Below are 135,952 nucleotides of genomic sequence, written 5' to 3' on the forward strand. Positions count from 1 at the left end.
TTGGACGAGTGCTACTATCCCAGTCTCGGGACATCACAAACGCCGACAAGAGAGGACAGCCGGTCGAGGTAACAACCTCGCAAGCGTCAAGCAACCCCGCACTCAAGGCCCAGATCGAAAATCACAGCATATCCACGGGGTGAATAATGATGAGTGGGGCGAAGCTACGGAGGGAATCATCTGTAAACCGTGAAACTCTTCCGTGAAATGCGCCCAGTACATATTATAAAGAGTGTGAAACATCGTGTATATATTAAACATCAAACTTTTATTGTACTGTTGGTTTACGTGGTCCCTTCATTATCACTTGTGATCGGTGAAATGCAAGGAAGAAGTCCGCTCCCGAGCGAAAGAGCGCCAAGAGCGACCGCATTCCCCGCTCGCCCTGTGCGAATTAAAGGCAAGGCTAGAGGGAAGACAGGAAGCGCGTTCCACGGCGCGAGGTCGGTAGCATGCCCAACGAAAGCCAACGGAACGCGATCGTGCAAGTGCTCCGGCTTCGCATCGCCTCATGGTTCCATTTAGCGTCCCAAAACCAAACATATTGCTCAAGGTGTGCCTTGCGTTTTTCGTAGAAATAATTTCTTTATCATGTACATTAAGACGAAAAGTTGAAAGCTCACTAGAGTGTATCGCCCGCAAAGTATGTCTTTTAGTGTGATTTAACTCTCGTACGGCAGGGTCCTCGCGCCGTTGCCGGTCCACCTCGCCCGTTGACGATCGGGCGAGGTGGACTACTACTACTACTACACTTTAAGAAAAACATCTGGCGTTCTTTCGTTCTGCTTTTACAAAACATCTGGCGTCTTTCGTTGGTTTATTTCATCAATCAACGGCGTTTTGAACAAAATTTTTATTGTTTAATCACGCACAGGAGAAATCTCACCAGGCACTACCTTGGAGGTAAACAATGGCTGCTAATGGCAATGAGAGACAGAAGAAGTCGGCTTTTAGCTAACACTTACACTTCTACTTCTACTAACGTTTCCTACTGGAACATGCCAATGGCTGCTAATGGGGAATGAGAGACAGAAGAATTCGGCTTTTAGTTAACGCGCACGCTGCGAATTTTTTTTGTTCAACAACGCACAGGAGAAATCTCCCACCGGCACCACCTTGGAGGTCAAAGCGTAAGACTTGTTACTCACTACTACGACCACGACGACTACGAGGGACGAACGGGTGCCGCCTTAAGGAGCTTCGCCCCTAAAACACGATCATCAAGTCGCATCCGGCATGCCGATTCATCGAAAACGTCACCGAGCCCCCCTAATGTGGCATGAGCGCAAGGCCCATCATCGCCCCCGCAGCCGTCGAACTCGTGCGACTCAACGCAAGACTCGCTCGTAAAGGAACTTTCCTAAATAATCTATGCGTTAAAGTCCAAATGGGAACGCGACAAGCTCAGATCGAAAGGCTGCTTGCGCAGAACCACTCCCTAGAAAACAGACTGTCAAAGGCCAGCCAGAACTTGCATCAGCCAGCTCTCCCAGCCCGCCGCAGCAGCCACACGTAAAGCAACGACTTCCGCGGAAACGCTGCGATCCGAAGAGGACACGACAGCGAGAATCATCCAAACGGTCAACGCATCCGCTACCGAAGCCCTCCGCACGACGGTCTATGCCACGGTTGCAGACGCCGTTCGCGCCGCCGTAACAGAAGCCTCCGCATCCGTGGACTCACGCCTAACGAACAATGAGACACGACTCGCAAACATGGGAACCACCGTAAACAACACCGTAGCCAGCTTAGAAGCACTCAGAACTGCCTCAGACACCAGCTTTGCAGTAATAAACGGAGCATGGCCAGCGCAACAGCAGGCACACGCAACCTAGTGTCATTTCACTCTTCAGCTCAGTACGGCGGACCCACGACGTCCTCAAGTAATGCTCCCGCTGATTCATCATGGCCAGCACCGACTTGATCATATGGCAGTGGAACTGCAGGGGCTTCCGCAAGAAGAAAGACCACCTGCAGCTACTCGTACAGAAACACGACTTCCAAATAACCAAACGCCTCCAGACGTCATTGCACTACAAGAAACAACATCTCCTGCCTCACTTCCCGGCTACATCGCTTTCCAACAATTCACCGACGGGCACAACCAAGAAACTCCAAGTACGGGCACGCTCGTGCACAAGAGCCTCACGGCAAAGCAACACGATTTAGAATTCCCAGACATTCCACACACAGTCGTGGAGATTCTTCCACGAAAACGCTCGCATCAGTAGCCACTCTTTGTCCTCAACGTATACTGCACGCCTCGGGCGCGGGCCGACGACTTCCACCTGCTCTTCCGGAAAACCACATCGCTCGCCCGAGGCGCATAACTGCTTATACTGGGAGATTTCAACGCCAGGCACCCTGACTGGGGCTACCCGCAAGTAAACAAAAGAGGCAAGAAACTATGGCAACTCAGCCAGGACCTCCGTCTCACACTACTAAGCGACCCACAGCAGTCGCCGACCCGCATAGGAAAGAGCGTGTGTAGGGACACGTCGCCCGACCTCGCATACTGCAATATTGCGCAGGCCAAATGGGAGAACACCTGTTAACTAGCTGGCAGTGACCACCACATAATTGCCGTCCAGGTCCAGACTGTTGTGCCTCAGCACAAAGGCCACAATGTCGCCGACTTTTCAACAAATAGGGTCCCTGGAAAACGGCGTCTTCGCCCAGCTGGCCCCGACAGCTGACACCAGTCGTCATGCCTTCACGCTGCTTAACGACTGAGAGCAGCATTCCTGAGGGCGATGGAAGGGACAGACAATAGCGCTTCCATCAACTACAACTGACGAAGCCATCAACTACAACTGGCGAAGCTATCAGCTACAACTAGCGAAGCCATCAACTACAACTGGCGAAGCCAACACCTGCGACTGGCGGACGGTCAACAGGACAATGGACGGCTAGAGGATTTAAGGCCGTGCCGGTCCGTCGAGTGGGGAACAGATTCTAACGGAGTCGAACGGAGTCGAACCAGCCGACGTGATCGGGCTGGCAGTCATGTTGACTGAGAGCGAAAATATGTAAATAGTCTGTACATAAAATATTTTCCTTCTTCACCTTGCCCTTACTGACTACTCCGAGCACGATGCACACCCGTGTTCGCACCGGCCACGCAACCCGAGTCCCAACAGCGGTTCCAGAGGTGGGATGCAGCGACGCGTATTCCCAGCAGCGAGCCTGAGGGACGACATCGGACCATAATGGCGGCGGTAGCGATGGGCCACGCAACCTCATTCATAACAGTGGTGGCAGCGGTGGAATGCCACGACCTCGTATCCTACGCTGTGCACCCGAAGGGCCCTACCTCATACCTAACAGTGGTGGCAGCGGTGGGATCGGCCAGCGTCAGCTACCCTGGTGTGGTGAGTGCCTGAAGTTTACGTCTCTTATAGCCAGACCTAGCTAGCCCAAGTCATTGTTAGCAGGTTTTGTTGCAGACTTGTAACTTTGTTTAGTCAGCCAAGAATTGGATGGTCTGACCGCTTAGTTTCAGTCGAGGGTAAACGAGGCGGAGTGCAGTGTCAGTTTGGACAAGTTCAGTGTGCAGGACCTCCTTGAAATTTGCAAGGAGTTGGGCATTTCGGTTGGCTCGGCCAAGCGGAAACGATAGATACTCCCGATTATGGAGGCAGAGAAGGTGACTGTCGAGGAGGCCCAGGAAGCTCATGAGGAGATTCGAGCTAGAAAGGAGGAAAGGGATAAAGAGGAAGCTGCCGAGCGGGAACATGATTTGAACCTAAGGGAGCTGGAACTTTGTTATCCGCCGCAAGACAGGTTCCCATAATGAGGGAGTCCGTAAGGATGGAAGACCTTTTGCAGCCGTTCAAAGTTGGCGAGGACATCGCACTTTTTCTTGTTAATTTTGAGCGAACCTGCGAGAAGGCCGGATTTCCCCTCGAAAGTTGGCCGCAAGGGTTGCTAACTCTTCTTCCGTGCGAGGCCGCCGATGTAATAGCTAGACTCAATAGGAAGGACGCTGTATCGTATGAAAAGGTCAAAGAGGCGCTGTTGCGCAAATATCGCTTGTCAGCAAAAGCATTCAGACAGCGTTTGAGTCATGCGCGCAAAGCTAGGACATCGGACGAGGGCACGCATGGGGGAAGAGGAAAGATGGCCAACAGGCACGCAGAGTGCCTCGGACGTGGGAAAGGCTCAGTTTTGGCCTTAGTGTCAGACGGCCTGCAGGAAGTAACGGAGGTTAAGGGTACGTTGTTCAGCCACTGTGGTAGTGTAGGTTCGGCCGAATGCGAAGGCCAAAGAGGGTCTCTGCAGGGCAGTGATAAAGCCCCAGTAATGGAAGAGACTCCTCAGAGCAAGCTGACTAGCTTAGAGAGCGTTGCGGCTGTCGTTCAGTCACAGGCCATAACTGACGATGACCGCGAGGGTAGCTCAGTTCAGCCGTTTGGAGATTTGACTCCACAGAGTTCCGTACATGCAAGTACAGGGATAAGCCGCCTAGTATGGCGAGCCGCTACGAGACGCTAGAGGCTAAGGCCAGCCGTGAGGCGTGTGAGGACGAAGCGCGTCGAAAAGCGCAAAACGAGGCGCGCCGCAGAGACCAAGCGGTCGAGAAGCGTCGCGAGGCGCTAGAGGCTGAGGCCCGTAGTGAGGACGCCGAGGCGCGTCACAAGGCCCTAGAGGAGGAGGCGCATCAGAAAGAACGAGAGGCTGAGGCGCTTCGAAAAGCGAAAGAGGCGCGAGAACAAGAGGCACTTCACATAGCGCGAGAAGCTGAGGCGCGTGAGGACGAAGCGCGTTGAAAAGTGCAAGACGAGGCGCGCCGCGGAGACCAAGAGGTCGAGATACGTCGCGAAGCGCAGGACGCAGAGGTCGCTTTCGAAGGCCTGAGAAAAGGGGCTATCCACGATAGTGATCGATTACCCGAAACTAGAGAGACGTCTCAAGGCGAGCTAACTGAGTTAGAGAGTGTCGGGACTGTCGCTGTGTCAGCAGCACAGACACCTAGCGACGACACCGAGGATAAGCTAGTTGAGCCGCCTGAAGTTTTGGCGGTGAATATCGAAGTCAGCGTACTTGCGCGCGCGTGCGTCGAAGCTGCCAGCATTCCGAGCCGTTCGGTGAGAAAAAGGCGCCGGCGAAAACGAAAGGGGAACGCAAAAGAGACTAGCAGCGGTAAGCGTGCTAAAGCACTAGCAAAACGCGACGACCGCATCTCTCGAGACGCCAAGTTGAAGGCTTGGCCTGAAATCCCAAAAAGGCGTGCTAGGAAAAGTCCCAAGTTGAGAGTCCCGCGGGGATCTAGATTGTGCGCTAAGCGCATCGCGAGGAAGCGAATGTCGATGAGATTCAGGCGCCGAGGTTTCTGCCTGTTCTCATCTTTTTCACTGCCGAGTAGAGGCAGGAGAGTAGCAAGGTGTCACGCACACAGGAATCGTGATAAAGGCTCAAAAGTATGCACCAAGAGACGTGCAAAAAGAAGAAAGCGTCCGCAAGACAGAAATGCGGCAAAGGTGACGACGCATTTGAGGAGGAAGTTCGGACGTCGGCGCGAAATTGCGAGAGGGGCGCGATTGTCATTATTGACCGGTTTCTACAGCATGCGCCTGAACCACCAAGAGAAAAGGAGGAGATAAGCGCATGGTTCGCGGAAAGGGTCAGTGGGCAAAGGAACTCCCCGTTGTTCTTTTCGAGGAACGTTCGATCAGGTGCGAAACCGCGTGGTCGGGGAGTTTTGCGAAGCAGCAGGAGGTGACAAATGCAAGTCCGCTTCGAGGAACGTAGTGGGGCTCGACGAGGGGGTAATTAAGTTTCATGCGTGTCGTACACCCCGCTTGACGAGAATAGCCTTCTGGGCGCGACCATCGCGAGTGCGCCTGAAAAGTTGTTGAGGACAGCTGTTAGCTTTTCCTGGAATATCGACTCCGGATTTGTTGGAAGGAATTTTGACTGTTGATTTTAGTTAGTAATTAGTATTCCTTGTTATTCCCGCGAGTGTTGATAGCTTAGTTAACTGTTATTGAACCTTGTTATCTTTAGCGCCCTGTGGTTTTGTTTGTTAGCCGATATGCGTTGTGCAGCTATAGCTATCGGAAGGTTAGTGACACGCATCAGAGCGAGTCGAGGACTTTAAGAGATGAGCGCCTTGAATAGGGTCACGTCAGCTGACTATGAAAAGAGTTTGTGGCGTTTCCGTTGCGTGTCATGCGCGGACGCAAGGAAACATTGGGCAGTTTTCGAGTGGCGTGCGCTGAGTTAGTGTTGGCGTCTGAGGCCCGCTATTTCCGTCACTTAGCGGGAGCCCGCAAGCGGTTGGCGTATGACGCATGCGCAGTTGCGCGAAGGGTCAACTCAGGGCTTTGCGTGGGCCGTTCGGGAGCTCCCTAATAAGTCAGGGTGTCCAACGTGTTTTATAGCGGAACCTTAATTAGGCGTTAAGCTCGGAGCTTGCGGGAAGAATAGGCAAGGTTAGGCTTTGTACGAGTTTTGGCAGAGCCATGCGAAAGTTGGTTTTGTTTGTTTGTGTTTCTTTTCGCGTGCGTTCTGTGTAGGAGCGAATGAGGAAAGGTTATAGCGAGTCGCTCGGCTGTTTGTAAGAATTGTGACCGCAAGAGTAGAGCTAGGTTTGTCGTGCATCCGCGGAGTAGAAGCTCGCAGTGGCACTAGTACGTGCAATTACGGATGTCGTTTGCGAATTCAGTTCCTGATGTGGGTGCAGCGTGACAGAGTGCTCACGGGAACCTGTCTAGCTTTAGTGGCGCCATGTTATGAATAACATGCGGAAGCAGTAACCCGCATGGGAGTGAGCTGACGGCGTAAAATAATACACGTTAGCCGTCAGTAAAGATTTTACGACCGCTAATTGTGAAAGAGTGGTGTTTGTCGAGCGTAACCGAATTTTACTTGTTTGTGTTTACTGTAGAGGCAGTAATTTTGACCTATGTAGTGTCTATATTTTGGAGGGTAATCTTCTAGCGTTTTAGTTGAAAATTGTTTCAACAGAGCTAGCTGTAGGTTGAGTTTTGTTTTGTTTTTGTACTAGTTAGCGTGAGTATTTAAAGAAAAATGTAGTTCAACATTGTTTTGTATGAAGCGTGTAAGCTTTATTTTCACTTTCAGTTCATAGTTAGTAGAACCATGTTGTGTTCTTATTGTGTTACGCTTACGCCGAGAGCGTTTAGTGGGGATTTAGCGAAGCCTTTGAGCTTTCGTTGGCTTCCTTGGTGGTTTATCTTCCATGCGTAAGCAGCTATAGTACAATTACAATTCTTGTATTTCCTCGGAGTTGTTTCTTTAACACCTGAAATTGAGGACTGTTGTTGAACTCGTCGCCATGCGATACGCACTTCTCCTCGTTTTATTTACAGCGGGAACGTTAGTTGTCAGTAGGATTTGTTTCATTCATGTCTGGCAATTGGAGGGAGTGCAGAGGGCACTTGCAGCGTTGGGTGTAGTTTGACAATGGTTGCCCTGTCGAGTTCGTCTTATCCACAGGAACCTCGAGTCCGTGCGAGCTGAGTGTTCGTGTGGAATGTCACGAGAGCAGTGATCCTGGGAGCTTCGCCTCGAGCCATGGATGAGCCTGGTGTCCGGCCGCATCAATTCAGCCGAGCCACGTTAAGCAGCTCGTCCTCCTGATGCATTGTTTGTCGGCGGGGGTGCTGTTGTGCCTCAGCACAAAGGCCACAATGTCGCCGACTTTTCAACAAAGAGGGTCCCTGGAAAACGGCGTCTTCGCCCAGCTGGCCTCGACAGCTGACACCAGTCGTCATGAATTCACGCTGCTTAACGACTGAGAGCAGCATTCCTGAGGGCGATGGAAGGGACAGACAATGGCGCTTCCATCAACTACAACTGACGAAGCCATCAACTACAACTGGCGAAGCTATCAACTACTACTAGCGAAGCCATCAACTACAACTGGCGAAGCCAACACCTGCGACCGGCGGACGGTCAACAGGACAATGGACGGCTAGAGGATTTAAGGCCGTGCCGGTCCGTCGAGCGGGATCGGAGTGGAACGAGGGGGAACCGAGTCGAACCGGCCCACGTGGTCGGGCTGGCAGTCATGTTGACTGATAGCAAAATTATGTAAATAGTCTGTACATCGTCTAACGAACAGATAACCCTAAACAAATCCCTGGATGCAATACACTCATGGTGTTCCACGTGGCAAATGAACATTAATAAAAAAAAAACTGTCGCCATGAGAATTACACGTAAGAAATGTCCCTTGCCTTTCACCTATTCCATCAACAATAACAATATATCTCTCGTTCACAGCTATAAATACCTAGGTGTTATAATTACCTCCGATTTAAGGTGGAATGAACATATAGAATACACGCGAAAAGAGGCAATGAAAACACTCGGGTACTTACGAAGAACCATTGGCAAGACTACTAAGGAAATTAAAATGTTGGCGTACAAAACGTACGTGCGACCCATTCTGGAATACGTCTCTGCTGTATGGGACCCTCACACGTTAGCAAATATTAAAAAATTGGAATCCGTACAAAGAAAATCCGTAAGGTTCATTCACAACGCTTACAGTAGAAGCACGTCCCCTCCAGCCCTCCTGGAAAGTTTCAACTTGGAAACCTTAGAGCGCAGGCGCGCCTGTGAAAGACTAAAAATATTTTATCAGATTTATCACAACAACCTAGAAATTGATAGAGGCAAATATATTCAACCATCACAATCGCGAGCAACATGCCAGAATTATAGGCCGTACAGCGCTTGGAACGAACTGCTAGTAGTGGCCCCTAAGCAGACGACGTCTGCCGCCGCATGCACGCGATCCTCGCTCCTCTCTCGCATGTTGTGCGCGCGCATGCGCAGGTGGCCTTGGGACGGAAAGTTCCCTTCGCTTTTGCTGGTTTCTTTCTCTTTAGCGCTCTCAGTGGCTTGCGTGGCTTCCGCGCGTTGCGCTGGCGGCGCCGAGTCCTCGATATTTGCGCGCGCTTTTCACGCCGCGACAAAGGAGAGTGCTTTGCAGATTTCGACCAGTGCTTCTTCAGGATGGGGCGGAAATGCGTCGTGCCGAACTGCTGCAGTGGGTACGCGTCCTGCAAGGAGAGGGTAATTACCATCGAAGTTCCTAGTGACCCAGTGAGGTTGGAAGCGTGGGCTCGCGCCATACCAAGAAAAGACCGACAGCTGACGTTTGCGAGAAGCACTTTTCGGACAGTGACATAAACAGGCGGCGCTATTATGGCGAACTTGGTGGCGAAGTTCTCCTTGACAAACCGAAACGGCCAGTGTTGTTACGAGACGCCGTGCCTTCAATCTTTCCGCGCGCTGTTCCGGATACTTGTCTGCTGTTCTAAAAAAAAAAAGACAATGTGAAATTTCAACCACCTGGGGTTTTGTAGCGTGCACCTAAATGTAAGCACACGGGCCTTTAGCATTTCGCCTCCATCTAAATGCGGCCGCCGCAACAACCTAAATCTGAATTGATGGCATATAGGGTAAGTCCCATCATTCGTTGAAATAAATATACCTAACTATGAGTTCACGTTATAAAAAAATATAGATTTCACGTTGTACAAAAAATATCACGGTGGTAATTTTCCTGCAAGTGACGCCATTTTTCTCGTTAATTTACCGAATAAACTTGGAGTGCGCTTGAGCTTTGCCTTTAAGAGTAGAACGCGATAGCGTAATCGGGCCCCGTGCGCATCGCCTTCTCAGTTGCTAGCCTCACTGACACGGACGCCGACAGCAGTATTTCTGCGAAACGGGCTCTTTAACGCTGTCGCGTTAAAATATGGAGCCGGCGAGGACGCACAAAAACACATCCATTCGGGTGTGAAGCGCGAACGGCGAATCGGCGACGAATAGCCTTGAAGCGACGAGCTTCGTGGAGAGCGCGGTGAGAGGGACGCGCGCATTTTTCCTTCTCTGCTAGCGGACTCTCGCGACAGAGGGCGCGTGAGCGCTGTGCCCGATTTCGTGACTTTATCAAGGCGCCCGAGCGAGCGCAGTTTCGCCTCCTCAAGAATTCTTGCTCCGTGGTCTGGGCTCCTGCTCACATGGGACTAGAAGGAAATGATGCAGCCGCCGCCGCTGCCCGCGCACTCTCTTACCGGGCATTCACACCTGGAATTCAATCCTGTGTATTCTTGCCGCGAAATTGTGCATTACCAATCCGACCACAGCCTTTATCCACGCCGGTGTAAAGGCTTAAGTAAAGTGCAGGAGCGGCTTTTACTCCGGCTGTACACAAACACTATGCTGTGCCCGGCAGCACTCAAACACTTCGATCCCGCCTTTTCCGGCAGTTGCTCGCACTGTGGAGAAGTCTTCGTACATCTACCGCATGGTGTGGGCCTACCCTGAAATCCTGCTTTACCCCCTATCCCCAACCCAACCCGCAAGGAGTGGGAGGCGACCCTGCTTGGCTGTTTTGACCTTCAGGCCCAAAAGGCCTTAGTCCGACGAGCCCAGGCAGCAGCCGACGCCAATGGGGTCGCGTACTAGGGAGCCCCACCGACTATTTGTAGGTCATCATCATCAGCCTGTCTACGCCCACTGCAGGGCAAAGGCCTCTCCCATGTTCCGCCAATCAACCCGGTCCTGTGCTTTCTGCTGCCACGTTATACCGGCAAACTTCTTAATCTCATCTACCCACCTAATTTTCTGTCTCCCCCTCACGCGTTTGCCATCTCTTGGAATCCAGTCAGTTACACCCTTAATGACCACCGGTTATCCTGACGACGTGCTACGTGCCCGGCCCATATCCATTTCTTCTTCTTGATTTCAACTATGATGTCCTTAACCCCCGTTTGTTCCCTGACCCACTCTGCTCTCTTCCTGTCTCTTAAGGTTACACCTATCATTTTCCTTTCCATCGCTCGCTGCGTCGTCCTCAATTTAAGTTGAACCCTTTTGTAAGTCTCCAGGTTTCTGCTCCGTAGGTAAGTACCGGTAAGATGCAGCTGTTATATACCTTCCTCTTCAGGGATAGTTGTAGATTACCATTCATGATTTGATTATGCTTGCCGAATGAGCCCCAACCCATCCTTATTCTTCTAGTTATTTCACTCTCATGGTTCGGCTCCGCGGTTACTACCTGTCCTAAGTAGACGTACTCCTTTACAACTTCCAGTGTCTCGCCACCTATCGCAAAGCGCTGTTCTCTGCCAAGATTGTTCCACATTACTTTAGTTTTATGCATATTAATTTTCAGACCTACTCTTCTACTTTCCGTATCCAGTTCAGTAATCATGAGCTGTAATTCGTCTCCCGCGTTACTCATCAATGCAATGTCATCAGCGAATCGTAGGTTACTGAGATACTCTCCATTAACTCTTATCCCTAACTCTTCCCAATCTAGGGCCCTGAAAACTTCCTGTAAACATGCGGTGAATAACATTGGAGAGATTGTGTCTCCCTGCCGTACGCCCTTCTTTATTGGGATTCTGTCGCTTTCTTTATGGAGGACTATAGTGGCTGTGGATCCGCTGTAGATTTCTTCCATTATGTTTATAAAGGCTTCGTCGATGCCTTGATTCCGCAGTGCCTGCATGACTGCTGATGTCTCCACCGAATCAAATGCCTTCTCGTAATCTATGAAGGCTATGTATAGGGGTTGGTTGTATTCCGCGCATTTCTCTATCACCTGATTGATAGTGTGGCGAAGCAATTGGTACTGTTCAACGGTTGCGCTCTCCAGCGGTTCCTAGTGGGTCGTCCTCTTCTAAACGCCTCTCGCGCTCGGAGCCCGTGCTTTTGCCTTGAATGTCGCCATAGTGCATTGTCGCCGAGTGCCGTCCAATAAACAGCTTAACAAATTGGTGGAGCCAACATAGTGCGTGGTTATCGGTGACGACATCAAATGGGCGACCATACAATAGTATGAATATGGTCTATAGTTGAGAATCCTGTACGAAATCCTGCCTGGTCCCTTGGTTGATTGAACTCTAATGTCGTATTAATTCTGTTAGCACTTGTAGGTACCGTGCCCTTAAGGGACAGTCCCTGCATACCTCCCTTGTTTTATTGCGATTGTAGCGAAGCGTTCGTAGTCAGTAATGGGTCGTCTTCTCCAGCGCCTTCTAGCGGGTCATCCTCTTCTCTGCGAGCACGCCCCTCGTGCTGAGAGTCGGCCCCGCCTTGTCTGTCGCTGTCGTGCATCGTCAGCATGCTGGCGTCAGCATGCTGGCGTCCGTTGCGGTACAGCACGTGGATGTCGTAGTCTTGCAGGCGAAGTGCCCAACGGGCGAGACGGCCTGAGGGATCCTTCAACGACAACCAGCACAGTGCATGATGGTCTGTGACAAGATCAAATGGGCGACCATACAAATAAGGTCTAAAATTCGTAAGGGCCCAGATGATTGCCAGGCATTCTTTCTCCGTGACGGTGTAGTTGGTCTCGGCTTTAATAAGCGTACGGCTTGCATATGCCACGACATATTCTGAAAACCCAGGTTTGCGCTGCGCAAGGAGAGCGCCGAGGCCAACACCGCTGGCATCCGTGGGTAGGGGCCGTTGGGTCGTAGTGGCGTAGTATAGAAGGAGACGTCAACAAACGACGGATCTTTGCGAAAGCGTCGTCGCAATCTGACAACCACGAATTGAGGGGCCCGTTGCTGCCAAGGAGCTTCGTCAGCGGCGATATGATAGTGGCGAAGTCTCGGATAAAACGCCGAATGTAGGAGCATAATCCTACGAAACTGCGCAGTTCTTTGACGGACGTAGGTTTGGGGAACTCTGTCACGGCCCGAAGCTTGGCTGGATCAGGGAGAATTCCGTCCTTGGACACAAACGTATCCTAGTATCGTCAGCTGCCGTGCTGCAAATCGGCACTTCTTTAGATTCAGTTGTAGCCCGCCCTCGCTCAAACGCGCCAAACATGCCGTAGGCGTAGAAGATGCGTGGAGAAGTCCTGGGCGAAAACGACGACGTTGTCGAGGTAGCACAGGCACGTGTGCCATTTCAAGTTGCGTAGAACGGTATCCATCATGCGCTCAAAGGTCCTGGGCGCATTGCACAGCCCAAACGGCATGACGTTGAATCCCTACAAGCCGGATCAATCTGAATGTGCGCCTATTTCGGACACAGCCAGGCTTGCTGAAGAATGTCGCGAGCTTGCGAATACCTTTACAACGCACGAACAAGAGCGGCAGGAGTCCACGTTCCTCCCTGGAGCGCTCGTGTGGCTCTCGGTCCCGACCGCTGCAACTGGCCTCTCTTCCAAACTACTGCCCAAATACGAAGGCCCCTACCGTGTCGTCGAACGCACATCCCCGGTCAACTACATAATCGAACCATCTTCGGACATGCGCCGTCGAGGACGCAACATTGTCAGCGTGGAGCGCCTGAAGCCCTACCATGACACGCTCACAGTGACAAGCTGCGAGGTCGCCAGGCGGCTCCCTTTTCGTACCCGGGGTAATTGTAGCGAAGCGTTCGTAGTCAGTAATGGGTCGTCCTCTCGAGCGCCTTCTAGTCGGTCGTCCTCTTCTCTGAGAGCACGCCCCTCGTGCTGAGAATCGGCCCTGCCTTGTATGTCGCTGTCGTGCATCGTCGCCGAGAGCCCGCTAATAAACGTCTTTGCACGATAGCAATTATATGGATAGTCTCGACCGGTTTTTGCCATCGCCGTTGCCGTCGCCGTCATGTGCCTCCCGTATGAAGTCCAAATTGATAAGATCCCCCCGCGCATCGTATGTTCTACCGCAGGTAAAAGCGCGCGAGCGAGGGCGACGATCAAACGAGCCAGCAGAGATCAAACGAGCCGGCGCATTTCCGTCGCTCGGAGGGTGCATGCGATAACATCACCCCGTTCGGGAGGCCTGCCGTCAAAGCAGACAGGACACGCCCCGCCCGTCTTTATTGAGCATGAAAAGACGCATGCACCCTCCGTTGCTCGGGAGGGTGCATTCGCCCGGAGGGGGTGGGGGGTGGTGTCGCGCGAGAAGCAACTCTGAACTTTGAATCGAAGGGCGCGGTCGCGAGCGCTATCTCGACAGCCATCACAGTGGGCGGCACGTATACCCTTCTACGTGCTGTTCTCTCGACGTGAAGGGACTATGCGGAGAGCATCTCTCCTTGGAGCAACCGTATTCTCTTACACCTGCGTTTTGTAGTCACGCGAGATAGGATAGAAAACTGTTAGCTGCCAGCCTCACTTCGTATAAGACTACACTTTGTTGCTATCGCATTCATTGTTTCGCGTGGCTGTTACTTTTTTTTCTGATAAATGTTTTTACCACCACCACCCGCTTTGCATAGCTACCTTCGCATCGCAAGTCCGCCGGCTGATCGGTCAACGTAAAAGAGCCAGAGAAGGCTATTCCCTCTTAATTAAACGAGTACGCAACAAAAACAAACGGTGAGTATAAATTCGAATACGACTTTTCGCACTCAAGCTTTGTTCATTCAAAAGAACTGCGCCGAATCTCTGAAGTTTCGCAATCACATTGTTGATCGTCAGTCCGCGTACATGATGCTAGCTGCGCACAATCCAATACCGCGAACTCGAACCAGTGGGCGCATCACGTCAAGAAGCAAACGTGACCACGTATTGTTGACAAAGAAACAGAAACAAAGTAAAGACACCGCAAAAGCAGTAGTAAAACGTGCGTCAGAGATGGCGACGTACTGCAGTGCGATGCCCGCTCTACTATACGGCGTTAGAGCGGGCATCGAATTTTGCGAACCTCGACGCATACTTACAGTATGAGAGACGCGCAACTTACCTAGCATAGGCGAGTCGAAAATGTCAGCCTGAAGCTCTTCCTTCCGATTGTGTGTAACCAAGTGTTTCGTTTCAACTCCTTGCGCTTACCGGACGGCACGATGAGGAGCTTACTGCCTTGGCTAGACTTGTTCTGACATCAGAAGGCGCAGCAGCCGCCCATGGCAGCCAACAGCGACATCGGTCTTGTGCGAACAGTATTTCACAGCCCAACCCGCACGGAATAACAAGTGCGTATCCATAAAACACATGCGCTGTGCACCAGTGAGTCCACGCTTCACGAGCAAAGATGGCAGTCGAGAGCGAATGTAAACAAACCAACGCTGCGCGCGGTGCCACGTGACGGCAGCTGGCCAATACCGACGCGGCGTCAGCCTCGGAGAGGGCGAAGGAGGGAGAAAAGAGAGGAGGCGCATTATTAAAGGGACACTAAAGAGCGACACGATTCCTCTCATACTAGTGAAGTACTCATTCAACAATCCCAAAAACAACCCGCTTGCTGCGAGAAGAAGCTTAGTAAGCGAGGAAACGCGCAAAAACAAAATGTGGGTGGCGACGCCACCTTGAAGTTTCCACACCATTTGTCGTGACGTCACATGTTTTGACGGCGTCTACTAGCGACTACGTAGTTCCTAATCGGTAAAAATGAAGTACATTATCCTCTGAGGGGCCCATAAGCTTAACATACTGTAAGGAGTGGGGTTCGGCGGGTCTCGTAAGGTAGCTGGCTCCTGCCGTCTGGACCCATAACTGATGATTTCCAGTCAGGAGGCGCGTTCTTTCAAGAAGGAATGTAGGTTTCTTTACATGATTGAGTGAAACAGAATGCGAGTGAATCAACTCACTCGACTGAACTCGTCTACTACCAAAGTCTGCGGCTTCTGAAGCCCCGTGTCTGTCAACACTGAGCGCCCTGAAACCGGTGTCCGCAGCTCGCGCCAATCCTGTGACTTGCCGTCCCTGCGTCCGGCCTCTAGAAAGGAGGCAAGGAGTCACACAATATGCTCGTAGGTCGGGAAGTCCAATAGGGGAACACTAGAGCACCGCACAATGATGATCACGCACCACGCCGTGACGACTCCACTGCTCGAATGTCGGCGAGGAGGTTGAGTCCGAAGGAGGATTGGGGTGAAAGGTCGATGGCCTCTGCTGCCGCTGCCGGGAAACCTTGCAAGAGCCGATGGCTGCCGTCGGATGAAAGCCTCACCCTGTTTGATGAGAGCGGCTACAGCGGCGCTCTCCCACGCTGACAAACACCGCAGAACAAAGGAGAGGTGTTGAATTCGGAGGACAGGGAGACAGTCCTCCGCTCCAGCACGTGCAAATCTCCATGTCTGCGCTCGGGTAAAAGAATGCAGCGGTTTGGTGAGAATCTCTCCAGAGGTACCATATCACGCTGGAAACACTGAGCCAAAAAAGGCGTCTCCGAATTTCATCGTCTTTTCTTTCACTGGGAAACCATCCACAACGAGATGTCCGCTGGCTCGGCACAAGCCCCTTCCAGGAAGAGCCGGCGTTCTGTGCCTCCGTCTAAGCGCCGATACGGGGGGAGGGGGGGAGAGGCAGACAGGCGCACGCAAAATGGCGTCTGCCTCGATGAATTCTAAGGCCAAACGTAACAATACTAAGTTTGGGGTACTTTTGTTGAGCCAATGGCGCCGAAACAAGGTAAATACACTTTGAAATCCGTGAAGTCACGCGTGTAGGTTTCGGCGCGAAATTTAAAAATGAAACCTTGAACTTTATTTTCTCATCTATTAATAAACCTATGATGGCGAAATTAACGGCACCAGAGTTTTCAGAACACAATTTATCGATCTAAATCGATTCATTGTTTCTCTTTAGTGTCTCTTAAAGCACGTATGCCGCACGTATGCCGCTTGCATTGTCCCAAACATGAGAAGCATTAAATAGTGTGTGAATGCCGCGTTTTAGCGACTCGGTGGTAAACAAAAGCGAGGCTCATGCACTTTCGCGTTGTTGTTAGGTGTATAACTGCGGCACTGTAGTTCATGATAAGTTGTAGTTGTGCTTAAGATGTACTTTTATTGTACGGCCGTGGTCCTACTACAGCGAAATATTTCTATCAAGTGAAGTCTGACACTTCGGTACTCAAACTGTCCCCTCAAAAAAGACAATGGAATGACACGGCAGTGATAAAACGGAGTTCCCGAGAGCAATTTTAACTTTGGGCGAAATTTATGCAGAAACACCCGTGTGCTTAGATTTAGGTACGCTTTGAAGAACCCATTTGTTTAAAATTAATCCCGACGGCGTGCCTTGCATTTTTGTCGTATAATGTCACGCAAAACCTCATCCTTTTTTTTTTGACGTTATCTTGAGCGTTTGTGTGGAGTTATAAATTGATGGAAGGCAGCGGACATGATTAGGTCGAGAAAAAAAGCTCTTATTCCATAAAACAACCGGACCTTTGTTGCATCACTGTCGTGCACGTAATCAATCGATGAAAACTCTGTGTTAAACACTCTTAGATGCGTATGCGTATTCGCGCGAACAGTGCTATTGAACTCATTGCACAGGAATATGGGCTGGTATACAAATGAAGAAGAAGTAAACACTTAAGTAGTTCAGGCGTGCGACAGCAGTGCGTAGTACACATAACACAAGGTAAACACGTACAGAGGAAACAACAAAAAACGTCGTGTAGTGCGTAAGCGCAGACTGTCACCCAGTGCGAGCATACCTTTCATCGGCAGATTGCGCTTCTCTCACTAGTAATAGTTACGTTGGATGATCTTCGCGCGTCGATTCAACAATGAAGAGCGTATATATTACCAGTGAGCTGCAATCAACGCATTTTATTCGCCGACGATCGGCTCAAACAGCTCACAACGAAGCGCCGCTGTGTGCATTTGTATACGCGCCGCCGACCGCTTCTCCACACTAACGCGGCGACGTTGCTGCCACCTATAGGTCGATCTCGCGGCGAATACTGGTAGGAACTTCCTTGAATCCGCCACTGCGGCATGCCTCGTCATCGTATCGTGGCATGTAGAGGCCTAGATATTATTATTAAAATATAAACGGACATATTCCGAGAACTGGCTACTCTCTTAATGCACAAAATGCCTCGTGAGTGCAATCCTGTTTCAAAAATAGTGCTTATTCTATGTTTTCCACAGATTAAAACACCTGCAGATGCTTCTAAGCTGTTATTACTTGCTTCAACGTTGCAAACATACTACACAATGCAGGCCTTTCATGCAGCACATTGTAGTGTCACTTTCAGGCTCACAGCTGATTTCGTTTTATGTCACAAAATATTAAACACACGAGCATAAACTTTCCTCTAGTGACGAATATCAAATTAGGCAAAAATAGTCAACACATCATTTTCAGCGTCAAGAGTGCTTTGAATAACCGTACCGCTTCTAGGCCCAGCACCGATCCATGCAGGGGACCGTAGCGGAGCAGCCTCAGGCCGCCTGCGTTGGTGGCCACGTTTCCTCCGATGTGGCACGAGCCCTTGGCGCCCAGGTCGAGGGGAACTGTGAGCGCAGCCTTTTCGCCCACCTGCGTGTCCAGTGCCTCCAGCACGCACCCAGCTTCACACGACACCGCGCCTGTGAATGGAGGACACCTTTGGAGAAAAGCTGAACTGGCTTGCAATGGGCCCGACCATTTTTCCAAAGGTCGCTATACTCCCGGCTTTTTTTCTCCCTTGCGACGCTGCGCAACACTGGTTGCTGTTACCATGTTAACAAGACCTCGAATCCCCAAAGCTGATCATGCTGAGGCGACAGAGACTTGCAGTGCAAGTGATGCGGTGAATGCGACATGTCACGTTTCTTTCTTCGCGACGGTCAACCGGCGCTCATTTCTGCAACAACGACACAGAAAAACATGGCAGCCGTTCTGATATGCATTTGTGTCGTTGGTGCATAAAGCGGCGCTGGTTAGCTTTCATGAACAGAAAAATATGCATCGCTAACTCTCCCCGCAACCTGTTCTTTTTTTTTTAACCTGCATGTCCTCTCGGGTTATAATCGACACGTACAGACTAAGCCTAAGTTACAGCTGCGGCGTCAGATCTCTGAAGAAATGTAAGGTTCATTCCCTTTGAAACACTTAAACGGGCCACAGTTGAGCCCTTCGAACAGAGCCAGTTATCGTCTGTTGTCCACCAGTGCGAGTCCAAGGAACCGACTGCAATCAACCTCGAGGAGTGTTTGAGACCATTTCTTTCAACATCGCCCCACTTGGCGTCAGCTCACCAAGGACCAGTTTTAAGGGGGATGCGGGGCTAAAAACACCATTTTCGAAAAAAAAAAATATGCATTTTCAAACTTGAGTTGTTTTGGATCGATGATTCATTAAAGAACACGCTCACCAAGTTTAGCTGTCATCTGTACAGCAGAAAATTTAAAAAATTCTTTTTACGAGGGGGTGGAGCGATTTTGCTGGGGAGAGCGTCTCTGAAACGACCCTTTCAAGACGGGGCTGCAAAGCGCGCAAGAAGGCGAAGAGAATACCCGTGTTTGAGTGTTTGTTTTTCGCGCTTTTTCGTCACAGAAGACCTTCTGTCGAGAGTGCATCACGGGAGAAACAAATACATTGAAAAGGCACATTTTGAGCAGCTCGCCGACAGCAGAATTGCTGGAAAACAGAAACAGAAGCTCAAATTGGCGGAAACGTATTACGTGACCATCCGCCGCTGCTTTCGCGCCAATTCTTAGTTACTACTGCTGTGTTTGTGAGCCACTCGGCTTACATGTTAGTTTTCGTGGGAGTTCATTGCGATCAGCGCGTGGTTCGTTTAGTGACCAACGCGTGTTGTGAGCCACATTCACAGTTCGAAAGCTGCGAAAAATTGAAGACGATCGCATAAAACTGTCACAGAACAGTGTCATGTCGATGAGGAAGGCCCTATTTATGCAGGAGGTCTTTTTCATAATTTTTTTCACCATCGCATTAATAGCATGTGGTGTGGGAATGAGCCTGTTAGGAAAACTACCTTTTTCAAACTGCCTCGCCAAAGCTGCTTACAAGGTTGTTTCTACACTGAAATTTTGTCAGGAACAAGATAAGGTACTTTTCTGATCCCTAAGTAGTTTCTAACACAAAAAGATGCACTAGTCTGACATGCAGTGACAAAGAAAAAAATAATCTTCTCTTTTAGAGCGATGGCATTTTTACAGAAACGTCATAAAAACACGTGACTGGCAATATCCTGCATTATAAACCATCTAGAGGACTTAAAATGATAAATAACTCGTATATTCTTGAAATGATAGTTTTCCTCAGTAAGCATAAATGATTGATCATTACAACACCTGTACGTTTTTTCGTATTCACGCTAGGGTGCTGAAAATCTAAATATCCTAATATAAGGAAGATGAGCCATCCCTGAAATTTTCATCACGATTAGTGACGCAGTTCAAAAGTTGAAAGAGTACGAACGCGTGAGTGTTGGCAACCGTTGGGGCCCACCTCTTATGCTGGCCTATCTTATGCTGCGCCTATCTTGCGCCTCTTATGCTGACCCCAAGGGAACTGCCAAAGTGAGGTATGCGAACCAGGAAACTGAACTCGGGAGTTGAGCGACGTGCAAAGAGAATGTCCTGTCTTTTCTCGTCCTTGTATTCTTTCTTGCGCTGCCCCATACATTTCACTATGAACCCTAACCGACTCGCCCACCTTTCCGTCATTCTGCAGTGCAAAGAGAAAATGTTGGACTTGTTTGGGAAGCCCATCGGACGAAAGATGGCCGCGAACAAGATGCTCGCGTCTCGGGCGCAGACTTCCACAGAATCGTAGGTCTCGTACATAGATGTGCTAGCATTGTGTCGCAAAGCCAATGCCGAGATGCCGGAGGCCGACAAGGTGCAATACCAACTAGCCCACCAAGCCATCCTTTGTATTACCGGTCATCCTACATCAGTTAAATTTGCCGTCATCGAGAAGTGTCCTCACGACCTAATCTTTGGCTTGGATTTTCTCTCACGACATTCTGTGCTCATTGATTGTGTGACTGGTGCTCTTCAGCTTGAGTTGCCGCAGCTTGCTGATTTTCCAGCCGACCTACCTCCACGTTTATGCTCTCGCCATTACGTTCGCTTGCCTCCCCAAGCTGCTACATAGGTCACTTTGTCGTCTTCACGCGGTGTGCCCGATGGTGACTACCTCGTGATTCCTATTGTTGACGTACTGATGGTTCGAGACGTCGCCCTTGCTCACACTGTTGTTTCCGTGACTGATAATACAGTGACCATTCCCCTTCTCAAAGTCATTATGTTGGCTCTAGTTATTCCGCAAGACATGTCTTTGGCCACCATCTCTCCGCTTGACAATTGCAAGGTTGTTGATTTGGACGCCGATGTTACGTCTCCATGTCATGATCTTTGTCTCGCGATGACATCAACAAGATGATCGCTCCTGATCTTACCACAGCGCAATCTATCGGCCTCCGTCGTCTGCTAGCATCATATGTGACATTTTCGACTTTGAGGACCGCCCTCTGGGCCAAACATCTGTAGTGAATCACCGGATCAACACTGGGGACGCCAGTCCTATACGCCGGCGCCCATATCGTGTATCTCAACAGAAACGTCAAGTAATTCAGAGAGATGTCGACAAAATGCTTACTAAAGACATCATAGAACCATCGTCCAGCCCTTGGCTTCCCCGGTCGTGCTCGCCAAAAACAAGGATGGCAGCTGGCGCTTTTGTGTCGACTATCGCAATTTAAACAAAGTGACTCATAAAGATGTCGACCCTTTCCCTCGAATCGATGACGTCCTCGATGGCCTCCGTGGTGCCCAATACTTTTCATCTATCGACCTTCGGTCCGGCTATTGGCAAATTTCCGTCGACCCCGTGGACCGCGAAAAAAACGCTTTCCTTACGCCCGATGGTCTCTACCAGTTCAAGGTCATGCCGTTCGAACTACGTAATGCCCTGGCAACTTTCGAACGCATGATGGACTCCCTTCTCCGAGGATATAAGTTGTAACAAGACCGCACATAATTACGTACCAAGACCGCACATAATAAACAGACGATGCTCTTCATGTCGCCATTTCTAACTTATTCTTTATTCTCTCCAGTCCTCCCTGGCCTTAATTCTGTCGTCTTCTTCCTCAACTGCTTGAGCTTGCTTCACTCCCCCCACCCTTGTTTTCATTCCTCCTGGGATGATATTTAAAAACGTTAGCTATAGACGCTCATTCGATGGTGTTATTGGGGCCTATATGCCAGATCGTCTTCAAATGTCTCTGTCGGCTTGCCGTCTTGACAACAGAAAATGGCCCTGTGTGATTCGTACCCGAGTTTGGCAATCCTTTTCTCACCAGCACGAGGCCTCCACTCTGTTGTATTCTGGTTTTTACCAAAGTTCTTTTTCATCCTCTCCCTCACTTCGCTCTCTTCAGTTCTTCTCTCAGGCGGATCATCGCTTCAACTCCTAATGCCGTGTCGGCTGGCAAATATGTTGTTTTCCCGTAGCAGCAAACAGCGGTGTGCATCCCAGAGCTGCTGTATGGGACCAGTTATGACGAGCTGCCGCAGCTTCAAGGCAGCACTTCCATACCCCTGGGAAGTCCAGATGCTTTATGTCCCGAATAGCTTGCTCCGATAGCCCATTAACTGCTGGATGATACGGTGCAGTGACTCCTCGCTGCTTTGCCCATTCATTGAGTTGGTGACTCTGGAAGGCTGGTCCATTGTCTGTTACCAATACCTTCACGTTCTCAAGCATCTTGCGGTTTAGAAAGGAGATCACACTGTTGGTGTCCTGCTTTCCAGCTTTTGCTGCCACTACCCTTGTGCACTCATTGAATCACAACAGGAAGGCTCGACTTTATTTCACACTCTCAGATTTTTTTCGAAGGTCGGCGAAGTCCATGTGAATCACCTCAAACGGTGTAGTAGAGTGCCTTGGTAATACCATCTGTTGAGTCGGCTGTTTAAACTTTACTTTGTTGATCTGGCATTCATGACATGATTGCACATATATAAAATGCGAAGCATTTCTTAGCGAACCTCTGGCACTTTGAGCGTTTCTATCTACGTATCTATTATCTATCTATCTATCTATCTATCTATCTAGCCGCCTACGTCTGGGTGCTCTCATGATCGCCTCCTTAACTTGGTGTAGACCGAAATTGGCATGGGAGGGTAAGAGGATTTGACGAATATGACTGTCGGGTCGTGACATGAATAACGTGAAAATCCTGTCGCGTACGTCGTCAAACCCTTTCCACTAGACACGTGTGGCACATACCCGTTTACCACGGGCTGAGGTGAACGGGTATGCGCCACGGGTGATTGACAGTTTATATCTACGCAGGAACGGCGAGAATAGACAATGGTAACTTAAATGCCAGAGCGTTAAGGAAAACCATCATCGGCAGCGTTGACTCGACGAATGGAAAGAAGGAAAATTAGGATCCCAGCAGGAATCGAACCCGAGCATTCTTCGTGGAAATCAGGTATTCTACCACTGAGCCACGCCACGTCTATAAACTGGTTTGGAAAAACAGTCTACGCAGGCGTAATATCGGTGCAACGTCAATTGTGGTTGTGGTGCTTGCTATCTAATTTACAAGAAAGCAATAAACACTACATGATACCCCTATGATGTGTACTACTACGATCAGGCGTCATATCAGATTAACGTCTGTGGTTCCAGTGTTGGCTCCACTTTTATAGCAGTCTAATAAACATTATGTTTGTATTCCTGATTCAGCAAGCTATATTGAAGCATTGCTCGACCCGGAGGAATATATTAACGATAGTTGCATATGATATCCACATCACCGCACCGTAAAGTGCACTTCGTCCGCCAGAACGACGCAGTGTCCTCTTCATTTCTTACGAGGCTGGGCGATGGCCTCATGCTGACCGAGGATGATGCCAGATTGATTGACAGCCGCTTTGGAGGCTAGGCTATGAGGCCACGTACGCTCAGGTAGTCTACGAATACGAGAAGCGCCATCCTGATGTTGGTCTACGTAGCACTATCCCGGCCTACAGCCTCGACGGCCTATAACTCACCAACGCGAAGGGTGGCTTCAGGTTCCTACATGTCGCCGGCTCTATCGACGGGCATTTGTCGACGAAATGACCGAGGCATCCACGAATTCCAACAGCTCTACTATACCACATACTTCACTACACATGGACCCCTCGTCACCATGATCACGACCGGATCCTATAACAAGTCATGACCATGTGCTGGTGCTCACTGATCACGGTGATGATGCCCTTGTTCAAGATTGTCAAGAACTTCTTGCACATATGCTCACGGCTTTGTGAAACGTGCGTGCGTTCTAGGGACAAGTATAAGCACTAGATATCAGCGTACCGCTTCTGGTGTCGGTAATACCCACGTTGCCATTGGCAGCGTTACCCAACCGTAACCAACTGGTTATATAACACATATGCGGCTCTTCAACATATATGAGTGTGTATAACATTTATGCAATAATTTTAGTGTCATTTTGTAACGTGTCCACTTAGTAAAAAAAAATTACGCCGCAGTCACCTTGCCGCCGCATGCTTCGCATAACATCGACTCCCACGGTACGTGGGACCTGCCAAATTTTTTTGTGTCTTCTTTCATGCCGGGCCCATGTGAACCGTTTGGTCAGCTTCATGTAGGTCCGCCAGAAAACCATCGTGACCACCTGAATGACAACTTGTGTGATAAAGGACCAGAATTTTCGGAATTAGTGTAGGAGGCACTGCGATTCTTCCGGTTTTGTGTGAGTTGTAAAGCTTCAGTCCCCTTCCCAAAGTTTGGCTGCACTTACTGTTTGCCATTGTACATCAACAAGCCTGATGATCCCCATCCTGGAGATTGCAATCGGCGCCTTTATTGAAGCCCCCGGGCGATGGTTCACCTCAAAGTCGAATTGTTGTAGCTCGCTTACCACCGTGCGACTCTTTTCCTTTCAGCTGTGCCATTTCAAAAGGTGTGTAAGTGCCTCGTGGTCAGTGTATAACTTGAATTTTCGACTTTCCAGGTAAGAGCGGAAGTACCGAACAGCCTTTAGAACGGCCCTCGAATAGGCAGCGCACAAAAGGCAACGAACACGTACACAACAAAACGACGCAAACACAAGCGCTGTACTGCACTGATGATTTGTTGTCGAAAGACCCGGCTTATGTATGCTGAACACGCACATGCGCTCTGACAGCAGTGGATACGATGAGGACCGAAAAACCCGAGGAAACCGCACAAATAAAGGCACAACAAAAAAAAAACTACAAGAAAAAAAACAAAAGCAAAGAAACACGTGGTTATGATAAAAATTTTTTGCCACAGAGTATGTGGTTACATACCAAGTATCGGCGGCGCTTTTTCAGAGAAACGCAAACGAGGGGCAACTGATACACTATCTTTTCCATTTGTCAATTTCTATGGCCTCGATTACCTCTCTGGTTTCCTTCTTACGTTTCCTTGCGCACAATCTACGTACCTGTTAAAGTGGGAGCACAGCCACAGTCCCTACAATGGAAGGTCAAATGCCCAGAATCTTTTGCTGCAAAGTGGCGGTTGTGTTCCGTTAGCCGTGTGTTTATGCACCTGCCCGTTGACCAATGTACACCTTGTTACAGGTCAGAGGGATCTTGTAGATCACCTCTTCTGTGCATGCGACGTTAGGGGTTGCGGTTGCTTGATTTCACCACGAATGCGTTATGCGTCTTAGCGCCACTCACCTTTTTGCACAGGCCCGCAATCGCACTGGTGCCTAGAACACAACGTCGACACCGGCTTCACGGCCTATCTTTCGTAGATTGTGCGAATGGTGTGCACATAAGGTATCACCACCGTACGCCGGTGGTTCCTGCTTGCGGCAGCACTTGTTGTCTTTTTTTCACAAGCCTTCTGCGACCGAAACCAAGAGGTTCGTCGGATGCCCAGAGCGCCTAAAGCGGCTCCCTGGTTGGTGAAGCTGGCATCACCTTTTGTGCGGACAGGATTTCTGTGGGCGCCAAGGAAGCATGATCTGGCAATTGCTCTCTTTACAAGTTTGGAGTGCGCGGATTGGTAAGAGGAGGGACGGGTTTGTTGCCCCTTGGTTCATAAGCCCACATGTGTGATCAGGCGAAACGTATACCCCAGGTCTAAAACCTAATATAGCCGCTAATGGGCAGCTCGTACGTTAGTAACAATGGTGCGAGGCACGAAGCAAATGTGGCCATACGTTAGATACTGCGGAATCAAAATCCTTGTCATCACAACTGTAAAAACCACTCACAAATCGTCGACGTATCTAAAAACATCTGTCACCTGGCTGACCTTGAAAGGCGTCATTTAGTTTTCTGTCACGCGCAAGCCAAATAAATGTCGGACAGCACCGGCGCTATGCAGGAGCGATAGAAATTCCCATTTTTTTGGATGTACACTTCGCCTTCCCATTCCGCAAAGTTGAATGCAAGTAAGTTGAGAGGAGTTCCATGAATTGGCGCTGTGAATACCGGCGCTATTCTGAAATCTGGTGACACCGTGCTCGTCAATGCATTCGCCCACACTTGTCATTAGCTCGTTGTGCGGGATACTGTTACATTAAATCTTTATGTCAGCAGAAACAAGCCGAAAGCCTGTCACTTACTGGGTCGTGTTCTTAAGAAGTCTATTACCTGACCGCTTGACTGGTTTCGAATCATTTCGTAAGGTCATCGATAGTTAAAAGTTTAAGCTTTTCTTGCAAAAATTGGCAAGACATTTCTGCCAGGTTCCTGTCTCAGAGATAATTACCCGAAGCGGGCACTCAGGTTTATGCGTTTTTGCAGCAAAGAATAGTCTAGACCTAGCTTTCTTTTCGCTCCCAAAGACTTCCCAAGTTCTTCCAATTTTTGCTGTTTACACAACTTTATAGCCTTCTTTTTAGCATTCTCTAGGGAAACATCAGGGCACTTATGAAAGACTGACAAGACAGCTTCAGATGCCTTACGATTGTACAAGCTTTTTTGAAGAACGGCGAAACCACCGTCTTTGTCAGCCGCCAACAAAGACAACGAGTTTTCTTTGAGATACGAAACAGTTTGGCGGAGTGGAATCCTAGTACTCTGAGGCTTGCACCTTTCAAGCACATCAAGTCCCTCTGAAATGCACCTGTCCATTTCGGTCTCCGGAACACGTGAAGCAACTTGTCTTACCATAGCGAACAGTTCCGGGCGCGTCCTCGTGGTTGCACAGCCATCTTGGGGCCGTGGCTCAGCACCCTCGCGACATGTTCTGGAGTTGAACGTCACCTACGCAATGGACGAGGTGTCGTGCCGAAGGTCCTTGTTGGGGAGGCACTTCCGCAGCTGGCCGAGTACATGTGGCCACAACAATTCGGTAGACTTGTCGGTGAGTCTGGAGAATTCCAGCCGCTTGAACCTCGAGATGCCGGGGGTGACGAAACATCGAGTAGAAGGTTAAGATGCTCCTTGTAGACGCGAACTTGGTGCTGCCACTCTGCGCGCAAGATTCTGCATAACCGCATTCCATGGCTGGTTGACGGGATGAACCCACAAGCAACGTGAGCACTTCGGTAGGCAGGACTTCGGTAGGCAGGACTAGCCTGTTGTCGTTTGAGCGAATCAGTTTGGGGCAAGCCGCAGTGCAATTATAACTTCGCTACACAAGTTCCTTCAAGCAACAGGCAGAGTACGCTGCTAGTGATACCGACCTCGGAAACCAACTTTTTTTTTTCCTTTATTATTTATTATATATATATATATTTTTAATCGTTATCTATGGCTTGTTAACTTCTAACTCTTTCTTTTTTTTATTTACATAGCGTTTCGTGCTTATTTTTTTCTTTTTGAAGTTTCTATATATTGTCAGTGTGGCCAATCCCCCTTGTGGGTATGAGCCAGTCTCCTTAGGGCAAACAAACAACAAACGCCCCCTTTCGAGCCCGCCTTCCACGACACATCGTCACGTAACACTGTGGGACACTTACAGCAGTGCCCCAGGTTTCTCCTGTTTACACTGCGTCCATTCAGTGTAGCTGGCCTGGCGCGGCGACATCACTCGCGAACACAACACTGGTTCGAATGTTGCCAACAATGAACAAGTTATCTCGCCCTTCGCCCCACACAATGTCAACGCGGGACCTCTGCTCACTGTTGTCCTTTTGAAGTCATAGACCCGCGCCGCCGAAGAGTGCGCTCTGTCGGCATCCAGGCCCCATTCAGACAATGAGCTGCCGGCACCGGGAGGGTTCGGGCATGTGGCATGCAGTGGCACTGCATGTGGCATGCCTACACGCGACGAGACGACCGCTGTATAGCTGGTCTGGCGCGGCGACATTGCTCGCAAACACACAAATTGGTCCGAGGGTCGCCAACAATGCATAAGCAACTTCGTCTTCCGCGCCGCGCAATCCATGACCCATGCCTTTTATCTCCCCCGAAGCCAGGGGCGTAGCCAGAAATTTTTTTCGGGGGGGGGGGGGGTTCAACCACACTTTATGTATGTTCGTGCGTGCGTTTGTATGTGTGCGTGTATATATACGCAAGCAAAAACTGAAAAATTTCGGGGGGGGGGGGCTTCGAACCCCCCCAGCCCCCCCCCTTGGCTACGCCACTGCCCGAAGCCGTAAACGGCGCACGCTGTCGGGAGGCTCTTTGTCCACTCTCGTGCCCCTCCAGATGACACGGCGGAACGGCCGTGCGTCTTTGAAACTAATGGTTCTTTTACCGCAAAGCAGCAAACTATCGGACCAAGTGAACAGTGGCGCGGGGTCGGCTGCGACTAATCCTCTAACAATCGAGCACGTTTCTGCGCCTGCCCAAGGGCTCACTCAGCCCTCGCTTGTGACGTCCAGAGGGGGGCTCCGCTTTCAACCTCGAGCTGCAGCCAGCCTCTGCTCCTGTAGTGCTGGTCGTCTGCTTCGGCGGGATTGGATTGGATGGAACAAACTTTATTTGTGCCTGCAGGTTGGGCGCTCGCGCGTCCCCGCACGAAGGGCCTACGTCGTCTTCGGGTTGCCGTTACTCGGCGCGGGTCTCCGCTCGCCGTTGCCGGCTCGCTGGGTCCCTGCCTTTCGAGCGCCCCGACGGACCTGCTGGACGGCCCAGAGCTGTTGATCCAGGTCGTAGCTCTTCGCGGCTTCCTCGAGCCGCGACGGGATCGTTCTTGATCCTCGCTTCCTCTGGGTGTTTGATGCAGTCCCACAAGATGTGCGTGTGATCCGCCGTCTCCCTCCGGCAGACCTTGCACTTGTCGGTCGGGTATGTCTCGGGGTACATGCGATGCATCAGTCCCGGACTCGGTAGCGATCCGGTCTGGAGCTGTCTCAATAGTACCGCCTCCGCTCGACTCAACCGCGGGTGCGGGAGTGGGAAAGTCCTGCGAGCCATGCGGTAGGCTCGTTATAGTCCGTCATGCGGTCCTTGGCTCCGAACCACGTCTGACGGTCTGTCGCCGGGGCGCGGTTAGTTAGCGCTCGCGCCGCTGCGTGTGCCGTCTCGTTGTGGTTGGCATTGCGTTCCGACGCGTCACCCGCGTGCGCCGGGAACCACTTAATTCTCACTTTTCTGTCTTGCAGTTTGGGCCGCACGCAATACTCGTTCGGCCTCTCTACATAGCTTGGCCTTTGGCGAAGTTTCGCACCGCCTGTCTCGAGTCACTTAGCACGGTGTGGCAGTCTGGGTCGATGATGGCCAGGGCGATGGCCACCTCCTCCGCTTGTTCCGCTCCAATGCTCTTCACGCTCGCTGCCGTCCTTGTTGCGCCGGTCGACGCCTCGATGACGACCGCTGCGAAAGCGTTCTGTTGGTATTCGGCCGCGTCCACATATCGCGCGTGCTCGTCGTTGGCGTGCAGGTCGATGAGAGCCTTGGCCCTCGCCGCTCTTCTTCCCTTGTTGTAGTCGGGATTCATGTTCTTGGGTATGGGGTCGGTTCTGGTCTGGCGTCGGACCTCTTTGGGGACGGGGAGCTTCGTCTCCGCTTCGTTCGAGTGTCCTATTCCCAGGTCATCCAGTATTTTCCTCCCGGCATTGGTCGTGGACAGCCGCTCCAGTTGAGCGCTCCGTTGTGCTTCGGCTATTTCTTCGAGCGTGTTGTGTATCCCGAGTTGTAAGAGGCGGGTCGTGCTCGTGGACTCAAACAGGCCCAACGCCGTTTTGTACGCTCTTCTGATGATGGCATTGATTTTGTTGCGTTCGTGTTGCAGCCATCTGTGGTAGGCTGCGACGTAAGTGACGTGGCTGATGATAAAGGATTGTACGAGCCTGATTAGGCTCTCCTCTCTCATGCCTGCTTTCCGGGACGTGACTCGTTTGAGGAGTCGCGTCGCGTTGGCCGCCTTCGCCGTAAGACGGGCGATGATGTCGCCGTTTCTTCCGTGCTTCTCGATGACCATGCCTAGGATCCTGATTTTACCGACCTCGGGGATAACGTTGCCGGATTTGGTTATGATTCGGATCTTTTCGTATTCGCGTTTTTTGGTCTTGCCTCTGACAGTTGTTGGTAGGTGGGAGTATTAGGAGCTCCGATTTGCTCGGCGAACATATCAGTCCGGTGCCCTCCAACCGGCTCTTCTATCGCGTCGACGGCGGTTTGCAGCGCGCACTCAATGTGGGCGTCGCTGCCACCGGTCACCCACAGCGTGATATCGTCCGCGTAGATGGTGTGCCTGACGTGTTCGACATCCGCGAGCTTCTCTGCCACTCCGATCATTACCAGGTTGAACAGCATCGGCGAGATGACCGACCCCTGCGGTGTGCCAGTGCTCCCGAGCTTCTTCTCTTGCGTCTGTAGGTCGCCTGCTCGCAGCTCGGCGGTCCTGTCCGTGAGGAAGTCCTTAATGTAGTTGTAGGATCTCTCACCCATGTTGAGATTTGAGACTTGGACAGGATCGCCGAGTGTTTCACCTTGTCGAAGGCGCTCTGCAGGTCGAGCCCCAGGATTGCCTTGTTGTCGCGTGCGCTGCCATCGCCGTCGATGATTTGGTATTTGAGCTGCAGCATCGCGTCCTGCGTGCTCAGGTGCTGTCTGAAGCCGATTACCGTGGCCGGGTACAGCCCTTCTCGTTCCAGGTAATCTTGCCACCTGTTGAGCAGGACGTGCTCCAGCACCTTGCCCACGCAGGACGTGAGCGATATGGGCCGGAGGTTGTCCGTGTCCGGTGGCTTCCCCGGCTTGGGAATCAGAATGGTCTTGGCTGTCTTCCACTGCTTCGGCAGCTCGCCCGCTTTCCAGCACTTGTTGAAGTACTTTGCTAGGTTCTCAATGGAGCCGTCGTCGAGGTTCTTCAGCGCCTTGTTCGTGACGAGGTCCGGGCCGGCCGCCGACCGGCTGTTGAGGCCGTGCAGGGCCGCGCGGACTTCCTCGACGTCAATATCGTGATCGAGGTTGGCGTTGGGTTGGCCGCCGTACGGCGCGTGTTGTTCGGTGGGTGTAGTTGGCAGGTATTTGTCGTTGATACGCCTGGTGACTTCATCGGCGCCGTGTACCGAGACCGCCCGATGTATGAGCTTGGCGAGTCTGTCCCTTTGGTGTGACTTGGTCTTGGTTTCGTCGAGCAGATGCCGCAGCAGGTTCCACGTCTTCCCGCTGTGCATCTGCCCGTCTGCTGCGTTGCAGATCTCGTTCCACTGTTGCGCGCATAGCACGCGGCAGTGATCTTCGATCGCTCGGTTGAGCTCCGCCACCTGCTTTCTGAGTCTGCGGTTGAGCCGTTGTTTCTTCCATCGATTGAGTATCGACTGTTTGGCCTCGATGAGATGCGCTAGCCGGCTGTCTACTTTGTCTATCTCCGCGTCCGTTTTAATTTCTTTCGTCGCGTCGCGTACGTTCTTGGTGATTTCGGCCGTCCACGAGTTGATGTCTTCGATCTCGTCGTCACCGTCTTCCCTTTGGTTTCTGGTGTGTCGGAAGGCATCCCAGTCTATCCATCTGTGTGTTCTGTTGCTGGTGTCGTTGTGTTCTGGTATGCCGATTTCCCACGATGGTGTGGTCACTGCCGAGGTCGGCCCCCGTGTTTTCTCCAGGTGATCGCGCCCCGGACGTCGTTCTTGACGAACGTGAGGTCCGGAGTGGTGTCGCGGGACACGGAGTTACCGATTCTAGTCGGATGCGTCGGGTCCGTGATGAGGGTGAACTCGAGTTCCGTGGCGTCTTGGTACAGGTCGCGGCCCTTTGCTGTGTACTTGTTGTAGCCCCAGGCTGGGTTCATCGCGTTGAAGTCACCGCACGCGATCAGCGTGTTGCGGCCCGCCGCGGTGCTGGCTCTGTGCAGTAGTGTCTTGAATCTCTCTTTTCTCTTCGATGGGTTGCTGTAGACGTTCAGCAGAAATATGCTTCCTTTTCTCTTCTTGCCCGGATGATTTCGGTGAGTGTGTGCTCGATCTTGATAGTGTTGTGGAGCTCGTGTTCGACGAACGTGAGTCCCTTCCTGACCAGGGTGCACAGGCCTCTGCCGTCGGGTGGGCCCTTGTGCACTCTGTAGCCGGGGAGTGACGGTGCGTCGGTGAGTCTCTTGTAGCACGTCCGGCTTGCGCGCGGCGCGTGCAATGTGCTGCTGGATGACTGCCTTCTTCCTTCCGAAGCCGCGACAGTTCCACTGCCACACTGTTACGCCTGTTGCTGCTGCTGCGTTGGCGGCCATAATTGCGTTGGCGCGTATGCGGTTCCTTGGTTGGGTGGATGTAGCGCGAAGATGGGCGCAAACGTCGGGTGGCTCACGATCGGCTGTAGGGTCCTTTCGATGTAGGCGAATCTGTTTATGTTCTCGGCTTGGTAGTTATCCACTGTTTGTTTCATTGCTGTCACTGCTGCGATGTTCGCCGTGAGTAGCTCTTCGAGTTTGGTGAATCTCGCTTCGAATTTGGCTTCGAGGTTGTCGTTGCGGTCGTTTTCTTTTTGCTTGCGCGGGGCCTCGATGGCTCGCTTCTTCTGTGCCGGTTCCTCTACGGCTGCCTCCTGGTTCTTCGTGCTTGTTTCCTCTGTCTCGACGGTCAACTAACGTCTACAACGAATGTTTTCGAGTGTAATCTTGAACTTGTTTTAGTTGCGGCCCTATCGACAGGGCCGAGAAATCCCCCGGATGGCCGACGAGTGCGCCGATGCCACCGACCGCATTGCTGCTAAGAAAGTGAAACTATGTGTGAGTGTTCCCGCTCGTTATCTTGTTTCCGCCGTACGATAGTAATTAGTTCGGGTGTTTCTTTCGATATTTCAGTAAGCGTGCCGTTCTCAAGCATCTACAAGTATGTAGATAAAGCTTGTGAAGGGTCGCGGTGCCTCATCGAGGGCGAGGCGGTGAACGACGCAGGCCACGTTGTTGAATGCGCGGTCGAGGCCGTCAACGGAGATCGCATCACCGTCGCAGCTCTCGTGCTGCAAATAAGTGCGCAAGTTCCGCCTTGTTGCACACCCCCTGCCGATGCCCATGATCACTGTTTGTCCCGTAATGTTGGTTCAGTGAGAACGATATTACGTCGTAGTTCATATTAACACCTCACAGGGCCGTCGCATGGGACATTAGAATATAACAAATAGTTAATCGCTGATTATACCACGCATAGCGCCACAGAGATTAACGCGGCAAAGGCAAGCTGGGTCGAATTTCACGCCACGCAGCCTAACGAAAAGCTTAAAGAGCTCCGCTTTTAAAAAAGTGTCTGCACTGCCTCAGGTGAAAACTTTTAGCGAATGTGCACTAAACAGCGGCAACTAGGTTTCGCTTATGAATTTATGATAAGCAGTCCGCTAGGCGCGCGCTTGCCTTCATAAGTAAAATACGTATGTAGTACATCATCCAAATGCAGCCGTAGTCTCAGATATCCTGCGCCGCTCAGCTGAGCTCACGAGACGCGCTTTTCTGCGAGGCGATTCGGAGGCCGCGTCGTCGGCCCCTTGTCTAGGGGCCTTCGCGGCAGGTTGTGGGACGGCACCGCACCTGGTTTAAGTCCCCCATGCTTATAGCCTGCGTGCAATAAACGGCCTAAGTATTGGCGAGGCGCTTAAACACGGTCACAAGCTTACCTAAGAGTGGCGCGTATACGGTGGGTAGCAGAAGTCACTGTCCGCGAAGTGCTTGCTGCACACGGTCGATGAAAGCGCGGGGCGCATTCCCATTTGAGCTTGACGATCCACTTTTTCCTCAGCTTCGGGACCTTAGGGTAGTTGTGAAAGCTAACGCCTTTTTCACGAGCGGACGAATTATACTGAGGCACAGAACAGTACTGCACCATTGCGCAGCACTCGCCGCGGAGACAAGCGGCCGCAGTTCTAAGAAACAAAGAGCTGTAGTTCTAAATGAACGTTAAAAGCAGTCCCACGGTTGTTCGAACAGCGTCAGTAGCCACAATACGCAAGATAACCGATTGAACTGCTTTTTTGTTGAGATTTACCACAGCGGTGGTTTCAACACGGCGCTGGGCCTACGTAGCAGACGAAAGCGCGCGAATCCCCGCTCCGACGTCATACAGGCGCCGTTCGCAGCGCCGCCATCGGTCGCACACCAGTCCAATACAGTGTCCCGAGTTCCGCGCCGTCCCTGTCGTTATATGTCTCTGTCAGCCCTGTCAGCTATATGTCCCGGATTTGTTCCGTACCGTCCAGTTATAAATTTCTACGTGATCCATTAAAGTTCTTCCAATCCAATCCAACGCACGCCCACAAAGCGCGTCACGCTACGGATCACGAAGTTCGCAAGAATCGCACGCACGAAGGCATGTTGCGATGGCTAGCGGTGGATGCGAGGGGCTTTAGTCACTTTAGCTGAACTTCCACGTGAAGTGCGACAACTGTTACAAGTACATTCTCGAGCAAGAGGAAGTGTTGCGAGCAGCACGTAGCCAGCTGAAGTACCACTTCGAGAGGCCGCAACAATGGAGAAAGATACCGCAATTAAGAAAACTAATTTTGCTGGCTGCCTATGTTGTGTAGCCCCTATGTTAGTGTAGCTCTTACCCTCCCATGCCAATTTTGGTCTACACCAAGTTAAGGAGGCGATCACGAGAGCACCCAGACGTAGGCGGCTAGATAGATAGATAGATAGACAGACAGACAGACAGACAGACAGACAGACAGACAGATAGATAGATAGATAGATAGATAGATAGATAGATAGATAGATAGATAGATAGAACACTCAAAGTGCCTTGGGTTCGCTAAGGAATGCTTCGTATTTAAAACTTTGGTTCGAGTGAGAATCAAACCCAGGTTCTGCATGGCAAGTAGGCGTTCTACCACAGAGCCACGCCATTACTTGAATCTGCTCCGGGGGAAAAAAAAAGAACACTATATGGATGTCATATAGTGGAAGGAGTCTCCTTAACGCATGTAATACTGCGTGGCGGAAACGTAGAATCACGCCAGGCGTGAAAACAGGTGGATTTAAAACACCCAACTAGTGGGTGTTTTAAAGGCCCACCCACTACAAAGCGCTCAGACACATTTAATCATCATCAGCAGCAAAAGCATCAACAAAGTGAACAGCTGCGTAGGTTCACGTGTTGCCTTACAGACGCGTAGTGGGCACTTCAGTCAGACTTCAGTACGGATGGCGATAGTGCGTCAAACTGCTCCGGAACATCAGCAGGTATCTGCCAGTAAGTTTCGCTCTCTGCTTGGGCCATTTTATCGCTGCCGTGCGTTGATGTAAACGTTTATTGCGTTGAGTGCGTTGATCAACGCACGTTGCCATGCTTTTTCAGCTGATAAAGCACGCGAAATATGAAAAAATAACACGTGACTACGCTCCCACCTGCAAAAGGTGGGACTACCTCACAGTGATGCTGTTTGAGGGCACTGCTTCCCGACGCGCGCTGCAGTCTAGTCGCGTGTCATTTTCCGGATTTCGCAGGCCTTCTTTTAGCCAAAAAAAAAGAAAAAAAAAAAAGAAAGCGAGCACGCAATTAGTACATTGTTGAAAATAGCGCAGTTAGATTTCGTTTGAACATGCCTACATATGCCTCATTGACATTTTAATGACTAGGTGAGTATTTGTCGAGTTAGAAACATAATTATGACTAATTAACTAAACCTCATTAACGAAAAAATTAGTAGTGGCTACTACAGTATACTGGGAAAAATATGCACTAGGTATGCTTCGCGTAACGACGTTCCCCATTTTTAAGTCATGCTGCGTGATATTTGGGACACCCTGTATATAAAGGGGTTCTTCCCACCACGCCATCTTCCACACTGTAGGCGCGGGAACATGGTATGTTCTTGCGATGTAGTATGCCTGTGAACTGGATTATGAACTGAAGTCACGTACTGTGGTCGGCAATGTCCTAGTGTATTCATAATTTTAACATTAAGAGCACAAATAGAGCATCGGGAACAAATACTTCACATGCACACAGCTCTTCAGGGAGTGAGAACGATGGTTGTAGAGCCAGTAAGGTCTTCCTCCACGAACAATATAGCCCTCTGCACTGAAAGGGGTCCGGAACTACCCCCTCAGGTTTGGTGAAAAAAAAAAAAAAAAAAAACACATTCTACGCACAGCAGACACTGCTATGAACGGCTCAGTAAAATTTGATATTGTGCGAAGCGTAGAGTTCACAAAACAGAGCACGAAGGTTCCACCTCCTCGAGCGCCCTCTCTTCCTACAGAGGTTTGTCCTCACTCTCTTCAAAGCTGCCGGCAGCAGCTCTTATTGACATTTAGCAAATTGCTGCTGTTGGCCAACAGCTGACGCAAATTAAGAGTGGCGCTCGCTTGGATCAGATGCTTTTCCTGCCCCAGTGTTCCGCCACATGCTGGCGCAACATTCCATACCAAGCTAAAATTACACAGTAGCAACACTAGCGTGCACTGGAATCACACTAAAGTAAGTGAATGTGTTTTATGAGGCCCGTTCATGACGCGTGCTGATGTAGCGGCTCTGTTCCGTTGCATCTCTCCCTGTGTAGCTTCCAGTGTGCTCACTGGGGTAAAAGAGAAAAACTGCCTTCGGCATGCGATAAATTCCTGTAACTCTGCTCATACTTGACGGATTTGAATTGTTGAGGCAATCGATTCGTGAGGCAGTAAACTCCGATACGGAGCTCATTCGATGATTATACTTGAAAAAGCATTTCAGGCTCCCCTAAATATCACTTCCTCAGGACTCCAATAAAGTTCTTGTCATGTCATGCGTGCCATCCAGTCATCACCGTTGACAGGCACGCAGAACTGCGTATGTCCATGGTGATGACTGGATGGTGCGCACTATACCATTGCTAATGCTTACCACTGTTTGCCTTTCATTTGACGCCGAGAGTACCAAGCACATCGAATGATTGAAACCACTTCCCCACTGCCATCGCTGCTATAACTTGTCCAGAAATATTCAAGTTATCTGTTTATATAGGTATTTGTTCATGCCCTCCCTCCCCCCCCCCTCTCTGTAAAGACTTCGGGCAATTGAGAACAAGAAAGTAGATGGATGAATGAATGAATGATCACAACTGAATAAACACAGAAAATTCTGTAAAGAACTGCAGGCTTCACATTTATTGAGGTCCATGAAATAACTTACACAGTATTTACAAAGATGAACAAACGCCACTACCGAATAGAGACAACACCAACAGCGAAACTGCGTTTAGCAGCCGATTAAGCTTTGCAAAAACCGAACGCACGCTCTCCAGCGTTTGCCACTGTACAAAGTGTTCCTAACATGGTGCTTCAACAAAGTACTTTTTTGCCCACACATGCGGCGAAGTTACAAAAGCCATCACAACATCTGACTAGACGCTTCTGCCAACCACAGTGCAACTTGAAATGACGAAATCTGGCCCAAAGGAAGTCTGCACAAGTGCATGGCATTGGTTCGCTAGTGAAGAACGGCAGGTTGCACGCAGAACTAAACTCCGAAACGTACTATAACTAGCGACAAGGCAGCGAGATCTCACAAGGAAAGAACTAGGATTTGTCATTTTGGTGCGAAGCAACACTCTATGCACATTTAAAGATTATGTTAGTGCGGTGTGTTATGTCAAAAGTCACTGAAGTGTCTCGTGTACCTTGTGTGAAAGAAAACTGCTCCATTTCGAGAAAGAATCTGTCCACTGCGACAGCTAAGAATGGCTTCACAAAGCACATAAATGGAAAACGAAATGTGTAAGATGACATAACAATGCAATTCTTTTGCTGGAACCGCAGACGTTGGGATATGTAAATTGCAATCCCACACTTCAGAGCACCGGTAAAGGGGTATGGATGTAATCTCTTCAAGTATTATGCGTCGCTCAGTCCGTGTGAACTCTCATCTTTTTGTCAATCATTTACCTCCAGCAGCAGATCAGCACAAACACGTTCAAACATCTCGCATGCCCACTATCGTGGACCAGCTGAGGTCGTCTACAGCAAAACGTCCCAGTTTCTTTAACCAAAGACGATACGCGAATGTCCTTGCATCTGGTTCTCTTTTTCATCCACAGATAGCGCTACAATACTGTAACATCATTTTCACAGTACAATACCACAAGCAAACATGACCGCAAGCACCGACGAGGACGAAGAAGGGCACAGAAGTGCGATCTTGCTTTCTTTGTCAGGTGTTCAGTATAAATAGCTGTGCACATGCAAAATAAACATTTTGTTGAAAGTCAGCGCTGCGCTTGTCTAATGTGTGCCTTTCTTCGTCCTTGTCGGTATCTGCGTTGTTCCCTTCACTATGTTGTACCAACAAGCCTAAGTGGAAATTCTTCTCGACTGCAAGCAACGTGGGGAAGCTGCTAATTTTTTCTTGTAGTTACGTACAGCCTTCTTTTCTTATATTTCGAAGAAAGTATCAATGTTAATGCATTTCTTGCATTTATAGAATGTGATAATATAGTTCCACAGAACACCGAAAAAAAAAGAGAGTAATTTGGGAATGTTTTTCCGTAAATGACTTTGAAGGCAAAGGGTTAACGAAGTACAGGGTTTTGAACACACATCATGACATGAAGGGTGAGACCAGAGCACTTGGTGACATTAAATAAATGTATGCAGGTCCACTGCAATTAAAGAAAACTATCAACCACGCAACCATCGCTTTAGAATTCTTCGAACAAGTGCTAGTAAAAGTGGCATCACAAGTAGCGACACCTCGCTCTAACGTTGAACCGGGAACATGGCAAGGCTTGAAACGGGTCCATGATATGGGCTCCCCGAGGGGAGGTCAGAAGTCCTCGTCTTCTGCGGTGGAATGCGTTGACACGCCAACAGTGCCTCGACTGCCATTAGTAGGGCGTTCTCTGGGTTATGTTCACCAGGTCATGTGTGCTGCAAGACGAAAAACGATGCAGCGCCGGGTTACTTCATCCGTGGGCTCCATTTGTCGGAACTCGCCAAATTCCAAGCACTCGCCAAGAACCAACGTAACTGCCCGTTCCATCTAGTCGTTGCTGTTGAACTTTCTATGAAAGTTATTAGTAAACCATTACCACGTCAGCCAGTTTTAATCTACCACTTAACTACTCGTGATTGCATTAGTTATGTTGCTTTCTTCAATAATGACTATCAAAAACTTATTTAAAGGATTAGCCAAAGTTCACACTTGTTTTTGTTTGCAAAGTACCATCACCCTACTTGCAGATATATGTAAATCTGAAGAGTTGTACTTCTTTTGCATCACGTGAGCCAAGGATGTACAACATGGAATGGAAAAAGTTTAACGTAACCCTTTCGGACACCACCTATGAAAAACTGTCTGTAAATGTGTCAAATCGATACATTATTTCAAGGTGGTTGATATTCTATTACAACAAAAATATTGTCATAATACATGAATTTATTTGTGCTATAGAAATTAATCCTAATTAAACTGCAATTGAATGTCTATTTATTCTAAAGTCATTCATGCTCTGTTTTTGCATAACAATGAAATCTCAGGTTAGAAATATAGTGCAAATTCATTTTCTGTTATGTTCATTTTGAAGGAAGAAAAGTTATACGTTTGACGTGGCGTGCTTAAAGCGCAATGCCGAACGACTCGTCGAATGCGGTAGTGCCTTCAGCAAAGTGATCATATGCAACAGTACGCTGCAACATGAAGTTAAATGAAGACAAATTCATTATGCAGGAGGTTCAATTCATCAAACAAAGCTCAATGTAGGTTTCTCTTACTTAGCCCCTAGTCGATACAAACAGCAAAAACAAGTGGTGTACACAATTTCATACATAGCGTCTCAAGGGGCTAAAAAATAAAGTTTAGTTCAAAATTAACCAAACCTATTGTCGTATAACTCAAACCTCGATATAACGAACACGGATATAACGAATTATCGGTTATAACGAAGTAAATGAAGAATAGCCTTGGTAATACACACAGTGGTTCGAATATACGTTTATAAGGTATTTTCGGATATAACGTGGCTATTTTCGCGTCAAATGCGACTTTGTTATAATGAGGTTTAAGTGTAGTACCGATCCCAAATGAACCAAGAGATGGTAAGCCTGATGTGTAACTATATTTGAACGCAAGTAACCGACAGATGCTCTGCTTGTTACACTACTTCGAAACAGCACACACATACATGCATTATACGGTTCACATAACATGACCACAGTGCAGAAGCAAGTTAACAGAGGTCATGAAAGACAAGCTGATGCATCTCTTTGAAAACACAGAGGTACACATCTGCATGCAATGAGTGGAATGACAGGTTCAAGAAGCAGAGAAAACTGCCTGACATGCTTCTGGTGTCAGACGAATGCAGCAAGCACACACTGCCTTTTGTAACATTAATTCAAGCAATAAAGAGATGGCATTACACTAGACACTGATAACTGTAAGTGGTTTAAGTAAAGATGGGAAACGAGGTTTTTCAGGCCGGGAAACAAAATTTTAAAGATCCACTAGTTGGCTGACTAAATACTGATCCTATTTGAAACTAGCAAATAAGGTGCATGATGATAAGAAAAACTGAGAAACGTGCGGCAACTTTTAGACCTGTAATGTACGCTAGCTGCAAGTATTGTTTTATGTTCAGATCTCACTGAGCTTATATGAAATATGCTCTGATAAGAGCTTTGTATCCCTTTGCTCGGTGAGACGTACCTGGACTGAATGAATCTGCACAAAGTGAAGCGAGTTTGTCAAACTCACTTTAGCACACACTGTGTACAAAGTGCATTAATTGCAGACAAATTAAATGTGAACAGAAAATTTGAGTGCGAAAGACACCTGTTACAGTTAATAAATGAATACAAAATAATTAATGTGCTTTCTTAATTGCATCAGTGCACAATTAACTTAGTAATCATGATGCAGGGCTAAAAGTAACTGTAAAGTACTCACAGATTGAAAGGCAAAAATTTAAGGCTAAGTAATGCACATGCTTTCATTTCCGGTGTCTACAGTCATTGTCGGATTGGCGTAATTTTGACTCGAACACATACATCAGAGTCAATGTTACCTTTAGCAGCAGATTTGCAGTGACATGACATGATTATCATATGCAATTGCTCATAGCAGTCATTATACTATAAAAAAAATTAAAAAAACCGACATCGCGTTTCCAATACGTGGGCAATGTACAAGCTGAAATCATGACATTACCCTGGTGTGAAAACAGTAATAAAGCATGCTTTCTCGTTAGACTTGACTCGTTAACATTTCACAAGTGGCCGAAGCATGCGCATCTAATACTTCTCCCAGCTTATTGCACAAAAACTCACAGTACAATGAGAACAGATGAATGACAGTATAACCAGAGGTAAAGCCTACAAGCATGACGTGTTTCGAATGGGAAAATGAAGGAACTGTGGCTTGGCCGGTGCAGACTTCGCTTTGACATTTACAAGGCTGGCAAGAGCAACACTGTGGTGTAAGTTAAGGGAGTACTGACACGATGTTGAGACATCGCAAACGGGACATTTTACGTTTCCTTGGCATGCAGTGTTAACGTTCTCCACACGCTGCAGTCAGACAACACGTATAAAGTATTTTACTTTGATTTTAAAGTTTTGGTCGCTGGGTATCTGCAAGCCAGCCCCACCGCAACGGACATTATCCCGACGAGTTAACGCAGTTTCACTGAGTTTGCGAACTCTGCGTCCTGCATGCAGCCAAAATTGCAGAAATCACTGTTGGCATCTCTGGACGACAATTCTCTCATCGTCGTTCAAATGCACCACGAGCAGATGACAGATCTGCTGCTAGTATGTTGCGAGTTGCTGTCTCCCCGTGACATCACACTGCAATGATACATCACTGAGAAGCCGCCCCCTCGATATCGAAACCGAAAGTGTTTTTCTAAGGTTGCGGTGTTAAAAATATGTTCGATGCATTCCCAGGCCCCACAATACTATTTTTCAGGGTTCTCTACACCAGTGTTTTTATTTATAGAAACAATCCAACAATATTTAAAATTCATGTCAGTACTCCTTTAAGTTTTCTGCATTGATTCCACTCTGCTTGAAAATTTGGAGCCTATGCAGATGTTGCAGTTCGATTTCTTCAGTCTTGCTGGGAACATCATGCTGTTTCGAGTGAGACAGCCTAAGACGGCTGAATCCTGAGACTAGCTACCGTGAATTCCACACAGAGAAATAGACGGTACAGGGCAGCATCAAGGAACATTGGTGTTCATAGCATAGTATAATTTGTCGGTCAAGTCAGAATTGTAAGGATGAGTATTGCGAGCGCAATGCAGTTTTGAAGGTTTGCAGCAAGGAATGCACTATCCGACGTCAAATGCCTTTCCCATGAGCCGTATTTGGTGGTGAAGCTCGTCACATCTTATTTGGTGTGCGCTGTACATCAAAACTTTATCTTGCCCCGCCACGGTGGTCTAGTGGTTATGGCGCTCGACTGCTGACCCGAAGGTCGCGGGATCGAATCCCGGCTGCGGCGGCTGCATTTTCGATGGAGGCGAAAATGTTTGAGGCCCGTGTACTTAGATTTAGGTGCACGTTGAAGAACCCCAGGCGGTCGAAATTTCCGGAGCCCTCCACTACGGCGTCTCTCATAATCATATGGTGGTTTTGGGACGTTAAACACCAGATATATATAAAACTTTATCTTGAGCATGATGACGCGGCTGTCTTGAGCAATGGCTCAAGACAGCCGCATCATGTACCAATCTGGTCACTCAAAATGATGTTGGACCTGGTGTAGCTATACGAGCCAATATGTCGAAGTGACACACATCAGGACAGTGGAAACAAAGGTGTGTGCATTACTTAGCCCAAAATTGATGCGTTTCACTCTGTGAGCACTAATAATATCTGGGGTTTTACATGCCAAAACCACGATATGATTACTAGGCACTCCGTAATGGAGGATTCGAGAGACTTTGATCACCTGGTGTTCTTTAACGTGCACTGACATTGCACAGTACACGGACCTGTAGCGATCCGCCTCCATTGAAATGAGACGGCCGAGGCCGGGATCAAACCTGCGACCTTCGGGTCAGCAGCCGAGCACCATGACCATTGTACCACAGCGGCTGACACTCTGTGAGCACTGTAGCTACGTCATCCTTCTGGTGTTCATTTTAGTAGTCGTACCTGATCTGACTAAACAAGCATGCCATTTACACTAACAAAGGATGAAGAAGTGGCAGTTAATTGAGAGGCTGAATATGTCATCAGGTTGGGCAGGTGAACAGGGTGCATAGCGTATGACACTGCTTACCAGGAGACAGGGTGCAGACAGGGTGTCGTCATGCAGGCGGCTCAGAAAGAAGCAGGAAGCGAGAGGAGGGTTGCGGCAAGCTCGCTTCAGGAATACCAGCATGCAAAGGGCAGAATGGTCTAGAGGAGGCACTATCGACAGCACAGTCGCAGTGCACGAGGACGGTGGTGACAAGGCATGCTTTGCGGGACAGCGGAGAGTGCCGGTGAGCGGCACCGACGCACTTCTTGCCAAACTTGTTGTGTATGACCAGGAAGACGAAGGCCAGCGCGAGGCAGAGGCTGCCCACGGCGATGTAGGCGATGCCAAGGAACGGGTTGCGGCCACCCAGCCACGAAGTGTTGGAGAGGATGATGCGCTTGCTGCCTTTGAACGGCGTCACCGGGTAGCCTAGCGGTTGGGAGCATGGCTCAGGAAAGAAACGTGGCATGAAAGTTCACACTGGCTAAATTTGTTTTCACTGACTACAGGAACACGTCACTGATATGCAGAATGAAAGAAGGGGAATTTTTTCGAGGAGCCTGTTTCTTCGTTAGACACAACCAAGACGAGTCCAACACACAATTAGCCAAAGAAAAGCCTAGGGAACACTAGTTGTGGTCTTTTAACTCTAGTACAGTAATTATGACGTAAATTGAAATGAAATGGATGAAAAATCGCCCTTCAAGTCGGTGAAATTATAAAGGAAATGTAATTTGAATGTTGTGGGTTCAGATCCCACTGAGGGAAAGGGTGATTTTTCATCCACTTTAATTCACTTCAATTTACGTGATAATTACTACACCACAGTTAAAAGACCACAACTAGCGTCCCCTCTGCTTTTCCTAGACTATCTGTCTGTCGGAATCACGAGGTTGTGTCTCACTGACATCTTCCTGTTCGTTATACGGCACTTGTGCTTTGAAATGCTGTTCTTGTTCACTTCCCATGAAGTCATCTTTACTAGCTCCCCATTCCCTGACATCTTCATTACATTGACTTCACCACGCTGCTGCTACAAAAATCCATAGCATCTGCTATACGGTGCCATCTTTCCAAGGTGCAGTGAAATTGCCTGTCGTGCTTAGGTCGCTAACTGCCTGTTGGGAACCTTCATCCATACATTCCTGTTCATTGAACTGTGCCAGCTCTCGTGCCTTGAAATGCCATTCCTGTTCAACTGTCAATTGCCTAAAAAAATCATCTGTATTGGCTTACCATCCCTTACACTCAAAAACTGTGACTTGACTGCTACGTTTTGCCACTGCAAACGGTCACAGCACCTGCCACGTGGCTCCATCTTTAGAAGGAGCAGCAAAATTATCTGTCATGTGTTACCAGCACTTCCGTGGACTAAGTGCCAACTGGGAAACTATATGCCTGTGCATATAGGCTTCCTAGATGGACAAAGACCATTTAGGAAGCCTGCATCAGCTAATGGGAGTGCATGTGGGCCAGCTAAGGAGCGTTCACAGAGGAATCAATTACGGGGTCACCCCTGCCCACGCCGCAACCGATTCCTCTGTGCACGCTCCTAATCCATGGCCTTCTTGTGGTTAAAAAAATCATCGTAAATAACTATAAGCGCGTGCCCTTCCTGCAACGCTACCCACAAACTGTGCCCGTTTCCAGCACTTCTGGAAAAATAAAACAAATTCAGGAGCCCTTCCCCTATCGGGAAAACGGGAGCAAGCGAAGCTTGGCATGCGCGGTTTCCTGTTTTACCCACATGCTTAGCAGAGTAACACTTCTGTTGCTACCGGCAACAATAACAGTCATGTCCAGGCAACAATGAAATGTCGCAACTTAAATGACAAGTGACCCTGATAAATGATCAGACTTAAATGTCGGAAACCGCCGATCACCGACAAGCCCATGATTGAGAGAGCGTCAATTATTAGGAAAAAAAGCGCATACAAATTTCGAGGGCCGCATTTCCGTATGCTGAAAGCACCGGGCTTTTCATGTACGGCTACGCCGCCACCGAAATCCGTAACTCATAACAAGCTTTGCTTGGAAAAGGATACGGTAGACAATTTCCAGGTCGTAGTCCCCTTTGGGCAGCGAGCTGACAAAGAGCTCGCGCGAGTGGTCCACCCGGCCGTAGAGCTTGCGGAAAGTGGGCAGGGCAGCGGTGCGCATCCACACGATCAGGGACTCGTTCTCGAACCCGCCAACTTCCTCCACGGGAACTGGCCAGTTTGGTGGCTTGGCAGTGCCGTTGAAATTCATGCCTGCGCGGGAGGGAGGCGTACGGTAAGGTAGCTTAGTTGAGTCTCGTTAGTCTTAAAGAATGCATGTGCACACACACACCAATGCCCACACGCCACACCGAGGGTCCGCAGTTCATAAATTTGCAGTATTACTCACGAGTGACCACAGCGAACCAATGTCCCAAATCTGCATCTCGCTTTTGCTGGTTGTTACATGTGCGCTTGCAGCGGGAAAGCACCACAAAAACTGAATCGCAGCGCAGGAGCAACAGTGACCACTGAAGGTTCAGTACAAACTGTAACGGGCACGGTGCAGTGCAATACCTAAATTTCTAACGCTGCACTTCGGTGACAACACAGCATAAAGAACACTCAGTCTAGAAAACGTGGCAAACATATGCGCACTTAACCAAGCCGACAAAGTTTCTGTAACCAGCTATGTGACAATTCCCCAAGGCAGGGCTCTGTGCCAAATTGACGCAAGGGCTGTTGCCCGCTTTCTTCGACACACGAGGCGTGTGCAGTCATAGAAATTCAGCAACAACGACCTTGGGTTGGACTTGTCATTGAACCGGTTTACAACTCGCCTTCAAAAAAAGTTCTGGTTTAGTTCCGAGATTGTAGGAGAAGATTCCATTTTGATTTGACACCATGATGGCTATGAAGATCTCAATCTATTTCTGAATGCCTCGAGTCGCATTTACGTGTAGCCAAAGTGTGGTGCATAGGTGTGTTCACAGGAGCTGAAACCTAAGATCAAATGACTAACCTCAGCTGGCACAAGAGTGTGTTTAGCCATTGAGAGGCCAAAAGGTGTCACCAACAGCCTGGTTCAACAGATGCACACATTGTTTTGTCATAGCAACAGACAACTCATTGAAACAAAGCCTTGCCCTTCTAATAATTGAACTCACTTTGTTATACTGTATGTGGTAATTAATTATATACATGCTCATTACAATGAGGTTTGTTTCCACAGTAACATGAAGGAACCGGCAAAGAAAAAAGAAAACGAAAAACTCAAGAGTAGTTGAGAATTTACAAACACAGCACAGTTACTTCGCTTGCCACTGTGACAGCAGACGGGGATGTCGTGATGCTTGCCCTAAAGTTACAGCCACAAAGCTATCTTTCGTGTAGCTGCTTCTGGGCTTGAATGACCTTTGACACCTACCTGGCGGGTTCCTGAACTTGACCCTGCGGTCGGTCGGCCAGGCGATCTTGTCAAACAACACGTGCACCGTGGTGGAGTCCTCGATGCTGTCCCTCTCCTGCTTGTGACGATACTTGAGGGTGAGCGTGTCTGAGCAGTGCAAAGAAACAGTGAAAGCTGCTGAAAGCCACTACTACATCACACATTTGCAGGTGCTGATGGAAAAAAATTCAAGTTAAAAGAATGCCAATGTCTAATCGCTGTATTCAGAAATTCTCCGTAGCATAAGGACACAGCTTATCGAGCTCCAATAAAAGAACACCCGACATAAACATGCCCAAGACGCTCGTTGTGTTCCCCTGGTTGTGTTCACAAGAGACACTATAATGACAGTGGATGTTCAAGTTGAGTTTGACTTGAAGTTGGTTTCTTGAATACGGTGGTAAGGGGCTTCTCCACACTTTGCCTTGGCAACCTGTTTTCAGAGTATCAAGACGTCCATTTACTGCTGCAAGTGTTTGCCACTGTGAGGAACCAGTGAAATGCAGTTTAAAGGAAGAGACAGACTGGTACAATGTTTAGAATGAAAATATCCTAGATTTCGCAACGGAAATGCAGACAACTTGAATTCCATTAGAGCTATTTCACTTTGGTACCTCTTCTGATAACAAGTTTGTAACGTGTGTTGTTCACAACGTTCACTGAGCAGATTGCAATGTTTACTAAATTCACCTTGCCCAAGTGCTATGTAACTAACTTTCATGGCAGTTCACATCATGAGGAACAATCACAGAGGATGGTATGCAATGGGCATAGGTGCAGGAAAGGACAGGTTGGCATGTTGTTGTTCCACGTTTGCGCCGTAAATCACAAGAGTTGTCTGCGAAGCTACGAGACACAAGAATTCATTATGTTACACATCTACATGCTGCGAGCTTGGCTGATCAACTACATTTCTGTAATGGTGAATTCCATTGGCAGATTCGGAGCACTTCCAGTAGCAGTTTTCCTGCTCCATTGGCGGATCTGGAGCAGTTTCTGCGCCAAGTTCACTCCATGGAGCAGCTCTCTACTCCACGAAAAGCGGCGGATTCGACCGGAAGTCGCAAGCTCCACACGCATGCGCAGAGCGTGGCGTACCGCGTGCGCGATGAAATGCGCTGTCCGATCGCGCCCGTTCTCTCCGCTCGCGGCCGCGAAGGTGAAAACTGGCGAAAGCTGCGCAAACCACGAGGAATGCTGGGCGCTTGCGAAACAGATGTGCGCTAGCGCCCCCTACCATTTGCTCTTGCAAGGGCGCTTGTGTTCCATCGGCAGATTTCCTCCGGTTGCTCTCCGCCGGAGTGCTCTGGCGTAGAGTTCGTCAGCCACTCCGAATCTGCCAATGGAATTCACCATAACTAAGCAGGGAGCTGTGAGAGTACTCCAAATGCTTACAGCGTGGTCATCAACTTCTTCGGAGTGCAACTGCTCAGAAAACTAGGAAAAGACACGCATTAGATCAGACTTTCCCGTGCGTTCACAATGTTACTGCGAAAATCATGACAAAAGAACTGAGCTGACCATTGAAGATGCTGTTTGCGATGGCACCACAGGGTGCAATGGGCTTTCCCGTCTTGGGATCCTGCGCAAAGGGTTCGCAGTCGAGGTTCGTCTGAAGCGGCTTCCCCAGGAGCTGCGTGTCGTCTCGGGACTTGACGTATCGTCTGTGGTTTTGGTAGAAGTTGGTCAGGCCGTAGTACACGTACACTTCCGACTGCAACGTAGAAGCAAGGGAACATTGAAGGAACAGCACAGGCATGCCGCCAAAGAGGCCCGTGTGCAAGGGTGTCGCGTACATGCATAAAATGACGCACAACATGAAGGAAGTCGCGGGGAGGCATGAGATAGATCTCGCTTTCTCTGGACCGTGCAAGTTGGCGAAACTGTGCAGACGCGTGACGCAAACCCAAGAGAAAGAATGCCGCACCATGAAACACAAGTATCAGTATGTCCAGTGCACTGATTTTGTCGTTTACAGAATTCTATTGAGCTGCAGTGATGTTTACTTGGGACAAACCGGTCATTGTCTGAATGGCAGGCTAGAACAGTGCTATAGCCAATGTCAGGAGATGGGTCGAACCTCGCCTTACACTGCAGCGTGCTTCCATAACCTAAACGGTGCAACAGTGGAAGTTCTGGTTGTAACATGAAAAGCTAAGGCACTTCCGAAACTTCTGCTGTTGCAAAGTTTAGGGTACAGAAACATGCTACACAGCAAAGGCTGTGGCTGTCACCTACGGCTGATGAATGCGGATGTGGTAGGCCGTGGACACTCCAAATTAAAATGTTAGATTTTTGAAGCTATTTCGATTAAAGATTGGAGACCTGAAAAGTGCATTAGCATTGCTTCGCTTTTTTTCACAACAAAGAAGCACGATCTATGGGTAGGAACAGTTCAGCTGGTTCTTTACGCTTCGAAGTGTTAGCTTCTTAGTTTAAACCTTTTATTTTGCTGAATCTACGTAGTCAACCCCATACTCATGCTTAACATTTACTTTGCTTTCTGTGCATACATTTGCATGTGTGTGATGTTGTCATGATAGGTTTATCGTGCCTGCCATTTTTTTTGTTGCTGGTCACTGATGATCTTGTGCTCATGTGCATATTGTCCAGATGCGGCATTGTTTTCTAATAAACATTCACAGTTAGTAGCGGTTGTTCTGCCTGTCTCAGCGGTTGCTCCACTAGTCTGGCTATTTTTTGGTCCCGTTTACTGTGCTTCACTTTACCAAATATGCATCACCAACAGGCCCCAAATTCTACTTTTAAAGCAGTACACTACAAGGCGTCTGACTGACGTTACACAACATTCTTCGAGTGGCCAGCAGCACAGAAAACTGGCATGCAGGTGTGAATGACAAGCCGGCGCATCTTTGCTGAATAACATTGCGCAGAAAGACGAGGCACGGACAGACAAGCATGTGCTCACCTTGAAATCTTCGGTCAGTGTGATGCGTTCAAGGCACACGCATGTCTTTTTGATGTCGTTCTGTATGACAGAGGCGCATGTCACATTTTTGCCCTTCTCCTTGCAGTCTGTGTAGTCAAACTGGAACTCTTGCACCTGCAAGCGACAGTTCGCTGTTTTACGACAGGCACAAACCAATCGAGGGAAAAAAAATAGTCTGGAAAAACCAACTCAAGTTGTTGTTTCCGTGTGTGTAGACCCCTCTTTAAGGTGTACTGACACGAAAATTTTATGTTGTCGACATTTTTTGCATCAAATGAAAGGCCAAGCCCTCAACAGCCTAGAAAATGTACTGGTAAGTGTGAGTGCACCTTGAAAAAGTAATTGCAGCATGTTTTTAAAAGCCAGTTTCGGTTCCTACTGTACCCTGAAGTCACAACACGGTATGAGCTTCTCGTCATGTGCTCTCGCGAGACATCGCTACGTTTCCATGGCCGCTCTGTTACTGGCTCTGTTGAAGTTTTAAGGCGCGAATAAGACACGGACGAAGAATAGGAACACACACAGGCGCTCCATGTGTGTGTTCCTATTCTTCGTCTGTGTCTTATTCGCGCCTTAAACTTCAAATATGTTAAACCAACAAGCCCAGTCTGCCATTCTTACATCGTATGGCTTTGTTGGCGATGCACAAGCGGCCATTTTGAACATTTTGGTGCCTGATGTCATCGCAACTAGCCATAATGGTGCGTGAAGTCACCAGAATTGGCACTGTAGCCTGACGTCACACTAGTGTTGATGTCAAGTGTGTTGGCCATGCGAAAGTGCACTTTAATGTCAAAATAAAATATCTTATCAGCATTTACTGAGGTTCAATCTTGCACAGAGCTGTCTCCATACAGAGGAGATTTCTATGGCAGAGTAAGCTCACCTTCGAAAATTCCTGTCAGTACCCACCCCTCTAACCTGTAACCAGAATCTGAAACCGGAAGCCAGAAATTGAGATTGAGTGAGGCCAACGTTACTGTTTATAACAGCTGATAGATAGCCTACATTAGATGGTATTGGATGGTAGCCAACACTGGCTGAGATTAGCCATCACTCAGCCAACATTAGCTGGTGCTTACCATAATGGTAGTGTGCAAGTGGATACGGTGCACCAAGACACCGTTTCATAAGCGCTAGGATATAGGTTCTCGCTCGTAAGAATGCAGGTTGTGGTGCCGACATCCCACAAAGTGTAATTACCTCATTGGACGAAACTAGAAGGCCGATGCCGATGGGGACGAATGCGAGGCCTATGACGAAGAAGGTTGGCAGGACCGTGCCCGCTGTCAGAATGGGCTGCCATGCCGACAACCGCTGCTGCTTGAAAGCGCTGCCTGCGTAAAAACATAGACTTTGTTTTTATACAGGAAGCAATCGTCGATCACTTCACACAAGTCAATCTGACGAGCGTGTCGCCTTCTCGTCAACGCACCGCGCGATCGCCGTTCGCAGCCGTGTTCAGACAGTTTTTAACTCCGGTTTACGACTTCGGCAAAACCGCTTTGACGTTCGCTGTTGCGATCGAAACATATCCACCGAGGGCTGTGTGTGCACTTAATGACCTCACAAATGACCGCGGACATTGGTTCCTTATTGCAAATCGGAACTGATACGCCCTACTTCACAACTTCCAGAGGTCCTACCGCCCGTGTTTTCTGATTCACACCCGCTAAGGATACCGTAACAACCCGATCGTAAGCCACAACGACGGTAATCATACGCAACAGGCTGGTCGGGGCTTCACAAATACGTTATAAAAGCTCACTCGAGGGTTTCTTGCTCTTGCGCTCGGGGTTGGACATCTTTTCCACCGCTGCACGACGACCACCGCACCGCCGGATGTTGACCGTGACGTCATTCAAGCCACGTGACAGAAACGGGTCGTGACAACTTCCGGCGGGCGTCCCTTCGCCGGAGGAGAGCTGCTCGTCTGCCGTGGTGGTGGCCTTCTGCTGCTGCTTCTTCGGTGAGGCTGCGGCTGACGTCTCCTTGGACGTCGTCGGACGGGTTCTGCGGAAGAAAACAACGCACGAACGGTACGGTGGCCGGTTCGTACGACTTTCTACCGACGCGATTTGTTCGCGTAGGTCGGCGCACCACGAAATGCTGGGCTCTCCCAGCGTGAAACATGCATGCCGGCGCCTCTCTGGCTGTCGCTCCGATTTGGACGTCTTGCGCGCCGTGAGAATTTGATTCGTGGCGTGTGTTTTCGTGTGTATGTAGTACCTCGTAGAAGGTGTGGATCCGTGAAATGTAAGCATCGCTGACAGCGTGTTGTACGCTAATCCACCCATCCACGAATCACCGAAACTCGTTTCGTTACCGGTGTCACAGAGTCACTTTCGGTCGCGATCAGGTCTGATCCCGATCGAATTTCTTGATCGAGATTGACTCCAATGTACGCAAGCTGCAGAACGAAAACAATCACTGTTGAGAATTTTGATGCCGATCAGGCTCAATCCATCAGCAGTGCATTGTAGACGTGGATGTATAGATCCTAAGATTTTGGCTCACACCCACCGTGGTTAATACCGTGGTGGATTAGCCAAGAATCGGATACCTTAGCTAAAACATCTAAAATATGGAAAAGAGCATACTTCGTCCTTTTGCTTAATAAGAAGATTTTTATCAGACTTTATTAATTAAAAAAAAGGGGGGGGCCGGTCAAATCGATTTTTAGCGAATAATAATTAATAATATGAACGAAAATATAATACAGCGTACTTTGGTTTTGGATCCGTGGTTGTGTAAATCTTACTGACTGGGCTATGAAATCTTGGAACAGCCTCTGCGCGAGTGAATATTGTACGCGATATCAGCCGCATTTGCGACTGCTCGTCGCATATTTAATCGTTGCCGTACTTACGTATCTGAGGTGAACGACATACGAGGCGGCTGTAGCTCTTCGGTTTTGTTCTTTTTTTTTTTCGGGGGAGCGCAGTATCGTGCGTTTGATTTCTTCGACAGAAGGCCTGAAACTGACTATAGCTAACCAGGTGTTTACGGTGAAATGGCGCCGGAAAATGCAGCGCGCGAAGCTCAATTGGTGTTAGTATTTGACGTCAGCGATATGCAGTGCAGCTGCTTTTTTTTTTCCACTACTCGCGTGTGTGTCTTTGTTACAGCGGGCACGGATAAACACTACATGGACCGTCTTTTTTAAAATAAGAAACACTCGTTCGCGCAGGCAATAGTGTTTTCGCTTTTTGAGCAAATGACCTTTTAAGCCGAGCTGCTTCGAAAAATTCATACGCCAAAAAGCTCTTGCACTGACGTCACTGAAAGCGCCGTGTTGGAGCACCAGCATGTGGGTAACGCGACGTTTCCGATGTCACATTGATGTTATCAAAACCAACGTTTATAGAACCAGGTAACCAGAACCTGGTTCTATAAACGTTGATCAAAACATCACATGCAGGTTCTTTCATTATTCAAGCAGAGACGTTCCCTGCCGCGTCGTTTTCACATAGACGCAACTTGTTCGTCATCAAAGCCGCCATTCGTGGAGTCCCAGTTCCTTTCAGAAGCTGCGTCCATGACGTCACGTGCAAGCCATCTACTATTCGCTGGCTCACAAATGATACGCGCAGGTGGAGGTCTAACATGTCCGCGTTCTGTTTTTTTTTTTTCGTTTAAATGTGGCATTTGCGATCGCGTAGTTTAGTCCCATGCAGTGCAGTATAAATTGCGATTGAAGTAGATGGAAGAAAGGGGGGGGGGGACGAGTCTAATTATTCCTGTTTACGCAGATGTAGAACCAAAGAGAAGTTTTATTAGTGGCACGGCTACCGAGCGACACTCTTCAGGCGCCGGTGCGAGTTGTCCGAGAACCTTGATAAAAAAAAATTGTGGCAACTACGCGCTACTTGTGCGAAGACTGTGAAAACAGCGGGGCTGGTGACATCCCCTCCTCTCCACCCTCGCTTCCCTTTCCCATCCCCTTGCTGGATGCTGGGCTTTACCCTCTCCCTACTCCCACCACTTCCCTTGCACCTCCTGCGATACTATACATAGCTTGCATTGACGTCACCGTGGCCGCCATCTTTGAGAACCAACTGGTTGAGACGCAGGGTGAACTCTTGCTCGAACGCGCGGAGCAAGAAACGGTGACGTCAGATTAGTTCCGCTGCCCCCTCCAATCCTTCGTGTTCCCCCTTGGCGCAGCTAACGAACAGAAGAAACGGGGAGAGAGCACAGAAGAACGCGCGGGGAGGGAACGTCTGGGTGTCCTCCGCTGAAACGACACTCTAATGGGATAAAAAAGTTACGGTGGCCGCCATGTTTGTGAACCAGCGCAGAGAACATGTCTGTGACGTCACGTGCAAGCTATGTGTATACATGGCTATGCTGCGCTTTCTTTCTCTCTCTCTTTCTGTTTATTTATATCTCTCTATCTATCTATTTCTTTCGCTTACTTTCTCCGTGTTTCTTTCTATCTATTCATTTCTCTTCTCTGGCCATAGCAACGCAGTCATGTTTGAGAAGCGTGAACTGTTGGGCTATAGTTGGTGTGACGTGTGGGTGTGTGGTTTGAAGAGCGAAAACTTGACGCTAAAACTACATCGACGAAAGGGAGTACAGACATGGAAAGACGCTCAGTACAGACAGGAAAGCGTCTTTTCTTATCTTTCGTCGACGTCAAGTTCATCGTCAAGTTCTCGCTCTTCAAAAACCACACAAATCGTATATGTGGTCCCCGTAAATTCTCGTTCTGCCAGCGCGCCTGGACAGCCGTGTGCTAACGGCGCTCTCCTATCGGCCGTGGGTATACCTGGTTCGATTCCCGTCTCGCCAGGAAATTTTACATTGGTTTATTTATTTCTTTCCCTCGTCTCCAATTGTATTTTCCTCTCCCCCTCCAACGAGTTCCTAGGCGGCACACTCGGCGAAGCTAGGCGCAGCTGTGCAAAGTGGTTGCCATAGGCAACGCGAGTTTCTGAGAACAATCCAGTGCCGAAACTCGAGCTTCGACAGATCCGCTATTAAAATTAAAAAAAAAATATTAATGTTGGATGAAATGTGTTAAGCTAAGTGTTTCACATAGAGTGGACATTAAGGCTTGTCATAAATTAAAATTGGAGTAAGTTGCTCGATCGTAAGAGGAAAACAGGTGATGGTGCTCGCGCCCACTGCAGAGAAGCGAGTGGGAGTGCTTACTGTATATTCTGCTAAGGAACAGCAGTGTTTAGAACAAAGGTGGATACTACGTAAAGGAGTACAGACGCGAATTTTAAGTATTTGAGAACCCTAAAAAGAGTATGGCGATGCCTGGGAATGCATCCAGTATATTTTTAATACCGCTACCTTAAAACACACACACTTTCGGTTTCGACATCGAGGGGGCGGCTGCTGAGTGACGTGTCATCTCAGTGTGACGTCACGGGGAGACAGCAACTCTGCGACCAGTGTTGTACGTAACGCGTTACAAGTAATCGATTACTTGTAATCAGTCACATTTTCTTGTAATTTTGTAATATAATCGATTACTTTTTCGAAACAGTAACGTTCCGAGTAATTCAATTACATTTTCTTGTAATTGATTACCGGTAATCAATTACCTTTTTTTCTTCCAAAATCGCCCCGCCACGGTGGTCTAGTGGTTGTGGCGCTCGACTGCTGACCCGAAGGTCGCGGGATCGAATCCCGGCCGCGGCGGCTGCATTTTTGATGGAGGCGAAAATGTTTGAGGCCCGTGTACTTAGATTTAGGTGCACGTTAAAGAAACCCCAGGTGGTCGAACTTTCCGGAGCCCTCCACTACGGCGTCTCTCATAATCATATCGTGGTTTTGGGACGTTAAACCCCAGATATTATTATTATTATTATTATTATTTCTTCCAAAATCAAGTTGTAGCCAGTCTTAATCGAGAGCCAGCAACAGGGAAGCGCGACGCTTCATAGAGGGCATGGACACGAAGCACTGCGCAACTACGAGCTGGTGCGCAAGGTGTTCATACGTTATAACACCGCCCTTCTCTCCAGCGCATGCATTGTGAGAGTGTTCAGTGTAGTAATTGACATCTCAAAGGGGCCCCTGTAGCACCTTTTCAGCATGGTCAGAAAACGCTGCCGCTCGGTAGTCGAGGCTCCTGAGAACACGCGAGCCACACATTATAGCGCGGCCAGTGGCGTGGAATTATTATTCTCAAAGTCAGCTAGAAATCGCTCCCTCTTCTCTCGACACCATAAGCACAAATGACCGCGCCATAAACCCAAAGTCCACGGCCCTTGGCTGATTTGAGCATCCTGAGCTGCACAGTTACCGCGGAGGCCGCGGGATGGCGCCACGTGCCCGCGCTCGCGATCACACTGAAAGTAAGCCGCGCGATCGAATAAATAAAAAAAAAAGTCGCCCGCATCTTCCCATGGGGGGAACTCAGTAAATGCGTCGCAGAGTGGTGGGGGTATCGCGTGAATGTTGCGTAACTTGGTATGGTTTGGGAATGCTTAATTGTTACGCGATGCGCACACCAAGTACGACTTGAACGGCTCCAGCGTGCACGAAGTTCCGGGTCCGCAGCTCGCTTCAAACGCTTGCGTTCAGCGTCGTATGCTCGTCTCTTCTGCGTTGCTTGCTGTTGTTGACGACGATGAGGGTGGAGTGACGTTGCCTTCAACGAGTGGTGGGACGCTGATTGAAGGTACTGTTGCTTCCATCGCATCTACTCGAGTCAAGCAAAGCGTCAAGCGAAAGCCAAGTAAAGACGCCCTTGACTGAATTCCGAACGCGCGCTCCGCCGCTTATATACACACCGCCCGCGTTCGAGGGAGAGGAGAGGCTTGCTGCCGGCACGAGACGAGCCGAGCATGCGCAGTGGGGGTGTGGACGGCGGCCGACGCCGCAGCTGCGACTAAGAAATGCTCCGCATTTAAAAAGAAAAGTGCTCAAGGTAATGACACGCGCTGACGCAGGGGCGCATCTTCTTGCCTCCTTGTCGTCACCCTCCCTGCGTAGCTTTCAGCGCGTTCGCTAGTACCAAGAGAAGGCGTTGCTAGTGCTGAAGTACTAAAGGAGTGAGAAAGCGCTTTGCGACAAAACCCTGTAACTCCGCTCGTACTTGACGGATTCTAAACATCTTTTTTGTGGCACTCGATTCGTGAGGCAATAAGATCTTGTCATGATGCCAATAGACGATTACTTCGAAGAGTGTTGCAGGGCCCCTTTAACGAGAAAACGTGGAAGAATCAACGACGACAAGTTTCAAAATGACGCTCGTTGAAAGTTATAACAACGTGTAACACTATTTCACAGAGGCCAGAGTAAGCACCCTTCACGCATGCCTCCAGCCTTCTCTCTACCATGCAAGCCACAGTAGTTCGTTGTAGTTTGAGCAAACTTGTATTATTGCGTTACGGCAATAAAATTTTGAAGGAAAGTAACGCAAACGTAATCGATTACATTTCTGTAATTGCTTAGTTACTTTCTTGGAGCTGTAATTGATAGTAACCTTAATCAATCACATTTTTAAAGGAAGTAATTTGTATCGGTTACTTATTTTTTGTAACGTACAAATCTGCTCGCGGCGTACTAGCGTCCGATCTGTCATCTGCTCGTGATGCAAGCAAACAACGATGAGCGAACTGTCGTCTAGCGACCCCGGCAGTGATTTCTGCGATTTAGGCTGCGCGCAGGATGCAACGTTCGCGAACTCAGGGGAACTGCGTTGACTCGTCGGGATAATGTCCATTGCGAAGGGGCTGGCTTGCTGATGCTCAGCGAAGGAAATTTTAAAATCGAAGTAAAATATTTTATATGTGCTGTGTGACTCCAGAGTGGGGGGAGCGTTAACACTGCATGCATACCAAGGAAACGAAAAATGTCATTTAGTAGCGGCAGTCGATCGGCTGCCGCTACTAAAGAAATAGTCCCGCTCATGCATTCAGCAGTGTTCTCCGAAGGCGGAGACCGCCGGCTGTCCGACTCATGACGTCAGTTTCAGTTCGCGCCCGTTGGTGCAGGCTTAGAATACATCCGCTTTTCAGAAGGAAATGCCGCGGACTTCTGAAGTATTCGGCTATATTATGGGTGGGAGATCGCTTTACCCGTCTATGCTGGGTGACGAAATGGCAATGAAAGCAGCGCTACAGTGCTACGGCGTCAACGGAGCCAACCCCTGCTTGTGAGGTACATCAATACTACATCAAATGACCACGTCAACTGCTCTGCGGTCGTCGCAAGGTTCCTTCGATTTATTTTACTAAGCTTTACAGCGACCCAAACTGGTGATGGCCGAAATCATGGAAAAGCGTCGGAAGCTTGAATCTTTTAACCTCACATGATAAGTGCTGCCGAATATATCACGTTTTACGATAATAATTATAATAATTGTCTGGGTTTAACGTCCCAGTATAGTAGTAATAGAATAGACTTTATTTAGTCAAATTCATAGGCCGAGCATTTCGACCGCCTGCGCGACCAGTCGACGCTGTTGTTCTTCCCCTTCGGCGCCGATCCAGTCGAGCCAGGTGGTGATGGAAAGGGAAGGGGGAGGATAAGAGCTGGATTGCTGAGCAGTTGGGGCAGTAGAAAAGGCAGTGTGACAGGTCTGCATATGTAGAGGGGCAATTGGGACAGCAGGGGTCAGATCTATATTTACAAAGAAAAAGGCGAGAGGAGATGATCAGGCAATTCATTTGGATGTGCATGCCGTAGAATTCGAGCCTCTAGCAGAGTGAGCGATGGATGAGGAGGAGGGTAAAGAACCTTGTCGAGTCGGAGCTGGAGGTATGCCTCCCTGATAGTATGGCGCAGGGAGATCTTAATTGCCATCGTTCTTCACGGAGCTCGCACTGTCTTCCGAAAGTGTGGACCAGGGAATGAGCGGTGCCGCGGTGCAATATATCGCGGGCGAGCAGGCGATCCAGCTCATGTTGCCGTCAATCCCCGAGTGCCCAGGAACCCAGCGGAGGAAAACAGTGGAAGGTTGGACCCTAAATAGAAACATTGTAGATTACTTTAAATGGACTGAGTGCTGGGCGAGTTGGTACTCGATTACTACGAAAAACTGCGCAATATAAACAGGCACTGCGTGTGTCTTCCCTGTCCCTGTTTATTTTGCGGTTTTTCGCAGTAATGCAGATTAGCGGCGAAAACATGACTAAGGGACCACTAATGTGATATATATACACATATATATATATATATATATATATATATATATATATATATAGTTGGGTTTATCGTCCCAAAACCGCGATATGATTATGAGGGACGCCGTATAGTGGAGGGCTACGGAAATTTCAACCATCTTCAACCATCTGGGGTTCTTTCACGTGCACGTAAAGCTAAGTACTCGGGCCTCAAGCATTTCGGCCTCCATCGAAAATGCGGCGGCACAAAGTTGTTATTTTCGCGTGTCTATACTGGAACGCCGTTGATTGAACCGCGCTCTTCGAACGTGCTAGTGTCGTCAGCAAAGCTATCCTCCGCAACAGTATATTGAGCACGTTGAAGTTAAATGAGCGCCATTTGTCCACTCGGTAAAACGTGTGCTGATTGTGCACACGCTTTGTATTTCAAGGACGGTCGAAGCAACACGCAGTGCGTAACTATAGCGAGTTTTAGTATAGTGGATAACAGCAAACGCAAGGATTTAGCGTTAGCGTTAGCGTTGCGTGCTCCTAACTGCGCATGAGCAGAACGTAAACGTAGCCCGAGCCAGCGCCTGCGCTGCCCGAGCTCTTACGTACGAACGCTAAAGCACGCAAGAGATCCCGTACGTAGGGCAAGATGGCGGTGCCTGTTGAAGCGAGAGCCGTCCACTTCGAATCTTTGTAGCCGTCGTCCTGCATTACTAAACTTATTCATTCCCTAATAATGTTCGTATTTGATTTAGATTTGAGTAATGAGGCTTCGCCAACCGTGTACCGCCGATAAAATAGCTCCGTTTTGAGATACAAAGTGGATTCGCGCTGAAGAAGGCTTAGCAAGATTTGCTTGCAAGGTTCGCTCATGTTTTCTGTAGCAGCGCAGAGATGGCGACGCTGTCTTTAGTCGCCTCTTTCCAAGATACGGCCACAAGTCAAGCAGATACATGTCAGGCGTCGCTTCCCTTCATGCCTTTCGCGGCAGTGCATGAATGTGACGCGTGATGCGTCCCAGCTTAAAAAGGCCAGGTAAGAGGGGTCTTGAAGAATTCTCGAACGCGGCTTGTCGACAGAAAACTATAGTGCCTAGAATACCAATGTGTCAGAACTCAGCACTTCTGCAAACGCGAAATGGAGACGCAACAGTGGTGACTTTGGATCAGCTCGACTTGGTGGGGCTTTTGTGGATTCTACAGTCCATTTAGTGTTTTTATGTCTAGATGGCGCCGTATGATTGCGTTAGCGTTAGCGGGAATGCCTTCCGCTGTACTAAAAGACCACTAGTTGACACGCAGCGCGTTCCGTTTTAGCGTTAGCGTTTAGACACACGCTGACGCTAACGTAAGCGTTTCCCGCTATACTAAAACTCGCTTATAGGCTCTACGTTTGGTGTGTACAATCAAGGGGGTTTGATTAGACCTCCTGGTCCGTTCAGAGGATTGGCGCGTTTCCCACAGCGCGTGTTGCTTGTTTTTCCCCGAGGGTTTCATTCGCGCAAGCCATGGCGCTGAGGACGCTTGGCGCGCTTTCACAACACTGGCGGAGTTTCGCCGAGTCTCAGTTAGGACCACACTCTAAGAAAAAAAAAAGGGTGTCGTTTGACTCTTCTTTGCTACACATGTGACTCTTCCATGTATAAGTCTCTTTAGAGAGTCACGTTGACTCTCTTTAGGAGAGTCGTGGGACGCACGACTCGCCAAAAGAGAGTTACGTGTGTCTCTTTAAAGAGAGCTATACTACATCCCACGACTCTCCTAAAGGGAGTCAGCGTGCCTCTCTGAAAGGGAGAGTCAAATGTGCAGCAAACCCTTTTTTTTTTCTTTGAGTGCATATATCAGTCTGATATTTTATATGCATAACAGTGAAAGCTCGTTAATTCGACACACGTTAATTCGGAAAATCGGATAATTCAGACGTGTTCTCTGGTTCCGGCCAGCGTATGCATTGTTTTAAACGGCATCAAACTCTCGTTTTTGGGTCATTTTCGGCCGCAACCCGGTGTTCGTCACACATGTTTTTTCTCAAGTTTGTTCATGAGCTATATAGACGTAATTGCTCTCAACCGTTCTCTTGTTGAGGCACGCCATGCGGTCACCATGCTGTAAAGCATAGCCGTGGAACAAAAATATTTCAGAAGCGGCGTCCAGCTTGCGGTCATTCTGGAGATCAGTATCGGTACGTTTCTCGAAACCTTGCAGCAAATCTCCTTGCGAAGTGACTCACATATGGCATATGGGAAATACCTGCTTTCAAATGGCAACGTTAGCTGACATTTTGTCCAAATTCCGCCTCCACCCCCACCCTCAACATTGCTCACTGTCCTGGCCTTCGCGGGATTAAATTCCGTGACTGCGGCCCGCTAGCCGAGGTGAGTTTTGAGACCCTTGGTATCTATAATATACACATGGACAAGTTTTGCCCTCGGGCACTTGCCGCGCTCAATAATACAGCGCTGCCGATAATAGCTCCCGCAGCTGTGGAAGCGATCGAAAATCGTTCCTGTACAGGAAAGCGCGCGAAGCGGCCCTTCTCCCATTTCGCCCTACGGTCGATCGATACATTGATTGATTGATTGATTGATTGATTGATTGATTGATTGATTGATTGATTGATCGATTGATTGATCGATTGATCGATTGGTTGATTGATTGATTGATGGAGTGATGGAGTGAATTCCCGGTGCTCGGGATATTCATGCAAGACGCCGCACTAAAGCATTGGGGTAGCCAGGGGGATGGTTTGGGGGGGGGGGAGGGGTTCAAGCCCCCAGAACTTTTGCATTTCGTGCGTGCATATGCCTTCAGTTTTCTTTCCTCTAATTATGTTCTATAATCCGCTGTGTTCCCCGCAGTACACATTTTTGGCTACATTTTTCAATGTTTCAAAGGTAAAACATTCGCACCGCCCATACAAACGCGCGCACGAACATATATACATAAAGGAAAGTCGGACCCCCCCCCCACCTCACCGAAAAAAAAAAAATTGTGGATATACGTGCCTGCACTAGAGCGCCCAGGGATAACTTTATCCATCTTGTTAGACACAGCATTATAATTAGAACTAACAGAAACGAAAGCTAAGGAAATTATAGGGGATGCTATTTGTAGTAATTATGATGTAAATGCGAAGAAAGCAAAGGGGACGAAAGAATTACTTGCCGCCGGCAGGGACCGAACCTGCGACCTTCGAATAATGCGGTCCCTGCAGCATGTGTCGTCACACAAGTGACAACGTATATGCTGCAAACAGCGCGAGAGCGGTTCGTGTTCGAGCGCTTGTGTGTGTCGCATTCTCCTGTCTTTCGTCCCTGAAGTTGCGCTATGTAGCTGTTCTAATTTTCAGGACTAATTATGGCAGCATCAGACTACGTGACTACGTACAGCAAAGTGATCGACTCCATAATCAAGCTTCAAGGCTCTTCCGCTAGGCTACGCGCCATACCGATTTTTTGTTACTTTTAAACACGATTTAAAAATATAAGTCCTACTCACAACGCCAAAAAGGACGCTGGAATCTGTCACTATATTCCACGGTCTTTTTCATTTCTACCAGGATCTAATCACACGTTTTGGCCAGTTGTCGGTCTCTTTAAAGGGAGTTATATATGTGGAAAGTCACGACTGACCATAGGCGGTAAAATGACCGTTTTTCCCCTCTCTTTTTCCTTATGGTGTATATACACCTCTTTAACGAATGCTTCCTTGGTGCCGCCACAAGTTCTCTGTGGGCTTGAGTTATGGCTCCTTTACGAGATAGTATATGCAGTAACGCCGAATGGGCTGTGGTACTACTCTACTCTGGGCTGTGGTAAATATGCGTGAGCCTCGAAAAATGCACTGCCGAGGCAGTGACGTCAGCGTGCATCAGCCTTTTGTACTCCCGCGCCACAGTCCAGATATGAGGTGCACCCCCACTCCGTTGAAAAGGTCTATAGCACTGCGCATAATCATCTCAGGGACAGCTGCGCGCAGATCTTCCATACTAGAGTGCGAAGGACACTGGCTCGCTTACCTTTTGTTATAAACAGAAGCTATAACCACGAGACCTCGTTGTTGCGTACACGTTGTATTGCAATTCGGGACGACCTACCGCTCATCCGTAATAGACTATACGTCGTACTTTAAGTCTTCAACCATTTTTCTTAAGCACAAAAGCTTTTGCGCGGTGATGGCACACGCGTTTCTATAAACTAAAGAGCGGGCAACTGAAGTTCACAGTTGTTGCTAACTGACCTCCCACGCTTCTGTTTGCATATGCGACGGTTTTCAGTGTGGTGTTTCAGTTTGTGTTGGTCTTTAAAACGTGTATGCTCAGAAATGTGCAGTTATACTACAATGTGTTAGTATAAACTCCTGAAGCGCACACATTGTGTCTGTGCGTTCTTGTTTTCGACTCAATGCACAGCAGGTGACCTGTACAACGAGACTTCCCTGTTCGGGTGTGGAACGTGTGCTTTTGTCTGTGTGTGGGCGACGGCGATGGCTGTTCGCGAAGCATAGATATTCTTTCTTACGTTGTAACCGTGAGCGAGCCCAATTCGGCGTACATCTATACACACGCGAATATTATAACACTAAAACAGGCACGCGTTTCGCAAAGGCTAATGATGTTGTCTAACACACAGCCTTGCTACCAGAGGCACCGAAGAAGCCTATCTACACCACCCCAAACTGAGTGTCATACATTCAGCTGCTGTATACAAAGCGTATAGGTATACAGTGTACTCTACAGAGGCATCAAGGTATCTTCATGCAATATCAACGCTTGCGAGCCCTCTTTACGTTTGTGTTTACAGTATATACAAGGCGTTTCAAATAACTCGCGCCAAGTATTCAGAAAAGAAACGTACGGGCTACGCGCAATTGGCCCAGTATTGTTCTGAGCCGTATGCAGCAGGTCATGACATTTTTTTCCAATCCGCCAGGCTGGGTAATGAACAAATAGTATTGCTTAATTAGCTTTCAAAATGTCGACTCTAGCGAAAAAATCTTCGATACAACAGTTGTAGCGCTTGTTCAGAAGCGCCGGATTATTTCATCTGTGCTAAGATAACTGCCGGTTCGCCATGTTGGTTAATTAACAAAGATTGCTTAAATAACTATTAATAAATAGTGTGACTCTAGCGAAAAAAACCTTCGACACACGGGTTGTGGCGCTTGCTCAGAGGCGTCGGATCACTTCATCTCTGCGAAGAAAACTGCCCTCTTTAATTTTTTCCAGCATCTCTTTAAAGTGCGCGAAATTTAAAAAAAAATGCTTGGCGCAAGTTAGCCAGAACACCCTGTATGCGTGTGCAGTACTCATAGACTGAAATAGGACAATTTAGGGCTAAGTAATTCACACGTTTTCGTTTCTACCGTCTTCAATTTGGGTCGTATCGGCGTTATTTCGACTCAGACGCGTAGATCAGAACCGACATTATCTTTAGAGACCAGATTCCTCGCGACATGACGTGGTTTTCTCGAGCAATTGCGCATACAAATCGTTATACTAAAAATTTCGATGTCGCGTTTGAATCCGTGAGTGTACTGTACGCACATGCACACGTACAAACACACACACACGGACAATACGTGTATATAGGTCGAACTCCCCCCCCCCCCTCCCTTGAAACAAAGTCCTCGTTACGCCCCTGGCTCCATCTATGGGAAAACAAATGACCGCATCATGCATACGAGGGCCGATAATATGAAGAGGGGGCAAGAAATTGAGAGCGGGGCGCTTTCATTGAACCGTGTCCTGTGGGTTGACTCGTTGCGAAAGCTGACACTGTTCGTTACGCTCATTGCGATGCCTGCCCCGCGCGCTGTTTTTTTTTTTTTTTTTTTTCCCCTGTTATATCCAGGTCGTTTCCTGAGAGGGACGCGCACGACCGCGCGCATGGTCGGCTCAGTGGAGACGTACGTGGCACGTCACGGAGCTGTATTCGTGGCAAAAACAGCGCAAAAAAGAAAGAAAGAAAGAAAGTAAAGAAAAAAGACGGCAACACGAGACGAAGAACAACACAGGGCAGGCGCTGAACCAACAACTAACATCTAGTTGGGAGTTCAGCGTCTGTCCTGTGTCGTTCTTCGTCTCGTGTTGCCTTGATTTGTTATTTCTTTCTTTTTTTTGCACGCTATTGTAGCTGTATACTATACCATCAAAATCCATGGGCGGGGGGGGGGGGGGGCACGTATTTATTCAAGGCAGCTCTTGAAGAAGACGAGACCCCTTGTCGGAACGATGGATCGAGCGCCACCCCCTGTTCGAGGACTTCTTCATCTCATCACCTTCTCCGTTATTCGTATGCGAAGCACAACCAAAATCCACGCCAATTGCTCTGTGTATACTCATCATGCTTCCCTATACGGTCGCCTGCATCGATGTCCACCGTGAAAATTCATCTTATCTTCATGTTCAATTGTTATGCAATCCGTCACGTTCCCAGTGCTCATTTGTCTTTACTCTTTCTTTTTATCATTGCATGCTTTGCTCCATAATCACGCTCAGTAGAAGATGGTGCTTTCGTTACCAGCCGAACGTGCACTCTTAAAAAAAAAATGCATACCCTTAACTTTCTTCCGTTGTCCCGCATGTAATACCCCACACTATAAAAAAAGTCCTTTGACTCTACCTTGTTAGCCTTGACTTGCCGTGACCCGCCACGGTGGTCTAGTGATTATGTCACTCGACTGCTGACCCGAAGGTCGCGGGATCGGATCCCGGCCGCGGCGGCCGGGATCCGATTTTCGGTGGAGGCTGAAATGCGTGAGGCCCGTGTACTTGGATTTAGGTGCACGTTAACTACGGCGTCCCTTATAATCGTGTCGTGGTTTTGGGACGTTAAACCCCAACAATTATTTATTACTGACTATCCACGCACATGTGTGACCCTCCCTAAAGCGACAGGTGAATCCTCTTCGGAGATTCTAGTCGGAGATTCGCGGGACCCAAATGAGGGCGTGTCCCTTTTCAAGGAGAGTCATACACACGTGGCGAGCCACTATATACTCACCGCAAAGTGTAACACATACTCTTGTTTTATTACTAAATTAAAGCCATAAACTTTAAAAGTATATAATCTTTACGGCTATAGGAAACTTTTCTTACCCTTAACGTCGGCTAAAATGTGCGATCAGAAACGGCACCGTTGAAAACTTAGCGCTGATTCTTACCACCTGCGGTGCATAGACCGTTACAATAATTAGGCAGCGTAAGCTTAGAGAATTAATTTATTACCCTTTTCTCGTCGTCTCTTACAGCTATAAATTTTACTTGCATCGAAAAGCTGGCGACCAGGATACTTGAATTTGTATTTACCTACCATTTTCTTTTGCCCATCGAGCGTGAGACAACCAAACACCCTTTCTGCACCTACAAAGGTGTAAATTTTTTACCGTGTGCGGATGCCTACGCATTGCCGTTGTTTCGTGGTGTGATCGTATCCAGCGAAAGTGATCGATCTCCGCTATAATACCACTTCGGATCTATCCAACCTCATCGTCACCGGTCAAAAACTGACACTATAACGCACGCGAGCGCATGGATGGGAGTGTGTACTTCCGAATGGGAGTTTTATCGGTGGTGGTGACGAATCTATCGAACTGGTGCGGTATATATTCTAGATTTATGTATATATGCGGTATATAGTCTCGCTTTCAATATCGCCTGGATCGGGGCCTTCAATTTTGATGATTAATACGCCAAATTACGTGTTTTGGGGATTTCTAAAAAAATTGTATGCCATAATTTGTCACGCCCTAGAGCTATTCCGTATAAACAACTGCCCTCAAGTTAATCATTAAGAATATAAGTAACGAGCTTGTGTTAGTTACTCCATTCAATGTAACTTTAGCTTTGGCAAAATATTTCCGCCTCGACGTAGATAGAGTTCGTGTGCGAATACGACAGGTGACTGACTGCCACAGCATATTTATAAAAACTCACACGGGGTCCCTTGGGCATTTGTCCAAGACTACTCGACAGCAAAAGCCATCTTCTATTTCTTTGCAATCGATTGTATTCATCACTCCACCTCCCCCCCCCCCTTCGAAAGCTGTGCCTCTGAGATCGGCCCACCTTTGACCGAGCGACGATGGCGTGCGATGACGTCAAAGTGACGTAACGGTGACGTCACGATGACGTCATATTTTGGAGACACGACGGCATGATGACGTCACCGCGTGGTGAGTTTTTACATCACTCGTGTTGACGTCGCCGACGCTCACTTGTCGCTTTTGAGGACGCATCTAAGGCTTTCGCCTTAAAATATCTGTATTGTCTAAAAAATAAACGCTCCTTCTATACACGTTACATACACTCTAAGAAAAAATCGAGTATTTGGGGATCGAGTATTGCTGCCGTACACCTGTAATCGTAATCTGGCTAGCTCGCGTTTCCTTTCTTGAAAACCCGGCTCTCGCCACTTTCCCATCTAGAGTGCTACGTCACGCTGATAACGCCGTTCGTGACCGGAAACGGGACCGCGCTGATAACACTAGGAAAGTACGCGAGGTATATAGCGCACGGCGATTATAGTTGTGTGGCGGAAATACTCTCCAAATACTCGATTTTTTTTTTTTGTTAGAGTGCAGTGCACGGAAGTCGTTGTCCACTCCGTTCAACGGATACGCTCCGCCAACGCTGCCTGGCTGTATATCTTATCAGCCGTGTGTATACAGTTTTGGTCGGTGGCCGTCTCGCAGCTACGTTCACCTCTTCTTCCTGGTTATCGGCCTTTCGTGGCTGCACTGTAAGCGATCTTGTTTCGACTACCTTGCCCTTGCTGCTTCATCACCTCAGGGGTGCACTTGAAACGAACATGCCTGCGAAGCACCGATGTCGCGATAACAAGGCTTACAGCTTCGCTCCGCGCCGTTGTTTACCGAGAGGATCCCCCCCCCCCCCGGCCCCACCCCCACTTGTCGAACACTCGTGTTCACTGTTTTGATGTGAAGCGCGATATAAGGTTGATTGCCCCCTGAATGGGTTTTACTATAGTAAACAAACGAACGAACGAGCGAACAAACTATTGATTCCTCGTCCTCGACATGAGTGGGGTCAAAATTACGAGTCACATTTGATCCTACACGTTTTGTTTTTATATTTCGGTGTATCGCAAGCACTCCTGCGACAGCCCTGCTAACGGGCTGCAATATGTCAACAAAAGAAAAAAAAAACAGTAAATAAGATTAAAGAACCTGGAGGACTCTTGAGCTTCGCTTTCTAGAGTAGAACGCGATAGCGTAATCGGACCGTGTTCGTGTCGCCTTCCCAATCACTAGCCGGGCTTTGCTTCTTGGTGGAGACCTAAACCGTGCCGCGAGGAAAGCCAAAGTGCGGACGCCCTCCGGCTCCTATATCCATGCATTTCGCTCACAACCAAAGATGCCAACCACGGCACCTGCACCGGAATTTCTGCGAAACGAGCTCTTTAACGCTATCGCGTTAATACGAAGCCTTCCGCTACGACGCCATGTCGCGGGATCGAATCCCAGCCGCGGCGACAGCATTTCTCTGGAGGCGGAAATGGTAGGGCCCCGCGTGTGCTTAGATTTAGGCTCACGTTAAAGCAACCCAGGTAGCCGAAACTTCCGGAGCCCTCCACTATACGGCGCGCCTCATAATCACATCGTGGCTTTTTGGCACGTCGTCGCATGGTCAAAGGTGTACCGATCAAGGAAGCAGTGCAAGACCAGGCGAGGTGCAGAAAGCCAGCAATGCCTCCGATCTTGGAGGCAGTGCAGAAGCACGTTAGATGCCGAAAGCTTTGGTTAAGGGGGCGGGGGAGGATCAATACATCGAATGAGAAGAAAGAGAACACGGCCTTCGCCTTCGAGTCGTCTTAGGCGAATGCGAAAGGGACCCTGTGAGTTTTTTTGTTGTTTTTGTTTTTTCGTGCTGAATTTCGGAATAGCAGAACGATTCACCGGGGGCCAATTCACAGGGGATTTCCATCCGTAAGTGCATCGCGAATGGCAGAAATTCTCTCGTAGGAACATTTCCAGCGTGCCAGCCTTTCGTATGAATACGAGCCCCTATATAAACACGGAACAAAACTGGGAGGACTGAGAATACGTAATCGTCCTTAACAACATAATAAACACACACACAAGCACCCCCCCCCCGCACACACACAATTTTTGGGTCATGCTTGTAACGAAGTGTGCACGATGCATTTTAGGAGCTTGCTCGCCAAGCTATGCTCGCGCCTTGTCCATTGCGCCGTAGCCGCTAGTTCTCATTGCTCCCGCTAGAGGCGCAGCTGTGCTCTCTCCGGTGATTCAAGCGCGCTCACTAGATGGCGAGGCGCCGCACACTCGGCGCGTGCGCTCGTTAGATAGGTGACCGCTAGAGGGCCGCGCCTTGCTTTCGGCGCGCTTCCTTTCTCTTCGCCGGGAGCTCACTCAGTGCACTTCGCTACCGCTACTCAGCATGAACACCCAACAAGACAAGGCAGCGGGGGTGAGAGCTCGCAAGGCAGCAGCATCGCGGGCTCGCCGCGAGGACCTGGCGGTGAGAGTCCGCGAAGCAAAAGGGAGACGCCAGCGCCGGCAACAAGCAAAAGTCACCATCGAACCAGAGGTGGCGGCAGCGTTTATATAATGTATACAGAGTCCATCAAATTGTAAATTCTGTATATAGTACATGAAAATGCAAATAATAAACATATATATATATATAAACAACGTGGCCACGTCTTCATACGACGATAGAGGAATTTGTACGGTGGATTCACGGGTGACCCGATCATCTCCGAGCAAGCTCCTCTAACATCATTCACTTCGTGGATATGGCGCGACTTTTAGGGGCGAAGCTCCTTAAAGGGATACTGAACAAAAATTTGAAAAAGCTACGAAAACACTTACATTCGACTCGGACGACACGACTGTTCCTGTACGCAGCGTTTATTTCACGTAATTTCGAGCAGTTGGCCGTATTTTTAGTGGATTGTGAGAGCGCGGCGGCTGCATGCCGCTGCGCTTGTCGGCGGACGTGACGTGGAGTGCTCCAGCAAGAGGGGGGCAACCGGCACGCTCTCTCCTGCCCTGCCATTTCCCTTTCTCCACGTCTCCTCTCAAGAACCGAGGGTGGCTGGTGTGGCGCTGCGCCTTGTCCTCTTTTCCCCACATAGGAAACAAAATAGTGCTTATTCCTCAAAAACCGCTGCAACTACCGAGCGTGTCGCGAGAGCGCAAAGATGCAAGGTGCGAGTGACAGTGGTTCCACGAGCGGTCATTGCAACTCCGAGTTCGACAGGCCTCCAAAACGGATGCGCCAAATACAACCATATGCATGTGACCGTTCTGCTGTGTCAAGCGACAGCAAGGAAGACGAGCCAGACGAGCCGCCGTAGCCCAACGTGGGTCGGCAGCCGGGACCAGCAATTTACACAGTAACTCATAGTCACTATCCTCGAAGTGTTCGGAGCACAAAAAGTCACGCTTTGAAGGCACCCACGTTGGCTGCGATGGGCGCGCAGCGCGAATCCATATCCTTCGAAGCTTCGGCTCTGTTGGAAATGTATGACAGGGAAATGTATGACACACTTACTAGTGTGCCGACCGCCGAGCGTTTCCAATGGGAGACGCTGGCACCGACGGTGATGCCTTCCGCCGGACGCCACCAGACGGCGACACTCTTAGGGACCATGCCGAGCGGCGCATCAAGCCAAGCGCGCGCGTTGCACGCGCGTCGCTCAATTGCGCTTCGGATGCCCGTTCGTAAGCGCAGTCGGTTGTGATCAGGGAGTTAAGAAATATTCCGTTGCGGTAAACTTGTGGGGCGTTGTCGCTTTTGAGCCAGTAGCTTATGATGTCTCCGCATGTAATTGCTAGGTCTCTTTTCTGTGCGCGCGCTTCGCACTTGTTTCTGTTGACAGAACCGCGATGTGGTCGCAGAAAACGAGGCGTAAAGACAGCACCTGTTGTGTCTCATATTGTACGAGTGGCTACCGCTCAAACAACGAGCGGGTCTCATTATTCAGCGCTCCTGTGGACACAGAAATTTAATTAAGTTTAGCCGAGTGGGAGAATAATATAAAGAGCACAAATTGAAGACTAACTCCGGCGGCTGTCGTTTGTGAAAAACACTGCAATAATTGCTACACTGAGCGTCATTAGGTGATTACACTGATAATTAGTAAAATATGTGTCGTTAGGTGGTTAAATAGAATATTAGTAAAATATGTGTCGTTTGCTGATTAATTGGATAATTAGTCAAATATGTGTCCTTAGGTAAATAAACAGATCATTGGTAAATGTGTGGTAATTATATAGGTACAAATTGCCGTGAATTTAGCATTTGTGTCATGTGTCGCATAAAATAGTATTTTTCGAAGAAACAGCCGGTATCGCGCAGCTGTGCGTACTATCGCTTGTTAGTGCTACCAAATCAGATTCCTTCGATTACGCTTTGCACCCCAACCAACGTTCCGCAGCGCGAAACTGGCTGGGGCAGCCGTCGGCGTCTCTCACAGGCGTGCGCGTCGGCTAGAGACGCCGCTCGGCATAGCATGGTCCCTACGGCTGTCGCCGTCTGGTGGCCGCCGGTGGAAGGCATCATTCTCCGTGCCACCGCGACGCCCGCGGTCGGCACACTAGTAAGTATATTCTAGGCACTATACCCTAGCGCAGAACAGCGTTGAGGCATTCTGCGTTGTGTCAGGTGCCTCCCGGTCACATTACGTAGCAGCACACAACACAGACGGCAAATTCGTAGACGTGGGCGCAAGCTCCGCTTGAGAAAACAGTCTATTCTAGGGACCGTAATACGGCCGAGAGCGCGGCAATGGCGTCGTTGGCTGCCGGTTGAGAACACGCACGGAGAACACCTTCCCGACCGTGAAAACACGTTTTGGGAGAGACGCGCGGCTAGAGCCACACACTGTACTAGCGCGGCAGCGGGTGGCGGCTTGCGATGTCGATTGGTAAGCGATTTTGCTGCGAGCACGGTTGGCGAGTCACTATCCGCGGAGTTTCGCGTCACTTCCTCTCTAGTTCGCGGCGCGGCCGCTAGACGCGCCAATTCGCGAAAAATGCATTAACTTCATTATCTTCTGCTATTCTCTGGCTGAAATGAAGGTTGTTTCAACAAATTTCAGCACCCAATCTTTCAATTGAGTCATTTATCTCGGCGGCGAAAATTTTGTTCAGTATCCCTTTAAAGCGGCACCCGTTCGTCCCTCGTAGTCGTAGTGCGTAACCAATCGTAACGCTAGTACCAGATCTTGACCTCCAAGGTGGTGCCGGTGGGAGATTTTCCTGTGCGTTGTTGAACAATAAAAAATTCGCAGCGTGCGTGTTAACTAAAAACCGAATTCTTCTGTCTCTCATTCCCCATTAGCAGCCATTGGCATGTTCCAGTAGAAACGTTAGTAGAAGTAGAAGTGTAAGTGTTAGCTAAAAGCCGACTTCTTCTGTCTCTCATTCCCATTAGCAGCCATTGTTTACCTCCAAGGTAGTACGCCTGGTGAGATTTCTCCTGTGCGTGATTAAACAATAAAATTTTGTTCAAAACGCCGTTGATTGATGAAATAAACCAACGAAAGGCGCCAGATGTTTTCTAAAAGCAAAACGAAAGAACGCCAGATGTTTCTAAAGCAAAACGAAAAGACGCCAGCTGCTTAACGAAAGACGACAGATGTTTTCTAAAGCAATGGTTTTCTAAACAATGAAATTTCACAGCGTACATGTAAAATTAAAGTGAGCTGCAAGTCGTCATAACTCTCATCGAACCTTTAGTATAAACGCGCCCGATCTCACGTCGGTGATGATGTACTGGGCAGAACTCACGGAAGATTCACGGTTTACCGATGAACCTCCGCAGCTTCGCCCATACATCATCATTCACTCCGTGGATATGCTGTGATTTTTTTTAGGGGCGAAGCTCCTTAAGGCGGCACCCGTTCGTCCCTTGTAGTCGTCGTCGTCGTAGTAGTAGCAGTAGTAGTCGTCGTAGTCCGTAGCAAGTCTTACGCTTTGACCTCCAAGGTGGTGCCGGTGGGAGATTTTTCCTGTGCGTTGTTGAACAATAAAAAATTCGCAGCGTGCGCGTTAACTAAAAGCCGAATTCTTCTGTCTCTCATTCCCCATTAGCAGCCATTGGCATGTTCCAGTAGGAAACGTTAGTTGAAGTAGAAGTGTAAGTGTTAGCTAAAAGCCGACTTCTTCTGTCTCTCATTCCCATTAGCAGCCATTGTTTACCTCCAAGGTAGTGCCTGTTGAGATTTCTCCTGTGCGTGATTAAACAATAAAAATTTTGTTCAAAACGCCGTTGATTGATGAAATAAACCAACGAAAGACGCCAGATGTTTTGTAAAAGCAGAACGAAAGAACTCCAGATGTTTCTAAAGCAAAACGAAAAGACGCCAGCTGCTTAACGAAAGACGCCAGATTTTTCTAAAGCAATGGTTTTCTAAACAATGAAAATTCACAGCGTACATGTAAAATTAAAGTGAGCTGCAAGTCGTCATAACTCATCGAACCTTTAGTATAAACGCGCCCGATCTCACGTCGGTGATGATGTACTGGGCAGAATTCACGGAAGATTCACGGTTTACCGATGAACCTCCGCAGCTTCGCCCACTCATCATCATTCACTCCGTGGATATGCTGTGATTTTTTCAAATGCGTAAGCATTTCCAAGCCGAGTCGACGAGATAACTATCCGCACCTCCGTCACGTCAGATGAGATGATCGTCGCAAAATTTCATATCATATTCGGCGGTATTTATCTTGTGCAGTTAAAAGATTCAAGCTATCGATGTTTTCCCATAATTTCGCCCAATCTCCAGTTTAACCTATGCAAAGCTTGGTAAAAAAAATGAAGAAAGGTTGACGTGTTCTCAGATATTTTGAGGTGGTCATTTAATGTGGCGTTGATAAACTTTTCAAGTAGTATTTGGTTCCATTCACGGTCGCATGGCTGCGAACATGGTAGGGTCTCTTGTACTTGCGTGTACAGCCTTAATAAACTTCTCTTTGTGTCATCCGGTATTGGCCTGGTGTGCGACCGATGGCGGCGCTGCGAACGGCGCCAGTGTGACGTCAGAGCGGGGATTCGCGCGCTTTCGTCTGCTACGTAGGCCCGGCGCCGTGTTGAAACCACCGTTGTGGTAAATCTCAACAAAAAAGCAGTTCAATTGGTTATCTTGCGTATGGTGGCTACTGACGCTGTTCAAACAACCGTGGGACTGCTTTTAACGTTCATTTAGAACTACAACTCTTTGTTCTTTAGAACTGCGGCCGCTTGTCACCGCGGCGAGTGCTGCGCAATGGTGAAGTACTGCTCTGTGCCTCAGTGTACTTCGTCCGCTCGTGAAAAAGGCGTTAGCTTTCACAACTACCCTAAGGACCCAAAGCTGAAGAAGAAGTGCATCGCAAGCTCAGAATGGGAAGCTTTAGCGCCCCACGCCTTCATCGACTGTGTGCAGCAAGCACTTCGCGGACAGTGACTTCTGCTACCCACCGTACGCGCGACTCTTAGGTAAGCTTGTGACCGTGTTTAAGCGCCCCGCCAATACTTAAGGCGTTTATTGCACGCAGGCTATAACCATAGGCGACTTACACCAGGTGTGGTGCCGTCCCACAACCTGCCGCGAAGGCCTCTAGACAAGGGGCCGACGACGCGGCCTCCGAATCGCCTCGCAGGAAAGCGCGCCTCGTGAGCTCAGCTGAGCGGCGCAGGATATCTGAGACTACGGCTGCATTTGGGTGGCGTACATACGTATTTTACTTATGAAGGCAAGCGCGCGCCTTGCGGACTGCTTATCATAATGTCCATAAGCGAAACCTGTTGCCGCTGTTTAGTGTACATTCTCTAAAAGTTTTCACCTGAGGCAGCACAGACACTTTTATAAAAGCGGAGCTCTTTAAGCTTTTAGTTAGGCTGCGTGGCGTGAAACTGGACCCATCTTGCCTTTGCCACGTTAATCTCTGTGGCCATGTGCGTGGTATAACCAGCGATTAACTATTTGTTATATTCTAATACCCATGCGACGGCCCTGTGCGGTAATAATAGGAACTACGACGTAATATCGTTCTCACTGAACCAACATTACGGGACAAACTGCAATCATGGGCATCGGCAGGGGGGTGTGCAACAAGGCGGCACTTGCGCACTTGTTTGCAGGACGAAAGCAGCGGCGGTGGTGCGATCTCCGTTGACGGCCTCGACCGCGCATGCAACAACGTGGCCTGCGTCGTACACTGCCTCACCCTCGATTAGGCACCGCTACCTTTCGCAAGCTTTATCTACATACTTGTAGATGCCGGAGAAGGGCACGCTTACTGAAATATCGAAAGCACCACCCAAACTAATCAGTATCGTACGGCGGAAACAAGATAACGAGCGAGAACACACATAGTTTCACTTTCTAACCAGCAATGTGGCCGGTGGCATCGGCGCACTCGTCGACCATCCGGGGGATTTCTTGGCCCTGTCGATTAGGCCGCAACTAAACAAGTTCAAGATTACACTCGAAAACATTCGTTGCAGGCGTTAGTTGACCGTCCCGAGGCCGTTCGTTCGACAAAGTTCCCGCCCGAAGCAGACGATACGCATACAGGAGCAGCGGCTGCTGTAGCGCGGTTGAGAGCGGAGCCCCCGCTCTGACGTCACACGCGAGAGGGCGCCACTCCAAGATCTCGAGACCAAATAGCATATACTGTTCCCCACAGTAGAGCTCTGCTCAGTCACGCTCAGTACTCTGAATAGATCGTCTCCTAAACACATCGGCATAATTCGGCTACCTTCTTCAGTGCAACGGGGACGGCTTTGCGCACACCCATAGTAATTTGAAGGTTATCGCGCGAGCGTCGACCAAGAACTACAACAGCGCCACGTCCCAGAATCCTCTTTCGAGGAGAGGGAGGTATCAGGCAAGCTTCACTCACTCTTTTTGCTGTTCCTTAATCTGCGATCACTACCGTCCGAGGGAGGCACATTTTCATTTCTTTCTTTTTTCTTTTTTTTTGTATGACAACGCGATATATTTTGTGCAACTTAGTAAGCCGTTCAAACCCAAGCACCAGTTTTGCCAGTTCCTTCCCAGCAATTTTGTTATCGTCCGCGGAGATAAGAGCCAACGAAGAATACCCTTGATCACAACGAATAGAAAGCTTAAAAGAGAAAGTGCGTAGAGTTCGTCGTAGGCGCGATAGTCGTAGCATGGAACAGCCAACGAGGGCGAGAAGAATGCATAATCTTGATTTTCACTGCTCCGAAACGTGCCGCTAGGTCCCTGGGACGCTAGGCCGGTCGATGCTCGCGCGATAACCTTCATATCGCGCTCGATCTGTGCATGGTACTCCTACTCCTATGCTGACCCGAAGGTCGCGGGATCGAATACCGGCGTCGGCGGCCGCATTTTCGATGGAGGCGAGAATGCTTGATGTCCGTGTGCTTATATTTAGGTGCACGTTAAAAAACCCCAGGTGGTCGAAAATTCCGGAGCCCTCCACATCGGCGTCCCTCATAATCATATCGTGGTCTTGGGACGTTAGACCCCAACAATTATTGTTATTATTATATCTTAATCGTTTACTCGTGTTGTAAACGCTGCTCTCAAGGACAGCTTACACCGCTCTCGCATGGCAAAAAATCGAAGGGCACTTCGTAAATTCGAAAGTGTGTTCGGCGAAAGCCTGTGGCCATTCGACTGACTGTGCCATGGTATCGGAGGAATCCACATTCTTGGGGCACTTCTCCGAACCGGTTGTCGTGGAATCATCACCGGGCCGCTTGGGACCATCCGACTAACTCGACTGCTGCAACGAGACGTCTGACGAAGGAGCGTTGCCGCGCGCGCCATCACGTGATTGTTGAGAGAGTGTGAGAGGGCATGGACGGACGGACAGTGGACGGACGGACGGTCGGACGCCGCCGCTGTGCCATCACGTGATTGCTGAGAGAGTGTGAGGGTGCATGGACGGACGGACGGTCGGATGCCGCCGCTGTGCCATCACGTGATTGCTGAGAGAGTGTGAGGGTGCATGGACGGACGGACGGTCGGATGCCGCCGCTGTGCCATCACGTGATTGCTGAGAGAGTGTGAGGGTGCATGGACGGACGGACGGTCGGATGCCGCCGCTGTGCCATCACGTGATTGCTGAGAGAGTGTGATGGGGGAGAGGCCACAGCTGGCACCGTTCCAGGGCAGGGACGGACGCCGCGAGTATGAGACATTAAAGGCGTTCGCCTTAATACACAGCGCTCTCAACCATTTCTCTGTTTAAATGCGTAAACATTTCCATGCCGACTCGACGAGAAACCGTCCGCCCCTTTGTCTGCTGGGTTTGAATCCCAGCCCCCTCGCTCCGAAGTCAATCAACCAATCAATGAATCAATCAATACAATGGACTGGGAAGAAAAAAACATTAGCTCAGCTTGCACTAAGTCGCGCAAGGCTGGGTCGCAGCAGAGCCGGTGGTCACCTAGCTGGCCCTGACTTGGCTAGGCTTTTAACATCTCACCTCTCTCTCTCTCCCAACCCTTGCTATGCTATACTATACTATACTATACTATACTATACATGGCTGTGCTTGCTCTCGCCAAGAAACTTTTTTCTCTTTCTCTCTGTACGCGATCGTTCTCTCGCCCATCAGAGTTATTGCATCCCACGCCGGAGAAATGGACGCACGTGTTCTGGGAGCAAAGCAGTAAACGACAATGAAGAAGAAGATCGCTTTCGCCTTCGAGTGCTCTTAGGCAAATGCATAAGGGGTCGTGCGACTTTTCGCTGGGCTACGCACTCCACTTCCAGATAGTACTATATATCTGAACTATATCAATGCGTACCCGCGGTGCAAAAGTAAACGTAAAAAATCACACCATTTCCGCTAAAGGGAACCACGAGGCGATGCGAAGCAGCGTTTCGGCATGTCGAGCCCGCGTTTCAGAGGGGGAGTGGAGAGGGGAAGGGGGAGAGAGGGAAAGTGGGAGAGGAGGTGTGTGGAGAGGGTTCGCGCATGCGCAGTAGGGGTGGTCACGCCGCACACCACCACCGGATTGAACTCCGCCATAAGATGCTTCGCATCTAAAAGAGGGCACTGTCTGTGAAGGCCCTACTGGAATTCGTGATGGCGGAATAAGAGCCCTCACTAGGAGGACACGATATAAAAGAGGAACTGAGGGATTGTATACACGTGAGGGAAATTTCCACGTCGCGATATTTCAACGTCGTTAACACGCGTTTTCGTGTTCGCGGGACGCGCGTGCCACGGCCCCTCTGTTCCAGAAGCTGACGAACGCTACAAAGACGATGAAAGACGCCGTGCTGATGACGCCCAGAAAACAATGTCCTAACATGCAACACACAATAAAAACTGTACGCCTACGCGTCACTTAGACAAATAGCACAGGAGTTTCTGCGTGGATTTTTTTTTAGTCAAATACAGCAATGTTTGCCAATCGCACCTGAGCCGTTTACACAACGTCAAGCGATTAGCAGAGTATAAAGGAGAATGGCCGCACGCCATATATATATATATATATATATATATATATATATATATATATATATATATATATATATATATATATATATATATATATAATTAGAGCTACCAGGCAAGAGAACGAAGGAAAGTATAGGGGGATGTTATTTGTAGTAATTATGGTGTAAATGTGAAGAAAGTAAAGTGAACGAAAAGGTAATTTGCCGCCGGCAGGAACCGAACCTGCGACCTTCGAATCAGACGCGTTATTCGTAGGTCGCAGGTTCGGTCCCCGCCGGCGGCAAGTTATCTTTTCGTCCACTTTATTTTCCTCACATTTACACCATAATTACTACGAATAACATCCCCTGTACTCTCCTTGACTTTCTTGCCTGGTAGTCCTAATTAAAGAATATATATATATATATATATATATATATATATATATATATATATATATATATATATATATATACATTATATATATATATATATATATAATTACTGACGTAAATGATGTCTTCACTCAGTCATCTTGAGATGTATGCCTCTTCAGGAAAAATGGTTATGAAGACAGCGAGCAATTATTCCATTTCCTTTACTTTTGAGGATTTCCGCATATATATATATATATATATATATATATATATATATATATATATATATATATATATATATATGCGGAAATCCTCAAAAGTAAAGGAAATGGAATAATTGCTCGCTGTCTTCATAACCATTTTTCCTGAAGAGGCATACATCTCAAGATGACTGAGTGAAGACATCATTTACGTCAGTAATTGAAGGAATTAAATTAACTTATCAATTAATCAGTGAAGACAGGCGGTCGGGTAATATGGGGGAACTTGAAATCCTTCCTGCAGAGAGACCGTTGCCGCTTTTGGAATTTCGATAAATTCTGGTAATTTTTGCGGAGTAAAGAAATTTTTCGGAATGACAAAGCGCCAGTGGGCTGTTCGGAGGAACGACTTCCAATTCGCCCATTTTACCCGACCTCCTGTTTCCTCTAATTAAAAAAGTTAATTAGTGTAATTTGCTTTATTACTGCCGTAATTGTTGTCTGTAGTCATGTTAAGATGTCTGCCGCCACAGAAATCATTGTGAAAAGGCAGCAAGCAAGTACTCCATTTTAGCTATTTTCAATCATTTCAGGATACATTCCTTGAAGCACCGTGTATATAATCCATTTTTATCATGTGAAAAAATTGTGTTTACAAAATTTTTTTGTATCACAGACTGACATTTTCTGTGTGTATACGGTAAGGGAAATTAAGTGCGCAACGTCCAAGCTGAAACTGTAAAGAATCTCTAGCCCATAAAAAAGTACTTGTTTACCGAGGCTTACGGACAGGGCCATTATCAAATTATCTCAGCTGGGAAGAATCCATTCTAGTCCCCTCGCAGCTCTGCGTTGAAAGCATGGAAGTGTAAACTTCGCGATAGTGTATACGTGGTCTGTCTGGACAACGAACAGATATATCATCTGTGGATCAGACGGAGCTGTGCCTTTCTACTTCATCTACTCGACACTCCAAAAAAAAAAAAAAAAACAATCTGAAAAGAAAAGTACGTGTTTTGACCGCCTTTTTGACCGGCAACAACAATCGTTATCGGGCTTGCTTTCGTTTTTTCCTCATTTGAAAACTCGGCTCCCGCCACTTTCCTATCGAGAATGCTATGTAGCCTGATAGCGCGCCGTTCGTGACTTGAAAGTGTCGGGCGCGCGGCGATAACGCAAGGAAAGGCACGCGACAGAGATGATGATAAAGAAAAAAAAAAAAAGGACCTCCCAAAATGGTGCAAAAGCTGTTTTTACAGTGCATCTTTCTCGATGCCAACTGTAGGTACACTCTAAGAAAAAATCGAGTATTTGGGGAATATTTCTGCCAAACAAGAATAATCGTCATCCACCTCGCGTACTTTCCTCGCGTTATCACCGCGGTCCCCGCACTTCGCGGTCACGAACGGCGCGCGCTTTGTCAGCGTGACATAGCATTTTTGATAGGAAAGTGACCGAGAGCTGGATTTTCAAGACAGGAAACGCGAGCAAGCCAGATGACGATTATTGTTGTGTGGCAGAAATACTCCCCAAATACTCGATTTTTTCTTAGCCTGCAAATGTAGGTACTGTGCAGCTTGTTTTTATCGCTCTATTTTTTTCAAAGAGAGTATTTTGTTTTCTTGTAATTGGATAAATATCAGTTTCAGCACGAGGACCATTATAGTAGTGAAAGCAGGGGCGGCGTCGGGAAAAGGGGGGTGGGGGGCTGGAAGGGGCGGTGGCACCCCGACTGCCTCTGTATGACGTAACGTACGCGGTTCTCACGTCGTATACGTGGCCGAGCATTCTTCGAGAAACGATGAACCCTTGGAAGGCGATAACGCGTGTACAAAAGCAACACACGTGCCAGCAAACAGGATGAGAATGCTTACATTAGACACGTTACACAAGAACTATATGCTACAATGTTTGAGAGATTTACATTAAGAGAATCGCGCACTCGTTTTAAAACACCCTCGATACATACGCGAAATCTTCGCCGACTGCGTCTAAAGGCTCGTTCGATCACGCCTGCGTCTGGCACCGGTCGCGCGACGATTTGCGACTGACGACCAAAAAGCGACTAAAGACGACCGATATGTTCACACCTGCGCGCGACTTATTCACGTCTACTCGCCTGTGGCTCGCGTTGCCATTGGCCCGTATAAAGAGCTTACTTCCCTGTTCCTGCGCGCCTGATTGGTTCAGATATTTGCGACTGCAGTCGCGCTACTGAAAAATAGAGCAGCGAGCAACTGAGCCAAAGTAGTCGCTTTGAGGAAAACGCGGCCATTTGCGACCGTTTGCGACCAGTCGCTTTGTGATTAATTTGGTCGTGCGACCGGTGCTAGTCGCAGGTGTGAACGAGCTTTAGGTATGAGCCCGAGACGATTTTTTTTTTTTTTTTGTTAAGGCGTTCTCGCTACTTGCTGTGCTCGAGTCTCAATTGCTCTGCTTGCATGCGTTCTTTGTGGAACTTAGCGCTCTTAATATATGTCACATGACTTGCTAATGCTTACGCAAACGTTAAGTATCATACATGTTGCTTATTGTGCAACTGTATACGATTTTTTACACGAGAGATTTCTTGGGAATCGGTAAAAAAAGTGCGACCAGCTGCCCTGTCGAAAAAGCGAAGCTGATGCACCCCCCCGCTCGCCTTCGTCAGGCTCACCCTCACCTATATTTGTAGGCCTCTCATTGGTTCACCCTTTCCACTGAGCCTCACCCTCGCCCATCTTGGGGCGGCGCAGCCCTTCCTCTTCAACCGTGTCCCACTCTCGCCACGCCGCAAGACCCCGTGACCAGCGCTATACGCTAAAGGACGGAGAAGCCTCGAATAAGAACACCTTCGCTGTTAAAAAAACTGATCATGACGTATAGTTACGAAAGTGCCATATACGCCTGATTCGTATTCGTGAATATTGCTGCAAAAAGGCGGCGTCCAGAAAGGAGAAATTTCTCACGTTACTGCACGGCATAGTGCACGCCCTTTCCCTATTTGGACGTCCAACTGTGAAGTTCCAGCCTCCAGTATTTTACTGTGGTTGCTGACGACTCTAATAGGCTGAAAACGCATTTTAGATGTGAAGCATCTTATAGCGGAGTTCAATCCGGTGGTGGTGGTGGCGGTGGTGGTGTGCGGCGTGATCACCCTTACTGCGTATGCGCAAATCTTCTCCACACCCCCTCTCCACATCACCTCTCCCCTTCCCCCCTTTCCCATCCACCTCTCCTTCCCTACCATCGACTACGCGGTAAACACTGCTTTTTTTTTCTTTCCTAAATTTTTTTTGTTGGCTCCAAGTTCCACACCAGCATAATTTGGGATGCTGTAGCGATAACAGATAAGCATAATAGAGGCAATGGCAGTGAAGCTTTATCGCGTGAAATCGTAATAGACGCCAGGCTTGCCACTTATATTCTCATGTGCACAGTTTGTGACGTCATGAGCATCGTGCCTATGACGTCACTTGAATGTCCTTGCTTCAGAAATTCGATCCACGCCGTCAAAAAGAAAATATGGCACTGTATCTGGAGCCTCAGTGTCGTTGCTGCCGTTACAGTCTTAATTGAAATAAGCCAGCGAGACGATAAATTGTGGGATAGTCACATCAGGCACGAAAGAAAGAAGTGAGTGTATTTTTAAATCACTCGTGGACTGTCATGCGTGACTGGTATGAAAATGCAGCCCATTGACCGATTGATGCTCAAGTATTTATTGCTCAAATACAACTGCTTGTGAAAATACTTAATCAACGTTGCGAACGTCGGAAGTGTGTATGCACACAAATTAGCTTCGCAATTAACGAACCCACTCATTACTTCATAAAAATACTTACTGGGGTGCAACGGAGACAGCGCAAAGCCGTACCCCGTTGCACTGAAGAAGGTAGCCGAATTATGCCGATGTGTTCAGAAGACGGTCGATTCAGAGTATTGAGCGTGGCGGAGCGCTCTATGGGGGAGCAGTAAATGCTATAACCGGATGAGAACTGTTCACCGGAATGAGATCGCGAATGGAGCCAATCACTACTTGAAAAATACATCAACCCCACATTAAATGAGCACCTCAAATGCTCTGGGCTCACGTCAAGCTTTTTTCGATTTTTTTTTTACCTAGCTTTACGTCGGCTAAACTGGAGATTGGGCGAAGTTATGGGAAAACGTCGATAGCTTGAATCTTTTAACTGCGCAAGTAATAATAATAATAATATTAATATCTGAGGTTTAACGTCCCAAAACCACGATATGATTGAGAGACGCCGTAGTGGAGGGCTGCGGAAATTTCGACCACCTGGGGTTCTTTAACGTGCACCTAAATCTCAGCACAAGGGCCTATAGCATTTTCGTCTCCATCGAAAATGCGGCCGCCGCAGCCATGATGCGATCCCGCGACCTTCGGGTCAGCAGTCGAGTGTTACGATTTCGTGAACACCTGTGCCGTCGTGTACGTCTCTGAACCGCCGTGGTAGTTTAGCTGCCGTAAGGTGTTGCGCTGCTACGTTCGAGGACGAGGGTTCGATACCCGGCACTTATAATTGGGTGAACGTTAATTTTGGTCGGAAATTATCCGGAACACTGGCGTACCCAGGAGGGTATGGGTTCAACCCCCACCCACCAAATTTTAAAATTTTGCATGTGTACACGTGCGCATACAAACACACGTACGAACATACATACAGTATGGTTAAATTCCCCCCTCCGATAAAAAAAATTTGGTTACGCTACTGATGAAATGATATACTACAAATACTCCGAATAAAGTTAAATAAAGCCTCATGAAGCCTCCGTCTTTCGATGAACTTCTGTCCTGTTTTAATTTCTAGCACTTTTGATGCACGTCACTGAAACGTGCGGTGAAGTAGACTGACGTGTTTTCCGTTTATTGTGTTCGCCACCCGGTGTACGAGGTACAGTCAACACCTCAGTGTATATACCCAAGTGTCGTCAATGCCGAATCGTCCATGCCGTGTCCGCGTTTTAAAAGGCCACTTATATCTTGACATTATGGACTAGGCATCGTCCTGTATCTACACACAGTAATCACAGCAAGTGATCGAATGACCAAGGTATTCATTCTTGAGTACAGCGCAAAGAACACGGGACGCTGACGAGTAAGCTGGACACGAAGCTTCAGTACGCTCACAATAAGTGGACGATGCCGAGGCATCGACCACTTATTGCGACTGCTGTATTGCCCGTCGAAAGATGCGAAGTTGTAGGGATTTTCTAGTAAAATGCGCGTGAAATTCAACCTCTTGCTTGGGAAACTCGTTCCATCATGTAAGTCAAACAAACGAAAGAATAAAAAAACAGCAATGTTACAGTGGGAAGACTTTTCCTGGCTTCAATCGGAGTTCGGAGGTTTCGAATTAAACGCATAAAAAATTATGCGATGGGCTGTGTGGGAACACCAAAATAAGTTAATGATCGATGACAATGGAAAGGTAATTAGTCAATAATTGACTGAGGATACAAAAGCAGATTAATGAGCGTCTCGTGACAGCATGGGCTTTCGGCTGTATATAGTTTCGTTAGCTCTTAGCTGAAGACGTATAAATTTTTTATCACCATCGTCATCAGTCTGACTGGAAAAGCTGGTGGGCAGATGAGATTAAGAAGTGTTCGGAAACAACGTCGACGTAGCAAGCACAGGTCCGGTTTAATTGGAAAAATGCTGCTGTTTTTCGGCACGTGAAACACCGTAATTCAGTCATCTTATTTAGAGCGAAAAGTTTAATAATGTCGGCTCGTATGCGTGTCTCGTGCGACGTTATCGCATTTAAACGTCGCTTCGTTATCTCAACAGCGCCGTCTTTTATATTTATTATTATTATTCTACTTCAGCGCTCGAGCCCCGCCGATAAAGGTTATTTTCAACACCGTATCGCGTTTTTCCCAGCGCAAATGCGAGGGCGTCGAAAGAAAGAGTTCTGACTTTTTTGACGGACGGCGTATCTTTGGCGTTGGACGGAAGGTTATATCTTGACGTTAGACTGAATGCCGCAGCTGGCGAGCGAATAGTACTGCGAATGCTTGCTGTTCCGTTTCTTTTTTTTTTCTTACTTGCTGACGCGGTAAGTGTTGTGTGTCGCAAATGTGTCTTCCAACTCTTTTTTTTTTTCTTTTTTTCTCCACTATTCCCTCTCCTTATCTTGTGCAGAGATGGCTGGTGATACGGCGATGGCGAGGAGGAGAGGTGTTCCACCGATGACGACAATTTCGCCGTCGACCGCGGAGACGTCGAAAGCGACCGCACCGTGACGTTAGGCGCCACCGTCGCCTCCATTTTATTATTTCGTTTCGCTCTCCTCCATTTTTGTTTTTCTTTCTCGTGTACGCCTACGTGTTACGGTCGTCTGCTCGCCGCAGCCGCGCGGCGTCGTCTGCTCTTCTTCTGCCGCTGCAAACGTGGGTGTTTGGTGTATAAGTGTATGCGTGATTCTTTCATCGACTTCGTGGTGACGCGAGTGCGGATTATTTTACCGTCCGGCGGTGATTTTGGTGACTACGTTTTGTTTTCGTGACTGCACATCGCTGCCACCGTGGTTCGTAACCGCTGGAAAAAGAAAAAAAGAAGAAGACCCGGATAACGGACCGCTAAAGGACGTGACGAAACACACACAAAATGCCGACGACGCAGACCCGCTTGGAGCCCGGCTGCCGGCGCTACGCCGACACGGAGAAAAGGTGAGCTACGTTACCGCTTTCACCAGCGAAAGCAGAAACAAACAAACAAATGCAGTGAAGCCCGCTTCACTCGATTGCAACGTAAGAAAAAAAAATGTCAGACATCGCTCAGCCAAGCGTCCCGCCACGGGGGTCTACTGGTCATGGTGCTAGACTGTTGACTCGAAGGTCGCGGGATCGAATCCAGGACGCGGCGGCCGCATTTTCGATGGAGGCGAAAACGCTTGAGGCCCGTGTACTTTGATTTTGGTGCAAATTAAAGAACACAAGGTTGTCAAAATTTCCGGGGCCCTCCACTACGGCGTCTCTCGTAACAATATCGTGGTTTCGGGACGTTAAACCCCAACAATTATATGTATTCTCAGCCAGACGTAATGTATTAGGTAGTAAAGACACACATTTAACTCTTAACGCGTAGTATTTACATCAGACAAGAAAAAAGTACTTACGATTCGCGCAGAAAGCAGCTAGCACGACTGTCTTTCACAGGTTTCACGCATTGCTGTGGGCGTATATAGCTTACATTGTTTTGTTAAATTTACACGGTTTCGCGATTGCGATAGATAGCAGCAAGCGTTCTACCCCAAGAAACTTCAGGCCACTTCGTTTATCATTTTCAAACACCGAAGTGGAAGCCGTGTTTTGAAGTTGTCTCAGAGTAAGGAAAGCCCTCCTTTTTTTTTTTTACGTTTTCGGGTACAAGGGAAGGGGGGGGGGGGGAGCGTATAATTCAGGAGTACCTCTTGTAATCTTGTGTATAGCTTAGAATAATATTTATTTGAGATATTTGGCTAAACACACACAGAAAAGTGTTGAAAGTCTGCGGGCTAATCGCCAAGGCTTTTCTTTTTCCTACCAATGCTAGTACGCTGAGTCGTTGGAAAAAACGGGAGGTCTTCGGGGCACGTGTTTTTAAACACTGAAGCCGACTATATAGAGTGCTTGTTTGGACCGGTTGGCACATGTTCATAGAAAAGGTGAAACGGCGCGAACCACACGCAGGACAACAGGACAGAGTCCGTCTCTGTCCTGTGTGTGGTTCGCGCGGTTTCTCATCTCTGCAGTGAACGAGAGAAGGAAATAATAAATCCCGTTCAGCGGCGACGGCAGTGGGATCCAGAACTTGTCACTACTGCCCTAGTTAAAAAGAAATAAACAAAAGTCGGGTGCCACACGTGCAGCTAGGAATAAGCTCGGCGTGGCGTGCGGTTTCCGAGCTGCGGTGTCGTTTTGCCGTCGCGTATACAGGGAGCCGTTATGTGTGCCTGCAGAAAAGCCAGCTGCTGTTAGACCAGCTCGCGCTGGGATTAATAGGATGTTCACCCGGAAAGGTCCGTAGAAGGCGTGCATTTTTTTCAGAGGCGCGGTATTTCAAGGTGGTTGGATGTGACTGGTCAACGATTGATCTAAGCGAGAGAAGTTTAGAACATACTGTGGTCGCCAATCTCTGAATAATAACGAGCGCTTATTCTAAGCATTCTGGCACTGTGGACGCTTGCGTGACTGCAATTTTCCTGGTCTCTCTTTGCTTATTATTAATCGGGAACTGTCGACGAGCGCTGCTCTCTCTCTATATATATATATATATATATATATATATATATATATATATATATATATATATATATATATATATATATATATATATATATATATATATATGAACCCCTATGAACCAAGCAGCAAACCCCAGAATTAATATTCCTTCAATTTTTACGTGGCTTACAAAATGGTTACTTTAAAGCAGCCGACGAGCTTTCTGAAATTTTTTCAGGGGCGGGCGATTAGCCACATTTCATCCAGGAATAAGACCAAAAAGAAAAGAAACAAGTAAAAATAACCAAATTGGAATCTAAAACGACGAGAAGATAGGCCGATTTATCAAGGTATATTATGGCAGCAGTTGCGGATGACACGAGTTCAGAGCGTCGTTCGCCTGTTATAGTTATATGGCTATCTTGCGTCGCCAGTACAAGGACGCTGTCCTATAACCGTCCAGGGATGAATGTCAACGGGATTGTTGCACGCCCGGCGAATTACACGACGTTGCGTATATCATAATGCACATATAGGGCTTCTGTGTGCAACCTCGAGTCACAGCGGCACATGCTTTCTCTATCTCTTTCTCTCTCTCACACATATACATATCATCTGCCTGACTACGCCCACTGCAGGGTCAAAGGCCTCTCCCGTGTTCCGCCATTCAACCCGGTCCTGCGCTTTCTGCTGCCACGTTATACCTACAAACTTCTTAATCTCATCTACCCACCTAATTTTCTGTCTCCCCCTCGCGCGTTTGCCGTCCCTAGGAATCCAGTCCGTTACTCTTAATGACCAGCGGTTGCCTTGCCTACGCGCTAAGTGTCCTGCCCATGCCCATTTCTTCTTCTTGATTTCGAATGTGATATGTACTTGAAGGGGTGGTGCCACCAAATTTCGAAGCAGTAAAAAGCCTGCTGTAGCCTTCTTCTGTATGGTATAGACACTAGGCACGAAGGGTTGGACACAGCAAACGTTTTGGAATGTATTTTAATTCGCTTCCGAAGTGTGCCTAAATGCTCATTCTTGCGATCGAAACCCACCCATCGCCAATTACTACAAGTACCATCCCCCATACTTTCCTCGGTATTATTGTCTGTTAGTTCTCATTAATATTGTGTCTAACAAAGAGAAACGAGCCCTTAAAAGTTATCGTCTGTCCCACACGCACACACACACACACACACGCGCACGCGCACGCGCACACACACACACACACACACACACACACACACACACACACACACACACACACACACACACACACACCACACACACACACACACACACACACACACACACACACACACACACACACACACACACACACACACACACACACACACTGTAGCGAGGAAACGATGACAGACGTCAAACCGCGGATAAGTAAAGGAATTTCAGCCTTTAAAACGCGCATGCCACGTGTATCTTATTCTGTGGGCGTGGTTCGTTCTTTTCTGTTTTAACCGAGAAAAACATTGCGAAAGCGAATTTTCTTGAAGCGCTTTTTTGAGACTGCCATCTGCGCGCATAGCAGCAGGTGAAGAGCCTGGCGAGGTCAACGTCACGTCTCTCAGCGTTCTTTTTCTTTCTTTTTTAGATCGACCGTTTCATTAATGATTCACTGGTTCGTAATGAAAAATTACGAAATTTGTACGATTGGTATTGAAGAACGCTTCTTATGATTTTTTTTTTCTTTTTAATGCTTTTGAGAGTGGCACGAACGGTACATGTTATAATAGGATAGTGATGGCATATTGAAAAGACGTACCCAGTTTTCATGTCATTTACCCAGGCAATCCGTGGCACGGCCTAGGTCGCTGCTGCGGTTGTTACATTGAAAGGATACTAAATAGAAAAACTATTTTTCTGATATTAGTAAGTTATTCTTTCACAATTACAAAATCACCTTGAGAAGGCGCTTGGTAAGCAAGAAAACGCGCAAAAAGAAAATGCGGGGCGGCGACGCCACCTTGAAATTCTCGCGCCAGACGTCGCCACGTCATAGATTTTTGACGGCATATACTAGGTCCTACGTAATACCTAATCAGTAAAAATGAAGTTCACTTTCCCCTCTGATTGGACCATAGACTTGGCATACCAAGTTTCGGGAAATTTCGTTGAGCCAACGTCGCCAAGATACGACAAATACTCTTCGAAATCCGTGACGTCACGCGCGGATATTTCGGCGCGAAACTTAGAAATGGAATTTTGACCTTGATTTACTCCTCTATGTATAAACCCATGATTGTGAAATTAACGGCATTAGAGTTCTCGGAGTAATATTTATCAATGTAAACCGATTCACTATTTCAGTGTTGTGTCCCTTTAGAGGTCGCTGCTGGGGTTGTTACATTAAAGAGAGCACTTGCCTCCCGGCCCTTGGGCTCAAGGGTCGTGATGAGACAATAGTGTCCGATAGCAATGATGTTATTGTCATTTTATGATCAATTTGAAAAAAAAAGGTTTTATAGCCAATATTTGCTCCACTGCTCATTATCATATTTTTATCTGCATGCTTGTGTTTTGCCCAATCTTGTGACGATTCATTTTAGGCCTCTGTACAGCCAAATTACATTTTCATTCTATGTCACTGTTCAGGGCCATCTTAAAATTCATGGACACGGCGCTTTTTGGCCAAACTTGGCTCTTGTGCCATTAGAAGCCACACATCTTTCATGATTAGTAACTATTCATTTTTATTACTATACGTGCATATTTTCCAGGAGTTTAGTTTAAACGTTAACGCGACTCTGAGTGACAACTCAGCCTCCGAGTCTTGAAATCTGAATGAAAGCTTGGTAGCTAAAAGTGACAAATACAACGCCGTTTTAGGGCAGAGAAATACCCGCCGCGGTGGTCTAGGGCTCACGGTGCTCGATTGCAGACCCGAAGGTCGCGGGATCGAATCCCGGCCGCATTTTCGATGGGAGCCACAGTGCTATAGAGGCCCGTGTGCTTAGATTTCGGTGCACGTGAATGAACCCCAGGTGGTCGAAATTTCCGGAGCCCTCCACTGCGGCGTCTCTCATAATCATATCGTGGTTTTGGGACGTTAAACCCCAGACATTATTATTATTATTATTATTATCATTATTATTATTATTATTATTATTATTATTATTATTATTATTATTATTATTATTATTATTATTATTATTATTATTATTATTATTTATTATTATTATTATTGTTATTATTATTTGTCAGCGCACTCAGTTCGGCTAGTCGGTCTTGCATGCGCTTTGAAAACACGGACAGGGATTGGGACGGGACACACACGGCGCAACTTTCAACTTGTGCATTCGGAAAACGAGGGAAGCATCGCATACATTTTATATTGCTCGATTTAGGAACGCGCAGGATCATGTGTTAGTATAGCCTCATGGACGTTATCTGAGAAAGAGGTACAGTTTTGGAGTGCCCAGTGATTTGTAAAGCGCAGGCCTCAATTTTGTCACGTGCTTAGCGCATACAGCGTATTTTTTTTTTTGGACAATGCAGATTTTTATATAAAAATCCTATGAGAGTAAGGCTGCTGCCGTTTTCGCACGCTTAACTCTACATCGGGGCGGAAATACTTTTCTCCAGCTGAAATGACACTGTCTTGGCTAATCAACAAAAAATCGTGAATTAATTTTAATATATTGACTTCAAGGCAACTGCTTATATTAGAAAGTCGTAGTGCACGGCAGTTTATGGCGTACCCATTTTTTCGGAAATCACAAAGTCTGCACGTAATTCGAAATATGCATCATGGAATTTTCAGGGCGATCAGAGTGGTCGCGTCCGGCGCGCACGAACCGCGACCACTCTGTTACGTCAGACCGGAACTGTCAGTGACAAGGAAGTGACGAAATTTGAATGAAGGCGCGTCGTGGCCGTGTAACACCGTCGTAACACGCCGTATGGACAGTGTATAAAGGCCCGAACACACGCACGCGTTGCAGCGCGCCAACGCGTGACTTTTTGACGCGGCGTCACGCCCTCTCCCGATAGAGAGGGAGGGCGCACAGCTTCGCGTAGCCGCGCGCCCTCTCTCCGCATAGGGAGAGGGCGTGACGCCGCGTCAAAATGTCACGCGCTGACGCGCTGCAACGCGTACGTGTGTTCGGGCCTTAACACCGTCAGTACAGCAATGATGTGTATAGAAAAAAAATGTAAATGAGTTGGGGCCACTTCTATACCACCTATGGGAGAGCTGCGTTAGGAATCAGTAAATGCGACAGCAATATAATGGAGAATGTTATACGAAGTAAGGCTAGCAGCTGACTCCTTTAGTACGCGACCTGACGTTACTGAAGAAAGCGGTGGCGTTAGGAAACGCAGTCGCTGCAGCGAGAGAAGCGACCTGCATGCTGTGCATGGCTTCAGAGCAAACTTTTCGATGCGAACACCAACACGTACAAAGGTACGAGCCGTCGGCTGATCCCTTGTAGAGATACGGCACGCGAGACCACGCCCACGGCTGGTCAAAGTACGCATTTCCCGCCAGAGCCACGCGGCCTCCCTTCCGGCACCCCTCCATGCGGTTTTCGTGGGCCAGAGACGGCCGGCGCTCGTTTCATCCCTGCTTGAGTCGCGTTCGCGCGCTTTCACTGGCACAACTCTGCCTGAGCCGCGTTCGTCGGCAGCGCTCGCGCGCTTTCACTCGCACATCTCTGCTTGAGCCGCGTCCGTCGGCAGCGCTCGCGCGCTTTCACTCGCACAACACTGCTTGAGCCGCGTTCATCGGCAGCGCTCGCGCGCTTTCACTCGCACAACTCTGCCTGAGCCGCGTTCGTCGGCAGCGCTCGCGCGCTTTCACTCGCACATCTGCTTGAGCCGCGTTCGTCGGCAGCGCTCGCGCTCTTTCACTCGCACAACTCTGCCTGAGCCGCCTTCGTCGGCAGCGCTCGCGCGCCGTAGCACGCTTCACCCAGAATGTGACGTCAATTATACCCGATAGTACAGTTTCGAAACATTTTTTTTAGAATTCTGGTCGAACTGCGCAGTGGGACGAGACACGAAGAGAAAGGCAATACTTTCTTTCGCATTGCTCAATCTCCCTCCCAAGCTAAGCGTTCAGTTTTATTATTGGCAGTGCTCGCGCGCTTTCACTCGCACATAGTGCATGCGACGCACCGGACGATGTTATCGATTTGGACTGTATGCGGAACATCACGGCGACGGCAAAAAATGTGCCTAGAGTGTTTATGCAGCTGCTATCGCAATAAACATGGAAGCAGAATGAACTGGTAGCAACTCGTCCAACTCTCCACGCTGATTTTTAGCGTAAATATGCATGAAGAATAAAGGCCTCGTTCCCGATCACGTTTGATGTTATGGATTTGGACTTTATACGGAACATGAGGGCGACGGCAAAAAGCACCTGGAGTGTCTATATAACTGCTATCGCGATAAACATGGAACAAATTTATACGAAACACTTTCATACGTGAGAGCGGTAAGCTATTTTTTAAGAAGCGTTGTTTATCGCAGTTGCTTTCAGAAAAAAAATTCAGGAGCCGAGCGAAGCTTGGCGTGGGCATGCAATGACCTACTGCCTTTCTTTCTTTCTTTCTTTCTTTCTTTCTTTCTTTCTTTCTTTCTTTCTTTCTTTGGCATTGCTCAATGCTCCCTCCTAAGCTAAGCGTTCAGTTTTATTATTGGCAGCGCTCGCGCGCTTTCACTCGCACATAGTACATGCGACGCACCGGACGATGTTATCGATTTGGACTTTATGCAGAACATCACGGCGACGGCAAAAAATGTGCCTGCAGTAGCTATGCAACTGCTATCGCAATAAACATGGAAGCAATATATGCGAAGTACTTTCATACGGGAGACCGGTAAGTTGTCCCTTTAAGGAGCATTGCTTATCGCAGCTGTGTTAAGAAAAACATGGTTGATCCCTCCGTCATAGGAATCGGTATAACACGAAAGTGAACCATGTCCTCACATGAGTATAATTGATTGCTTAATTGTACGTTGATGTATGAGAGCTTGCACAACGTCTTTTGGGTCTGGCAGCTATAGGACCGTTTGACGTGGATGCATCCACGTTGACGCCTACTGGCACATCTCCATCATGATGACTAACGCCAAAGATCATGATTTAACCCCTGTGGTAGCTGAAGTAGTTACCATACACATAGACAAAGTATATGGTGAATCCCGTGCAAAGATGGCGTCGACAAGCACATAACACTGGTACTCGATATGCACTCATTCAAAAAGTCGAGGAGAGGAAGGCCCCAAAGGTTTGCGCTCCCCAGTAATGGGATAACCTACGCCTGTGCTCAAGCATATACGGTCGATTCCACGAAAGATCGAAAAAGGGTGTATATTTGATGTTTCCGATTTTCCTGATAATTTTGTATGTTGTGCACATATGATTGCACAGCACGAAATCGCAGTTCGTTTTCAAATAAAAATTTTTTTGAACACAGCAAAATTCGACAAGTGTCGCCGGTTGACGACGACCATTTTACGAAGAATGCGTTTTCGTAACTTCGGAACCATGCTGGCAGCTACTCAAGCTATATATTACAAATATCTTTCTTTTTGGCGGAAGTAGAAGTAAAGAGGAAATAGCTCTTATCATTTCATGGAATTCTGAATAAATTATGTATTTTTAAAAATTCACAAAAAACGCTGCGTTTTTGAAAATCAGTCAAATTTGGGACGCTATGGCTACTTCTGTGAACATCTTAGCTTGTTCATATTTGCAGTATGAATAGGCCTTTATGTGAATAAGGAACCTCTGCATTTGTATTTCTCTAATAATTTTCAAAGTAGTTGCATCATTTTTTATTACAACAAAAGCAGAAAATGTCAAACATTGTGTTTCCAGAGCGTGGTGGCTACTGCGCAAAGGACATCTCTAGTAACAAGAAAATACAGTAACACGTCTTTTTTTCTTTTCTGAGCTTCGCTAAACAACAGTAATGATCTATGGTCGGAAATTGGGAACTGTTTTGTAAAGAAAAAGACCGTTCCAATTAAATGCATTCGCGCGGTTTGCGACTTCACTCCAGTGTTAGACATCCCTCAGTCCACAGTATGCACTTTCAGTTGTAGCCTCCTTTTCTTTCATCTATTTCAGTTGAGTATAATTCATATCTTGAGTGCTAAAGAACGCATTCCCTCCATGCGTCTCTTATGATGATGTGCTGTGCCAGAATTGAGAGATTGGTATAAAAGCCAAGGTCTCTTCATGAATGGAAATGAATTTCTGGAGAGCGGTCGCCAAGAGGTGTGGTTTTTGTTGGCCCAAATGTGTACGTTGTCAAACCTTATGTGATCAATGCAGAGTTTAAAAAAGAATCGATTACGTGAAGATTGGTGGCAGCAGTTCTGGCCGCGGACAAAACACGTTTTGTTTGCATTGCATCTGCTTTGTTTTGCATATCCTTCTTTCTCTTGAAGGAGTGCTGGCAGATCTGGTTTCCCTCTTGAATTGAGCGCGCATGCTGCTTCATGACCCTCCGCAAAAGAGTATCGATCCGATATCTTCTACGTAACGAAAATTCTGCTGCAGCGGAATTTTCTTTTTGTGCACCATGAGGCTGTCCGTACAAAATCTCGGCCATGGCTATAACGCCTACCCATAGCCACCTTCAGAGCGTAGGATAGTGATCGCATCAAAGTGAAGCACAATTTGGATGCTTAACTTCTATCTCAGGTGGTGTTTGGCTGACTGGCACAGCCGTACTCGTTGCTGTCGTCTGCTCAGGCGGGCGTCCAGCGCGCCGCCCTTTGCACCTGTCCGCCTAGCGCATGCTACTCCGTTTACACGAGTGCTTGTAGCGCGGGCCACACGATCCGCACTGTGCGGATCCAGAGACCGGGCGGGAGAGCGACGAGCGGTGAAAAATGTATCGTGTAACCAACGCAATCGACACCTCAGCTTTTTCTCGTGCATAGCGACAAAGCCTGGCAAACAATGTGTGGCTGCTGTGCTTAGGTTGCACTGCGGTACTCGCCGTTCACAGCTGCCGCCATTTGCGATTTCTCACATTCTTACAATGCATGATCGACTCAGCTGCACATATTTCGCGTTTAGCTTCGTTACTTTTATATAAGCGCATTTACTAAAAAAAAGATTATCCAGAGGAATGAAAATGTCCGTGCTGCCCGTCGACGAGGAATGTAAGTGGTGTCGCAAATGCATTTAATTGGAACGATCTTTCTTTTCTTTACAAAACAGTTCCAACTTTCCAACAATAGATCATTACTGCTGTTTAGCGAAGCTCAGAGAAGAAAAAAAGACGTGTTACTGTATTTTCTTGTTACTAGAGATGTCCTTTACGCAGTGGCCACCACGCTCTGGAAACACAATGTTTGACATTTTCTGCTTTTGTTGTAATAAAAATGATGCAACATGTTTTTTCATAATATCATTCTGCAGTCCTTTGAGAACATTTTGGGGGACTTTGAACAAAATTGAGATTGGGTTTTTTTTTATTATAGATTTTTGAATGGAGGAGCACTTTTCTCTTTTTGGTGTTTCGAGCATGAAAATTTACTACTTTGAATATTATTAGAGAAATACAAATGCAGAGGTTCATTATTCACATAAAGGCCTATTCATACTGCAAATATGAACAAGCTAAGATGTTCACAGAAGTAGCCATAGCGTCCCAAATTTGACTGATTTTCAAAAACGCAGTGTTTTTCGTGAATTTTTAAAAATACATAATTTATTCAGAATTCCATGAAATGATAAGAGCTATTTCCTCTTTACTTCTACTTCCGCCAAAAAGAAAGATATTTGTAATATATAGCTTGAGTAGCTGCCAGCATGGTTCCGAAGCTACGAAAACGCATTCTTCGTAAAATGGTCGTCGTCAACCGGCGACACTTGTCGAATTTTGCTGTGTTCAAAAAAATTTTTATTTGAAAACGAACTGCGATTTCGTGCTGTGCAATCATATGTGCACAACATGCAAAATTATCAGGAAAATCGGAAACATCAAATATACACCCTTTTTCGATCTTTCGTGGAATCGACCATACCATACAGCTCTTCAGGAACGCGAGAGGCAGAGTTCGTAGCTTGAGCCGTGAACGCGGGAAGGCGTTCAGATTCCCACTGGCGTGCCATCTCACTGCACCGAAAGCTGAAATCACCCAAGCGCGCACTGTCGGCGCTAGTTAGTGTCACGACACAGTACTTCATCTCCCCCCCATCCCCCGCCGCGAAAGGGAGAAGGTGTGAGACATATAAGGCGCGTTTGTGAAGCGTCATGCATGAGCGTCGGTAGCGAAGTGGTTATAGCGCCCGACACCTATCGTCGTGGACCGAAAGAACGTGGGCTCGACTCCCAGCGTATTCAAATCAGCGGAACTTTTAAATGCGAAGCATTTCTTAGCGAACTTCTGCGACTTTGACCGTATCTATCTATCTATCTGTCTATCTATCTAGCCGCCTACGACTTCGTGCTCTCCTGGACGCTTGGTTAATCGAATGTGCACCAAAATTGGTATGGCGTAACATGACTACATGACGAACATAAATGACAAGTCATAACATGAAAATCATGACACGAATGTCATGTACAGCATGATTTACATGCTACGCTCATGGTGCGCTGGCGGCCGTTTCGCTAGCTTTATATACACCAAAATTGGCATCTTGCGATGTGACCGTGTGACGAACATAAATAACACGAGTTATCATGAAAATCATGACACGCATGTCATGTACAGCATGACTTACGTGCGACGCTCATGGGGCGCTGGCGGCCGTTTCGCTAGATTGATATGCACCGAAATTGGTATCTTGCGACGTGACCATGTGACGAACATAAATAACACGAGTTATCCTGAAAATCATGACACGCATGTCATGTACAGCATGACTTACGTGCTACGCTCATGGGGTGCTGGCGGCCGTTTCGCTAGATTGATATACACCAATATTGGTCTCTTCCGACGTGACCGTGTGACGAACATAAATAACACGAGTTATCATGAAAATCATGACACGCATGTCATGTACAGCATGACTTACGTGCCACGCTCATGGGGCGCTGGCGGCCGTTTCGCTAGATTGATATGCACCGAAATTGGTATCTTGCGACGTGACCGTGTGACGAACATAAATAACACGAGTTATCGTGAAAATCATGACACGCATGTCATGTACAGCATGACTTACGTGCTACGCTCATGGGGTGCTGGCGGCCGTTTCGCTAGATTGATATAGACCAATATTGGTCTCTTCCGACGTGACCGTGTGACGAACATAAATAACACGAGTTATCATGAAAATCATGACACACATGTCATGTACAGCATGACTTACGTGCCACGCTCATGGTGCCCTGGCGGCCGTTTCTCTAGGTTGATCGACCCCCAAGTTGGTATTGCGCGACATTACTGTGTGACGAACATAAATAATAGGAGTTAACATGAAAACCATGACACGCATTTTCCTCAGTGACATACAAGACGATGTATGCAGCTCTTTGCTGGCTGCTTCGCATTACATCGATTCCCACAATGCGTGGGATCTGCCGGCTTTTTGTTAAGGTTGTTCTTTGTTATCTGTATTTTACTGACGTATTTCTACGGAAATACGTCATTGAAGTCTTGGTGGACCCCGGCATAAAACAACTTTCGTGTTCAAAGAGGTAAACGATTTACAGTACTACGCACCGTACTATGGGACAGTAGCCTAGCCAGAAATCTTTTTCGGGGTGGGGGAGGGGGGGGTTAACCATAATTTTGTATGTTGGTGCGTGCGTTTGTATATGTACGTGTATATATATGAACATAGCAATATTGAAAAATTTCGGGGGAATTTGAACCCCCCCCCCTGGCTACACCACTGCTATGGGGGATATCGAAGCCGTCCCGACTCGGAGGGGTCGCAGTGTACTAAGTACTTCACATGAGAGAGCTGTATGCAGCTGTTCCTAATAGTCTGAAAAAGACGCACTATATCAGTCACAAGCCACGAGTGAAAAACTGCGTCAGTGGAGCTAAGCATCATGAGGCAAGGCAAACGTACGTTATCGCGTAAGGCCTCCGTGCACGTTCTGGTTAAATCGCCGATTTTTGTCAGCCCATCTATTTATCATTTGGTACAAACTCGCGATAAAGGTCTAAAGGGAAGATTGCTCAAGTTTGATTCGCATGCTTTAGGCAAACACCTCTCATCTAGAAACAATATACCGGATGGACTCGCTGATGCTACCGAAATCGTTAGGAAACAGAAAACTTAACTAAATATTGGGGTATTGTGCGAACACCGTGGAACCAGCGGAGCTGGTGGCCTAGGTCTCCTCCTTTACCTCGTCTTCACCATCGCTTCCCTTTCCCACCCTCATGCTATGCTACAGCAAAAGCTCGGTGATACGAATCTCGCGGGGTTACCAAAAATATTCGTATCATCCGAAATTCGTATCACAAGAAAACATGGAAAATTAGTATGCGACAAAGGAAAGCTTGCATACGTTTTGATTCAGTGTTTCCCAGGGCCGCAGCGACGTCGTGAACAGCTCTGAATGATTGCCAGTAATGTTTTTAGACGTCAACGATCATACTTGTACTCGTAAATGTACGGTGCATGCGCGCGTGTGTAATTAATGAACCAGACCAAATGTGTTAATTGTGCCCCGTGACCACTAGTAGACCCTTCCTAATCTTACGACGCTTTTCTGCATGGCACCAGAGTACTGCGGCGGAAGTGACTTAAAGGAGTCCTGACACAAAAATTTTCGCCCCGCGTTTTTTTGCTGCAATGTGTTGCTGGGGGCCTGTTAGTCATAACACGGCACATCGTTTGCTGCAGCGCGCGACAGATAATTAATTACAAGCTCCTCATTACCGACACAGCTTCAGTTTCGGTTTGACAGAGCTTCAAAAACGACAAGCCGCCGGGTGCAACTATCACCACCTAGCGAGTGAAACGCTCGGTCACGTGAGCACACAGAACAGTGACGCATTTCCGCGCGGTCTGTCGTCGTCGGGCTCATTGTCGTCTGATGGCGACGATTTTCTTGCGGCGGGGATGGAAGGAATTTTCGACGTGGCGAATCACTTCAGGTTTGACCCGCTGGCGAGGAGCGATTCGTCGGGAAGCGCGTCAAAACAGAAATGGCGGCTACGACGTCATCATAACTTGTACCGGCTGAAATGATTACGTAGGGGAAGTAGGGGGGTACCTCGGGTCACCTCCGAGGGTGTCAATGCACCAGGTGCGGCCTATAATGCTGGATCGCGCTCGCGAACTTCAAAATTCATATAAAATACCTTCCAAACTTTATTCGCTGTCGATATTTTGCAGATGGTACACGCACGTACACGGGAATCGATCCAGCAGGCTATCTCGGCCGCGAAATTTTGTGTCAGTACCCCTTTAAGAAGCGCTTTGCACACGACAGATAGAGGCCAAGCTCCTTCGGCCAGGCCGTCCGCTTCGTCTCTTGGGGTCTTCGTCCACCTTTAATGGGACTTCGTGACGGTCCCGCAGCCTACGTTTCAGTCTTGCTTCGTATAGAACGTCTGATTGCAAGGACATGGCTTGCATCGACGTGGCAGGCACGTGTTACATGCTGCCTCGAGCATAGGAGCACGCGTCAACGCGTCGGAAGAAAAAAAAAAAAAAGCGCGACGTCAACGTCATCAGTAATCTAAACGCGAAAACGCCTAGAGGCCTCCAATATTCGCGCGCACTATCTGGGAGGCAATGAGGCACCGTTGATGGTCGCGCAGCGCGCATGCCCGCGCCCGCGCGTGACTGCCGCGTCTTCCGCGACAGCGCGGACAGCACCTGTTCGTGCCTGTGCGCTAGCGTACGTTCGTATCAAACGTCGCGGGGTGCAAATCGGTTCGTAACAACCGCACTGCAATACATTGCAGGCTAATATGGCCTTGGCCGGGACCACAGAAAAATTCGTATGACACCGAAATTCGTACGAGCCGTGATCGTATCACCGAGGTTTTAATGTATACTGTACTAATGAGAACTAACAGATAATAATGCCACGGAAGGTATAGGGGATGCTATTTGTAGTAACTAGGATATAAATGTGAAGAAAGTGGATGAAAAGATAACTTGCCGCCGGCAGGGACCGAACCTGCGACCTTCGAAGGTCGCAGCTTCGGTCCCTGCCGGCGGCAAGTTATCTTTTCGTCCACTTTCTTCACATTTATATCCTAATTACTACAAATAGCATCCCCTATACCTCCCGTGGCATTATTGTGTGTTAGTTCTCATTATTATTGTGTCTAACAAATAAAAACGAACCCGTAGAAGTCATCTTCTTTCCTTCATGCTATACTGTACCGTATTATACTATACTATACGATACTGTACTACTATACTATACCATACTATAATGTACTGTACTGTACTATACATGGCTATGCTGTGCTTTTTATATATCTTCCTCTTTCTTGCTACCTATTTCTTTCCCTCTTTCCTTCTTGCTTCCTCCTTTTCTTTTTTTTTTTATACGTTCTCTCGCCCATAGCAGTCTTATCGTATGGTTCCCATTAATCAGGGGTCTCAAACACGCAGGCGCTGCGCCGTGCTCCCGACCGGGCTGCAGAAATTAGGCGCCTTTTCCTCTTCAAACCACTACCACCACCAAACACGCGGCCCGCGGACACCTCGCTAGCGGCCCGCCACGCATGTGACGGTCTTCGTCCCATATTTTTTTTTCTCTAAGTATTTTTCATAAGCTACATGGACGTGATTTCACCCCATGCGGTCACCATGCTGTAAAGCATAGCATCATGGAACAAAAATATTTGAGAATTGGCGTCCAGACTGCAGTGATTCTGGAGGTCAGTATCGGTATGTTTCTCGAAACCTTGCCTCAAATCCCCTTCAGAAGTGACCGATATATGACATATGGCAAATGCCTGCTTTCAAATGGCAACGTTAGCTGACATTCTGTTCAAATTCTGCCGACCCTCTCCCCCCCTCTAAACTTCTTCACTGTACCGGCCATCGCTGCTGCTACCGTGCCTGGATAGCCGAGCGGTTTCTACGCTCGCCTTTGGACCGTGGGTACCCGGCTTCGAATCCCGCCTCGGCGATAAACTTTATTTCGTTTTCATTATTTCCCTTCCTGCTTTCCACTTATCCTACTCCTTTCTTTCCTCCTCTCCACTTCGCCAAGCAGAGTTTTGGCTTAATGGGGCCTGCCCAATTTCTGCGGCACATACCCGTTTCTGATGATGATAGTTTCTGCGCGCGATTTTCATGGGAACGGCAGCTTAAACAGCTACGCTGTCAAAAAAAAAATTACGTGGGATGCTTAGAACATTCTAAGAATGTGAAGGAAAGGAGGAAGGGGGTGTCGAGGTTTCTCCTTTTCAGGAGTAACTGACCTGCCACGCCCATGTCTCCCACTTGGGGGTGCAGGGGGTGTAACTGGCAGTGCTGGGCAGTATCTAATATACATGTATCTTAGATACTCTTTGGGTATCTTGTATCTGTATCGCGATACGTCTCGCAAGACGTGTATCAGCATCTGTATTTCCGATACATGAAATGATGTACGTGTACCTTAAGATACAAGATACTGCGATCGCAACGCCACGGTGCGAAACAAAAATCGTTGGCTGAACTCCGCTTCTCAAGCCGATAATGCTGCCACTAAGCCACCTGAATAAAACTAAAGGTGGCGGCATTCTTTTTCTGGAAACACTTTCGCTGAAAATTGGGCTCTTGTATTGCATTGTTGCATACGTATTCTTTCTCGCTGCTGGTCTTTCTTTTTCTTGCCGCTCATCGGAAGGAAACTCACAGAGTCCCTTGTGCCTCAGACGACTCGAAGGCGACAGCCATCGTCTTCTTTTTTTCCTCAGTCGATGTGTTTATCCTCCCCCGCACACCTCCGAAAGTTTTCCGCACTTTGAAGTGGTTTTACACTGCTCCCAGAATTGGAGGCACAACAAGCTTTCTGCATCTCGCCTGGTTTTGCACTGCCTCTGTGATTGGCCCATCTCTGACCAAGCGACGGTGTGATGTGATAACGTCATGATGAAGTCACAGAATTTGGAGATGCGTGACGTCATATGGTCACGTGATGTTTTCTTTGTTGTTTGCTTGTTTCTTTGAATCGCTCGTGTTGACGCCGCTGACGGTCAATTTTCGCGTTTGATGGGGCATCTAAGGGTTTCGCCTTCAAAAGAGTGCGAACTTCCATTCGGCAGGTATCCTTCCGAGCAGCCAATTGGTGCCCCCCCCCCCCTCGTCCACCGTTGTGATGATGATAGTGCACAAACGCGGAAACGTTTTTTTTGCCCCCGGAACTACAAACGCGCCACGCTTCTGTGCGCACCCGCGCGCGAACGGCGTTCTCGTCGCCGCGCCGCGTGCGTCGAGCCGAAGACAACGGGGCAGAGGTCGAATACTTTGTCTCACTGCGGCTCAAAGCGACTCTTGTTTGATTGTGGGAGGAGTGAGGGGGTCCTGACGGGTCAGTGAAGGCCTCTTTACGGGGTCAGAGGTCACTCACGCGCCGTCTGCGGTAGATTATACACTGCTGACTGCGCACGCTGTTGCGTGTATGTTGCCGAGTGAAATCGTTCCGGTCGGGACGTGGCCGACCCCGTTGGACGAGTTGCGATCGCAGCGAGGCGAACCACTTTCTCGCGGTCGCCCGGGCCGAGTTGTTTCGACTGGCCGACGACGGACGGACGGAATTTGTGGCGAGTTGTTCGTTCGAACCGGGCGTTCGTGTCGGTGCGGATTGAGGACTATTTCTCACTCGTCAGCCTTGCTCGATGTATGGCGCAAGCCAAGGTCGCGGGTTCGTTATACGCCGCGGCGTTAATGCAGGCGACGACGAGCAGCATTCCTTGAAGGGAATATCGATCGACGGAAGCGAAAAGGTCGTCCTTTCAAAGTACGCGTCAAGGTTCAAGCAGTCCAGTTTTCGTGAGACTTCCGGCTTGGTATTACTGCGTGCTCGATTTCCTTGGTCGTTGAGCTTGCCAACTTAACCCTTTCAGACGCAACCTATGAAGAACTGCCTGTAAATGCGTCAAAACGACGCAACGTTATTTCAAGGCACTCACTATTCTGTTGCAACAAAAATAATGCCATTCGCGCTAATTTATGTGTCTTATAGTAATTATTCCCAGTTAAATTGTAATTAAATATCTATTTATTGTGAAGTCATTCATGTCTTGTTTTTCCATAAACAGTCAAATCTCAGGCTATAAATACAGGGCGAATTAGTTTTCGGTTACGTCAATCTTGAGAAAAGAAGAATTATACTTTAGACGTAGCTCGCGGGAAGCGGCACGTCGAACGACTCGACGAACGTGGTAGTGCCTTCAGCAAAGTAATCGTGTCAGTGACGTAGGCAGAAATTTTTTTTGTGTGGGGGGAGGGGGGGGGGGCACCTCTTTGATCCGACATTGGGTCTGGGCATATAAGTGGGGTTGAGTGTCATTTTGTGCTCTGTTATCCCGCGGGAACAAAAATTTCGGGGGGGGGGGGGGGGGCACGGGCCCGGTGTGCCCCCCCCCCCCTGGTTACGCCACTGAATCGTATGCGACAGTACACTGCAAAATGAAAATAAATGAAGACAAGTTTATTATGCAGGAGGTTCAATTCATCCAAAGCTCAATGTATCTCGATCTTTCTTAGCCACTAATCAATACAACTTACAAAAACAAATGCCGTACACAATTGTGTATATAGCGTGTCAAAGGGTTAACTTGTGATATACGATGGAAAGGAGCAAAACAGCAACTTGAATGCACGTTGTGGACAGGTGTTATTTATTTGCCTTTGTTGATTTCGTGTAACCGAAACAGGAGAACAAGTTTGCTATAAGCGGTATTTTGTTAAAAGCGGAGATGTTGCTGAACAGGCGCAGTAATGCGAGGAATAGAGTTAGACAGTTCAGTGGCTATTAAAACGTATATATTAGCGTAGAAATCGGAGCATGAACAAGTTTGGGCCAGCTTAGAATGCATTTTGACCAACTTAGAATACTTCATTTCCGGTGTGAAGACCGCGGCGAGATTTGCCGCGCGCATGAGTGGTAACTGGCGGGGGCCTGGGTAATTCGAAGCGGCATATGCCTTCCAGTTCGAACGAAACGAGTTTTCCTTCAATAGGATCGCGTGAAATTTATCCGGTGCTTTCCACAGTGATTCCACTCCTGCGCCAACTGCGCCAAAGTGCGCCAAATTGTATTTACTGCGCCATCCTGATAATATCGACGAAAATTGCGCCAAACTGCGCCAAAGTCTCGGTTTGGGGACGTCTAGACTATCACCGGCAATTGCACCGCCGGCGCGTCAGAACATGTGCAGCTTGATCTTGGGGCGCTGCCAAAGTCGCAACCATGGACCAAGAATTATTCCGCTGAAGAAATAGCGCTCGCGCGTGCGTCCCGAGTAAGCCACGATGCTGTGCACGGTGCCGACGCAGCTTCTGTTCTGCAAGTCGGCTCGACAGCAAAACGCGCTCTCCGCAGAGGCTCGTGACGTCTAGGCCTATCGGAAGCGAGAAAGTGCGACGGCGATTCATCGGCGGACGTCGTCTGTTCCAGAAACGCTACTGATAGCTCGTTTCAAGCGTCGCACGGCACGCAAGGAAAGCAATGTTCAGTAATAACTCCATGCGTGCCGCTAAAATGTGTCACTTCTGTTTCTGTACAAGGCGGAATGAAATCTGGCATCGCTAGCAACTAGTAGATATATGGAACAATATCGAATTTTCCTTGCTTCGCGTTTATGGAAGAACACGCGAACGGTGGGAACGCGTTGACACTTTTCCTCAGATATACTTTATCCATGGATCTTCATCGAGAAGAGCCTTTTCGTAATTTCATCCACCAGCACATCCGAGTTTGTAATCGCTCTGCGGTAAATACCGCCTAAAAGGCCCTGCCCTTTCGAGCTCACGTGCTAGGGTTCCAATTCGAATTTTTGCTTGCTTTTTTTAAAATGTAATCTCATTAATAAAAGCATATCTCCTGGTCGGAGCAGCCGCAAATGCGCAGCTCTCAGTAGCGGGCCTGTCGCTGACAGCCCACAGTGAAGCGGCTACGCCATGTTACACGTCCGCCCCTCGCTTTCCAGGGTCAATAGCTGACGGTTAAAAAACTCAGTTTCGCTTAAGAGCTAAGCAATGAATGCGATACCAACAAATTGTATTGTTAAACGAAGTAAGGCTAGCAGGTAACTCTTTTGGATTCGATCTCGCGTAACTCAACAAAACGTTGGTTTAAGGGAATATGGCCGCTCCAGGAAGCGAAGCGTTTTCGTGCTCTGAGTTCTCTAAACGCGAAGTAAGCGTTGAGAGCACAGCAAGTTTACGAACCGTTTCCTAAGGCTTCGAGATAGCGCGCGCGCAAGCGACTGCGCCCTTCGAACGATGCGGTTCCCTCCGTCCGCTCCCCTGGCGTCCCTTCGTGCTCCTTACGAAAGACGGGCGGGGCGTTTCCTCTCTATTTGATGAGCAATCGACAGCAGGCCCGCACGCGGGAAGATGTTATCTCATGTGCTCTCCGTGCGACGGAGACAGACGGCCGGCTAGTTTAATCTCCGTTTCAGCCGCGTTCGTCGCCAGCGCTCGCGAGCTTTTACCCGCGGCTAGAATGCGCGTGGTGATGTTATTAATTAGGACTTTATACAGAAAATTACGGCAATGGCGACGGCAAAAATCCGCGGAGAGTGTCCATATAATTGCTATCACAATAAAAATTAAAAAATGAGGAGCCATTTCACTCTGTGAAGTGAACGATAAGCGAAGCTGTTGTGCGCATGGCACAGAGGTGACATGGTGGAGGACAGTTTGGTATGTAAGGCCAGGTTGTTAACGGCCAGGCTGTTAACGTTCAATACGCAATATTAATGCAATAGCCTTAGATGCTTTATCAAACACGAAAATTGACCGTCGGCGGCGTCAATCGATTGATGCGAAAAATAATCATCATGTGGTGGCGTCATCATCACGTCATAGATAGTCAAAACCTGTGACGTCATCATGACGTCATATATCGTGATACCATGTGATGACGTCGTCAGATGATATCGTCGCTTTGCACTGCTTCCGGGATCGGTGCGCCGGTCATAGAGGCAGTGCAAAACCAGATGAGGTGCAGGAATCTTGCATAGAGGGAGGGGGAGGATCAACACATCTATCGAGAAGAAAAAGAACCTGTCTTTCGCCTTGGAGTTGTGTTAGGGGAGTGCATTAGGGACAGTGTGGCTATTTGGCATTGAGGCACTGCTATACGTCACGGCGTTTGTCTACCACGTCTGCTGATAACCACATGGATGTATTTAGAGTGTTATTTCATAAAGTGCAATTTTATTGATTCGGTATTCTGTTTATTTGCTAGTGTCAAAAATAATCGCCGGAGAGGTTAATCCAGAACACTCCACTGCATGAGCCCTTATTTTTTCATTAGCGAGTGAAGTATGGAGTTCTCCTGAGATGGTTTTTCCATGAGATTTGCAATGAATCGAAATATTTCTAGCCTTCATAAGAGCCCCATAATAATATTCTGGTGCTTGAATGTTAATGCAATATGCTTCTGTAGTGCACTCCAGGATGTAAAATTTGCTACTCCAGAGTGCTCCCAGATGCAAAATTATCTGCTCCAAAGTGCTCCAAGATGAAAATTTTTGCTGCTCCAAAGTGCTCTAAAACGGAAATTTTGCTGCTCCAAAAACTGCTCCAAATCAGAAGTCCTCGGTAGCATCACTGTTTCCAGTGCGTTTCCAACGAAGCGAGGAGTCGAATTAAACAAAAATCGCATTAACGGGGGTCATACATTGCAACAAACGAATGTATGAACTGGATATAGGAACGACGTGAAATCAGGCTGACTTCTGCTGATGTCCGGAGACAGCTGTTTGTTCAACAGTTGTGATGGCATGCTTCAGTCACTGTCTCCGATAACACATACCGACAGCAGCAGCAGCAGCACACTGCATTTTAGTTACGTGCAGCGTGTTCCAGGGCATTGCGCGCTGCGCGGCTATCGCGCGCACAGCCGTGCTGTTGGCTCTCGCGATAACGGTCTTTCGAAAGCTGGCTAATCAAATTGGTGCGCCTAATTACAACACTCCACTTGTCAACCTTCTGTCATGCGGCTTTGTACAGCAACGTGAGGCATAGGAAGAGTCGCAAACTGCTCGGAACTCTTTTTGTCTCGCGTTGTGTTTCACGTTTCATACGTCCATCGTTTGCAAACCTTTGTTAACATCGAAGTATCAATAAAATTATGTAACGATGTGTAAACGATACCCAAAGGCTCGGGGAACACGTGTGCATACACTGCGCGCTATTGCACCAATTTAAATGCACTGTTTTTCTTTACTATCAGCACGCACTTGCGCTCTCATTGCGTGCAGGATCACTCCGGTATTTTTCAGCGCAATCATGAAATTGTGCTTTTATAGCGCGGTAAGGTGTGCTTGTCGAGTTTGAGGCGTGCGCAAAGTTATCCTTTTTGGGGGGGAGGGGGTCTAAGTCTCACCGCAGCCCCCCACCACCCCTCTTCTCGACCACTTCCTTCTGAGGCGCATAGGATCAAAACGCAGTGCTAAGGCCCCCCTGTGAGTACGCCTGTGACTTTAGGCACCATGCACATATGGTCAGCAGGATTCTACGCTTTATGTGGAGTAAAACGAATCCTTTGGTGGTGTAACTTCTTGTCGCGCTACCTTTAGGCACATCTTACTCCCCTATAGACTGGTGGAGTGAGGTTAGCGCATAATGTAGGCGGTTCGCCTATACTCCGGACACTTTGCGTCTTAAATTAAAGGGGGGCGCTGGCAACTCCTTTTTGCTCGTGAAACTGCCTCTCTCATGTCTATAGTTTCGTTTTCGAGAGTCGTCGTACTCCCCTAAGGGAGTGATGGCGCGTGGGATCAGCGCAAGAACTGGGTTCCGGATAACCGGCGGGACTCTGTACACTTCAGAACAAAAGTGGAGTGCTGGCAACTGATCTTTCGTGCACTCCATCAATGTGCCGACATTTCTTGTAAGGAGGAGTTGCCCACACTTTCCTGCGAACGTGGACAACACGTTCGGTGTTTCACCGTAACCGAGATAGCCTCCGCTAATCGAAGCTGATATTTCGACTGGTTACAGATTTTTGAATCACTCAAGAGGAGAGTGAGGGGAATAGAGTCAAATAATCTACTCAATTTATCTACCAGAGACTGTTATCTCTATCCTATTACGAGACAAACACAAGTAATGAAATAAAAATGAAGAAAATAATAAAAAATGAAAAGGACGGAATGGAACGCTAGAATTGACGCCTGATCACACTGCGCAACTGATCGACGCAGACTGCTGACACCTGAACGGGAGTCATCATTCGGAATGGCGCAGAATGAAAAGTATGTGACAAAGGTGAGGATAGCAAGGGTGTATAAGGGGACTACTTCCTCCACTGTCTATACAGTACGGACGAATGTGATCAGCACCCCCAAAAACCTCATCGCCCGTTCTTTTATAGCCCCCCCCCCCCCACCTCTATATAAATGAGTTCTCAGGCGCGACACAGAATTCCCCTAGCGGAGGCGCTCGCCCCACAAACGCTCCTTAGCGTCGCGCCGCGAAAAACTCGTTCCCACAACAACGGCGGGTGTCAAACGGGTTCTCGACCTCTCTCACTCGGCTACTCGCGGCGCTTATATATATATCTCGACAAACAATCAGAGCTTGCGCTACAACAATCAGCGCCGCTTACGCAACGGCACGCCGCCGGTCGTTTATACTAACGACCGCGCTCTACACAACGAGGGGGCGGTGAAGGCGGCGACGGTGGCGCCATCAAGCGTTTCTAGCCGTCTCGTCGGCATAACGGGTTCGCTCCTCTACGTTCACTCTTCCTTCTTTTTCTTTACTTTCATCTGGACGGAGAGGTTACTGTTTGCTCCTTCCTTCTTCCTAGGTCTGCCTCTGGCGCCCCCCCCCTCCCTCCGGGAAAGTTAGAGGGGGGGGGGGGGGCGTTCGCTTATGTATTGTGTCGTGCAGTGATTGTGGTTGCGCGAGAAAGAAAAAGTCGTTCGACCTGCCGTGCCGCGCGCATTGCCGTCTCGTTTGAGTAGACAGCCTTGTATAAGTTAGGAAGGGGGAGGGGAAGGGGGGGGGGGGAGAGGCGTAGTTAGCGTACGCCTTACGTTCTGTTTATGATCGCTTCCTTCCTTTGCACGTATTTTGTGCGAGAGCACGAATTCTTGCGTCGGCTGGCCCCTCTCTCTCCGCGGGGGGACAGTTGAAACCCACTTTCCCTGGCCGTCACGTAAGGAAGGAACAAGGAAAAAACACGTAATAAGCAAGAAAAACGGTAAAAAACCGTCCGACCGCTGAGAACGAGCGGGTAAGAAGGAAATGGCGGAGAGGGAGGGGTGACAGTGGTTGGATCGTGGACTCCTTTGCCTTCTCGCCTCCCTCCCTCCCCTAGGCTCTTTCTCCTAGTAGACTTTCTCGTTCCCGAAGTCGGTCAAGCGGGATTTTTGTCTTGTCGTTCACCGCAGCTTGCACTCTTACCTGCTAGCTCTCTGTCGAGAGTCTACCTGCCTTGCTCGCTCGCCTTGCCTCGCGCACGCGTTGAGAGCGTTAGGAGAGGCTTGCGCGCGTACCCTCTCCCTCTTGCACACGCGTGCGATACTCTCTTCTCTCCCACACTTTCTCGGCTCCACTGCTGCACGGTGTCGCATCGTCTTGCACCTGCCTTGATTTCCTTGCTCAGCACCGAAAACCACGATCTCCTTCTCCTCCGCATCACCGCTCACCTAACAGCACCACTTCTATCACCAAACCACCCTTACTCCCGGGGACCCTTTCTTGTGCTGCTCGGCAAAGCATCGTCGCCGTGCTCAAGCACTCACTCTGCCAGCGGGTGTCTTACGCGGGTGTTGTACCGTACTCCATCGTTGACACCCATCCTCTCCGCAGACGTCCACAAAGTGTATCGCTTCGTGACCGAGCCGAAGCGATCGACACCTACCGCGCGCCTGCGATACACACACAGCTGGTGAGGACGTGCGGCTCCCGTGGCTTTCGTGGTTGAAGACCTCGCGTCGAAAATAACGCCGCCGCTTCTTCGGTGCGGTGACGTGCGTCCAAAGAACGACAAAGTGTTCGATATCGTTTCAACCTGTACGGACGGCGTGCGCGGTGTTCCATTACTGGCGGAGACCACGCAGTGTTCTTTTTTTGCTCACTTCGCGAGAAGACCGCCGGAGATATTCATCGTAAGCAAACCGGGCCGATCCAGTCATGACGTCCCCAGCGATTTCCAACGGAACTCGGTGAGCATGCTGTTCATCACCATAGCCCATTTGTCATTGCAAGAAAAAAAAAAGTAGTTATAATAACAGTGCGTGATATTTATTATGGGCACCTCGACTGTCGACAGTAATGTGTGTTGACATGCATCTCATTACTATTTACTTCGCTACTTACTTTACTACTTACTTACTACTGCTTACTTTGCTACTTACTTACTACTGGTTACTTGCTACTTACTTTGCTACTTTACTACTTCCTTACTACTGCTTACTTGCTACTTACTACTTACTTTGCTACTTACTTTACTAAGACACTGGAAACTCAACACAGTTTCAATGCTCACTGAGCCTGCTCTCTACTGGCAGCATTGTGCAAGAAAAAGCATACTAATCATTCTCAGCCGGTTTTCTTATGCCGACTGCAGGAACAATTCCCCTCCCACTAATCTCCATTTTACCCTAAGTTGCGCGAGCTGATTTCACTGCAGCACTGCGAATTAACTCCTTAATTTCATCGCTCCAGCTAACTCGCTGCCGTCCTATATAGGCTTCTTTTTTCCGAACCCTTGGTGATCATTCCGTTTGGCCTCTTTAAAGAGGCACGTTGACTCTATTGTGGGTCACACGACTCTCAGAAGAGAGTACAGTGATCTCCAAAGAGAGTAAAAGAGGTACGTTGACTCTCTTGTGGATCACACGACTCTCAGAAGAGAGTACAATGATCTCCAAAGAGAGTTGACGTGTCTTTTTAAAGAGAGTCATACACGTGGCAAGTCAGTACTCTCCGAAAGGAGTCACACATACTCTTTTTTATTTTTCTTAGAGTGCAATTCCAGCCACGTCAACCTTGCTAAAAACAGTGCGCGGTATACGTGATCGCACTTTGACAGGAATACAAGATAAACGCGACGGAATTTCAAGGCTTGACGAACCTGTTCCCAGCCAGCCGCGTTGCCCTTGCATGGAATACGGCGCGCGGTATTTAATTGCGTCCCGATAGCGAGGCTGTGGAAGCGCGACAGAATTTCAATGCACGACGAGCGTGTTCTTCATGGCAGCCGTGTTACCCTCGTGAAAAAGCTGTGCAGGATAATTGAGATGCATATCGACCGAAAGCCAGTAGAAACGCGACAACTATGTAGTTAATGTTCAAAGAGCCTGTTTCATGAGCCTAGCCCTCTAAAAAAATAAAAATAACTGCACACCATTCAATTGCACATCACTAGAGCATCGAACATTATTTTTCAGCAAGAATACGAAATTTCCCTGCGGGAGGCAAAGACCAGAGGCTAAAAATTATAGCCTGACGAGGTCTTGACCCCCTGATAGCTAACAGCACAGCCTGCATCAGTTTGCATGATGTGCATTTCATCAGGCACAAAGTATTTGCTTGATTTTACATTTGATCACACGCATGTTTCTTTATACACATATATCCAGAATGATCTATAGATTCATCATAACACGTGCTTATTTCTACCTACCTACACATTCAAGAAGTTCTATATGCATTATGCAGTAAAAAAAAAAAAAGAACGTTGATGGAATCGGACAATTCTGTTTGAATATTGTATACGAGCAGTGTTGAATTAAAGCGTCCGTGGATACACTGTGAAATTAGTGGGAAGAAGGAATTATTTATGATGGCGTTTAAATTGTTTAGTTTCCACCATAAAAGTCAATGTTCGTTCCATGTAGAAAGCCAAGTGAAGCCTAGCCGGAGACTCGGAAGGAACGCGGCCGGATCACAGCGATAACTTAATGAGGTGGGCTTCTCCGCCTTGATGGTTCAGTGGTTGCGGTGCTGGGCTGCTGACCCGAAGGCCGCGGGTTCGACACCGGCCGCGGCGGTCGCATTTTCGATGGAGGCGGGATGCTAGGGGCCCGTGTATACTGTGCGATGCCGGTGCACGTTAAAGAACACTAGATAGTTGAAATTTCCGGATCCCTTCACTGCGGCGTGCCTTGTAATCATGTCGTGTTTTTGGCTGTTAAACTCCAGGTATTACTATTATTACTCCTGGGGTGCCAACAAAATGGCCCTCTCCGAAGCCTTGCTTAACTACCAGGATTGATGCTGGAGCCATATGACGCGATAATCCATTTCTCTTAATCCGCCTAACGTAGTAGTCGTTGAAAGTATATGGAATGACGACGCCGGTACCCACGCCAACTGTTCGGGTGATGCGTGAGATCACCCTCTTGGATTTTGGCAGAGAAAACTGTATACAGCCTGCAGCGACCGATATCATACATCTGCTCCTCGAAAGTTGTAAACAGCGCAATCGCGCACCTTCTGACACATACGGGACGGGACCTTGACAACTGCCCGAGGCGGCGGCGACGGTTCGTTCGTGGACTCGATCCAGCCCCGCAGGTTATGAGGTTACAACAACACGATATATCGTCAGCTTCGCGTTGCGGAGCTTACGCAGTGAGCTATATTTAGTCCCGTTTCCCTTTCCCCGATTAGATACGTTTGTTCTACGCCATAGCAAAGATGAACCGGAAACGTAAACTACACAGGCCTGCCAACAACGGCTTCGAGCTGTCATTCGGATTGCTCATTAAGGCGAAAGCCTTAGATGCCTCATCAAACGCGAATATTTACCGTCGGCGTCCCGCATCGGCGGCATCAACACGAGCGATGCAATAAATCACCACCATCATCATCACGTTATGACGTCACAATATGGCGTCATCATGACGTCACAGATCGCCAGAATTTATGGCGTCAGCATGACGTCACTATGACGTCATCGCGCTACGTGTTGACCTCATAATGTGACGTCACGTGGTGAGGTCATACATGACATCGTCGCTTGGTCAAATGTGGGCCGATCACGGAGGCTGTGCAAAACTAGGTGAGGTTCAGGAAGCTTGTAATGCCTCCGATCACGAAGGCAGTGCAAAACTACGTTAGGTAGAGAAAGCCTTCGGAATGGGGCTTGAGAGGATCGATAGGATCGAATGAGAAGAAAAAGAGGACGGTTTTCGCCTTCGAGTCGTCTTAGGCGAAGCCATAAGGGCGTGAGTTTTAATAAATATTTTGTCTCCCGCTGAGCACAAAGGAAACATCGCTAGACTCTTTTTCTCTGTGCACAGCGATCCAGTCGGAGTGAAACGGACTTCTATAAGCTCGAGGGGCGCGAGTTCGATTCCCGTCTGCGGCGGCCGATGGGAGCGAAATGCGAAAGTACCCGCGTAACTCGCTCGCACAGGTGACTAGCGATCAGTGCGCTGTAGTGTCGCCGCGCCTTCCGGTCTGACGTAAAAAAGCGGCGGCATTTCCTGCGCGCTCAGTTTCGATATTGCCCGAATCGGGACCTACAATTTCGATGATTAATATGTGAAGTTGCGTGTTTCTTTGTTTTTTTTTTGGGGGGGGGGGGGGTGTCTCTAAAAAAAAGGGGCATGCTATAAATTGTCACGTCCTAACTCTTTATCGTATAGGAAACTGCCCTCAAGTTAATGAATAGCGAGTTTTAGCTAATTACTCATTTAAGAGTAACTTTAGGTGTCGCAAAGTCTTTCTGCCTCGACGTAGAACTCGCGTGCGAAGACGACAGGTGCCTGACTGTCATAGCATATTTATAAAAAAAATTTTATCTAAGAAAAAAACAACTGTATATCAATATACTTAAACACGTGCGCACGTCCCCACCTTTTTTGTCCGTCGTCTGCTGGTGCGCTGTTGAGTTCAACGTGAATTACCAGTAAAGCTTGTTGCTGTTAAAGATGACCGGTTCATGATATCGAAGGATAGAAAATGCGCGACTACTCTATCGACAAAGACGACAGAACAACAACACGTTTGCGTTTACCGTTTGCGTTTGTCTATAGTTGTGCATTTTATATCCTACAATGTGGATTACCAACTATAAACCCAGTCTCAAACCTTGTCCCTGACAGACTGTTAACCGAGTGGTGGCGATGTTAGAACAATTTATTAGCGATTCGAGCACCGAGTGATATTTTTATTCCTTCTAAAAATAGAAAGTCTTCTAAAAAATAGAAATCGACAGTTCTGGTTCGAGTTAACAGTTGTATCGGACGCGTATGATACCGGAGCGTAACTTTGCTTAAAATGAGAGCCAGTTAGCTGCCAGGATAATTAACGAGAATTAATCCACTGAGTTCATTGAAATGTTGAGTTAGCTGCAGGGTTCGCTGCTGCACCTGGCAGAGCAGGTCTATAAACCACGCGCTTCCTTTCTACGTCTCCTGTGAGAACCGAACGCAAAGTTAGCCCGAGGTTTTATATAGTATACATCGGCACTCACGAACGTCGGCGTGCGAGTGCAGCTATACCTGACGCCTACGTCAAGGACTAAGGGTCGTGCTTCCAAGTTTTTTAGAGCGCAGCTCTTAGGCGCCGCCCGTTCCCGCGATGAGCGGCGTCGCCGTCGGTGGCACAACCAATAGACATGAAAAAATAAAATGAGAAAAAAAAATACCCAGGATCAAATGGGATTCGAACCCGGGCCCTCTGAGTGGCGGTCGGGTATTGTATCACAGAGCCACGCTGGTGGTTGAAACCGATTTGCAAAAATACCCTATACAGGCGCCATGTTGGGCAAGGAATCGCGTTAACCTATGTAATGCAGCGTGGCAGAGGAGTAAAATAACAACCAGTCATCACACAATGCTAATTGCTCAACGAGTGTGTGGTTTAATGCTTCCCACCCACTGCAAAGTGCTCAGCCATAATTATTCATCGTCATCAGCCACATGAAGCATCAACAAAGTGCGCATAATACATTACAGATGCGTAGCGGGTACCTCTCTTATCCGCAGAAAGACGAATAAGGGCGCAGTGGGTTCTGTCCTAATTCACAAAAATTATGATTTAAGGCGTAGTGGATACCTTGCGTAAAGCCAGAACTTCAAACACAGTTTACCTTGCCCCAACACGAAGCTGCGCTCAGAATTCGCATTAGGCAGTGGCGTAATCTTCGGTAAATTTTTTGCCGTGTGTTCAGAAAAAAAAAAAAAAAAGGTTGGACAATTCAGAGCGCTAAGCCATCCCCGATGTACCATACCTGCGAACGCACGTATGGGACGCTCATATGAAACGAGCCAGTTTGCGTTTAGAAAAAGTGGTTAGCGATTTAAGAGTACTTTGTACTTTATAGTACAGGGGAGCAGAATGCCGTCCCTGATCCTTGACTCAAGATGACATGTCTCTAGAAAATATATTTGGCGGTTTAGAGTATTATGTGTACTCTACCATGGGACAGCGGTAAGCTCTCCCTGACACTGCGAATGCTAGATGTGTGTTTTGAACAAATCATTAACGATTAAGGGTGCCATATGCACCACACTATGTACGCCAATTTGCTTACGATAATAAGGTGACGAAATTCCAGCATGTGCAGGACAGCATTACTACTTCAGTAACCCCAGCACCGACTCCGACATGCGACACTCATTTCACCCGAGTTTCCACTCGACATTTGTGCCGAATGCAATGGCAATGTCACTGAGGTAATGCTTAACGTACTGAGCGCACGTCTTTTAACCGAGCGTCTGACAACGCGAATGTCATTAGTGTCCGGCATGTCAACTCTATCGAAAGCCATCTCCTTCTCAGTCAGTGTACTTTTTTTTTTAAAACAGTGCATGGAGCTATTTAAGCCTACCGTTAACGAGTCCGTGCAGAGCGAGCAGACAACTATCATCATCATGAACTGGCAGCCGCCATCTTCGTCCCCTCCATCTTTGGTTCGCTCCCAGAAGACGTGCGCCGATTTGTTCGGCGGGAAATGCGATAGCTCTGATGGGCGAGAGAACGAGTACAGAGAGAGAGAAAGAAAGGGAAGAAAGAGAAAGCTAGAAAGAGCGAGAAAGAGAAAGAAATAGAGAAATACAGAACTAGAAATAAAGAGAGTCAATAAAGAGATGGAAAGAACCGAGAGAAAGAGACAAATGAAGGGAGCACTCTTGAAGTCATCGTCGAAGTGTTACGGTACGCAGTCTTGGCCAATCTCCTTGAGTGGGTTTGTGCCTTGAGGACAAACAAACAAGCCGCCCAGCTCCGCACTTCCTTCAGGCTTAGCACCACTAGTTCGAAGCTGGCTTAATTTTTTCGGGAGGTTCACGCACACGCGGTCATCCGAGTTCTTCGAAGCTGCCACCACGCGCACTGGAACAGATGTTCACAGGGACGTTCGGTGGAACCTCTATATAACGAATTTTCGGTTATAACGAAGTAAACGAGTGGTTGCGTTGCCGTTCGTACATTCGCGAATGTACATTAGTTTATAACGAATTTTCGGATATGACGAAGGTATTTGTGTCAGACGCGACTTCGCTGTCGTGAGGTTTTGCTGTACGTGTAATGCATGTATCTCCTCGGTTCGTTTGGATGTGTCTGACGTGTTCCGTCGCGAACCAGGTACATGCACGCGGCACATCGTATATGCCATTAATGGGGAACCACGCAGCAAGGGCGCGAACGCCAGTGTACAAGCATGCGTATACGTAACACCGCTGTGTGACCAATGTCCAAATCAATATTAATGCGCGCGGGATGTTTCCATCAAACGCGCAAGGTTTACGACGCATGTGTTCATAGAGCTTTAGATGTGGTGTGATATGCAGACCAGCCTGCGTGAGCTGTCACGTTACATTCGCACAACCCCTGCGGTAAGGTTGAACAAAGATTTAGAATTAAGGTTGCGTAAAATGTAGACCTCCAAGCCCGATATTTTAAAAAGCTGCGAATACACAAAACTGAAATTATGAAGCATAAATAAGGAGTTGCGGATAGCGGCTCTTCAGAGTTGCGCGGGATATCGCTGCCACTACTTCGAACTTTGAGGGGGATGTATAAACTTTATAGCTTGGCGGTACTTCAGCTATTGCTTGACTCCACGTTGATAACCCACGACGACCGAGCTTAGACCGTATCATATTTCCATACCGAGTTTGAGCAGGATGCATGTAATAGCTACACGCTTCGTATATAGTCAACAGGGAAATTGCATTAAACTGCCGTGACGTCAGCCTATTCCCGAAGCATGGTCACCGCCGCACACCTCTACGGAGTCTTATCACGCGTTCCCTTTCTCTGCAGAGCCTACAATGCAACGGGGTGATACCTTGCGCAAGTTTCGCTTACGGGCTGTAGTACATACTCGCGCGTTGTTTTTTTATCGGGCTTGCTTTTCCTGATTGGATGGACGCACAATCGATAAACACGTACGCTCGCTGTGCTGTCACGTGGTCTTCCATAAACAGCAGCGGGCATATATACGATACAGATATGCCCGAAGTAGCAAGCGGAAGTAAACAAGAAGGAGTCTCCTTACGTCATGTCGTCGTCGTCTTCTTCTTCTTCGTCTTCCACGACGATCGACAGCGGTCGCGTCGGTGACTCGTCGCTTTCGTCGTCCGTGGAGTCTCGCTGCATGCTTTTTCGGTCCACGGGCGAGGAGGAACGGGCGAGGGATGCAGGGGTCTTCAACGAGCGAGTGCACCGGCGTCCGATCTCACGTTATCGGGTCGTTCCGCTAAGCGAGCGGGCTGTGTTATTGCACGCTTGCAAACTGCGCGCTTTTTTTTCTTTCGCTTCTACTTGGCGTTGTTACATTTTACGACAGCACTGCAGCTAGCGCGACTCCGCGATGGTCTGCCGTCGCTCGCTAGCGCGAGTGAGAGCCGCTTGCTGCCCGACAGCCGCCGCAGCCGCCGGCTCGCAGTGTACACACGGCGGCGAGACTGTTGCGTGCAACGCGGGAGCAGCGGCCGCGCTAGTGCGCGCTCCGGAACGTAGACACTACAGCGGCCGTTTTTCGTTTCTGTCGTTTTTAGGCTTAGCTTGCGCGCTAGCGGTCACCACTTGTGGTATTGCACCTTTCTATTTAACGGAGATTGGAGGGGAGGGACGGCACGTGTGTGCAGCTTGCGGCGTTCGTTGCGTGCGCGGGGTGTCTCAAAACTGCGCCGCCGAGCCGGCGGCGGAGGAATTCAGTCTCCTCCGCGGCGAAATGTAGGTCGGGCGCGCATGGTGAAAGATTGCTTGACATTGTCGTGTTAGTCCGCGTTAGCAGACACTATTTTCAGAAAGAGTAGTTTCAGTTTGTTGGCGAAGCGCTTCAAAAAGAAGGAATTTCGCGAGGTGAGTTTCGATGTTCCTTCGTTTGAATAGGGGCGGAGTGATACGGTATTTATGAATGGCGCGAGCGTGCGGTGGCCTCCGCTTCGAGCCGCGCTGCACGCAACTGCGTAAATCACCGGTCCTGTCAAGGCACCCGCTGCGCGTATTATGTTCTTGGCTCGTGTGCGTCTCGTGTTCTGTGCCGGGACACCTGTGGCGCTAATTCCGCGGAAGGATCCTTCCCTGCTCCGGGCTTCTACGATCTTTGTGCATGTGTTTTTTTTTTCTTTTGTGTGTGTTTATTGCGCGAGCGGGCCGCCGGGCGGCCGTTTACTTTCGCCATGCCGCAGACGTAGCCGCCGCCGCCTTTCCTGTTTAATTCGAGACGGCGCGACGCCCGTTTGTTCGTCTCACTTGGCCACCATTCGAGGTTGTGTGGCGTGAGGGGTGAATGGGGCCGCGTATTCGTGGTACGGGCGCACTTGAACTCGTTGCCTGCTGCTGTTTGATGCCCACTGCGTTGCATGAGCGACGGCGCAGAGTTTCCTGCAAAAGTTACTAGAGCGAAATCTTCAGCGCGGCGATGTTGCCAGGGGGCCCCGAAAATTTTCAGTGTTGCATGTCGGGTCATTCCACGCCAAACATCCCAGCCATTTTGGCGACCATCCCAAGCGTGATCGAAAAAAATTGTGCTGATTTCTTGCATTGAGAACAGTAAATTGCTAGAATATTTCGGAGAGAAAATTTTTTTGGTCACGTGGGAGCCTACCGAATCTCTCAGATGTCGTCTGAGTGACGCTTGTTAAAAATTAATCCTGAGAGTATCGTTTCTTGTTTCAATGCCAAATTTTGTTTACATATTAAGCAAAAGCGTCTGCGTAGTATATGTTTAAATCTCAGTTATATCACTGCAATTCTTCTGCCATAGACTCCTCCACAAATTTTGTCAAAATGTTCGATGTTCGTATTTCTTCCCTTGTAATACCGCGCTCTGTATGAACATTCCAGTAATCAATACGTACTCTACGAAAGGCACATCTCGCGGTAAAAATATTTTCAGACCACTGAAGTTTGTAAATATTACGAGAAAAAAAAAATCACGATTTTGTGAAGATCTTCATTTTGGGCCACATTGAGACGCAATTTACACCACGTGGTGCTCAAATTAAAAAAATGCTTCAAAAAAAGGGGGGGGGGGGCGCTGCGACGAACCTTCGCCCCCCCCCCCCTGAAGGGGAGCCCTGCGCACGCCTATGCACACAGCACGAACATACAATGCGCACAACGAACGCGTGGCGACCTCACAATCGGGATGCCTTCGTATGATATGCGCGTCCTTGTTTGCATGAACTATATATTATGCGGGCGGATGATAAAGGTCTGCACGTAATGGGCTGTATAGATAAGCGCCGCCCTTTTATTGCTCACCGTCCGGTATAATGTACGTGCCCGGCGATGGCGCGACGACAACTTCCTCCGATTGTGCGTATCTAACCCCTCTAACCTTGAATGTGTTCGTGCCTCCGAGCAGCTTCGTGTGTCTCACCAGTGCGTTACTTCGAATGGAACGTATATATACGTCATATAAATAGATAGCTTGCACGTGACGTCATGGACGCGGCTTCGTAACGTACTGGTTCACCAACATGGCGGCTTTGATGACGGAGAGGCAGCATAAACACATTGCATGCGCTTCATCTGCTTCAACATGATAACGATGCGGCCACACTGTCATTGGCCTCTGTGCATCAGTAACGAGAGAACTTGAAAGTGATTCAGTGATAACGTTAAGGGGATGTCGGGAACCTTGCGTCCTACCATGCAGCGCACCATGCATGGCGGATTCAGTGACGTCAGTGCAAGTCATCTTAGAGTGATTGAGCGGCCAACCCTGGCTCTTTGGCCAGAGTTGCCCTTGCGCCATGAAAATTTATCATCATCATCAGATTAAGCAGCTTCTTAGTAGCTCTAAAGATAAGACTTTATTTCGGAGAATGTTTTCAGCCGTCTCTTGTAACCCGATGTCGTTCTTTTTTTTTTTCTTTTTTTACGAGGGTGTTTTATGAGGACTATCTACTGTAAGAACCGTTTATAACATCTTAAGCATAGCTTTCGTCTTTTATTTTATTGTTTTCATAAATATAATCGTGACGAACGGCGCGTGCCTGTTATCAGTGACGTAGGTTTCTTGTCAAGAAAGCGGATGTATAGACCCGATGTTTTTGAAGAAAACGTAGAGTGAGGCAGATGGCGGTTATTGTTGCGGGGAAACTACACATGCACCCCCAGACGAGTGTAACTCTTATTGTTTTGGAGTAGAGTGAAAGTTTAGGAGGGTGCTGTGACACTGTGACACCACCCAAATACTCCCTTGCATACAAGTGTACGAAGTCGGGTTGGTTGGTTGACCAACGCTAAAAAAAGGGCAACAAAGTCTAAACTTTATCAACACAGAAATACGCAGCAACAACGCCCCTCTACAGCTATCGTCGTGTTTCTTTTTTCTTTGTCATTTACGGTTTATATACACATCTGCAATCAACCACCAAGTGTACGAGACGTGATGTTTGCGAGAAAGATGAAATCGCGCGATACCTTGGGCGCACGTGTAACCTCTAATTCAAGGATTCTGTGTACCGTATAGCTTTCGTGATCCACGCAACTCTTCATAACAAGAGTTACCCTATAACAACAGAAGTGAGCGCCAGTTGGTAGTGAATTTTCGTTCTTCTGTTAACTTTTGTCGCCGACTCTATGTGTGAGAGTTTGTATATATATCTTTTTTTAGGTGTTTATTTGACGGCAGTCGGCGACGATGCGCAATGGCGACAGTCAAGGCAAAACACGTGGCTCTTCCCGCTCGCGCTCTGAGTCCATTACTCATCTCCAATGCGTCGCCACAATATATATATATATATATATATATATATATATATATATATATATATATATATATATATATATATATATATATTCAACTTGGAGGCAGACTTGTTAGTCGTTTTTGTGTGGTTACTTAATATATCATTATTTATATCAACTTTAGTTATCGTATAGTCAGAGAAACAACGTAAAAAGAAAGAAAGAATCGCAGGGTCTCTTATATGCATTCACTTAAGACGACTCGAAGGCGAAAGCCATCTTTTGCTTCTTCTTCTCATTCGATGTGTTCATCCTGCCCCGCCACCCTCCGAAAACTGCGCACCTAGCTAGCGTGGTTTTACATTTGCTTCCAGGATCGGAGGCACCTCACCTGGTTGTGCACCGCCTCCGTAATCTGGCCACTTTTGATTAGGCTACGATGTCATGTGATGACGGCATCATGTGACACCACGCGAAAATTTGTGACGTCACGAGGACGTCGCAAATATTGGCGATATCTGACGTCATCACATGGTGATGCTTTTTTGCATCACTCGTGCCCGACACCGCGGGACGCCGACGGTCAAATTTCGCTTTTGATGAGGCGTATAAGGCTTTCGCCTTAAAATTACAGGTCATTCTGAAAAGCTACCGATCCAAAATTTTTCTTGCCACATAAGTTTTTTTTTTTTTCATGCCTGAAATGAAGCCCGCGAAACATGGAAAAACTTGCACCGCTCGACTGACCGTGCATTCCGGCTGCTTTAGTAACGCGGAGTTAATAATGTAATTGTATAATTAGGCGAAATTAAAAAAAGAAAGGTCGACCTCGACACATGTAAGGAAAGCTGGTTTCTCTCACATTTGTACTGTGGTTCGTCCTCCACAACATCTATACTATGTCGAGCCGGTGAGTTCTCGGCGAAGAAGTGTGCTCGGCTCACATGTGGAATGCGGTTGACATCGCGCATATATAAACTTATACCACCAGGTGCAAAGCCTGCGGCTCGCCTGCAGATAGAATAAAGTACACGCAGCGAGCGAAAAGCTGCGTCGCGTCTGGAGCGGCCGCAGGCGCGCGTCCCTGCATGCAGACGTGGAAGAACCAGTTTTTGTATTCTTTTTGTGCTCTCTGGTTCTCGTCAAGGCGAGAGTCTCACGCAGCCGGTACAGGAGTGCGGCGGCTCCGTAGCGTGCATGAATAATCTCTCTCGATCGAGACACGCTGCAGCTTGCGCGCGCGCAGCTTTATATGCATGTAGCACGGGCACGTTTGCAAGGCAGGCAGCGAAAAGAATGGAGGCCTTGTGTGGGAGGAAACAACGGGACGTGTTTCTTTGCTCATTGTCGGCGCCGGGAAAGGCGAGAGAGAGAGAAAGGGAGGGTGGGAGGGAGGGAAAACGTATACACGGGCATCTAGATCGATGCGGCCGTTACGAAATGCCGCGCGTATCCACACACCCACTGTGCGTGCCGGCGATCGCGATACTGCGTTGGCGCTTTAATTCGTTATAACGAGATGACCGATATAGCGAGAGGCGTAGTCACAGCTGTCGTAGTTCTCGCGGCTCCTCGCTGTCCGTGGGCTGAAAGGAGGGGATGCAGTGAGCGCGTGCTTTTGAGTGTGCGGCTAAGTAATGGTAGCACGGTGATCAAACTGTTTTTGACCGAGTGTCGGCAGGTAATTCGTTATAATGGGATGACCGATATATACCGGCAGGCGTCGTCACGGCTGCTGCCTTAACTCTCACGGCGTCTCGTTGCCTGTGGGTTGAAAGGGAACGCAGGGCGGGCTTTAGATTATGCGTATGTGTAAGATGATAGCCCGATATCAAGCTGCTTTCCTCGCGTGTTTGGTGATTTCGTTATAACGAATTATCTGCGATGTACGAAAAGCCGCCGTGACTCTACCTACCCACTCGGAACTTGTCCGTGGGTCGCATGCAGAGCTGGCTTTTTATTATGCGTGTGCACGCTTATTGGGCCTCCTGAGCTCACTGCCTTGCGCGCACGTATGCGGGGAATTCGTTATAATGAAGCAACCGGTATAGCGAAATGCGTCGTGACCACCATCTCACTACTGTCCACGAGTCAGGACTCGGAAGGGGTCAGAGAGCTTGTGACAGCTTACTGCTTGTTAAAAGCTGCGCACGCCGAGTCGGTAAGCCGGGATGCTTCTCATTTCCGCGAGTAATTTGTTATGACTTGATGACCTATGTAGCGAAACACATCGTGCCGTCTTGTCGATGGAAGTTAAACTGGTCGCGAAGGGCGCCGTCTGTATAGTTTCGTTATAGTGCTTGTATAGCGTGCTACTCCCACGGAGCCGGTGCGCCGGCCGATTTTCGCGTGTCTGCAGTTAATTAGGTATAACGATATGACTGACATATACGGAAAAGCATCGTGACTACCTTGTCACCTGACGATACTTCAAGAGACTTCACAAATGGTAACAAAAAAAAAATGAAAGTAATATAAGTCAGAAGTTCTGTGATAATCAAATGTGTGTGCCGTCGGCGTGCCAAGAGATCGCATGACCTCACTGGTCACATGACGCCACCCTGTGACGTCACAGCTCGCCAAAATTTGTTAAGTCTTCATGACGTCATGATGGGGATCTCAGTACAATCTACCGAAAAGAAAATGAAGATTGCTTTCGCCTTCACGTCATCGTAGGCGAGTGCAATAGGGACCGTATGACCTCTGCTGGGTCCCCTAGAGCAGGGTCTCAAACACGCGACCCGCGGACCTTTCGCAAGTGGCCCTAGCCCGGACATGACTGCCTTCGTCCCATATTTCTTTTTTTATCAATAAGCATTATTCGTGAGCTACACATACGTGATTGCTCTCAAACATTTTGTTTTTCGTGAGGTACCTCATCCGATCACCATGTGTTAAAGCATAACCGTGAAAGAACTTCATAAGGCCATATTTCAAATGACCGCGTTAGCTGACATTTTGTTCAAACTCCTCCCCCCTCCCCCTCCCCTCCTTTAACCTTCTTCACCATCTTGTCATATTAATGAGAGACTCAATTTCGTGACTGCGACCCGCTAGCTGAGGTGAGTTTGAGACGCCTGTTCTGGAGCCTAGCTGTTATATACTTTCGCTCGGTGAAGTGCAGTACGATCTGTCGTGCAGAGAAGCAGACTTAACGAGTGTTGTTACCCGACGCCCTTATCGTCACACGCTTTGTATCCCACGCCGCCGTGGCGCCGCCTGTGAAGTATTCCCGGCATGCATGTGGCACGGTGTTTCTTAACGGCACCGAGACGATCTTATCAGCGAGGACAGAGCGGCTACCTTGAAAGGCCGACGTCCCCAAGGCGAACGGTGTTATGAGCTCGTCTAAGATACCTTGCACCGAAGGCGCGGTAGCAAAGAGAAAAGAAAAATAAAATAAAAAAACGACATTTCGGGCGTGGTCGCTACTCTGACGTTTAAGTTCACTGATTGTGTCACTTGCGTGGTCGTTTACTTTCAATTCTCTCCCTTTCTCTCTCTATTTCTTTTTAGTTGATGAAGTGTAGGTCGTGCAGGGGGAACAATTTCCACCCACCCGTTTATAAGAACAAAGTTGAGGGCGTGGGTTCGATTCCCGGCCTCGGTGGCCGCGCTTCACTGGGGGGCGAAAGGCAGAACAACGCCCGCGTGCTTATATTATAGACTTGTGTGCACATTTTTAAAGAACCCCGGGTGCTTGTCAAAATTAATTCGAACTACCCCACTACCACGCTTTCGTCTTTACTACGCTTCAATTGAAAGCGAGTAACGGCCACTGTGGTGTCCTTCGCTTCATTATTAGTTTCATTATCACGGATGTCGTCTGGAAGATTAAGGAAAAAAAAAAATTTAATAAGAAAGGACTCGCGCAAGGTGGCTTCTCCACACGAACACTCTTACTGCGGAGAAGCAGACCTTGGCGAACACATTACCAAGGGAAGGAAGTGTGAAAGCGCTACGTGCTTGTCACGTCTCATCATCAGTGATGTGGTTGCTAATAAGCTGGAGGGCGCGGGTTCGACTTCCGGTCACGGCAGCCCGAGCCGCGTTTGGGTGTTTGGGCCACGGAGGCCAAACACCCAGATCACATTCCTGGCTACGCCGCTGAAGCGCCTCGGCCGTATTTTCCTGTGCAGTACAGAAAAAAAAAACAAGAAAATCTAAACTTAATTGTTGAGTGTTCTGTTTCTTAACAATTTCAGCAGCGTCCGCAAGAATTTTCAGTATGTATTATGTTAATATCGAAGATGTTTGCCTAAAGGATGTGAAGCAAGTCTAAAGACTTCTTGCTTTAGGTCTCTATCGCGCGTTTCCACCAAATAATAAATAGATGCGCTGACAAAATCAGCGATCTGAGCCAGAACAGGCACGGAGGCTTTAGGCCATAACGTATATTTGGCTTCTATTTTACGACTGGCTCTATTAGCGCTCTGTGTCGGGGGGTTGGTTCGGTGGTGAACACGTGTACTGTGTTTCTTTCGTAGTGCTAGCATTGGAAAAGGGTTGACAGCGTGTATTAAACACAATTCCCTCTGTGTTTATTGGCTTGCGGTATTGGAGCACGTAGTGCTTAAAATCACCTACATCTGCTTTAATGCGTAAGAATTTCTGTGCCGACTAGCCAAGAAAACTGTGCGTCCTTCTGAAACGCTAAGGCGATCATCGCCATATAGAAATAACGGAATATACAGGGTGCTTCAAGAAATGTGTCCAACCTTCTAAAAAAATCAGGAAAGTGCGATATTTGATTGCTGCCTTCAGAATTGGTTTTTCTGTAGAGGCAGGGATTTTAAGACGGTTAAAGAAATTATTTGGAACTGTAATTAACAAAGTTAAATTAATTAACTTTTTAATTATATGAGTTAGGTGGTTGTGTCAAATGGGAGAATTGAAGTTCTTCATGCCAGAAACCCAACCCAACTTTGAGATTTCGAAAAAGTGGCATCTAGTAATAATTACGAAGTAATGAAATTCAACCAAATTCAATGGCGAAACCTAAACAGAAACATGGAAGAACGCAACTGCCATATTCTTCTGAGGCGTCAAAAATCAGTGAATGACTTTTTCTGTAGCGCTAGGCATCTTAAGATGGTTAGAGACATAACTTGAGATAGTAATTAAGAAAGTTAAATTAATTAGCTTTTTAATTAGTGGAGTTAGGTGACTGTGTCAAATTGGGGAATTGAAGTTCTTCGTGCCAGAAACCCATCCCAACATTGAGATTTTGGAAAAGCGGCCTCTAGTAATAATTACGAAGTAATGAAATTCAACCGAATTCCATAGATTTCGCTGTTGAAAGCCGTTGCATTTCGTTGAATTTCATTACGCCACAACAATTACTAGAGGACGCTTTTTCGAAATCTCAAAGCTCGGATGGGTTCCTCGCATGAAGAACTTCAATTCTGCCATTTGATACAACCACCTAACTCCGCTAATTAAAAAGTTAATTAATGTAACTTTCTTAATTACTCTCCTAAATGATGTCCTTAACTACCTTAAGATTCCTGCCGCTACAGAAAAAGCAATGCTGAAAGCCCCGAGCAAATATCGCGTTTTCCAGATTTTTTTAGAAGGTTGGACACATTTCTTGAAACACCCTGTATAAAAGTAAACATACCCTGATGCAAGACTTAGGGTGCTTATGGGTCTGAGAGTGGCACTGCAAGCGTGGGTGTGTCGGATCTTTGGGGCCTCGGCTCAAAGCCTAGTGGTCGCCAATGAAATTTATTAGATGCGAAGCATCTTATGGCGGAGTTCAATCTGGTGGTGGTGGTGTGCGGCGTGACCACCCTTACCGCGCATGCGCAAACCCTCTCCACACACCTTCTCTCTATCCCCTCTCCTCCGCTCCCTCTCGGGCGCCTCATTCTCTCCTGCGACGAGAGCGACGAGTAGGCAGCAGTGACGCCTCCGGCGTCTTGACGTGGCACGAGCGGCCGATGGCCGCCTCTGCTTCTGTGGCTCTAGACGCGGGGCGCTCGTGCTCTCCTTCCCCTCGCTGTACACCAATGGCATGGACTGCAGAGAGGCTCAAGCTAACCATCTCCCCGCTGCTTCGCATCCACACGTGGTTCCCTTTAGCGGGAGATGGTGCAATTTTGTTTCATTTCTTCACGTGCAGGGTCTTATATCCGTGTTTAACGGGTATAAGACCACAACTCTATCGACTCGATGGTGTTGTGGCGTTGCTATGCGGCAGTTTTTGAACGGTCGTTGAGTGTGGGTCGGGCGTTTCTCGCAAAAATTGTGAGGTGCTGCGGATCTTTATATTCATGTCACAAAATGTTGAAATAACAATTAAATCTACTTAAAAGATCGAAAAATTATTTAAGCCAAGCTTGTAGCTGTCTGACCCGTGTCGCCGTCGGTGTGGCTGTCGGGATACGCGAAAACACCGGCTGGTATCTGCCGCGGAAATTGGGCTAGTCCCACTATACTACTCACCACTGGTCCGCTAAACTAATAAATGCTTTAATGTACTGTCGGGACAGTTCACTAGCGTTCATGCCGTCCGATTCCCGGCACGCAGGAAAGAAAATGTTCGGCAATATTAACTCAATGCGAAAGAAAGAAAATAAATTAGAAGCCCTTTGCAATCGGGAAAATGGGGGAAAGCGAAGCTTCTCGGGGGCGTGCCTGCCGGGGGGGGGGGGGGGTTCTTTCTTTCTTTCTTTCTTCCTTTTCTCTCTTTCTTTCTTCTTTCTCTCTTCTTCTTTCTTTCTTTTCTCTCTTTCTTTCTTCTTTCTTTCTTTCTTTTCTCTCTTTCTTTCTTTTCTCTATTTCTTTCTTTCTTTCTTTTCTCTCTTTCTTTCTTTCTTTATTTATTTCTTTCTTTTCTCTCTTTCTTTCTTTCTTTATTTATTTCTTTTCTCTCTTTCTTTCTTTTCTCTCTTTCTTTCTTTCTTTCTTTTCTCTATTTCTTTCTTTCTTTCTTTCCTTATTTTCTCTCTTTCTTTCTTTCTTTATTTCTTTCTTTCTTTTCTCTCTGTTTCTTCCTTTATTTATTTCTTTCTTTCTTTTCTCTATTTCTTTCTTTCTTTCTTTCTTTTCTCTCTTTGTTTCTTTCTTTATTTATTTCTTCCTTTCTTTTCTCTATTTCTTTCTTTCTTTCTTTTCTCTATTTCTTTCTTTCTTTCTTTTCTCTCTTTCTTTCTTTATTTATTTCTTTCTTTTCTCTCTTTCTTTCTTTCTTTTCTCTCTTTCTTTCTTTATTTCTTCCTTTCTTTTCTCTATTTCTTTCTTTCTTTCCTTCTTTTCTCTCTTTCTTTCTTTCTTTTCTCTCTTTCTTTCTTCCTTTCTTTATTTCTTTCTTTCTTTTCTCTATTTCTTTCTTTCTTTTCTCTCTTTGTTTCTTTCTTTATTTCTTTCTTTCTTTCTTTCTTTTCTCTATTTCTTTCTTTCTTTTCTCTATTTCTTTCTTTCTTTTCTCTCTTTCTTTCTTTATTTATTTCTTTCTTTTCTCTCTTTCTTTCTTTCTTTTCTCTCTTTCTTTCTTTCTTTCTTTTCTCTCTTTCTTTCTTTCTTTTCTCTCTTTCTTTCTTTTCTCTATTTCTTTCTTTCTTTTCTCTCTTTCTTTCTTTCTTTATTTATTTCTTTCTTTTCTCTCTTTCTTTCTTTCTTTATTTATTTCTTTTCTCTCTTTCTTTCTTTCTTTTCTCTCTTTCTTTCTTTCTTTTCTCTATTTCTTTCTTTCTTTTCTCTCTTTCTTTTCTTTCTTTCTTTTCTCTCTTTCTTTCTTTCTTCCTCCTTTCTTCTTTCTTTTCTTTCTCTCTTCTTTCTTTCTTTTCTTTCTTTCTTTTCTCTCTTTCTTTCTTTTCTCTATTTCTTTCTTTCTTTCTTTTCTCTCTTTCTTTCTTTCTTTCTTCCTTTATTTATTTCTTTTCTCTCTTTCTTTCTTTCTTTCTTTTCTCTCTTTCTTTCTTCTTTTTCTCCTCTTTCTTTCTTTCTTTCTTCCTCTCTTTCTTTCTTTCTTTTCTTTCTTTCTCTCTTTCTTTTTCTTTCTTTCTTTTCTCTCTTTCTTTCTTTTCTCTATTTCTTTCTTTCTTTCTTTTCTCTCTCTCTTTCTTTCTTTCCTTCTTTTCTCTCTTTCTTTCTTTCTTTCTTCCTCTCTTTCTTTCTTTCTTTCTTTTCTCTCTTCCTTTCTTTCTTTTCTTTCTTTCTTTTCTCTCTTTCTTTCTTTTCTCTATTTCTTTCTTTCTTTTCTTTCTTTCTTTCTTTTCTCTCTTTCTTTCTTTCTTTCTTTTCTTTCTTTCTTCCTTTTCTTTCTTTCTTTTCTCTCTTTCTTTCTTTCTTTCTTTCTTCCTCTCTTTCTTTCTTTCTTTCTTTTCTCTCTTTCTTTCTTTCTTTCTTTTCTCTATTTCTTTCTTTCTTTATCTCTCTTTTCTTCTTTCTTTCTCTCTTTCTTTCTTTCTCTTTCTCTTTCTTTTCTTTCTTTATTTCTTTTCCTCTTTCTTTCTTTTTCTCTCTTCTTTCTTTTCTTTATTTCTTCCTTTCTTTTCTCTCTTTCTTTCTTTTCTCTTTTTCTTTCTTTCTTTTCTCTCTTTCTTTCTTTCTTTATTTCTTTTCTCTCTTTCTTTCTTTTCTCTCTTTCTTTCTCTCTTTCTTTCTTTCTTTTCTTTCTTTCTTTTCTCTCTTTCTTTCTCTCTTTCTCTTTCTTTCTCTCTTCTTTCTTTTCTCTTCTTTCTTTCTTTTCTCTATTCTTTCTTCTTTTCTCTCTTTCTTTTCTTTCTTTCTTTTCTCTCTTTCTTTCTTTCTTTTCTCTATTTCTTTCTCTCTTTTCTCTTTCTTTCTTTCTTTTCTCTATTTCTTTCTTTCTTGTCTTTCTTTCTTTTCTTTCTTTCTTTTCTCTCTTTCTTTCTTTCTTTTCTCTCTTCTTTCTTTCTTTTCTCTCTTTCTTTCTTTCTTTCTCTCTTTCTTCTCTTTCTTTTCCTATTTCTTTCTTCTTTTCTTTCTTCTTTCTCTCTTTCTTTCTTCTTCCTCTCTTCTTTCTTCTTTCTTTCTTTTCTCTCTTTTTTTTTCTTTTTCTCTCTTTCTTTCTTTCTTTTCTCTCTTTCTTTCTTTATTTCTTTCTCTCTTTCTTTCTTTTCTTTATTCTTTCCTCTTTTCTCTTTCTTTTCTTCTTTTTTCTTTCTTTTCTCTCTTTCTTTCTTTCTTTTCTCTCTTCTTCTTTCTTTTCTCTCTTTCTTTCTTCTTTTCTCTCTTTCTTTCTTCCTCTTCTTTCTTCTTTCTTTCTTTTCTCTCTTCTTTCTTTCTTTCTTCTTCTTTTCTCTCTTTTTTCTTTTCTCTATTTCTTCTTTCTTTCTTTTCTCTATTCTTTCTTTCTTTCTTTCTTTCTTTATTTCTTCTCTCTTCTTCTTTCTTTTCTTCTCTTCCTTCTTTCTTTCTTTTCTCTCTTTCTTTCTTCTTTCTTTTCTCTCTTCTTTTCTCTCTTTCTTCTTTTCTTTCTTTCCTTCCTCTCTTCTTTCTTTTCTCTCTCTCGTTCTTTCTTTCTTTCTTCTCTCTTTCTTTCTTTCTTTCTTTTCTCTCTTTTCTTTCTTTCTTTTCTCTCTTTCTTTCTTCTTTCTTCCTCTCTTTCTTCTCTCTTTCTTTTCTCTTCTTTCTTTCTTTTTCTCTCTTTCTTTCTTTCTTTTCTTCTTTCTTTCTCTCTTCTTTCTTTCTTTCTTTTTCTTTCTTTTCTCTCTTTCTTTCTTTTCTTTCTTTTCTTCCTTTCTTTTCTCTCTTTCTTTTCTCTCTTCTTCTTTCTTTTCTCTCTTTCTTTCTTATTTCTTTCTTTCTTTTTTCTTTTCTCTATTTTCTTTCTTTCTTTTCTCCTTTCTTTCTTCTTTTCTCTATTTCTTCTCTTTCTTTTCTCTCTTTCTTTCTTTCTCTCTTTCTTTTCTCTCTTTCTTCTTTCTTTCCTATTTCTTTCTTTTCTCTCTTTTTTCTTTTCTTTTCTCTCTTTCTTTCTTTCTTTTTCTTTCTTTCTTTCTTTCTTTTCTCTCTTTCTTTTCTTTCTTTTATTTCTTTCTTTCTTTCTTTTCCTCTCTTCTTTCTTTCTTTCTTCTTTCTTTTCTCTCTTTTCTTTCTTTTCTTCTTTCTTTCTTTCTCTCTTTCTTTCTTTCTGTTCTTTCTTTCTTTTCTCTCTTTCTTTCTTTCTTTTCTTTCTTTTCTCTCTTTCTTTTCTTTCTTCTTTATTTCTTTTCTCTCTTTCTTTCTTTCTTTCTCTCTTTCTTTCTTTCTTTCTTTTCCTCTTTCTTTCTTTCCTTTTTCTCTCTCTCTTTCTTTTCTTTCCTTATTTCTCTCTTTCTTCTTTCTTCTTTCTTTTCTCTCTGTTTCTCCTTTCTTTCTTTCTTTTCTTTTTCTCTCTTTCTTTCTTTCTTCTTTTCTCTCTTTGTTTTCTTCTTTCTTTCTTTCTCCTTTCTTTTCTCTATTTCTTTCTTTCTTTCTTTCTTTCTTCTTTCCTTTTTCTCTCTTTCTTTCTTTCTTTCTTTCTCTCTTTCTTCTTCTTTTCTCTCTTTCTTTCTTTTCTTTCTTTCTTTTCTCTCTTTCTTTCTTTTCTCTATTTCTTTCTTTCTTTCTTTCCTCTCTCTCTTTCTTTCTTTCTTTTCTCTCTCTCTTTCTTTCTTTCTTTCTTTCTCTCTTTCTTTCTTTCTTTTCTTTTCTCTCTTCTTTTTCTTTCTTTCTTCCTCTCTTCTTCTTTCTTCTTTTCTCTTTCTTTCCTTTCTTTTCCTCTTTCTTTCTTTCTTTCTTTCTTTCTTTCTCTCTTTCTTTCTTTCTTTATTTTTTTCTTTCTTTTCTCTATTTCTTTCTTTTCTTTATTTCTTCCTTTCTTTTCTCTCTTTCTTTTCTCTCTTTCTTTCTTTCTTTTCTCTCTTCTTTCTTATTTCTTTCTTCTTTCTTTCTTTTCTCTTTCTTTCCTTTCTTTTCTCTATTTCTTTCCTTTCTTTTTCTCTTTTCTTTCTTCTTTCTTTTCTCTCTTTTCTTCTTTTTCTCTCTTTCTTTCTCTCTTTCTTTCTTTCTTCTCTATTTCTTCTTTTCTCTCTTTTTCTTTCTTTCTCTCTTTGTTTCTTTCTTTATTTATTTCTTTCTTTCTTTCTTTTCTCTATTTCTTTCTTTCTTTATTTCTTTTTTTCTTTTCTCTCTTTTTTTCTTTTTTTATTTCTTTCTTTCTCTCTTTCTTTCTTTCCTCTCTTCTTTCTTTTCTCTCTTTTCTTCTTTCTTTCTTTCTTTCTTTTCTCTCTTTCTTTCTTTCTTTTCTTTCTTTTTCTTTCTTTCTTTTTTATTTCTTTTCTCTCTTTCTTTCTTTCTTTTCTCTCTTTCTTTCTTTCTTTCTTTTCTCTCTTTCTTTCTTTCTTTCTTTTCTCTCTTTCTTTTCTCTCTTTCTTTCTTTTCTTTCTTTCTTTATTTATTTCTTTTCTCTCTTTCTTTCTTTCTTTTCTCTCTTTCTTTCTTTCTTTCTTTTCTCTCTTTCTTTCTTTCTTTCTTTTCTCTCTTTCTTTTCTCTCTTTCTTTCTTTCCTTTCTTTCTTTTCTCTCTTTCTTTCTTTTCTCTCTTTCTTTCTTTATTTATTTCTTTCTTTTCTCTCTTTCTTCTTTTTCTCTCTTTCTTTCTTTTCTCTCTTCTTCTTCTTTTCTCTCTCTTTCTTTCTTTTCTTTCTTTTTCTCTCTTTCTTTCTTTCTTTTTTATTTCTTTTCTCTCTTTCTTTCTTTCTTTCTTCTTTTCTTCTTTCTTTCTTTCTTTCTTCTCTCTTTCCTTTTCTCTCTTTCTTTCTTTCTTCTTTATTTATTTCTTTTTCTCTCTTCTTTCTTCTTTTCTCTCTTTCTTCTTTCTTTCTTTTCTCTCTTTCTTCTTTCTTTCTTTTCTCTCTTCTTTTCTCTCTTTCTTCTTTTCTCTATTTCTTTCTTTCTTTCTTTTCTCTCTCTTTCTTTCTTTCTTTTCTCTCTCTCTTTCTTTTCTTTCTTTCTTTCTCTCTTCTTTCTTTCTTTCTTTCCTCTCTTCTTTCTTTCTTTCTTCTCTCTTTCTTTCTTTCTTTCTTCCTCTCTTTCTTCTTTTCTCTTCTTCTTTCTTTTCTCTCTTTCTTTCTTTCTTCTTTCTTTCTTTTCTCTCTTTCTTCTTTTTTCTTTCTTCTTTTCTCTATTTCTTTCTTTTCTTTATTTCTTCCTTTCTTTTCTCTCTTTCTTTTCTCTCTTTCTTTCTTTCTTTTCTCTCTTTCTTTCTTTATTTCTTTTCTTTCTTTCTTTCTTTTCTTATTTTCTTTTCTTTCTTTCTCTATTTCTTCTTTCTTTCTCTATTTCTTTCTTTCTTTCTTTCTCTTTTCTTTCTTTTCTCTCTTTCTTTTCTCTCTTTCTTTCTTTCTTTCTCTATTTCTTTCTTTTCTCTCTTTGTTTCTTTCTTTTCTCTCTTTGTTTCTTTCTTTATTTCTTTCTTTCTTTCTTTCTTTTCTCTATTTCTTTCTTTCTTATTTCTTTCTTTCTTCTTTTTCTCTCTTTCTTTCTTTATTTATTTCTTCCTTTTCTCTCTTTCTTTCTTTTCTCTCTTTCTTTCTTTCTTTTCTTTCTTTCTTTTCTCTCTTTCTTTCTTTCTTTTCTTTCTTTCTTTTCTCTCTTTCTTTCTTTCTTTATTTATTTCTTTTCTCTCTTTCTTTCTTTCTTTTCTCTCTTTCTTTCTTTCTTTTCTCTCTTTCTTTCTTTCCTTATTTCTCCTCTCTCTTTCTTCTTTCCTTATTTTCTCTCTTCTTTATTTCTTCTTTCTTTTCTCTCTTTTCTCCTTTATTTCTTTCTTTCTTTCTTTTCTCTATTTCTTTCTTTCTTTCTTTTCTCTCTTTGTTCTTTCTTTATTTTATTTCTTCTTTCTTTCTCTCTTTCTTTCTTCTTTCTTTTCTCTCTTTCTTTCTTTCTTTTTCTCTCCTTTCTTTCTTTCTTATTTCTTTCTTTCTCTCTTTCTTTCTTTCTTTCTCTCTTTTCTTTCTTTATTTCTTCCTTTCTTTTCTCTATTTCTTTATTTCTTTCTTTCTTTTCTCTTTTCTTTCTTTCTTCCCTCTTTCTTTCTTTCTTTCTTTTCTCTCTTTCTTTCTTTCTCTTTCTTTTCTCTCTTTTTCTTTTTCTCTATTTCTTTCTTTCTTCTTTCTCTCTCTCTTTTTCTTCTTTCTTTTTTCTCTCTTTCTTTCTTTCTTTCTTTCTCTCTTCTTTCTTTCTTCTTCCTCCTTTCTTTCTTTCTTTCTTTTCTCTATTTCTTTCTTTTCTTTATTTCTTTCTTTCTTTTCTCTCTTTCTTTTCTCTCTTTCTTTCTTTCTTTTTCTTTCTTTCTTTTCTCTATTTCTTTCTTTTTCTTTTTCTTCCTTTCTTTTCTCTCTTTCTTTCTTTCTTTTCTCTCTTTCTTTCTTTATTTCTTTCTTTCTTTCTTTCTCTATTTCTTTCTTTCTTTTCTCTATTTCTTTCTTTCTTTTCTCTATTTCTTTCTTTCTTTCTTTTCTCTCTTTCTTTCTTTTCTCTCTTTCTTTTCTCTCTTTCTTTCTTTCTTTCTCTATTTCTTTCTTTTCTCTCTTTGTTTCTTTCTTTTCTCTCTTTGTTTTTTTCTTTATTTCTTTCTTTCTTTCTTTCTTTTCTCTATTTCTTTCTTTCTTTATTTCTTTCTTTCTTTCTTTTCTCTCTTTCTTTCTTTATTTATTTCTTTCTTTTCTCTCTTTCTTTCTTTTCTCTCTTTCTTTCTTTTCTCTCTTTCTTTCTTTCTTTTCTTTCTTTCTTTTCTCTCTTTCTTTCTTTCTTTTCTTTCTTTTCTCTCTTTCTTTCTTTCTTTATTTATTTCTTTTCTCTCTTTCTTTCTTCTTTTCTTTCTTTCTTTCTTTCTTTCTTTTCTCTCTTTCTTTCTTTCCTTATTTTCTCTCTCTCTTTCTTTCTTTCCTTATTTTCTCTCTTTCTTTATTTCTTTCTTTCTTTTCTCTCTGTTTCTTCCTTTATTTCTTTCTTTCTTCTTTTCTCTATTTCTTTCTTTCTTTCTTTTCTCTCTTGTTCTTTCTTTCTTATTTCTTCCTTCTTTTCTCTATTTCTTTCTTTCTTATTTATTTCTTTCTTTCTTTTCTCTCTTTCTTTCTTTATTTATTTCTTTCTTTTCTCTCTTTCTTTCTTTCTTTTCTCTCTTTCTTTCTTTATTTCTTCCTTTCTTTTCTCTATTTCTTTATTTCTTTCTTTCTTTTCTCTCTTTCTTTCTTTTCTTTCTTTCTTTCGTCTTTCTTTTCTCTCTTTCTTTCTTTCTTTATTTATTTCTTTTCTCTCTTTCTTTCTTTCTTTTCTCTCTTTCTTTCTTTCTTTTCTCTCTTTCTTTCTTTCCTTATTTTCTCTCTTTCTTTCTTTCTTTCTTTCCTTATTTTCTCTCTTTCTTTATTTCTTTCTTTCTTTTCTCTCTGTTTCTTCCTTTATTTATTTATTTCTTTCTTTTCTCTATTTCTTTCTTTCTTTCTTTTCTCTCTTTGTTTCTTTCTTTCTTAATTTCTTCCTTTCTTTTCTCTCTTTCTTTCTTTATTTCTTTCTTTTCTTTATTTCTTTCTTTCTTTTCTCTCTTTCTTTCTTTCTTTATTTCTTTTCTCTCTTTATTTCTTTTCTCTCTTTCTTTCTTTTCTCTCTTTCTTCCTTTCTTTTCTCTCTTTCTTTCTTTTCTCTCTTTCTTTCTTTTCTCTCTTTCTTTCTTTTCTCTCTTTCTTTCTTTCTTTTCTCTCTTTCTTTCTTTTCTCTATTTCTTTCTTTCTATCTCTTCATTTCTTTCTTTCGCGCTGCGCAATGCTACCTCCTAACGTAAGCCTTCAGTTTTATTAATATAAGTAGCAACCGTCCCCGGAACGCTGTTTTCGGGCTGAATCGGCGGGGCCTCTATCATGTTCTTTGCAGCGTTCGTCAGCCTCTGGAACGGCCCAACGAAAGGACCATCACGCGATCACGGAAACGCGGGT

The 135,952-nt window shown here is 46.9% G+C and overlaps 1 protein-coding gene across 2 annotated transcripts; it reads right to left on the reverse strand.

Moving 5' to 3' along the window:
- Window positions 1–37,062: 37,062 nt before the first annotated feature.
- On the reverse strand, window positions 37,063–117,509 carry LOC119405142 (cell cycle control protein 50A-like). Of its 2 annotated transcripts, none has more exons than XM_037671942.2 (9): window positions 117,380–117,509; window positions 51,311–51,555; window positions 50,746–50,879; window positions 49,522–49,656; window positions 48,114–48,306; window positions 46,572–46,700; window positions 45,212–45,418; window positions 43,430–43,595; window positions 37,063–38,848 (listed from the first exon to the last, which is right to left on the reverse strand). In XM_037671942.2, the coding sequence occupies exons 1-9, from the start codon at window positions 117,478–117,480 to the stop codon at window positions 38,806–38,808; spliced, it is 1,353 nt and encodes a 450-aa protein (XP_037527870.1). In that variant the 5' UTR covers window positions 117,481–117,509; the 3' UTR covers window positions 37,063–38,805. The 2 variants fall into 2 exon arrangements, with proteins under 2 accessions (XP_037527870.1, XP_049275178.1); XM_049419221.1 differs by lacking the exon at window positions 117,380–117,509 and adding an exon at window positions 52,412–52,446.
- Between the last annotated feature and the right edge of the window lie 18,443 nt (window positions 117,510–135,952).

The sequence above is a fragment of the Rhipicephalus sanguineus genome, chromosome 9 (assembly GCF_013339695.2).
Source record: "Rhipicephalus sanguineus isolate Rsan-2018 chromosome 9, BIME_Rsan_1.4, whole genome shotgun sequence".
Lineage (NCBI taxonomy): Eukaryota > Metazoa > Arthropoda > Arachnida > Ixodida > Ixodidae > Rhipicephalus > Rhipicephalus sanguineus.

What these genes read in the sequence shown, in the direction of transcription:
- LOC119405142 (XM_037671942.2), bottom strand. Translation starts at nt 117,480, where the DNA reads ATGCAGCGAGACTCCACGGACGACGAAAGCGACGAGTCACCGACGCGA. An exon ending in GAAGACGACGACGACATGAC is followed by an intron (nt 51,556 to 117,379) that starts GTAAGGAGACTC and finishes TTTCTTCCGCAG; the next exon opens with AACCCGTCCGACGACGTCCA. An exon ending in CAAGTTCAGGAACCCGCCAG is followed by an intron (nt 45,419 to 46,571) that starts GTAGGTGTCAAA and finishes CCTCCCGCGCAG; the next exon opens with GCATGAATTTCAACGGCACT.